General features: G+C 43.6%; 2 protein-coding genes across 2 annotated transcripts; both read left to right on the plus strand.

The window, feature by feature from the left end:
• Positions 1 to 2114: 2114 nt before the first annotated feature.
• Positions 2115 to 30865, plus strand: ARL8B (ADP ribosylation factor like GTPase 8B). The gene is made up of 7 exons (XM_056855240.1): positions 2115 to 2251; positions 23914 to 23994; positions 25603 to 25676; positions 27349 to 27442; positions 28426 to 28493; positions 29327 to 29397; positions 30567 to 30865. Exons 1-7 carry the CDS (start codon positions 2129 to 2131, stop codon positions 30614 to 30616), a joined length of 561 nt encoding a protein of 186 aa, XP_056711218.1. The 5' UTR covers positions 2115 to 2128; the 3' UTR covers positions 30617 to 30865.
• A 6574-nt stretch (positions 30866 to 37439) lies between these two features.
• Positions 37440 to 59961, plus strand: EDEM1 (ER degradation enhancing alpha-mannosidase like protein 1). Its single transcript, XM_056858334.1, has 12 exons — positions 37440 to 37927; positions 47132 to 47204; positions 48599 to 48702; positions 49971 to 50142; positions 50705 to 50888; positions 52412 to 52586; positions 53480 to 53600; positions 54508 to 54678; positions 56993 to 57066; positions 57584 to 57680; positions 58139 to 58321; positions 59795 to 59961. The coding sequence occupies exons 1-12, from the start codon at positions 37440 to 37442 to the stop codon at positions 59882 to 59884; spliced, it is 1932 nt and encodes a 643-aa protein (XP_056714312.1). The 3' UTR covers positions 59885 to 59961.
• Positions 59962 to 144179: the final 84218 nt, after the last annotated feature.

Raw genomic sequence — 144179 nt, forward strand, 5'->3', positions numbered from 1 at the left:
TTTTCTCCAGGTGAACTGATCTCTATTGGCTGGAGATCAGTTGTTATAGCAGGAAATCTCCAGGCTGGAGGTTGGCAATCCTAGTAAGTCTGAAGATCAGTTGTAATTCTGGGAGAATGTCCGGCTGGGGGGCAGGGGTAGTTGGCAACCCTAGGCTTACATAAATTTTGTCCCTCCCGGCAATTGGGAGATAGAACACGTTTACATTTTACCCTGATTAAGGAATGGTGGTAACAACGGGGTCGGGTTGTTGTTGTATTATTGTTTTAAGTTACTAGCAGCAGTATTAGACAACGTAAGCAGCTGAGTTGGCTCAAAACATACCCGCCTCTCCCCATGCAAAAAGCCATGTAACTAGTGAGTATCACATAGCTGCTTATTTAAGTCATTTATGCATGGGAGGTTTTGCTGCTCTCTAGATGCACATTTCCCGCATCTGAATTCTCAAAACTCTGCATGGGAGGCTTGGCTGTTACCGCACCAGGTATTCCCAGCGATGTATTAAGTTATAAAATGTTATAAATGTATTAAATGTAAATGTATTAAAATGTATAACTGTATTAAAATGTTATTAAAAACATCGCTTTAAAAGGGTTTTTGGATGCCACGGCTAAAAAATGGTTGGAAGACGTCTTCACAGCTAAAGGGGCCAAACAAAGTGCGAAAAGTATTTTTTTATAACATTTTCAAACTCTTAATGCATCGCTGGGAATACCTAGTGCGGTAACAGCCTTTTATTTTTGAGAATTTGGATGGGGAAAATGTGCATCTAGACTAGAGAGTGGCAAAACCTCCCATGCATCAATGGCCTTATTAGAAGGGCGGGAACTGCATTTTATCCCTCTTTTCAGCCTCTCGCACCACCCGCACCTTAAGGATATTAGACATTAGACAAGAGCAAGAGTCCAGTAGCACCTTAAAGACTAACAAGAATATTTTCTGGTAGGGTATGAGCTTTCATGAGCCACAGCTCACGTCTTCAGATACAGCTAGAATGTGACTCCATCTGTCTTTAAGTAGAGGAGAGTGAATTCAGACAAGCATTAGTATGTAAATGTTAACAGTATGTAAATGTGAATAGCAGGCGTGATAGGATTCACATTTACATAAATGTTATGTAAATGTATGTAATATGTAAATATGTAAATGTTAACAGTATGTAAATGTGAATAGCAGGCGTGATGGGATTCACATTTACATACTAATGCTTGTCTGAATTCACTCTCCTCTACTTAAAGACAGATGGATTCACATTCTAGCTGTATCTGAAGAAGTGAGCTGTGGCTCACGAAAGCTCATAACCCTGCCAGAAAATATTTTTGTTAGTCTTTTAAGGTACTACTGGACTCTGGCCCTTTTCTACTACTGCAGACAGACTAACACGGCCACCCACTGTTTTATTTTTGAGAATTTGGATGGGGAAAATGTGCATCTAGAGCAGTGGTTCCCAACCAGGGGTGCGTGGACCCCCAGGGGTCCGCGAGAACTAAATTAAGGTCCGCGAAACAAAGTTATAAACCCATAATAAATTAATATTTTCAATTAAAAGTTCTCTATTATAAATATATATATATTCAAATATTATTCTAAGCTTAATGTTTAACTAACAGTTATGATTAAAGTTTATTTTCAAATTCTCAGATTTTTTATTTTGAACCTTGGGGTCCCTGCACCGAACAAAAAAGTCCTAGTGGTCCCTGGTCAAAAAAAGGTTGGGAACCACTGATCTAGAGAGTGGCAAAACCGCCCATGCATCAATGGCCTTATTAGAAGAGCGGGCGCTGCATTTCATCCCGCTTTTCAGCCTCTCGCCCCACCCGCACTTTAAGGATATTGTAAGTAGGCGGGCCGGGAACTTTCGGCCTCCGCCCTTCCTCGCGCCCCTGGCGCTCGCGCCTGCGCCGCCTTGCCGGTCCTCCCCACGGGTCGCCCTCCGCGCCGCCGGCAGGGGCCGCTGTGAAGCCGGGCTGCCGGCGGGGCGGGGCCGCTCTTGCCCCCGCGCCGAGCCGTCATATGACCGCGGCCGCCGGAGCGAAAGGCAGCAGCTGCTGCAGCCGGAGTCGGCCCGAGGCGCGGCCGTGAGGGAGTGAAGCCGCACCCGGGGGGTCGCGCTGCCTCCTCCGCCGCCATGCTGGCGTTGCTGTCCCGGCTGCTGGACTGGTTCCGGTCGCTGTTCTGGAAGGAGGAGATGGAGCTGACGCTGGTGGGGCTGCAGTACTCGGGCAAGACCACCTTCGTCAACGTCATCGCGGTGAGAGGCTCCGGGGAGGCGCCGCGCTCTCCTGGGACACCCCCCCCTCCCGGAAAGGGCGCGCGGGGGGGGGGAGGAAGGGGGGAGCTCTGCCTCTGTTTCTCTTGCCGGCTCCGCTCCTCCGCTCTGAACCCTCCGCTTCCGAACACAGAATAGTCAAGCGGGCGAAGCTTTTTCGGTGCCTCTGACCCCTTCAAGCTGCAAGTGGCATCTCTGGTTGCAATAGTAGAAAAGGGCAAGAGTCCAGTGGCACCTTCAAGACGAACAAAAATATTTTCTGGTCGGGTAGGAGCTTAAAGGTTTATGGGAGATAATATTAAATGCACTAGTAGAAAAGGGCAAGAGTCCAGTGGCACCTTCAAGACGAACAAAAGTACTTTCTGGTCGGGTAGGAGCTTAAAGGTTTATGGGAGATAATATTAAATGCACTAGTAGAAAAGGGCAAGAGTCCAGTGGCACCTTCAAGACGAACAAAAGTACTTTCTGGTCGGGTGTGAGCTTTCTGAAGAAGTGAGCTGTGGCTCACGAAAGCTCACACCCTACCAGAAAATATTCTTGTTAGTCTTTAAGGTGCTACTGGGCTCTTGCCCTTTTCTACTACTGAAGGGAAGGAGGGCATTTGTGGTGCTTGTATTGTGGGGTGGACGGGGGTGGGGAGGGAGCATGCTGCATTACAGCCAGTCCCCCCCCCCCAAAAAAAAGGTTCTGCGTGAGACTTGGGGTGTTTTTGGCAAGGAGTAGGGGAACAAGGAGCTGGGCCTTGTGGCACTGAGGTGGATGCATCTGGGACATGGCAGATGTATTTAGAGGAAGGAAGTAGAAAAGGGCAAGAGTCCAGTAGCACCTTAAAGACTAACAAAAATATTTTCTTGTAGGCTTTCTGCATGAAGAAGTTCTGAAGAAGTGAGCTGTGGCTCACGAAAGCTCACACCCTACCAGAAAATATTCTTGTTCGTCTTGAAGGTGCCACTGGACTCTTGCCCTTTTCCACTACTGCAGACAGACTAAACACGGCGACCCACTGGGAATTATCTGGTTGCAAGTTGCCTATCTGAACGCATCCCTCTGGCCAAGGGATAAACATCCCCGTGCCTAACAAAAACAGGTTCTGCCTGCCTTCTCTGTGCGAAGAGTCCTGTATTTTACACCCACCCCCACCCCGGCTCAGTTTTGTTTTGAGGCGGTGGAGCGTTCAGACGTGCACTCTCTTGAAGGGCTACAATCCCTTCAAATTGTAGGCACAAACTAGGCCTCTGTCCAATGGCTCTAGGATGGGTGGGGCTGGGTCTTGAGAGGTTGTCTCTGGCCAGTTTGTAGCCTGCGTACAAGTGTGGAGTAATAGAAAAGGGCAAGAGTCCAGTAGCACCTTAAAGACTAACAAGAATATTTTCTGGTAGGGTATAAGATTTCGTGAGCCACAGCTCACTTCTTCAGATACAGCTAGAATGTGAATCCATCTGTCTTTAAGTAGAGGAGAGTGAAGTCAGACAAGCATTAGTATGTAAATGTTAACAGTAAGTACATGTGAATAGCAGGCGTGATGGGATTAGGTGTGGTATGCAGAAGAGTCTGTGATGTCCAGGGGAGAGATGGGTGTGGAGAAATCAGCATTGGTAATGAGCCATGAATGCAAGGTCTTTATTCAGCCCAGGTAAATGCTTTGACTTTAGTTTGAATATCAACTGTAATTCAGCAGTTTCTCTGAATTACACACTTCTCTGAAGTGTGGAGTAGGGAGCCTTGGAAGAGGAGGGGCCAGTGCCCAGGCGTGGCTTGGGCAAGTCTACACAGCAGGCACGCTTTGGGATGGGCAAGGTCAGGAGCTCTGGCTGCCCCTCCCAGCAGCACTTGTGATCCTGACTCCTGGTGGGGGTGGCCTTCCCCCGAGATAACCTTTGTATGTTCCCAGGGAGCATGAAAGCCCTGGGATGCGATGCCGTTATGAGCCCACCTTAGGATGAGCTGAGCCTGCTCTCCATTACTAACTGTCAGGCAGTGGCTGCCACTTAGTGCCACATAAGGCTTTTGGAGATTGGCTTTGAGGTGCCTCATGTGTAGTTAAGTAGTCTGGGAATCCTGTGTATTCCATCCTGGAGGGTGGGGTGAAAGCATAGTTAAGTTATTCTTTAAACTACCGGTTGGTTGTATGTTTGAAATCTGTTGGCTTCCTTTGCCCGGATGAAGCTGGGGAAGTATTAGGAGAATCTCTTTCTACTTCATCTTGTTTACTTCCAATCACGTTTTCGTATAGGCTTTCAAGGTTAGACTGGAAAATGTACCCTTGATACTACATTTCTTAGTAGGATTAATATTGTGCATTGAACCCTATTTGCATATATGGCAGTGATTCTGATGGTTTGACGGGTCAGCGAATTTTGGGAATGGGAGGTCTTCTGAAATAGTAAGGATGAATAGGATTTGATCAAAGAGACCAGGTTTGTATTTGACTGAATTTTTCGGGTTAGTCAGAAGAGCTTTTTGCTTAGCGCAGTGACAATGGAAGGATTGTATCCACGATATGAAAATCCCTGTTTATGATGGGATGTGGAATGCTTCCATTGTGAGCCCAGCTTCAGAACATGACTCTTCAGTTTAATCATTAACTTATCTGTCCTAAAGGTGGCTTATAAAGGGCTTACTTGTTGTCTTTCTACGTGATGCATTGGAGCACTATACTATACTGTGCTTCCCTGACTTAGGATGTTTATATTGTCCCTTGACAAGGCTTAAACCTGCAAGCTTGGTATCTGTCTTGTGTTAGTACCTTTCTTTGAATTCCTTTGTTAGGCTTACTGTTGCAGTGAGCTGCTGCCATCAGTGCTGTAGCTTTTAACAAGTAATTTGTTGCACAGGATTATTATGACTAAGGTGCATATTATGGGCTTGCAGTTCAGCCCTCTTTGCAGGCCTGGGGAAGTGCTTCCTGGTCTGTGCCGGCTTGCTAAGCCAGTTGCATATAATGAGTTTTGCCTATAGATATTTTATCCCAGTTTTTCTTCTGAGAGCTTTCCTACAAACATGGGGAATCTTATGCATGAAAGTAACTTTAGGTGCCTCTCCAGCAGGAGCACTTAAGCTTAAGAACAAGCAAAGCTTAGTTGGCAGAACAAGATGTCCTTAAAGCATTGATGAGTAGTGTGTGGCTATTGACATATGGGTGGGTGATGTTTTTCCACGGTGGTACTTTATTCTTGGCTGTCAACAAGATTGATTTAAACCATTCACGTTGCTTAGAAGTATGTGCAAATGCATTCACACTGACCTTGTGTTTATCACCTATAGTTATACTTTACAGTTTGGTGATCAGTGGCAATCCTAAGAACATTTTCCTGTGAGTAGACCAGCTTTGGACTTTACTGTATGTTTCTTAAATGGTTTGGGGATTTTAGAAATCCAGAAATTTTGGATCTTACGGGGTGGGATATGAAATAGCTTTGCATTAGGAAGTGGAAGCACATCTTAGAGAACATGAATAGGAGGTGGAAGCACATTTTAGTGAACATAAGAATGAGCTGCCCGGTGTTGGTTCTCTTCAGAAGGCATTATGTGCATTGTGATTAATGACTGTTAAGCGAGAGCAGGCATGAGGGTGCTGGCCCCACCCATAACCATAATTGCTGGTTTATGAGTACAGAAGCCCTTTACACATGGCATTACATTCATAAAAGAGGAGTGGGGCACAAGTAGAAAAAGAGTTGGTTTTTATATGCCGATTTTCTCTACCTTTTTTTAAGGAGAATCAAACCTGCTAACGATCTCTTTCCCCTCCTCTCCCCACAACAGACACCGTGAGGTAGGTGAGGCTGAGAGTTCAGAGAGAACTGAAACTAGCTGAAGGTCACCCAGCAGGTTTCATGTGGAGGAGTGGGGAAACAAACCCTGTTCACCAGATTAGAGTCCACCGCTCTTAACCACTACACCATGCTGGCCCCTTCTCCCTCTCGTGTGTTATCACGTGAGCATGGAGGATGTGGGCATAGGGCAGGGATGGCGAACCTTTTAGAGACCAAGTGCCCAAACTGCAACCCAAAACCCACTTATTTATTGCAAAGTGCCAACACAGCAATTTAACCTGAATACTGAGGTTTTAGTTTAGAAAACTCATACATTAACATTTGCAACTCTCTAGATGTGCTGGGGCGACAGAGCACGTGCCCACAGAGAGGGCTCTGCGTGCCCCCTCTGGCACGCGTGCCATAGGTTCGCCACCACTGGCATAGGGTGTACCTATGAAGACTCCCTCCTTGTATCTGGGATGTTTTTTTTGGGGGGGGGGGGAAAGCACTATTTTCTATCACAAGGGAGGGGCTTGTGTGTGTGTATTCTCAGTTCTGGGTGGAAGGGCATCTTGATCCGTGGGTATTCTCGTCACGTGCCCAGGGAGGCAGGACCAAACATTTTTTCTACAGCTTCCTGTCTCCCTGGGCGGGAAACCCAGTTTCCGTCCTGCCTTGTATAGGGTGGCAGCGTTTAACTTGAGCTCCGTCTATAGAGGATTCCTCTCCATTTCTCTCCCTCTCCGACCTTGTTGTTTTCTCCCTCTCTCCTCCTGCCGTTTTAGATGCGTTTGCGTCTACCCGCTTTTACCGATCTTCCTAGCCCCCTCCCTTCCTCACCCCCTCCTCTTTTCTCCCGACTCCACTTCGTCCCTCGGACAAGATGGCGGACGGCAGGAGGGACTCCGATTCGGACCTCCTGTCCGAAGGAGATGCGGATCCGGCCCTCGTTGTTTCAACAGGGCGAAGGCGCAAAGATCATTCTGGCGGCCGAGCCAGCGGCCGCGCGGCGCCCGGCTCCGATGGGGCGGCCGCAGCAAAGAAAGCGCGCTCTGAGGAGCCGCTTCAAAATGGCGCCCAAACGGGAGAAGGGCGCGAACGGCCACAAACCGCGGGCCTGGCCCCGGGAAATTCGGCCTTGGAGGGCACCTCTTTGGATTTCGTTACTGGGGGTAATGTATGTGGCGATGAGCCTGAGGCTCCTGTATCTCGGAGGGAAATGCTAAATTTCTTTAATGGGGTGTTAGACAGACAAGCACAAATGATGAACGCCTTTAGGGATTCCATGGCTCCCTTGTTACATGGCATTGCCCCTTCACAGTCTCACTCTCTTAACCCCCAGGGGAGGGGGGAGCAAGATGGTCGGGCTAACTCTCAGTGGCGCACCAAGGCAGCCTTAAAATCACAACCGGTGGTTCAGTCCTACCAGCCTTCTGAAGAATATCTCTCAGGGGCTTCTGACTCAGAAACTAGAGAGGAAGGAGAATTTGACTCCGACGAGGACACTCCTATACTATTGGAAGAACAACATCCTCGCCTGTTTCTAGCAGAGGATTTCCAGACCCTCTTAAATAAGGCCCTTATTGCACTGGACCTCAATGAGGACCCAGATACAGAGTCAGTTCCAAAACCAAAGACTAAAAAGAAGGGAACCAGGGAATTCTTCCCCAGTACCAAGCCCAGGATTTGGGAGATTCCTTTCCCTGAGTTTTTTGAGACTCAGGTCCAAACTGAGTTAGACAAACCCCTTGCCAATAGGCAGTTTTCAGCGAGCATAAAAAAGCTCTACACCATGGTCCCTCAGGCCATGTCGCTATTCCAGCTCCCTCTCATTGATGCCCCCGTGGCAGCACTTCATTCCTCAGATCTCCCCGCAGAGGATGGAATGGGAAGCATTAGAGATCCCATCGATAGGAAAACAGAGATCCTATCAAAAAAGGTGCACGAGGCCTCCACCCTGGCCATTCAGGCCTCGGCCGCTACATCAATTATGGCAAGGGCCTCCATAGTTTGGATCAGAAAGATCATCCAGTTGTATACTGGTGACAACCGTAAACTAACAGAAGGCCTTAATAGGCTTCTCAAAGCATCGGCATTTATGGCTGACGCGTCGTTGGACGCAATGTCCTTTGCTGCCAGGGCCACATCTTCCAATGTCGCCATCAGGCGGGCTCTTTGGATCCGCCCTTGGCAGAATGAATTAAAGAATAAGACTCTGACAATGTCCTATCCCTATACTGGAGGGAAACTTTTTGGCGAAAGACTAGAAAAAATTTTAGTTGAAAATAAGGACAAAAAGAAAGTGCTTCCTAAGTCCTACAAGAGAGATGGGAGATCTTCATCTTCATCCTCTTTTCCCAACTTTAGGTCCTCACACACCCTTGCTCCCTTCAGACCAGACCACAGGAGGGGGGCTTGGGGTAACAGTAACAATTTCAGAGGTTCATCTCGTAGAGGGGGTGGCAAGTTTTTTCGTCCCCCCCAGGGACATCAGCAATTCACCAACACCAAGGGAGACCGGTTTCCAAAAACCCCAAAACAGTGACGCCAACCTCAAAGATATAGGGGGCAGGCTTCTTCTTTTCCAGGATGCGTGGGACAGATCTTACACGGACGCATGGGTAGCTCAGATTGTTCAATCGGGCTACCGCATAGAATTTACCAACATACCCCGAGACAAATTTGTAAACTCCCCAAGGTCAATAAGACCAGAAAAACATCAGAGAACCTTGGAGGCAGTATCTCACCTCCTGCAGATCCAGGCCATCGAACCTGTTCCTCAGATCGAACAGGGAAGTGGGGTATATTCAATTTTCTTTACAGTCCCCAAGAAAAATGGGGACTGGAGAGCTATTTTAGACTTAAAACACCTGAACAGGAGCGTGCGTTACAGAAAATTTCGCATGGAGACGCTACGTTCCATTCTAGAAGCCCTTCAATTGGATCAGTACCTCACTTCCCTGGATCTGAAGGAGGCGTACCTCCACGTCCCCATCCACCTGTCCCATCGCAAATTTCTCCGGTTCTGCTACGACCGGAAGCATTATCAGTTCAAAGCCCTCCCCTTCGGGTTGAACTCCGCTCCCCGCGTCTTCACCAAAATCTTGGTGACGCTGGTAGCCTTGCTTCGCCAGGAGGGGATTGCGGTTTTTCCGTACCTCGACGATCTCCTGATTTGCTCAGGGACCAGAGAGCAAGCACTGGATCACACCTCCAGGGTGATTCAGGTTCTATCTTCACACGGATTCCTGGTGAATCTGGAGAAGAGCCACCTAACCCCCACACAAAGGTTGGAACATCTGGGGGTTATTATAGACACTCACAAGAACTTGGTAATTCTTCCCCAGGACAAGATAGTCAAAATCCAGTCCATGGTCAAGACCACGATAGGCTCCACTCGGGGCAGAATCATGACCCTAGCCAAATTACTAGGGAAGATGGTTTCCTGCATAATTTCGGTACCGTGGGCCAGGTTCCACTCAAGGGGGCTCCAAAACTTACTTCATCCATATCAGGACCTTATCACAAGGAGCAGGGACAAGGTAGTTCCTCTCCCGCTATCCTTCCGACAATCTCTGACTTGGTGGTACAGGAGCAGCAACCTCAACAGGGGATTACACTTCTTAGTAGAAGACCGTATCCAGGTATTTACGGATGCCAGCCTGGAGGGTTGGGGAGCCACCTGTCAATCCCAGATAGCCCAGGGCACCTGGTCCATCAGGGAAAGAAAGATTCACATAAACAGACTAGAGCTGAGAGCAATCCTCTTGGCTTTAACTCACTTCCAGAACATACTACGCCACAGACATGTCTTGGTCCGAACGGACAACATCTCGGCCAAGGCATATGTCAACAAACAGGGGGGGTCGAGATCCCCCAGCCTATACAAGGAGGCAAGGGCGATCCTTTCTTGGGCAGAGTCAAACCTATTATCTCTTTCCGCAGAACACATCAGCGGGTCCCTAAATTCGCAGGCCGACTGGCTAAGTCGTCAGATACTGGACGAAGGGGAATGGTCCCTCAACGAGTCCATTTTCAAACAGATTCAGGAGAGGTTCGGCCGACCCAAGGTGGATCTCTTTGCCTCGGCGACCAACCGCCTTCTACCCAGGTTTTTTACCCGGTACTTTCATCGGGAAGCGGAACAAATGGATGCTCTGGTGGCTCCATGGCCTCAGGAGCTCCTGTTCGCCTTTCCTCCCATTCCCATACTACAGAGGGTGGTTCGAAAGATCAGAAGGGAAAGAGCAACGGTCATACTCATTGCTCCCCTCTGGCCAAGGAGACCTTGGTTCCCCAGCCTGCAAAAAATGTCAATTCAGTCCCCTTGGGAACTTCCAGCCAACCCAGACCTCCTACATCAGGGACCTCTGTTCCATCCAGAACCTCAATGGCTGCGCTTAACCGCGTGGAAATTGAGCGGGGATCGCTCCTAGGGATCGGCTACTCCCCAGCTGTAGTAGACACGATGCTAGAAGCTAGGAGACCGTCAACTAGGAGAATATATAATACTTCTTGGAGGGCATTTGTACTCTGGTGCAAGCGTAAATCCATCGATCCCCTTTCCCCAGGGATCCCTAAGATTCTAGATTTCCTTCATGAGGGTCTGGATATGGGTCTGTCGGCTTCCACCTTGCGCAGACAGGTAGCGGCGTTATCTACAGTTCTAACCGATATAGAGGGTTTTCCCCCTTCTCGACACCCACACATTATAACCTTTTTAAAAGGTGTGACTCAAACCAGACCGCCGGTAGTGCATCGTTTCCCTACCTGGCGCCTCAACGTGGTTCTCTCGGCCCTAACTAGACCACCGTTTGAGCCGATCAAGGAAGTGTCCCTTAGAATGCTGAGACTTAAGACTATTTTCCTTATCGCAGTGACCTCCGCTCGGCGTGTGTCTGAGCTTGGAGCACTCTCCTCCAGAGAGGGTCTCTGCACATTTCACAGGGATAAGGTGGTGTTAAGAACGGACCCCACCTTTGTTCCCAAGGTAAATTCCCTATTCCACAGGTCTCAGGAGATACACTTACCTTCCTTTTGTCCTCATCCTGTTCATCCCAAGGAAAAGGAATGGCATAAGTTAGACCTACGTAGGTTGCTGAAAACTTACCTCAGTCGAACAGCTGACTTTAGAAAATCTGATGCCCTCTTCATCTCCATCACTAATCCCAATAAAGGGGGGAAAATGTCAACCTCTGCCATTAGCACGGCAGTCAAGCAGTGTATTATTGAAGCATATAGGGCCAGCAAAATTCCCCCTCCGGAAGGAATCACTGCACACTCAGTGCGCAGTGCGGCCACTTCAGCAGCTTTCAATAAACAAGCTTCCCTGGAAGAAATTTGTCGGGCGGCCACATGGTCGTCAGTCTCCACCTTCGTTAAACACTATAAAATAGATTCCAGGGCCTCCGCTGACGCCGCATTCGGTAGAAGGGTGTTACAGCAAGTCTTGGACTAGTACTGAATCCCACCCCGGGGCATAGCTCTTGGATATCCCACGGATCAAGATGCCCTTCCACCCAGAACTGAGAACGGAGCCTTGTGTACTCACCGTGACGGCTCCTTCTGTTCTGGGTTGAAGGGCATCTTGCCCACCCTTCTCAGGTCCAAGACCCCTTTCTCCTTCATAGAGGGCATTAAAATTGGAAATTCACAACAGATTATAATTCCTTCCTGAAACTAACTATGTCCGCCATTTGTCCAGGGACCTTTCCTTAACGTTTCTTTCTTGTTGAAGTTACTGTTCTTTCAAGGAGCTCATTGTTTTTTGCTTAAATGCAATGCTGTTGTTTTGCTTGTTGTTGTTCACTTACCTGTCTCATTAGCTCGGCGAGTCCGTAAACTGGGTTTCCCGCCCAGGGAGACAGGAAGCTGTAGAAAAAATGTTTGGTCCTGCCTCCCTGGGCACGTGACGAGAATACCCACGGATCAAGATGCCCTTCAACCCAGAACAGAAGGAGCCGTCACGGTGAGTACACAAGGCTCCGTTCCTTACACGTATGGACTCTGCGTTAATAAGCAGACAGTCATGTGGAGGCAGAGTGTGGGGCCAGCAAACTGTTGCTTGCTCCCGGTTGGCATCAGTTGCTTTCACCATTGGTAATGTCTTCTGTAGAAGCTCAGGGATAGGTGGGTCATTGGGTAGCCCACACCTACCAAACTTGTTGGTAGTCTATACTTTCTCTGTTCATGTTCTTTGAATATAAGCAATACATCTTTCACAGATGGGAACCATTCTGGTGCTGTCAAAGAAGCTAGAGATCATTTTCACATGAGATCAGTACCTTCCTACTTATCTAGAATTTGCATCTGTGCAGGGGTGTTTCATGCAGGCATTGAAAACAAGACCCAGTTAAACTTATAACAGGTTGAGCGGAAACAATAGAGGTACTCACATCAGAATGAATGGGAGGTGGAGAGGAGGGGTGGTTCTGCCACTTGAGGTCTTGTGGGCTGATGGCTTTCTTTGTATATTTGCAAGGCTGAAATAGTATCTTCTATTTCGGTGGTCTTCAGAATAAAAATAATTGTATCAAGAATTCTCCAAATGTGTGTGTTAAGTGCCGTCAAGTCGCTTCTGACTTATGGTGACCTGGTGAACGAATGACCTCCAAAATGTCCTATCATTGATAGCCTTGCCCAGGTCTTACATACTGAGAGCTGAGGCTTCCTTTGACTCAATCCATCTTGTGTTGGTTCTTTTCCTGCTGTTTTCAACTTTTCCTAAAATTATTGTCTTTTCCCGTGACTCTTATCTTCTCATAATGTAACCAAAGTACAATAGCCTCAGTTTAGTCATTTTAGCTTCAAGGGAGTGTTGAGGCTTGATCTGATCTAGAACCCACTGATTTGTCTTTCTGGCGGTCCATGGTATTTGTAAAACTCTCCTCCATCACCACATTTCAAATGAGTCAACTTTCTTCCTGTCAGCTTTCTTCATTCTTCAACTTTCACACCCATATGTAGTAATGGGGAATATCGGTATGAATTATCTTGATTGCCAGTGACACATCCTTATACTTTTCTAGCTCCTTCATGGCTGCCCTTCCCAGTCACATTCTTTTTCTGATCTCTTTGTCTCTCTTTTGGTTGATGATGCAGCCAAGATATAGAAAATATTGAACAATTTCAGTTTCTTCATTGTCAACCTTAAAGTTGTGCAAATAATCAGTCATTTCTTCTTTCTTCTTGATGTTCAGCTGTAATCCTGCATTGGCACTTCTTGCTGTACTCTTCATCAGGAGTCATTTCCAGACCACAATGTTCTGCCAGTAATGTGGTGACATCTGCGTGTCTCAAATTGTTAATGTTCATAGAATCATAGAGTTGGAAGGGACCACCAGGGTCATCTAGTCCAACCCCCTGCACAATGCAGGAAATTCACAACTACCTTCCCCCCCACACCCCCAGTAACCCCCACTACATGCCCAGAAGATGGCCAAGATGCCCTCCCTCTCATCATCTGCTTATGGTCATAGAATCAGCATTGCTGACATATGGCCATCTAACCTCTTCTTAAAAACCTCCAGGGAAAGATCTTACCACCACCTGAGGAAGCCTGTTCCACTGAGGAACCGCTCTAACTGTTAGAAAAGTCTTCCTAATGTCTAGATGGAAACTCTTTTGATTTAATTTCAACCTGCTTGTTCTAGTCTGACCTTCTGAGGCAACAGAAAACAATTCGGCACCATCCTCTATATGACAGCCCATAAAGTACTTGAAGATGGTTATCATATCACCTCTGTCTTCTCCTCTTTAGGCTAAACTTACCCAGCTCCTTCAGCCTTTCCTCATAGGACTTGGTCTCCAGACCCCTCACCATCTTTGTTGCCCTCCTCTGGACACATTCCTTCCACCAATTTTTATACCACCTTCACCTAAACCTAATCCAGTTTTTCCTTATGATCTACATAGAGATTGAATAGTCAAAGAGATAAACTTCTGTTCTGACTTCTTTGCCAATTGGAAACTGGTGGTGGTGGTACTGTACTATGTGCTTTGCTAGTTAAAGTTCCAGTGCTGCATTCTTAACCACATTTTTGGGAAAGGAAGAACCACTGAGCTCAGTAGAGTTTGCTTCTGAGTAGGCAGTCATGTCTTTCACTATTTGTCGTTCATTATGGTGGAAAATGTTATTGTGTGGAGTGAGCTCTTACCTTGTCATTAGATAAACTTGATCATGACCTGTTTTCTCTGAAAGATGTAGCCGAATGACTCATTGAAGGTGGCGTAATAGTGTTGAAGCCTGGATGCTGATGCAAGATGCTACCCCACCCATCCAACTGGAATATTTTTAGAATTGCAAATATTTTAATAAACAAAATGTAGTTTTCTGCTGGAATAAAAACAGCTAAAAATACACCCATATCCGATGGTGTGGGGTAGAAAACGTTCTGAAATAGAAAATATTGAAAGTTTGTGGTACTTTATTTTTCCTTTTGGAAATGTTTTATTTCAGAAGGTGCATTGTGTCCTAGAATTTCCCTCAGTGAATGACTGGTACTACCATTATAATAGTAGGGAAGTTTGCCAGTTATGAAGTTGTGATTAATATTTTTGTGGTAACTAGTGCTGGGAATTGTGTGAAAGAGTACATTGTATATTTTATTTATCTGGAAGCTGGGGGGGATAAAATAAAATAATCCAAATTAGCCCTGAAATTAATCTGTGGCATTTGGGGGCCCTGTGTGTGTGTGTGTATACACACACACACGCACGCACACGCGCACACACACATTTAGCTATATAAGCTGATTCTAAGATTTGGAGATTTTGAAATTGGTGAATTAGCAATAAGAACCTTGGCCTGTTTGCAGTAGCAGACATTAATAATCTCTTGTGTGGCATTTCACAGCCATTGTGTTCTTTATAATCCTTTTAGCAGGCTTGTGCTGAAGTGGTGAAGGATGTAATGAAATGACATCTGCAGGACTAGTTATGCAGTTTCTCCTTTATACCTGATACTGATGCAGATTGGAACTATATATGCACTTGAGGCAGATACAAAACTAAATCTAGAGATGTTATTAGCATAACAAAGAATATGTGTGATAGTCGTTTGAAGCATTTTGGCTTCAAACGGGGAGGAGGTATCACCTTTGGACTTGCCATATACAATCAGGTTTTTTTTTAAGCTTAACTGTGAAAGGGCTAAACTTAATACCTGTTACTCATCTAAAAATCTGCTGTTAGTTTAGGCCACTTATTTCTGTAAAACCTGTGTATCTAGGAAGATGTTGTCCTTTAATTTCCTGTTTTTTAGTAGCCCTTACGTGTGCCAAGAACGTATTTCCTTAAGAGATTACAAGTGGCAATTAACTTGTGACATAATCATTCCTGGACAAAAAGTTGAGGATCCTGGGTTAAATTCTTTATCTGACCATTTATTGCAGTGTCTGTCCTTGATTAATAACCCTGGTTTTTTGAAAATCTTCTTGGCTGTCTTAGTAACTTCTAATGAAGCATTGCTAAGTTGCAGTCAGGCCAGAAGCAATACACTACAACCAGAACTAGGAAGTGAGATTGTTCTTACTGCTTTCCATTTAGGTTTGCAACAAATAAAGTAGAAATAGGTTCTGCTAAGTTGCTGGGATAGGTTTTAATAGAGCTGCTTGTAGGAATAGCTAACAGTTTCTTTTCTCCAGAGGTAGTTGGTCAATACAATGTATCCTCTGAACCACTTTGGATGCTAGCCCTCTGTGAGTCCAGTATTAAAGGCTTCTCAAGTGTTATCTTTGGAAATATATAAGTGCTTCAATATCACTTGAAAATTTGGTTGTGGGTATGAGGAAAAAAACACATTAATGGTAAGTAGTCCCCTTCCTTCCCCCACCCTCCCAGTATGTGGTACACAATTTTATATCCTAGTTGTCAAAGTTTTGCAAATACTAACTTGAGCACCATGTTGTGACTGGCCTCGGAGTCAGGATCTACAGGGATTGCTTGGAACCATAGTTACATCAGGTGAATGGGAAGAAGTGTGTGCAGAAGTTCCCCATTAACATGAGTGATCTGTCCTACCTTATATGTCCGGGACAGAAGGAAAGCCTCCATACCATATTGCTCTCCTGCTTGTCTGTTGTGTAGGTGGTATAGGGGCATAATTAAATCTGATATCTTTACTTATACCTCACTTGTCTAAACCTCAGTGGGGAACCCAAAGCAGTGTACAATATAGAAAAATGTAGCAAACAGGAGGAGGAGGCTTGTGAGCCTGTCTGTCAGGTCTTGCACCCAGCTTAAGGATCCAACCTTCAGGCTAAAAGCTGAAGGACAAGAGCCCTTTGGCTTGCACTCAAGGGCTCTTGCTTCTGGGCACCCCTGGGCCCTTAAGTACCTGTGGACAGGGGAGAAACCAATTCAACCAAATCTCATTTAGGTCATGTTAGCCCACGAGCAGACTCTAGTCTGCTTTCTCCCTTGTCCTGTTCTTTGGTACTTACTTCCTTAACTCCTTGAACTGTTAAGAGGCATGCTCCATTCCTGCCTACATGCTAACTATTTTGCTTTTTGCACTCCCTGTTCTCTAAAGTGCAGATATGCCTGAGTTCAGCTGAAACTGAGAGAACTCTCGAACTTGCTGAAAACATAAGCACTTGGGATTGAACACTGCCCCTACTTGTTCAGTGCCTCCCTTCTTATGAAATAAATAAGCGTTCATTCTGAAGGCTTTTCTGGGAAGGTTGGTTTTAATGACATCGTCTCTTACACTGCACAATAAGAGTAGACAACAAGGTGCTGTTGAAGCACTTCAGTTTGATCTTGGCCTGCTACCTAGAACCCCAGTGGTATATGGTTTTGTAGCCAAAATGCTAAAAGAATCTTTTATATAGCTGAAGACCAAGAACATAAGAAAAGCAATGCTGGATCAGACCAAGGCCCATCAAGTCCAGCAGTCTGTTCACACAATGGCCAACCAAGTGCCTCTAGGAAGCCCACTACCAAGATGACTGCAGCAGCACCCTGCCTGTGTTCCATAGCACCTAATCTCTGGAATTCTTATGTATGATTTCCAAGTACTGGTACCATTGGTATTATACACTATACAGTATTAGTAGAGTTTATTGTCTGAAGTGAGACCTTTTCCTAGACTTACCCAGGCCACAGCAGATGGCCATAATCTTGGGCCAACCTTTTGGCTGCCAACTGCTCCTATGGCCATGCCGGTGGCAAGAGAGCGAGCATGGCCAGGCGATGCATAGCTCATACATGTCACCAAGCAACCCCTTTAAGGAGCTGCCAACTTTATTCTTTGCAGTTACATGCTTGTAAATGTCATGGATTGTAACTAATGGCAGAACTGTTGCCTCAGTAGTTCCTTTTAAGTGTATTCTTGTCTGAAGCTAGACCTTCTCCTGAACTTACATGGGCTGCAGCAGGTGTCAGGCTGCCAACTGCTCCTGTGGCTGCCCAGATTGCAATTCATGGCTCCTGCTGTGGATCGTTGAGTGGCCCCTTTAAGGAACTGCCAGCTGCAGCTGGGCCATACTGTCAGGCAAATGGGGAGCAGGTATAGGAAGTCAGGGAAGGCTGTTGGGTGTGTGTGCACAATTAAGCCCATATAAGGGGCATAGAGGTCCATATAACGGGCAATGGAGGAGGCAGCTCCAGGTCTTGTCCAGACTGTGGAGGAGAGACTTGGGAAGAGGAACAAGGTGGGGTTAACCCCCTCCCCCCTCTGTATCTGTGGCCTTTGCTGGTGCTAGAGTCTTGACTGGAACCACAGAGGGGAACAGGGAGGCCTAAACAGGTGTGGACCCCTTGATCCCCACACTTAAACAGTCAGGATAAATATTGGCAAGGGTTATAGTTTTAAACCTAAAAGCTGCATTTATTTAGATAATCCTGAGGGGTATACTGATAGAAGTGAGTGAGGAAGCAGTCTATGCAGTTGAAATAGTGACTGACAACGGACATCCAGTTCAGCCTGTAAAATTGTTGTTGGTGTACAGAGGAATGTTAGATCTAAATTTGCACCCTTGGTTATAGTTAAGATCTTGGTGGTTTCCAGATGGTGAACATCAAGGTCATGTAGTTAGGAAAGGTTTAGATAAAATCTGGATTGTTGTCAAGATGGCAAAATTAAGGTGATGGACAGTTATGGAAGGTAGAAGACAACCTTAAGAAGTGTTAGTCACCATTTACTGATTATTGCAAGTAGCAATATAATTCTTATGTAATCAAATGTGGGAGTATCAAAGTAATTACAGAGGCTGTTAAATTGAAAGTTAACTGTCTTATAGTATATCTTGGTTATCTTAGAACATGGAAAAAAACACTTGTACAGTTAAATCAGTTTGATTGCAATGGAAAAGGAAGGAAGGGTAACGTAACATGTGAGCTGCCCTTATGCAGACTCTAACAGTGCATTCCTAAGGAGAGTTACTCCAGTCTAAGCCTATTGAAATGGGCTTAGACTGGAGTAACTCTCTTTAGGAATGCACTGTAATTTTACTGAACGCAGTTGAAGACTTCCGTACTACGTTTTGCCTCAGTCTTGTATCTGAAATGTTTGAGAGGTATGTATCCCAAAGTCTTGTTCTCTGTCATGGGGCAACACTGTTAACTCCATGCAATATATCCAAGTATACTTTAATATCTTAATCAGTAGTATATACTGGCCCGCCATGAACCTCTATCATACAGCACATTTTTAACCAACACCCGAGAGCTTAACAAGTTGTAGGGTCAGAATTCTGAACTTCAGTTTTCAGTTCTGAAATTTGCTTTCCTCCATGAAATAATTTTCTGCTCAGGGCAGTGGGGGAAAAAATCACGTGGAATGAGTTCCGCTTTAGGCTTTTGAGACTTAAGACCATGTGGAAAGACCACACTGTGGTTTGTAGGGAAATTTTGGCTAATCAGCAACTCTTCAGAAGAGAATTTTATGTCTGTCTTGTCTTCTCTGAAGTGCAAGGTGTTTTTGATCACTCTCGTGATGGTTGAAAACGAACACTGATGTGTTTATGCCTCGGTCAGTCAGCAGGCATGACTTGCCAGCATCACCGTGACTCTGTAAGTAGCAGATATTGATCAGCAGTCCATGCTTCTAAGCTAGAAGCACAAGAATCTGCAGCTCAGAAGGCATGGGCACATGGACAAACTCCCAAATGAACTGAAGGGCCAATTCAAATAAGTAATTTTCATCACTGGGGTCTGTGGTGCCAGTCCTTTTGGGGTTTGTAGCAAGCTGCTTCTTACAGCTGAGGGAGCTGCTTGAACATTCAAAGATGTTCAGTCTCTGCAAGTACGCGTCTTGTGATTCTGTTCCACTTTTAAATCTTCATTTCAAATTGTGACTGTCTGCAGGCAGTTCAGTATGTGTGTTAAGGCTGTGGGTGGATTCAGGCAGGTGAATAGTGAAGCCAGGATTGGGTGGGTGGAGGCAGTATATGCCAACAGTGAGACTTCAGCTCAGTAGCTTCTACAAGCAACTGAAATGCCGCTTGACCAGGAGGTGGCTGTTTGCAGTGACACCCGTTTGTGTGTAATATGTCAAATTATTCATGTGACTAGTCACATGCTATGGATATTCTCTTTTGCTGATGTCTCCACCTCAACTTGCTGCTGAAGTTCATCTAAAACAATAGATAGCTATTTCAGGTGGGTGACAGCCAATATGACTACACTGCAGGTGAAAACAAAGCGAAAGGTACTTGATGCATTCAGATAAGCAAATGAAACGGCATGCTCAGAATGGGGGGAAAACCCCCTCATGGGTAAAGCAGATTGTCAGGCAGTGCTTTCGCTCCAACAGTTGTCATTCCAGTGCTATGCGTTGTTAGCCAGTCTGGTGAATTGAGCTGTCAGGCTTTCTTTTCTAGATGTCACTCTGGGCAAAGTAGCTCTGGTCTAATTGAATGCCCTGTGAGATGTCTTCCGTCTGATCTTGAGGTCACTTTTTAAAATATAACAATCTAGGGACAATACATTATCTTACTAATGTAGGAAATGTATATTCCATCTCTACAGAAGTAATGTGAGGGTTACCTGTTATAAATATCTAGGCACCCTTTAGGGTCTTGGCAGTACTCTTACACTGCTCAGATATGCGTCAGATTGTGTTAATGTCAGAACTTCCACTGAGCCTGTTGGGATAAGTATCTATTGCAAGAGTTTAAATAGCTGTTGTTGCAAAATAGTGAGTTGAGCAATAGGGCTGCTCTTCTGGCTATGCAACAGCTATCAATGTGGGAAATGAGAATGCTCAGTAACTCTTTGCAGATGTTTGGGTCATGTGCTAGAATATGTTATAGTAATTCTTAACTATCAGACAACTTGCAGAAACTGAACTGCAGTTTATCCTTTGTCTACTGGCACTTTTGGGGATCATCCCTAGGATGGTGGCATCTGGAAGCAGAATAGAAGCAAGCATAATATAGTGCTCTGAATCCCCCCCCCCCAAAAAAAACTCTGTAATGCCTATCCCCAGAGACAAAATCCTGCTGTAGGTTTAAATTGCAAATCTATATACTCATAGTGAAGTCAGCCAAATCTGAGGATACTTAAATCCAGGGACTGGAGCTGTGAACGGGTGAGACAGATATTTCTACAAACCTGAAAAGGGCCCCAGGTTTGCGGGAAAATGTGAATTTTTTTTTAAAAGGGATTCAGATATTTTTTTCAACTCTGTATGCTTATTTTATAACATTTTTGCTGTGAAGAAGAGGCATGTTGTCCCTGCAGACACAGATTTGAGAACTGCTAAGTCCCAAGCATCTGTGATACCTTCTAGATAGAAAAATTGCCCAAAATAATCTTACAGAAATCTTACACATGGCATTGTGAATGGATTAATGGAATTCTTTTAACAAAAAAATTAAACATGGCATGAATATACAGCCTCATGCTACTTAATTAAAAACAAATCCTTGTTTCATGATGAATAACCTTTGGACTACAATGTATCTTAAATAGTTTAAATAGTTTTCTATCTTTAGATAAATTCCCCCCCCCCAAGCATTTTATTTTAAAAAATATATTTAAATGTTTTTTATTTTTTTACAAAATATAATCATTGATTTTTATCCAGTCTGGTCCAAGCTGGGGTTGCATTTTCCCTAAAGAGCAAGACATATAGCTTACAGCTTCCACTGGATTTTGCTTTGTCACTGAGCTCTAAAGTTACTGTGATAGCTGGAGGTACTTCATTCAGCTGGTGAGTCAACAGTAATCAGTTCTCCGGCAAGAACTTGAGTTCAGTCATATATACTATGTTAACTTAGAGTTGCCAGCTCTGGGTTGGGAAATACCTGGAGATGTTGAGGGTGGAGCCTGAGAAGGGTGGGGTTTGGGGAAGGGAGGAACTTCCGTGGGGTATAATGCCATAGAGTCCACCCTCCAAAGCAGCCGTTTTCTCCAGGTGAACTGATCTGTCACCTGGAGATCAGTTGTAATAGCAAGAGATCTCCAGCCACCGCCTGGAGGTTGGCAACCCTATGATAGCCTTCTGTGTTGATTATTGACATGCCTTCTATGTGGAGCTGCTTTTTGAAGAAGCCTGAGAGGCCACTAATACAGAATGCTTAGCTGGCGGCAGGGAGGCTTCCAGATTAACTGACAAGCGTTCTGCATCTTCGTAGCAGTGGTTAAAATGAGTAAGTGCTCAGACAGGCAGACTGGAGTGAGGGATGGAAAACAGAAATCAAGGGGAATTGGGGAAATGGAAATGGATTCAGTCTATACATGTGAACCGTCTGTAATTTAGCCTGCCCTGTTCCTCTAAAGGGGTAAATAGGCTAAAAACTGCTACTTATCCCTACCACTCCTGGAATAGATTTCCATTGCTGATAATAAAGAATAAGCTTAGAATAAGACTTTGCCTAGTACTTCCCTACCTTGTTTCAGTCTTATAAGTAGAGTTATGAGAGCCAAGTGGTAGTTTCAATTAACGAAGGAGATACTGATAACCTAGCGCCAGTTGTAAGAGTGTCTCCTAAACTGGACACATATTGCAAAAATACGTTCATGTTGGCAAGTGTGTGTGAACTTGGCAAAAAATACTTCATCTCAATAAAGAGGTAAAATTTAAAGCATAACCATGTGGGAAGCCTTCGTCAGTTTACATTAGCCATGAGCTTTCCCAGCAGCATTAAAACAGCCTTTGCCAATTTTATCTCCTTCAGAGCATTTGTGATCTCAAAGCGCCAGGTTTGTCAAAGTTTGGTAGCGGTGGTGTGCTTAATATGTGACCTCCATTCTTTTTAAAGACTCTTCTGAGGCAAGTTGGAGGGGATTATTCTTGTCGTATATGCTGGTACTTCTTTCTGAACTCCTGGCCCTGCCATCTGTATGTAGCCTTTACTGAAGCTCTGTGTAGACGTTATGCTGCAAATCTTGGTCAAAGTTTCAGATATATTTTCATATAGTCCTTAATATATGGAGAACCCGGTTTGATTCCCCATTCCTCCACATGAGCAGTGGAGGCTAATCAGGTTAACTGGATTTGTTTCCCCACTCCTACATGCAAAGCTAGCTGGGTTACCTTGGGCTAGTCACACTCTCTCAGCCCCACCTACCTCACAGGGTGTCTGTTGTGGGAAGGGGAAGGTGATTGTAAGCCAGTTTGATTCTTTTAAGTGGTAGAGAAAGTTGGCATATAAAAACCAGCTCTTCTTCTTCTAATATGTAAAGCCTATCACTTGCAGATAGCCTGCTCTCCTCCTCCCAAATTTTGCACTGTGGAATTATTCTGTAGTTTTATTGAGCATTTGCCTGGAATAAAACCTTTGAGAGCCATGTGTTTGCAGTTGGTGGTGCAGGTGCCAGATTGTCTATCTCATGTTCAACTTTCTATTGTTTAATAGCTCTCACATGAAGAAATCTTACTTGGAAGCATCTTTATACTTGAGTTGATGGCTTGTACCTTGCCATTAGATTTTGGTGTCTCTCTCTCTTCTTTGGCCTATCCCAAATTCTTATTGCTTGCCTATCCCAAATTCTTTATTTTTAAATATGTAAGAGTGTGCTATAGTCATAATGAAACCATAATTATCTTCATGCTATTTTGAAACAAACTGATGATGAATTCTATTAAAACTGGGGTGGGAAACCTACATTGTGAGTATACAGGAGGTAGTAGAGGAGGCATAGCTGGTGATGGCGAAACGTCCGGTACAACGTCAGTGGCTCCTTTTAGAAAGTAACTGTGGGGCAGGAAGAACAGAATGTAGCCTATGGTCTCGTGCCTTTGCTGAAAATAAAATGTTGAAATGTAGTCCATGATTCATGCTATAGTACAGTGGATTGCAGCTGTAAACCTTGTGAAACATTCCCCAGTTCATCAGGTCTAGACACGAAGCTGACTTTCAAGCTGGATATCTATAAATTGTGCAATTTGTGATGCTACTATAGCTTCCCATGCTAAGCTTTTCAGGTTCTACCAGATGTTATCCTGTCACCTCGGGTATTTGGGAGTACTACTTTTGGGGTTAGTACCCGGTATCCAAAAGGTGAGGCATTTTTCAGACATGGGTGGCAAATGCAATTTCTTAACATGCTTGTTGGATTATGACTCCTTGGGAGGGGCATGCCTGACTTTTAGCATAACACTGGGGAGTGCAAATTCTTTCCACACTTACATCTTGAATTCAAAGTCAACAGGAATCTGCACGGGTTTCAGTATGTGTCAATTATTCCTTCTCTCATTCTGTCCCTTTGATTTTCATTGTCTCACATACAGTACTTGCTTCTTGGTATTCTGCCTTCAAATCTCTTCCAAGTGTATGAAGAAACATTAAATCTGTGAGCCTTTCTACATTTTAAATAACTGTGGTGTAGCATCAAGAAGAAAACAGTAGGCATAGATGTATATTTAAAAATGCAGCTGCTTGAGAGATCTGGTACCTGTTGTCCTCCTGATGAGTATATTTTCTGTTTTCTTCTCAGTCAGGTCAGTTCAGTGAAGACATGATTCCTACAGTGGGCTTCAACATGCGGAAAGTTACAAAGGGTAACGTCACAATAAAGGTACGTAAAATTTGGTGCAGAGGGAGATTTTGTTAAGCTGCAGACATTGCTGTTTGGAATGCCATAGCAAATGAGAACAGGTTGCGGTCAGAAGGAATAAAGGAACTCTTCCCTCTTACCCCCCCCTTCAGTCCCTGTGCAACTTATTCAGCCACACATTGCACACATCCATTATTTTTATCACCTGCTACCATCAGATAAAACAGCTTTTATCAACAGAGGGCTAAGCATATCTAACCACTTATCAAAACTTGAGGGGTGGATCATGTAGACACTTGTACAACAATTCTGTAATATGGCCCTTAACTATGTTAATTTCTTACCTTTTTAAAAAGACTCCTGTAGGGGGCAAGCCTATTACAATTTAGAACTGTTGCGCCCGTATGCGGAAAATCCTATGCTGAATAGAAAGTGCGTGATATCCTTGTCACTGCATGCAAAGCACCCCATTTTCTCATGTTTTTCTTTGCTTCTGTAGCCCTTTCAAGCTCCAGGAAAGATCATTCCTAGGGTTGTGGGATTGCACAACCAACTGCCTGCTTGTAGGGATTGGAGTGAGGAGGACCCAGAGGTGAAACTGGCTCTCCTTACTTTTCACAAGGGCAGCTCTATGCGAAAAGGGATCAGTTTCATTCTCTTAATTCCTCCTGGCTCCAGCCCACCAACTCTTCATAGCTGTTCCTCAGTGCAGATCCTGTGGTCCCAGAAATGATCATCCTGGGGGTCAGTAAGAGCTGCAGGAAAGAAAAGGAACATGGAACTCTGTGTTTGTCCACCCACCAGTGGTAGGACTTCTGGGTATATCCCAATTTGTCAATTGCTGTGTTTATAGTAAAGTACCCTTGTGTTGAGGATTGTGCTCCTTCGAAAATTCTGAGTAAATTAGGCAGTGGCTTGAAAGGAAACCTTAAGGCGGCATATACTGGCCCTTAACTAATGGGAAAGGAGTGTCAAGGCAACAGGAACAGCATCTGGTGTATCTTTTCTGCCTCCCTAAAGTTGGCTACGGAGAGTAGGTTTGTTCAGTCCTTGCTACTGGATAGGAATGGTGCTAAGTGTAGGTACAAAGATGCTGTCATCACTGCTTGTGTGTGTGTATAGCAGTATATCCTTGGGACATAAACTCAGTACATAAAACAAGTGACTAGTTCAGGTCAGCTCATGACCTTCAGGAAGAGGTGTTCCTGCTAACTGAACAACAGGTTCAGGGGCCAGTTGGCTTGGATTCCATGGCATGCTTTGGCAGATAGGGGGGTTTCTGTCAGTGTATTGCAGTTCCAGCCCCTAGGAGCAGCATTTCAGGGTCATTTTGGGTTGCAGTAGGAGGGGGATGTGAAGGAATTGTGCTCTGTTGACAGAAATCCTTCTGTTGGTAGAAATGATCTGTGGGGTTCATGTCTTTAAGCTGTTGACAGCTGCAAATGTCTCAGTCTTTGGATAAGGAAGTCCTGCTTTCTGTACAGTAGAAAGCCGTGTTAATCAGATGCTCGGTACAGGTTATTCTTGGCGTAGATCATTTTCAGATTTCCTAGTCAATGTCACTTCCTTTTATTTTGACTTTAAACATTTTTAAATGACGCTTCCCCCCCCCCTCCAATCTTTTTAAAGATCTGGGATATAGGAGGACAGCCACGTTTCCGAAGCATGTGGGAGCGCTACTGCAGAGGAGTCAATGCTATTGTGTAAGTATAGGCCTTCTGTAGCTCTTTCTTTGTAGCTGCTTTTTATGCTGTCTTGTACAGCATCAAGGCATTTTTGTGCTGCACAAATGTTTAATGTGTGGCTATATTCTGTTCTTCCTCGAAGCAGTCAGGAATAAGCTTCCATTGCAAGCAATGCAGAACTAGGTTCCTTACCGTTTTGCAGAGTTCAGTAGTTACATTGATTTTTAGTCTCTAGAGAAATAACTCTATTTATTGGCTTTGATTATAATGGCTTGGATCCAATGTAGAATCATAGAGCTGGAAGCGGCCATATAGGCCATCTAGTCCAAACGCCTGCTTAATGCAGGAATCCGCCTAGAGCATCCCTGACAAGTGCTTGTCCAGCCAATGCTTGAAGACTGCCAAAGATGACCATCTCCCTAGGCAGCCAATTCCACTGTTTAACAGCTCTTACTGTAAATTTTTTCCTGTTGTCCATCTGGTACCTTTCTGCCCATAATTTAAACCCATTATTGCAACTCCTGGTCCTCTGCTGCCAACAGGAGTAGCTCCCTGCCCTCCTCTTGACAGCCCTTTAAATACTTAAAGAGAGCAATGATGTCCCCCCTCAACCTTCCTTTCTCCAGATTAAACATTCCCAAGTCCCTTAGCCTTTCCTTGTAGGACTTGGTCTCCCTGATCATCCTCGTTGCTCTCCTCTGCACCCGCTCCATTCTGTCCGCATCCTTTTTGAAGTGAGGCCTCCAGAACTGCACACATTTAGCATGAGCAGAACTTGGTGAAAGAAATGCAGTTGTCCAGCTTCCCTTCCCTACTGCATCCCACTGCATTTCCTGTAATGCTTTTCCTAGGAAGCAGGCACTGTGGAACAGCTGTAGGGGTGAAGTGGACAGTCAGTTTGGTGAAAATTGTGCCTCCTGCCTCATTTGAGGAAGGACACGTCTACCACGGAAAACAAGGTTTGGATCCAAGCCGAAGTGTTCAGTGATCTGAGTTTTCCTAGGGACAAAGCTGATATTAATAACTTTGATTCCCCTATACCACCACTGTAGACCTCCAGTTTCCCCCTCGCGCTGTTCCTGGGGGGAGGGGGTCTGCTGTCTCTCAAGAGCAGCATTTCTTGCTGTTTTGCTGCATAAGCAGAAAATCCATTATACTGAAGATCATAGCTACTAGATCTCATTGCTTTCAGTGGAAATTTAATTTATATTTGTATTTTAAAAACTTGAGTCCAAATTGGGCCTTCAAGTAAATCTACTACGAAAGCTACAGGCTATTCTTAAAATGCAGCAAAAAACTAAATGTCTAGTGAAGGCTTAGAAATCAAACTTTCCTTGCCCTGAATCTTTTCTTCCCTATAGCTTCTATTCCTTCGCATTTCTTTGGGATTTGCATTATTTATCTTCTATTGAAACATGCTTTCAGATTTGCTGCAATGTGGTCTAGCTGCTGTGCCAGTAAAACCCCTTGCTTGCCTATTTCAGTATTTAACAAGGCTGTTATCCATTATGTTTAGTCTCTAATGGTGAAATTCATATTTGGCTTGTAAGTCGGTGAGGCCTGTTACAGAATGCTGCATGTAGTTAGCTGTCTTCTTGTAGTTGGTTCCGGGTTGTGCGTTTCTCTCTGGCTAGGCAGGGACAGGACTGTCGTGTTGCATAAATGAGTTGTATGCTAATTCCTTTTACAGTTATATGGTCGATGCTGCAGATCGTGAAAAAATAGAAGCATCTAGAAATGAGCTGCACAATTTACTAGACAAACCACAGCTACAAGGAATTCCTGTGAGTAGTAGAAATCCCATGTGAAAATGACACCCAAGGCGAAAGCTTGTAAAATAAGGAAAGCTGTTACTTAGAGAGGCAGCTTTGGATAGTCACTGGCTCCATGTATGCCCCTTTAAGCGTTGACGTGGAAGGTGCTAGTGTGAGAAGTAGCGTTTTTTAAAAAACACAACCCTGATGTATTATGTAAATCAGTTTTTAATCAGACAGTGAGCATTCTGCTTCCCTAGAGGGAAGCAGAAGAGTTTGTTCTGGCCAATGGTGAATAAATATTCCAAAAGAGGAAGGATAAAACTGCTTGCTTGTACTCAGAATGACAATTTCTGATTGACTAATCACTAGCAGACATGGGAATGAGTGAGCTTTCACATCCTGCGCCTGGTCTGTACTGCTCACACATCACCTCCTGAAGTCTTCTCCTTCAACTGTTGAGTTGCATGCCATGGGACTTACTGGCATTTTGTTTATTTAAAACATTTATTAGCTGCCTTTCCTCCTTCTAGAGCTCAAGGCTGCCTACAACATAGATAAAACGCACAAAATAAAATACGTATTCAAACCAAAATTTAAAATCACAACTCAGGACTACTAGTAGACTTAATCAGATGTGGTTGTGAATACGATAGTGAGGACTGGTTGTGGGAAAGCCAAGCATGTAATTCTGCCTGCTTTTGCAGCACTGTGCAACTAATGATCTGTTCCATAGCTGAACAGAGTAGAGATGAACCACATCCAGGCAGTTGTGGGGGGGAATTGTATATGAACATTCTACATGCTAAAGTATAACTATCCTACTTTGGTCTCTGGTAAAATTTCCAGAGGCTGCTACAACACATCGATATGAGAAGTATTCAAATGAAATTACTTTCTCGTGCTTGCTCTGGGTTGCAACAAATTGATCGATGGCCTCTTTAAGTAGAACGTAATAAGCTGCTTTCCTTGTAGGAAGAGGCAAGATGCAATTAAATGTTTTCTCTTTTAAGGTTCTAGTGCTTGGAAACAAGAGAGACCTTCCTAGTGCTTTGGATGAGAAGCAACTTATTGAAAAAATGTAAGTCATTAAGCAAACTTCCTTTAAGATTCTCCACACTGTTCCTTGCCACTTATGAAAGTTGATATGGTTATACACATGTTGTAGATCAGTGGTACTCACTCTGTGGCTTACCATCAACAAAGAGAGCCATGTAACTGTTGTGTGCCCTGCACGCTACCATACCAAACACGCACAATGATAAGATAGTTGTAATAAAAAATATGTAACTGATCTATAATTACCAGGGTGTCTTTGTGCACGTCTTTCCTCATCACTGTTCAACCTTAGTCAGCCCTTGTGTATCTGGAGTGAGGTGAAGGGCTTCCATCTCTGCCTTCTTGCTCTCTCCTCAGCATGAGGCATAGCAGCTCAGGAGAGAAAAGGAGACTGTCAGGGTGCCCGAAGATGCTGGGATGAGACTGCAGAGGCTGCAGAGTGGGATGGCGGGGGAGGTTGTGGGAGAGGAGGGAGTCTTTACTTCCATCCCTAGAATGGGGACCACAGGTCATGGAGGCTCTCATCTTACTCATCCTCCAGTCACACCTGTGCCAGTTTTTAAGGTGGGAACTACCTGCCAACCACAAGCCTTACTGGATGATAACTTTATTCACTTTTCCTGGGATGTTGGTCAGGTGCCACATTGGTGAACAGTGCTCAGAAGAGAGACGTCTCTCTTGAGCCACTGAGTTTCAATGGTGTAGAAACTACTTTGATATGTGTCTCCTGGGAAGAGTAACAGAGTATTCTAGTAGACTTCATTTAATGTGCTTTGGTATTCTTTAAAAGTATTGCTTGCCAAACGATAACCGAAGCTCGATAAAACAACTTTTTATCTGCTTCTTCTCCTACAGGAACCTGGCTGCTATTCAAGACAGAGAAATTTGCTGCTACTCTATTTCCTGCAAAGAAAAGGACAATATAGGTAATTACCATCCTGAAATGCTAGTAGTTACTAGAAGCAGAAACTGTTGCCAAAGATGTAGGCATTTAGCAAACACTTGCTAATAGGAATTGTAACATAATGCAGGTTTATAACTTCTGCTCTGTATGTTCTTTTAATTTACTTGCATAAAATAAAACAGTGTATCATACAGAAGAAATAGGCAGTATCATTCACAATGGTTCTGAGCTTAAAATATTGTGATTGAGAATGATGTCTTTATGAGTGATGTCATCATGGTGAGATGTGTTTCCGTTGGAATACAGCTAACTGGTGGGTGACAAGTGTCAGTTTCCCCTTGGCCTAGGACAGTTGGGTCATTATGTGGGAGTTCCTATGGGATAAGGGATGTTTTGTGTTCATACAGTTTCCAAGGTTGGGATCTTCTTTGTACTTGGAAACGTCCAATTGAAATCAGTGGATACTGCTTGTAAGTAAAGCCAATCCAGAGAGGTGCCCAGTGATTATTACCCATGAAGCATGCCCTGTACTGACTCTGGCCATTAGATCATTTAGTTCAGTATTGCCTTCTCTGACTGGCAGCAGACCTCTGGGATCTCAAGGGCCTTTCAGAATACCTGATACTGCACTGGGGAGTGCCAGCAAATGAATTTTTGTGCCCAAAACAAGCGCTGTGCCTCACCCTTAAGGGCTGAGGTTCCAGTGCATCCTCTATCTTTAGTCCTCTCTGCCGCACTTCTATAGACCAATTAAGTATTCTTGTTAACCTAGCTGAGAACACTCCTGTAATTTTATCTAGCATACCACTTTGTAAGGCTAAAAGTAGTACTTCGGAGATGTAAAGGACCACAAAACACTGAGTGAGCTAAAATGGTTCAGTGCCAGATTAACCTGCTGCCCTGATCCTTAAGCAGAGGGAAGGGCATTGCAGTCCTGCTTGCCAAGTTATATCGTCTTGAAAGGCCTTTGAGATGAATTTCTGTCATGGTTAATCAGCTGCTAGGAACACTGTTACCTGTAGGTTTTGTGTACAACTGAAATGTATGGAGACATGGTAGAATGTGGGGGAGGATGCTCCCTTCGTTGTGCGGGTCCTGGTTTTTAAACCAAAGAAGCAGAAACAAGCTTGGATTTTCAGCTGCTGCGAATAGGTTAGCTTAAGCCAACTGACCAATGTTGCTCTTTCCTAGATATCACACTTCAGTGGCTTATTCAGCACTCAAAATCTAGAAGAAGCTGAAATCTTGCCGAAGACTCCCCAGTTGGCCGTAATCTCAATTATCTACTCCCTCCATGATGAAACGTTACCCAGGATAGCCCTCCTGTATCCAAGGAATTGCCTTTTTTTCACAGTTCATGCCTCATGTGCACTGCTGAAGACTTATATTCCTACTTCTGTCATAAAGAATTGCCTAGAGTTGTCATGAGTTGTGCAGACGTTTTTAAGTTCATCTAAACAGTGGCAGTGGGTGCTTTTTAAAAAAAGAGATAAAAAGCTACCGTTAAAGTGTATTGCTGCTCTGGTTATCCTGAGCTAGATTTTTTTTTATATTTGATTTTCAGCAAACTTATTTAATTATTGTATTTAGTGGCTCATTGAAGATGCTGACTGAGGGCAGCATGAGGGTTCTAGCACCACTTCCTGTGCTTAAAGCTTTTCAAACACCGTTTAAATGGGATACTAACTTGTCTCTCAGATGCATGTGAAATGTATTGTAAAATGGTTTTGCAATGGAGAGTGCCAGGCACTAGATATTAAATCACTAAGTAACTTATGCTCTTTCAAGTTGTATAGTAGTCTCATCCCAATGAAACAGAAAAGGTCACACTCTTGTTTTGTATTTGCTGTTCGTTGCTAATAAAATTTCCGGTCCCATATAAAGTGAAGGGAAATGTGGAATAGAGGTCCTAAAATGAAAGCTTTCGAAAGTTGGACATTGAAGTAGGTGAAACCGACTTTTAAGAACCTCTGGCTAGATTAACAATCCCACTTTGTTGGTGTTGCACTGGTTCCTGGCTCAAGACATTCTGTATTCCTGTCTGGCTTGTCCTTTCTTCCATTCATGGAATATCTGTACACAGTTGCCCTTGGTGCTAGGAAACACCTAGGCTATTTGTGACAACTCTAGATCTGCCTTCTCTTTTGATGTGTAATCATGTGTAAAGTCCACAGGCTGTGAAATGCTTTACGGCGTCTCGGAGCTCAAGAGAATCCATGAACTGATCTGTTTCCTGGTTAGCTTCTACAGTATAGAGACATACAAACTGAAAACTGTAACAGTTCTCTTGTAGCTTTACCTTCTTGGCAGTGTCAATATTTAAAGGGACAGTTCTTCAGGCTGGTTTTGTTCCTACAGTAATGTTAATGTACCCCACTGCGTGCATATAAATATATGGGATACCTGCTTGTGTTGCCTTCCACTGTGTGGTGTTTGGTTTTTTAAAAAAACAGCACTTGCATGTAGACTCGAATGCTACACTTTCACAATCATTGTTTAATACATCTTCAACATACTTAGGGGTATGTTCACACTGTATGCCCGATGTGTTCAGAGGGTGAGTTTGAAGGAGAAGGTGTTTCATATTGGCCCAGGCACTGCATCTGTATCAAGTGCAGTGTGATTCCCCTGTGCTGCCCTTCATTTGTTGCAACATGTCTCTAACCTTGTACAAGCATCCCTGTGTTAACCCATAAGGGCCTTTTGCTGGAAGTCAACAGATCCCACGTTAGAGTAGGGCACGGGATGTCACTGTTTTGTTAGATGCTGAGAGGTAAGAGAGCTGGGATCATGAAGCAACTGCCAATCTATCCTAGTGTGTGTGGCAGCAATCACAAGTGCTGTGTGCGAGTTCTGATACCAAGTTACAGCAGCTTTGTCACCGGCGTTGGACCAAGCTGACCCACACGCTTCGATTTATATTACCACGGCCTTACTGTTCCCATACCAGTTATTGCACTGTTGCACAGACACTCTGCTGCCTTCACTTGCAAACCAAGCTTGCATTTTAAATTGCTGTGTGCTTCAATCAATCCTGTAATCTTGTTGGTGCTGTAGAGAAGGGTTAGTAACTTACTACTGTATTTATCAGTTCACTGTGGACTTCTATACTTTGCTAGAGCATCTCTGCTTGTGCCTAAGATAAGAAAGTTGAACTAGAATGTGTCACCCTTTCCTGTGGGAATTTAATTACTGTCTAGGTAATTGGCCTATTGCTGAACTCAATGTGTGTGTGTGTGTGTGTGTTTTTTTGGGGGGGTGTTCAGTGTATATTTCACTGCTTTCAGCATTTGACATTCTGACACCAGAACAAGTTTTTAACCTGTGCATTAATCATTGCATGTTAGCAACTGATACATTTACCAAACTTTGTAAATATGTGAATTTTTTTATTTGGGTAGATTGCATTTTGTTGGTTTACTGCTCTTCAGCTTTATCCAATAAACTTACATTTTCAGGGTCATGTTGACATGTACGTAACTTGACTCTTCAAGGTCTGTTGTATGACTGCTTGAAATATGGTAAGAGTGCAAACTTTTGAAAGTTGCCTAGGCCTCCTACTCCATTTTGAGTATCATCTTACAGTTATTAGTGCCCATAGTAGCTAGAATACTGACTAACCCTCGAAGCTGTCCTTTTTGTACTCTGGGACAGGGAGAAGCCCTAAACTAACAGCTCATTGCTGCGACCGGGGACAACATAGCCGAGGTGCTGCCACAGTACATCTAAAGGGGTATCCCAGCTGCCACAAGACTTTAAAAAGCTTTTATTAAAGTTTTTTTAAAAAATGGGGCTTCCCCCACATAGAAAACAGCAATGTTGTGTCAGGAAAAACCTGGAGGGACTTTGGAAGCTGACTACTGTCAGCTCCACCCCCAGGAACACTGCCCTACACCGGCACTGCATTTCTCTTCCTGGGTTTAGGTCCCAGAGAGACGGCGTGCAGCTCTGAGGTGCCCAGGTGCCAACGGAACTGCCCCCGTTGCCAGAGTGCCTTTTATTCCATGATAAGAGGCCACTTACACTGGCGATGGGGTCATACTGCCTCCAGAGCCCTTTCAGCCCCCGACCTCAGGAATGGGTTGATACTGTCGAAAGTATCTAACTTCATTCCTGTATTATACTTCTATAGTTGTTTGGGGGAAAAAAGGAAATTTGGGCTTTGTTAATGATTTCAGGGGGGTAGTGTGCAGCAGGACTAGAAAAAGGACAAATATAGCAACTTCTTAGAACGTGTGTGTCTGTGTATTGGTAATAATCACGCTTGCAAGAACAACCAGTTCTCGTTACTTGCAGATTGTCCTTTCATAGACATTAACTTTGTAGATTCCTTGAGTGAAGAGGGTTTTTAACCAAGAGGTAGAAGGAAGCTGCTGCTTGTTCACAATCATTAGAAGTTGAGTGCAGATCTTTGAACCATTCTGTTCTTGCAGAAGTGATCCAGGGTAAAGGAGCTTGACTGTCAGTGAAAATGCTTGTGTTGAGTTTGGTAAGTTCTGATGCTGTGCCAGAACTTGAACAAGAAACATTGTTTAGCATGCTAATCTATTTAGAGTCCTATGTGGGGCATGTCTGTTGCCTATCACAAAGGTTCTACGACAAAAATGGCTTGAATTGGTCTGCAGCCTTTGTAATTCCATCACTAGGTATTACAGAGGCTAAGCCTTAGTGGTTGAAGAATTAACACAGTGTTTCCAGGGGAGATTATTTTGTTCATTAGCTGTGAAAAGCTTGATTGAATTAATCCTTCGTGGGTCACATGCTCAAAGTCCAATCAAGGCATCCCACTTCAATTATGTAAATGTGGGTTCATTCTTATGTCAGAAGTTACGCTGGGCAAGTGAGTGCTTTACCAAGACTAGTGAAGAATTAGGGTATTTGGCATGCACGAGGGATCTCTTGTCTTACAGAGCTATTCAGCAAATAAAGCTTATGCAGTAATAGTACATTAGTGCTTTCCTCTGGGGGGCGAGCTTGGAAACAAACACGAAATCTTGATCATCCATTTAGGAAGAAGTTGGTAAGTATAATTCAGTGTATGATGTCCAGCTGAAGGAATAAGAGCTTTTGGCTGAACATTAATGTGTGCTAGAACAACATACAGTAAAAGCCTTGTTATCCAGCACTTGATAATGCAAAATGCTCACTTAACCAGCATCACCCAGAGGGCAAACTACTCCCTCCAGTTACTATACCCTGTATCTTTAGGTACATTCATGCCTTGCTTCCAGCTCTTTGGATGGTCAACTTGATGCCTGCCACTGATGTCATTCTTGGGTGCCTCCTTCCCCTAAGCTTATCTTGAGCTCTTATGATAGTTGCCATGGCATTTGCAATGGAGTGAAGTTTGGTTGCTGTGGATTCCTTTGGGTAGGGTGGGGGGGGAGACCAATAAGTCTGAGTATCCGGCACATTTGATTAACCAGCAACCCCCTTTGTCCATGAGTGTTGGATAGTGAAGCTTTTGCTGTATATCAGTTGCAAGCTAACATGAAGAAAAAGGAGTTGAATGGGATATATGAGGGATCAGGCAAAGAGAGGCAGCTAGAGGTAAGACTATCTTGGAGCCCTAGCAATTTAACCCTGCCTTTAATTTGCTTTTCTCTGAATTGCTAATCTGGCCATTTCACACTGAGCATTGATGTGTTATAGTATAGTAATTACTTTGGAATAGATTGGTCTGATAGACTAGGTCAGTATTATAAGTGCTTGGGAGGCTAAATCAGAAGTGACCTCAGGTGCTGATATTAGAGTTGTAGATTTCACTTGTACCGGCCATGTTGCTCCTGTTCCACTTAAAAACCAATGTGCAATTTAACTGAGAACTGCAGTAAGTGGTAATTGATTCCTGTCAAGGCAGAAGAGTGGTAAAATGGCTGGCATGTTGACAGGGATAAACTTAACCAAGTAATGCTTATAGAAATTCATGTACAGACAGCCTTCATATAAGAAGGCTTAAAAACATGCCCTACAATGCAGTGAAGTGTCTGGATCTGTGCTTAGCTGCAGAACAAGCTGGCCTTCATCTTAATTGCAAAGTAGTATTTGTGTGTACAAACCCAAAGGTTGTACTGGGTACCTAAAGTACATGCATATAACCTGCCTTGAGTTTCACAATAAAAGAGGGGGAGAGGTTTATAAATTCAAAAGCACTCCAGTATGCGCTTGGAATTTCAGCAAAAGTCAAGTTGCTAACAACTTGCATCACTGTACTGTTAGGTTTTGAAAAGTAACCGGGTTTATTTTTGAACACCCTGTCCTCACTAAGCAACTAACATGCATAATATCCTACACTTCATAGTATGTTTAAGTATGTATTCCTTGCATGTTGTTTTGATTGCTCTAATCCCAAAACTCTACACAGCAAGACTTTGGGAGTTGTGTGTGTGTGTTAAGTACCGTCAAGTCGCTTCCGACTCATGGCGACCCTATGAATGATAGTCCTCCAAAATGTCCTATCTTTGACAGCCTTGTTCAGATCTTGCAAATTGAAGGCTGTGGCTTCCTTTATTGAGTCCATCCATCTCGTGTTGGGTCTTCCACTTTTCCTGCTGCCCTCAACTTTTCCTAGCATGACTGTCTTTTCCAGTGACTCTTGTAGTCTCATGACATGACCAAAATATGACAGCCTCAGTTTAGTCATTTTAGCTTCTAGGGTCAGTTCAGGCTTGATCTATAACCCACTGATTTGTTTTTTTGGCAGTCCACGGAATCCGTAACACTCTCCTCCAACACCACATTTCAAAGGAATCTATTCTCTTCCTATTCCCAGCAATGTATTAAGAGTTTGAAAACGTTATAAAAAATACTGTTCACACTTTATTTGGCCCCTTTAGCAGTGAAGACGTCTTCCAACCATTTATAAGCCATGGTACCCAAAAACCCTTTTAAAGCAACGTTTTTTTTATAACATTTTCAAACTCTTCATACATCGCTGGGAATACAAAGTGCGGTAACCCCCTTCAGCTTTACAATAGAGGGCAAGTTTACAAGTTTTTATTTTTAAATGAGTCATTTATCCTGGGGTCCATGGTATGGCTAACTGGTTTCGAACTATTGCAGCATGAGTCATTCTGATTTGTTGACTTCATTTATACCGTTTTCCCTCCAACGTAGAAAAAAATTGTTACCAGGTTGATTGGTGTGAAACCACCCAGTAGTAAGGCCTTGGGGTGACTAATCCCAAGTAATTTTGGCCTGGAAGGCTGGTTGACCACACTGAACTGGGAGAGAGTAAAGATTCCAATTCTGTTTTAAGTTTTTGGTTCCAATTCTAAACGCGCAGGGAGTAAATCCCATTGGATAGACGTGCCCTGCACCGAGCAGTTAAGCCTCCAAGTATCCCAAAAGTCACCCGCGCTCCCTCTAACGACCGTAATACTCCGTGACGACGAAAAGCCCAACGCGCTATCCAAAATTTGGCATCAAGGGCGGTCTTAAAATACGCTCCCCTGATTGGCTGCGCTGCCCTGGGGGGGAGGGCGATCTTAAACTACTCTCCCCTGATTGGCTGCGCTGCACTGGGAGGGAATCGCAGCTTGCCACGCCGCATCAGCTCTCCGCTCAGTTCCGCCCGTCCAAAGCCAGGGGGCCTTGAAACAAACCGCGTCGTTCTCAGTTCCTGGTAAGAACCTTCCGCGGCGGCCAATAGCGACGGCGAGCGTCGACGGCGGAGCCCCAACCGGAACTCCTTGTAAGAACCTTCCGCGACGGCCAATAGCAACGGCGGGAGTCGACGGCGGAGTCCCAACCGGAACTCCTTGTAAGAACCTTCCGCGGCGGCCAATGTCGACGGCGGAGACCCGTCCGGAACCCGCGGCCCCTGTGACGCGCGGCACATAGTCCCTTCGCCCCGCCCCCTCCTCGCCGAAGCCGCGTCATGGTTTTGACCCAGGAGGAGAGCGCGAGGGGCGGGCCGAGCCAAGACGAGGCCGAAGATTTCCCGGCGGCCCCTCCGCCCCCTCCCTCCCTCCCTCCCTCCAGCGGCCCGCGCGGCCTTGCTCGCCCGCGCGGCTTCCGCTGGAAGTATGCGCGCGGAAGGGGCCGGCGCCGGCTGTCGCGACCATGCAATGGCGGTCGTTGGTGCTGGCGCTGCTGGCGCTGCGGCTGGCGGGCCACGCGCTGCTGTGGCTGGCCGGGCCCGGCGTGGGCTACTACCAGCAGCGCCTGCGGGCCTTGGCCTGCAGCCCCGCCGCCGCCGCCCAGGACGCCCGGCCGTCGGGCCGCCCCTGCTTGCCGGCCGCCTTGGCGCCGCCGCCGCCGCACTGGGCCTCTTTCCTGGGCCGGGCCTGGGAGGGCAGCGGTAGCGGCGGCCCCTCCTCCTCCTCGGGGGGGAGAGGCGGGAGGCTGGTGGGGGGCGGCGAGGGGGGCCTCGACGACGAGTACGAGCAGCGCTACAGCCGCGCCTTCCCGGCCCAGCTCCGCGCCCAGCTCCGCGACGCCGCCAGGGGCATGTTCGCTTTCGGCTACGACAACTACATGGCGCACGCCTTCCCCCAGGACGAGCTCAACCCCATCGACTGCCGCGGGCGGGGGCCGGACCGCGACAACCCGTGAGTGGGCCTCGTGCTGGGGGGGGGGGGGCTCGGAAGGTCACCCTCTCCCGCCTTCCTCCTCCTACTCCTCTTTGTTGATACCCTCTTCTCTCCCTCTCCCCCCGCCATGACCCAGAGTTGCCTGCAACAGTGTTCTCCCCTGCTGTACTTTATACTCACAACAACAACCTTAAAGACTAACAGAAATATTGTCGAAGGCTTTCACGGTCAGAGTTCATTGGTTCTTGTAGGTTATCCGGGCTGTGTAACCGTGGTCTTGGAATTTTCTTTCCTGACGTTTCGCCAGCAGCTGTGGCAGGCATCTTCAGAGGAGTAACACTGAAGGACAGTGTCTCTCAAGACACAGTGTCTCTCAGCAGCCACAGCTGCTGGCGAAACATCAGGAAAGAAAATTCCAAGACCACGGTTACACAGCCCGGATAACCTACAAGAACCAACTAACAGAAATATTTTCTTGTAGGATATGAGCTTTCGTGAGCCACAGCTCACTTCTTCAGATACAGCTCGAATGTGAATCCATCTGTCTTTAAGTAGAGGACAGTGAAGTCAGACAAGCGTTAGTATGTCAACGTGAACAGTATGTACATGCGAATACAAATCAGGCCTGAACTGACCCTAGAAGCTAAAATGACTAAACTGAGGCTGTCGTATTTTGGTCACGTCATGAGACGACAAGAGTCACTGGAAAAGACAGTCATGCTCGGAAAAGTTGAGGGCAGCAGGAAAAGAGGAAGACCCAACAAGAGATGGATTGACTCAATAAAGGAAGCCACAGCCTTCAGTTTGCAAGATCTGAGCAAGGCTGTCAAAGATAGGATATTTTGGAGGACTTTCATTCATAGGGTCGCCATGAGTCGGAAGCAACTTGACGGCACTTAACACACACACACACACACATGTGAATAGCAGGCGTGATGGGATTAGGTGTGGTATGCAGAAGAATCTGTGATGTCCAGGGGAGAGATGGGTGTGGAGAAATCAGCATTGGTCATGAGCCATGAATGCAAGTTCTTTATTCAGCCCAGATGGATTCACATTCTGGCTGTATCTGAAGAAGTGAGCTGTGGCTCACGAAAGCCCATACCCTACCAGAAAATATTTTTGTTAGTCTTTAAGGTGCTACTGGACTCTGGCCCTTTTCTACAGATTCTATGCTGACACTCTAAAAACTTTACTATACTAGCTCTCCGCTCCCTCCCGTGGTTAAGTGTGGGCTTGGAGGTGGTGATCTCTCACATATTTATAATATCCTTTTTTTTGGGGGGGGGGTCCTGTCCATCCTACAGTGAGGTGGGGGCAACATACGGGGTTATCGCTTTTCTTTATTTTATCCTTACAACAATCCTGTCAAATAGTTCTGAGTGAGCTCCCCCCCCTCCGCTTCGGGGTGAGGATTTGAACCTGGTTCTTTACAGCCCTAGTCTGATTCACTAGTCCACTACTTGCATGCGTGCGGGTGCACACACGGCACCGTGGATGTACTTCTTTCACTTTTGGGAGCCCCCCTGCTGTGCCTTGCTGGCTTTGGGGATGTAGTATGGGGAGAGAGGCCGAGGAAAAACTGAAAGGACTCCGTGGACTGCAGAACGAGGAGGCAAATATAAGAGGAGGTACTTGGGACAGTGATGTGGTGGGAAGCAGGAACAAAGTTGTGGTGATGTTAGGCAGATCAAAGTCTTGTGATCAAAGGTGAAGGATCAGGGTTGGAGAAGCATTAGTAGGAGGCCAGAATAACTGCTGTTTAATGATTCAGCAGGTATTCCCTGCTTTACTAGGAATCATGGATTAAACGTAGAGGCAAACTTAACCATACAGCTCCACCACAGTTACATTGTGTCTGACATGCACCCGTCTTTCCAAAGTGCAAAGAACGTGGCAGATCTTGGCTTCCTGAAGCCCGTTTCTTTTCGGTATCCCACTGTGTTGATTCTACATGGTGATGAAAAGTGCTGTCAAGTTGTAATCGACTTACGGCAACCCCATAGGGTTTTCAAGGCAAGAGACGAACATCGGCGGTTTGCCATTGCCTGGCTCTGTAGCAACCCTGGACTTCCTTGGTGGTCTCCCATCCAAGTGCTAACCAGATCTGGCCCTGCTTAGCAGCTGAGATCTGACAAGATTGGGCTAGCCTGGGCTATCCAGGTTGTTTTGTAGTCTTAAAAAAAATCTTGATGTTTTGCTAATTGCATAGGTGTTGCTTCATTTTTCCCAGGAGGGGGCTCCAGTGGGTGAATCCCTCAGGTGTAAATCCTGCTTTTTAGTACTAAGACTATGATAAACTGGTTTGGAAACAACTAATAGATTCTGCCTCCATTGCTATATCTTTGTTGGTACCAACATACTAGTTAAGAGTAGGTTAAGAAATCGTTGTGTGCATCTTCTGGTGTATGTAGTGTGATGTAATGTAGTGTTCAGTGTTACTATTAAACTAACAAGACCCTGGCCAAATGCCATCTGCTTTTAGAGGTGAGCGTTAATATCCTTGCCAGCTGGCCCAAAAGGTTTCTACTCCATCCATATTCCCTCATTGCAGATAACTCAAATAGCTCTGAAAAGGTAAATTCCATGATAGAAATTATTAGGGAAGGGACTGAAAATAAAACAGCCAGTATTGTAGTGCCCTTGTATAAATCTATGGGGATACTAAGGGGAGACATGATAGAGGTTTCTAAAATTATGCATGGGTTGGAGAAAGTGGATAGAGAAAGCTTTTTTCTTCCTCTCCCACAATACTAGAACTTAGAGGTATCCTGTGATGTTGTTCAGAAATAGGTTCAGGACAAGCAAAAAGTGATGCTTCTTCATTCTATGGATAATTAAACTACGGAATTCACTCTGAGGGGTGGTAGTGATGGCTATGAGCATAGATAGCTTTAAAGAGGGTTAGACAGATTCATGCTCCATCAGTGGCTACTAACTATGGTGACTGAAGGAAACCTCCACGTATAGAGGCAGCAAACATCTGAATACCAGTGCTGGGAGGCAGCAGCTTTGGCCTCTATGCTCTGCTTGCTCTCCTGGACAGCAGATTGGCTCCTGTATGAAATAGGATGCTAGACTAGATGGACCGCTGGTCTGATCCAGCAGGCTCTACTTGTGTTCCTAAGATATGAGAAATTTCAGTTGTAGAGAGGCCCAGTAGTAGAGCTCATGCTTTGCTTGGTTAAATCCCTTGCATCAGTGAGAAGGATCATGTGTAAAAGCATAGGGGAATCTGCCTGAGATCCTGTAGACAGACTCCCTGCTTGTCCAAACTGGTAATATTGGAGTAGATGGATGATTAATATGGTCTGGTATAGCGGAGATTTATATGTTCAATTCCTTTTTCCCAGTTGATCAAGCACATTTGGTATTGTGGATGTGAACTCCATTTTCCCCCAGCAAAAAGTAGTCACAGAACTGAACGAATTGGGGAGGGCCACAGTGCTGGGGAACACCCATTATTCTTGGTGCTGTTTGGAAATGCCCCCTCACCAGTGCTGGTTTAAGCCCCGTGGGGGGGAGTACAGGCTGGTTATGGGTATCTCTCTCCCTGCCAGTCTAGGGAGAATACATCACTAGTCCAAGGAAATGGTGCTGGACAAAGAGAGACCCCCCTTCTCCTGCATCATGGCTCAGATTCATATACAGTCTCTCTGGATCTGCTTTTCAAAGCGAAACTACATGTTTGGGGAGCCAGTGATGGATCCCCTGTGCCATGCGTGATCTAGCCCTAAGTTGCTCATGGAATCAGTTATTGGAAGGTTATGAGACTGAGTTATGTTAAATCTATTTAAAGCTTTATTTGGTTAAGATAACTAATTTCTTCAAAAGTAGTTTGAGATCCTAGGACCTTTATCTTTAAAATAAAAACTGAATAATGTTTTGGAGTAAGAGGGGAAGGGAACAGTAGCATTAAAATTTATGAAATCACCCTTGGAGACATAGGAATACATCTGTAAATGATACGATAAACCATTTTACTCTGATTAGCTTTATCTTGGATGTTAAAAGAAAATCTTGGATGTTAAAAGAAAAAATGAACTGAGATTTTGAACTGTGTAGAAGACAAATAGGTTAATATAATAATTACTAGAAATTAATAATTACTTCACAATGTTAGGCTCTTGCTAGATATTGTAGTGTGTGAAATAAGAGGTGTCCATTATTGTTTTCAGTGACCAACTCTGCATAGGAATTATCTGAACATTAAAACAAATAGTTTATCAGTTTAAAATATTATGAAAAACACTTTGACTGGAATAGGAATGTCAGAACAATTTGAGCCTTAAATTTTACATTGGATAAAGTTATATAATGGTATGCAGACTTTATTCACCTAGTCCTTCAGATTTTGTTAATTGCCAGTGCTGCTTCTTGTGAAGAGATGTTTGAGCAAGAGAATTTGAATTCTATGCATTCAAAAATGCTCTTTTGTCAGTATAGTAAAATGTCAGTGTACATTTTTAATGCATTTTAGGTCCGTGGTTGTGCTGTCTTGTTTGATTTTTGCATAGTACTTCGTATCTAGAGAGGATTTGGGGAGCCCATCTCTCTCCCACAGTCTGCTCTTTCTGTAAATTATTGTATAGGATAAAATAGTTATCATTTGGGAGTAGTTCAGCATATTTAATATTTAGTCTCTCATTTAAGTAGCCTACTTACAAACTTCAAAATTTCTTCAAGTATTGAATGTCAGGGCGAAAACGCACAGTCGCTTTAGCCTCCTTTATTCCCTGATTCAGCCAGAATTTAGCCAGGATCGAATTCATGCGTTTTGCCGAACGTGTGTTCAATCCTGGCTGAATCCTGGTTGAAACAGGGAATAAAGGAGGCTAAAGCGACTGCGTTTTCGCCCTCAGTTGTAAACGTTATCAATCTGGGATGTCATTTCGGAAAACCAATAAAAATATTTATAAAAAAAAAAATCTGGGATGTCATTTTAAGATTATTTTGGAGACTTTATGTCTTGATAAGGGGAAGCAAGTTTAAATTTGATGTGGTTTATATTTAAAAGTGGTATCATGTTGTTTTGTTTATAGTGTAGTGTGTTCACAGCTGTTCCTGTTTTATGTAACCTTTTCCTGCAGAGCAGCTTCTGTGTTCTTTGCCCACCAGTTTTGTTTTGAACTTTTTACTCTTTGATGCTTTTGTGCTTTAATTGGCACTGGGTACTATCTTCCTTCCTGTATGAAAAAAATGTCAAACTTGAGCAATTGTGTGAATGTTTCCATGCTGATTTCTCATGTGCTGTGGGGCCTAAGTTGGTAAGAGTGCTAGGAAACTGAGTCCCGGACGAGAAGACATGATATGCATTCAGAGCAAATAACTGCTCATTGAGGGGGAATTGCTTTTTGTTGAAGTACAACCTATTTTTAAGGAGAGAACCTTTTAGTCTGGATAGTGACTTGTCTCCGCATCAGTTACAGTATCTTCAGTAAAAACAGAGAGCTAAGCTCTGGCAGCTCTGGCAGTATCAATCTTTGGCTGTTTTAGATTAAAGATGCACCTTAAAGATGCATGCAATATTCTTGGAAAATATATGGAAACAGTCTGTCTCTTAGCAATCTTTTGTTAAAGGTGGTTAGGTAGTTGCTATATTCATATCACACAACAAACTGAAATTGCAGATGAATATAGCTTGTTGCTATGTTTGTGTGTTCCCATTCTCCTTTTATGCATGTAGATTGATTCAGAGCTTCCTCATTTGATCACGCTCCAGCTTACCATGAATTCATGCAGCCACAGAAAGCTAGAGTTACCCTACTTCCCACAAACCAAAATTTTAAACTGGGCTTAAACCAAGATTTGGAATCCTGGTTTGCAGAAAGTAAACTGCAATGTCATAGCGAATTGGAGTTTCATCAAGCCAAATAGTCTTGGGTCAAGCTTTGTGCATGTAGAGAATGGACATGTGACAAGCTGTGTTAGTGCCCAGACTCGTTTTGTTGTGACACCTGAAAGTAGTAGTCTGTGTTAAGAAGTAATAATTTTTTAATAGAATTTTTATTGACAGAAAAAGATTTTTTTAAAAAATAAAGAACATACATAAAAAATAGAAAGAAAAAGGATTTTAAAACAAATTAACAGGAAAAAACAAAACAAAAAATAATGTAGAATTAAAAGTGGAAGCCCTCGTGATTATGTGCCCACCCACCTCCCATTGTGACTTCCGGAGAAGTACCCCTTAACTTTATATCATCCATTATATATTTAGTTTCCCTTCACTACAATATTTTATTTACAACTCTTTCACAATCTTCATAAAATCAATCTTTGTCGTGTTAGCCCAGTGTACAAAGGCCTTATGCCAGTCTCTTTTAAACTCTTCTACATCATTTCCATGTAGACTATTAGTTAATTTGGCCATTTGTACAAAATATAATACTTTATCTCTCCAATCCTTTAAAAGAAGCCTAGTTTCTCCCTTCCAGGTTTTAGCTAATATTATTCTTGCAGCCGCAAAACTATAATGACAAATCATCTTATCTGCCTTCTCCATTCCTTTTGGTAATAGGCCTATTAGGCAGGATTCATGTTTCCGTTTTATGTTCCCATAAATCAAATTGTTAGTTTCTCTTATAACCTTTTCCCAATTTTTTTAAACTAGATTACAAGTCCACCAAGCATGGAAAAATGTGCCTTTTTGTTCTTTACATCTCCAACATTTATCAGAAATAGATTTGTCCATTCTGGCCAATATCTCTGGGGTTATATACCAACTGTAAAACATCTTATACATATTCTCTCTTATACTACTAGCAATTGTAAATTTAAATTCTTTTTTCCAAAGTCTTTCCCAATCTTCCAGATGAATATTATGTCCTATATCTACTGCCCATGCTAACATAACCTTTTTGACTCTCTCTTGTTCTACATTATATTCTAATATCAGTTGATACATTTTGGAAATCAAACCTTTATTTTCCGATTCCAAAACTACCTCCAAAGTTGACTTCTTATCTATAAACCCTCACCTTTGATCTTTGTGAAATATATCATTTAATTAAAAATATTTAAACCAATCTAAAATACCTAATTCTTCCTTTTTAATTTCCATTGACCATTTTCATACTGTATATATTCCCTATGAGTCTTACAATGAGGGTCCATATTTGGGCCTCTTCTGGAAAAAGCCTCCAAGAGTCTAAGCCATCCTGGAGTTTTAGATTCAAAACCTCTCTTATATCTCTTCCAAACTTGTAATAAACTCGCTCTTATAATATGATGCTTAAAATCTTTGTTCACCCTGTCTTTATCATACCATAAATACGCGTGCCTGCCGAATCTCATATTATGTCCTTCTAAATCTAACAATCTGGCGTTTTCTAACATAATCCATTGTCTTAACCCAGGGGTTGGCAAACTCATTAGTCAAAAGAGCCAAATATCAACAGTACAACGATTGAGATTTCATTTGAGAGCCAAATTTCTTAAACTTAAACTATATAGGTAGATACACTGCTTATTAACTTAATAAACTTTAATTAAAGCTTTAAGTCTTAATTAAACTATAGGTACACTGAATAAAACTTGATATCATACTTAATAGTGATCTTATTTATTGATAAAAATTAAATTGTAAGTCCCTGCCATTTCCCCCTCCCCGTCCGGAGTTCTCGTCTGGAGGCCTGGTCTACCGCCATAAAAGCCTATTGGTAGACCTGGCCTCCGGCTGAGTCCCATTGGTAGGCCAGGTCTACCCATTGGCTTTCTTGGCAGTAGACCTGGCCTCCGGAGGCCCATAGAAGCCAATTGGTAGACCTGGCCTCTGAAGGGGGACTTTTCCCCTCCTCAGAGTCCAGGTCTACCGCCAAGAAAGCCAGTGGGTAGACATGGCCTCCTAATGGGACTCAGCCGGAGGCCAGGTCTACCAAAGGAAGCCCGCCCCACCCAACAGCTGATAGGCGGGAGGGGCAGGAACCGCCGAGCCACCCGCCCAGCAATCGCGCTGCTAGAGGGGAGGGGAGGCTTTAGCCTCCCAACCATTGAGAGCAAGGGAAAGGGGACCCGGCCATTCTCCACGGCGGTGGGGGGGGGAGAGAGACCGCGCGCTCTCTCTCTCTCTCTCAGGCGCGCCGGCTCTGCAGCCCGGCTGCCGGCACGAGCGGGTGCGAGAGCAGGGGCTCCGAACCAAGTTCAATGGGCCGAAGAGCCGCAGTTTGCAGACCCTTGTTAACCAGACAAAGCAAGTCTCTTCATAATACCATCTTAAATCAGGGAGCGCCAAACCCCCTCTATCTTTGGCATCTGTAAGATTTTTAGAAGAGATTCTATGTCTGCTATTAGCCCAAATGAAATTCACCAGCTTCTTTTCCCATTGTTGGAAAATCTTAGTTCCTTTCAAGATTGGCAAATTCTGAAACAGGAACAACATCTTTGGAAGAACCATCATCTTTATTATGGCAATCCTGCCTAGCCATGAGATTGGTAGTTTTTCCTAGCTTATTAGGTCTTTTTTAATTTTTCCCATATTTTCACATCATTATACTACACTTAGTGATCCAAATGCCTAAATATTTAATTTTACTCTCTAGTTTACAGCCTATTGTTAAAGATAATTCCTGTTGTTGGTTGTTTGTAAGATTTTTCCCTAATATTTACTTTTACTTATTACTTACTAGAAGTAATAATTAATTGATCCTGAGTGTAAGCAGTTGTGTAATCAATTCGGAAAATGTTCCTCATTGCTTTGGTCTACCATTCTATAACAGCTTCATGAAAAAGGAACATGTTTATTCTCATACGTATAGGATGTGTGCGATTAATTTATCTGCCGAACATTTCCCAGTCAGCTCATGGGTAGTAAATCTCCCAGCTCAAAGGCCAGTACTCATTTCCCCAGAGTACATTACTTGTATTGTAACTTTTAGGTATTTAGAGTGAGCAAAATTGCCGATGGTATCCAGTCCTTTATCAAGATTCATGGTCCTGCCATAGGGTGCTTACAGCCGATTTCTGAACATACCTGTAACTTCCATGGACCATATCTAAGTAGCCGCAATTAAGATCTGTTGGTAACTGCTTGTGGCCTGTTAATACTGGATTTTAGTTATGTGGCTAAGGGCGCAATCCATACACACTTAGCTTGTTTCCTTGTTTATTGGGATTTATTGCCAGTTAAATAGGCATAGGATCAGGCCACATGATTTACAGATTATGTATTTGGATTAATCAAACAGAAAACCTGATAGTTCTAACATCTAACCAAATTTATTTCAGTTCAAATCTGAATATCAATGATGTCCTGGGAAACTACTCGCTTACTCTGATTGATGCATTGGATACCCTGGCAGTGAGTTCAAAATGTTTTTAATTACTAGCAGAAAGAACAAAAATATTAAATATTATCAGCGGTTATCATTATTAAGAGGAGGGTAAATTATAATGGAGGTATCTTTGATACATTCCCAGAAATAATAGGAAAGAAGAGAAGTGTTGTTGGAAATCCGGTACTCTTGCTTCCTTGTGTCTTCTGTGCATGGGGGTGTCCAGGAGCAGGCAAAGTGTGGGGCCCATCCTCTTTCCCCAAGTTCTCTGTTTATTTCAGACAATTCAAAAGGGTCTCTTTCTTCAGGATTGATGGGACAGGGAGGTAGTGCCAGGCTTTGAAGATACTTGGAAAGCAATGAGAGATTTAAGGGAGCATCAGGCATCTGTAAATGTGTGTAGCAACAGGTGAGTGAAGGGCTATTGGTATAAGCTATATAGGGGCCTTTTATGCAGGGACGTTTCCCCACAGTCACCCCTTCCGACTGCTTCAGGGCTTCCTTTTGATTATGCATGCCTTTTCTGCATAATCAGAGGTTGCCTCGCTCTCCCCACATGTGTTGACTGCATTTACCAGATTCTGGCTAAAACAGCATCTGGAAAACACGGGCAAAACACACGGGGGAGAGTAAGGCAACCTCTGACAGGCGGAAAAGGCATGCCTAATCAAAAGGAAGCCCCAAAGCAGTTGGTGGGGGTGACGGGGGGAAAACGTCCCTGCATAAAAGGCCTAGGATGGAGTCACAGTTGAGATGTTAAAGAAATTTAACATTTTTGCAAATCATGATGCCAATGCAATTTCTTAGTTTAGGAAAGTACTTGATTTTTTCCCCAAGTGAAACTGTTCTGGTGAGAACTTGAGTATAGCTTACAATTATTTCATACTGCAGCCCAGTTAGAATGTGATGGTTTGAAATTTCTTACCGCTCTGTGCTTTATCATTCTGTTTCTATTGAAATGCCCCAGTGCCATTCCATGTATATACCTGTAACCTCTGTTTCCCTTTTGTGTCGGTATTACTAGCGATCTCAGTCTGTGTGTTCTATCGTAGATAGAGACTTAGACCTTTTGTAGATGGTTTCTTGATGTAGTTACCCATGTATATTCCTGGAAGTGTTTTTTTTTTTTTTTTTTTAAAATACTTGTATAGTGACACTTGTATAGTGCACATACTTAGAGTTATTGGCATAAAATATTGTACTGTTTTCTATTTAAATAATTTCAGTCCTGTACTCTTTTAATGCTTTTTGCCCCGATGGCGTGGCATTTTAAAAAGAGGTGGACTTTTAGAAAGCACAAAAATAGAAATCTATAAGATACTTAGTAATATTCTATGTTAGTAACTTAATATGTAATAGTTATCACATTTTGTAGTCTGAAACCTTAACTTTTATTTGATACTCATTTTCTGTCTCAAAGGTGATGGGAAATTCTTCAGAATTCCGAAAAGCTGTGAAATTAGTGATAGAAACAGTTTCGTTTGACACCGATTCAACCGTGCAGGTCTTTGAAGCAACAATCAGGTAGGTTCTACTAAAATCTTACCAGAGTACTGAGCAATAATTCCGCACCTGGAAGAAACAGGAAAAGAATGCGTATTGTTTAAACAACATGGTGATTGATCTCATTAGTGTAATAAAACAGCAATAAAACTCCTAGTTTTATTTTGGGAAATGAATATTCGTATGTACAGAAACACTTAGGCATGAGTATGATTTTTTTTTAAAATCCTATTTAGTATTTAACCTGGTTCATGTTAGTATTTTTTATCTTATGCTATAATCAGAAGTACTAATTAACTTGCTCAGGTGCCATTTATGTTACTGGAGAAGTTCCAATGTATGGAAGGAGGAAATGTCACCGTTTCCCAATGTTTAAAAACAAGAAATGTGTGTCACATGACTTTGTAACTGCTTCAAGCCTTTTTAGTTAAAGTCCGCAATATGGGAATCTTCATTCCCCCCCCTCCATTCTCTACATATATATTTAAAATACTTAGTGGTTTTAAAGAAATTAAGGGGGGAAATGATGTAATACTAGCATGAAGGTTTCTGAAAGTACCATACCACCAGTAAGCATTCATTTACAGAACTCTAGTTAAAATTGAAGTTTTGAAACTGACACCTGCAGTCCGAGCAGATTTTTGAGTCAACAACGATACTGCAATATAGGAGCACTACCTGGGCGTTTTCAGGTTTGTAGAAAGATCTGTCTTGCCCGTTCACCGCTCCATTCTCTGGATTAAATTATCCTCTGTTTTGGCCAACTTTGCAATTAGTATACAGATGATGATTCACCTGGCTGGCTGTGCAGATCAAGTCAGAACCAAAGCTAGAACTCTTCTTTACTGTAAACATATTGGAATCACTAATTGTGATCCAAGAGGAAAAGCAGGTTATAAATATTTCAATAAATACAGTAATCTGATATGGAGCTAACAAATACTTCAAGTAATGCTACCTGGATTGATCGCAAAACTGCTGTTCCCTAGTGACCTCTGCAAAAGAATGGCATTCTGTTGAAATAGTTAGCATATCTGTTGCTAATGGGGCATAAAATCAGCATGGAATGCTTTTTAATTTTATTTACTAAATGTAAGGGAAAATACACATGCTAGGTTAGATTGTACACTTTTTAGGGAATCGTCGATCCATATTTTCGGGCTAACCCACATCAATATGAATTATAATGTTAGTGTTAACATCTGAGGGTTTTCTCCTAATATGAAAACATGTCTTCTGGTGGGAAAAGCAGCAAATTTTTATATTTCTTTCAATCTCTTCTCTCCTAGAGTTTTGGGAAGTTTGCTTTCAGCCCACATAATAATAACAGATGCCAAACAGCCTTTCGGTGATATGACTATAAAGGGTTATGATAACGAGCTGTTACATATGGCACATGACCTAGCAGTAAGGCTTTTACCTGCTTTTGAGAACACCAAAACTGGAATTCCTTTTCCTCGGGTAAGTGTGTGAAGAAGGTCAACTTATATGTGAGATGTTGTCATGCTGATCATTTTCTGTAACATTACATATTTCACCTGTGGTTTTAAGTGTTATATAAATTATCTAGGTTTGAGAGTCTGATTTTTGAGAGATTCGTTCAGAATATCCCCCAGTTCAATGAATCACTGACCTGGCACATCCTTGGTTACGTACACTACTACTTCCTTGTCATACAGCCATAGCACCTGAAAAATAGGCCACTGTTCTGAGAAGGATCACCTTTGGAAAGCAGGTTCTGTAATAATGGCCATGCTGGGTTATCTGCTAATTTGTCAGTGTTGCTGTGTTCACAGGGCTGTGTTATGAACCTGGCTCCCCATGTCTTAACTGGCCTTCTAGCTGGATATTTACAATACTCTTTCCCTGTGGAATATGATGCAATTTCAGAACCGAGCACTGAAACATTTGAGTCACCTTTTCATAATTACATATACAATGGTTATAAAGAAGGTGGAATTGTAACTTTGAGGGACACAAAGGATAGGTATGTACAACTCAAGAAAGAAACTTCCTTTTTCAGGTAAATTTAAGAACCGGAGTTCCTTCTGGCAGCAACAATGAGACTTGCACTGCAGGAGCTGGCTCTTTGTTGGTGGAATTTGGCATTCTTAGCCGGCTTCTTGGAGATTCTACTTTTGAGTGGGTAGCCCGTCGAGCTGTGAAAGCACTCTGGAATCTAAGGAGCAATGGCACTGGATTATTAGGTACAGAGGTCTTTCATTATTGCTTGTCACTAATTCAGTCATCAAGAACATCTGTCTTAAGTATAAGACTATAACAAGAACATACGTATATACTTGCATCAACAGCAGTATTGCATATCATAAAACATTACATGGTAATCCTCACATTTCTTACAACTTCTGTTCTAAAAGCAACAAACCCAATTCATCTAATTAGTGCTCTTGGAGGACCTTGTAAGCTATATTTCTTTCCATTGAAAAGAGAATATGAAGTATGTGGTAAAATCTCTTTAAATCCTGTTGATTAGATCCTGTGATCTGTGAGCACCATGGCACTCATGGCTGCAGATTTTTCTGTCTCTCCCTGCAGTCCTGAGATTTCTGAAAAGCGATGAGGGCGATCATGTGAGTGTTGAAGACCAAATATCATTGAGCATAGGGGGGCGGCAGAGGATCAGGTGAAACTGGCAGGCTTTGCTCTTCCAGCAGAAGAGGCTCCATTGATGGACCGAGAAAGTGTATCAGTTTCTCCTTATTTCCCCCCTTCTCAAAGTAGCCCTCTTTGGCATTTTGTCTGATGTTCCCACAATCCCCAGCAGCTGTCTGGCGTTTGGGGGGCTGCTGGCAAAAAGGAAAGGTAGAAAAGGTACTCCAGTGTTTTCTCCTCTGTCAGTGTGAACTGACTGTGCAATGCACCTCTAAGAATGGTCATGTCAGCGATTATACTGGTCACCCAAGGGGTGCATCTTTTGAAGAAATCTGCTCTTAAAAGTGTGTAATGAAATAAGCTAGTAAAGCTTTGAATGTATCACGGTGCTCTTTCTTCATATTAAATGTTAAAATAAGAACTGGTCTGTCTTGGAGGCCCTGATTGGCAGCACAGAAGTGTGTTCAATAAATAAAACTGCCACCAGCACAGTAGTATTCTGTGAGAACAACTCGGTGCAAGGAAGGGAATTCTTTCGAACCCAGTTTGCAGTATTGTTACCAGAAAAAGTTGTAAGCTAACTACATAGGACAGGAATGTTCTTATGTGTCATTCATTTATCTAAAAACATAGAGGAAAGAAATGCCTTTACATCTGCCACTGTTGACACTGGGTTTTTTTTTTTGCATGTCAAATCTGTTGATGTAGTCATTTAAAAAAGCACAGGGTTGGATCCATACTTTCCTTGCACAAGTAGAAAGCATTTTGGGTGAGTCTGTGCCTTCTCCAGTTGCAGCCCTCTGTCTCACATTGCCCTTAGAATCATGGAGTTGGAAGGGACCACCATGGTCATCTAGTCCAACCCCCTGCACAATGCAGGAAATTCAAAACTACCTTCCTCCCCGCACTCCAGTGACCCCTACTCCATGCCAATGGGGGGGGGGGAGATCAGCAACCCCTGCTCTTTGTTAGAAGAAATGTATTGCTGGATCCAACCCATTTGGTTTTATTGTGACTGAGACTGCTTGAAGTTTTTAATCTGTCTTGAGCATTGAGCATTGCTTGCCTTGGCTAATATGTAATGAACTGTTGTCCGTGTTTTGTGCTTACTTCAAAGGTAATGTGGTGAATATTCAAACTGGCCACTGGGTTGGTAAGCAAAGTGGCTTGGGAGCAGGATTAGATTCCTTCTATGAATATCTTTTGAAGTCTTACATCCTCTTTGGAGAAAAGGAAGATCTAGAGATGTTCAACGATGCTTATCAGAGTATTCAGAGCCACTTAAGACGAGGGTATGTGCAGCTTTTTTTTTTACTGTATTTAGCACAAGCCTAGCTATGTGAAATAGATTCTGAGGCTTCACACACATGAACACACATGAAGCTGCCTTATACTGAATCAGACCCTTGGTCCATCAAAGTCAGTATTGTCCACTCTGACCAGCAGCAGCTCTCCAGGGTCTCAGGCAGAAGTCTTTCACATCACCTACCTGCCTAGTCCCTTTAACTGGAGATGCCGGGGAATGAACCTGGGACCTTCTACATGCCAAGCAGATGCTCTACCGCTGAGCCACAGCTTCCTCCCATAACATAATATCATTTTTCTGGTTTTGCATCTTGCTCTGCATCAGCCAGTAGAAGGTTTTTTTCCTAGAAGCTGTGAGTGATCATTTACCGTTGAATAAATTTGCACTTACTTTTGTTCAGGGCGCCCACATTACTTTGTTGCCTTCACCAAACCTTGTGTCGGTGTGTTAATGTAATGCTCGTTTCAACCATCCTCTGCTTGGTATCTTTTCAAGACGATAGCGGCTTTTAGGTCTGTTATAGGTGCTGTTTATAAGAGCAAAACAATGTTTGTATAATGGATATTCCATGGATAAAGCTTTTGTATGGGTCTTTCAGAGTGTTTCTGTTGATGAAAGGATTTCTGTCATTGAAAAGTTGCTTTTTTATTCTCTCCCGAAAGACTCCCTTAAAAAGCTGTTCTGCTGGGAAAAACATTTTGGCAGCAAAGGGTTGGGGATATTTTAGACAGCAGCAGGAGTGGGGGAAGTGAAAAAGTTGCCTTCTTTTGATGGAAATCCTTCTGTCAGCAGAGATGCTGTGTGAGATCTAAACCACCTTTCCCCCGTCCTAGTCCAAATTATAAATATAGCCTTGTTCATTTTTTTCTTTTTTTTTAGGAGGGAAGCCTGTAACGAGGGCGAAGGGGACCCACCTCTCTATGTTAATGTCAACATGTTCAGTGGGCAGTTGATGAACACCTGGATCGATTCTCTTCAGGCATTTTTCCCTGGACTTCAGGTATTGTTAGTATGGTAGAAAGTGCAGTAAACATTAAACTTTTTAGGTGTGTTGTAAGAAATTCTACTTACCAAATAAGAAAGACTATGTCAGAAGGGGCTACATGCCCAGTATTGAACTTTAAGTTGCACCTGAATAACCCAGCAAGTTAACGCAGCACTGGTTAAACCACTTGTGACAGTGGTATGATTCATCTCCACTTCTAGTGGAGGAAGAGGGTAGAGAAGCGAGTCACTGCTGACTCTCAGAGCATCGAGAAGTTGCCAGGCCAGCTGCTCAGCATTTCTTGAAATTGCAGGGATGTTACATGGCTGGGTGGCAACAGTAGCCGGAAGATAATCTCTCATGCGGAAGTGGCTTGCTTTTTTGTGTGTTTCATGTCAGACCGCGATGTTTCCTCTGCAAGGATGTGTTGCCATGGGGGAGCTTTTAGAGTGGTGTGTTTCAGGAACTGATTTATTGTTAGGGATGCCGGCCTCCAGATGGGACCTGGGGACCTCCTGGAATCACAGCTCCTCTCCAGACTCCAGAGATCAGTTTCCCTGGAGAAAATGGATACTTTGGAGGGTGGACTTTGTGACATTGTACCCCATTGAGGTCTCTGCCCTTCCCAGGCTCCATCCCCATAATCTCCAGGAGTTTCCCAACCTGGAGCTGGCAACCCTAACCCCCACTCCCCGCCAGTGGCCAGGGAGGCCCTGGCAACCCTATTTAGTGTTCATATGTACACCATACAGTACTGTACTTGTGTAGGAAAAGCTGCTGTCCCCACAGTTGTTAATGGTGGTGTGGTCTCTGCTACAATCTCCGATGAAGAGGAAAGAAACTGGCAGCCTTAAAATTGGTTTTCTTTATCTGTATCGAGCTATTTTAGGTGCATGATTTTGCTGCTGTTGCTTCTCTTCAGGTTTTAATAGGTGATGTGGAAGATGCTATTTGCCTCCATGCATTTTATTACGCCATATGGAAACGATATGGAGCTCTTCCAGAGAGGTACAACTGGCAGTTACAAGCACCAGATGTCCTTTTTTATCCACTAAGACCAGAGTTAGTGGAATCTACTTACCTTCTTTATCAGGTATTTAAAATTTCTCTTAAAACACTCTTGAGGAAGACATTCCTAGGGCTGGAGACCAAGCCCTACAAAGAAAGGCTTGAAGGACTTGGGAATGCTCAGTCTGGAGAAGAGGAGGTTGATGGGGAACATGATTGCTCTCTTTAAGTATTTGAAGGGCTGTCATTTAGAGGAGGGCAGGGAGCTGTTCCTTTTGGCCGCAGAGGATGGGACTCATAATAATGGGTTTAAATTACAGGCGGAAATGTACCATTTGGATATTAGGAATTTTAAAAAAACAAATATGTTAAACAAACTAACTCTTGCTAGGAGGGAGATAAGAAATTTTGTCTTTAAGCTTTCAGGTAGCAGAAAATATATTATTGTGAATCTTAGGGCTGGCTGATTATCCTTTTTGGGGTGTTGTTCACTGTGCTTGTGGTAAGCATTTTGAATCCATGGCAACCACAGCATAGGTATACTGAAACATTATGGCTTGGGGTGTGGTAAATCAGACAGCTGTGTTCCCATACATTCAGTGCTCTTTGAGCCCTGCAATTCCCAGAAAAAAACCCTTAAGTGTAGTCTTTACAAATATTTATTGTCTCTATTGATGTTGTGCCCTGAGTGCTTTCTCTTTGAATACCTTTTTCTGGGATCCAGAAAACCAAACTGTTACCCTCTTTACATTCAAGCAGCCCTCCACCACTACATGAGAAACTGCAAACCTTAGCTAGATCTTCCATTAAACAGATGCAGACTTTTCTGTCAGTGGAGTGGAATTTTCCTGTCTCCTCCTCACTGTAGCCTAGTGACCTTGTTGAAATGCGGCTCTCGAGGGATAGAGGATCCCCAGGAATGATATGAGGGAGGTTTGCAGTGGGAAGGGGGAATTGGTGGAAATCTCCAGGTTAGTCTGGATCCCATCTTTAGCTCTTCCACAGGGCAAAAAAGGTTCTTTACTGTGCTACCACCCACCAAGCTTGAATTGGTTGGGGGAGGGTGGAACATGCTGAAAGACTTCTGATCAGTGTAGGTTTACACAGAAGAAAGTGGTTGTTGAGAGATCCTTTGGTCAAGGCTGTCTGGTAGTTCGTTCTGTGTGCATTGAAACACACTGATAAATAATAAGGTGTTTGAATTTTAGAAGGGTTTGTTAAAAGGGAAAAAAATCTCTCCACATCTAACCATTTCTGGGCAAAACCTTTAAAGGCCATTTAAGATGCCCCTTGTATTAGAAGTAGTGGCTTTGCTTTGGTCTGCCATCCATTTAGTTGAAAATGTTTGTTTCAGCAAAATCGCAGAGTGAGATATTGGCTGGTTCAAGCTTGTCAGTATGGCATTCTTCCCTGCTATGTTAGTGGGGAATCTGTCATCGAGCTTCATAGTGTCTCTTGAAAAACCTGATTTTAAAAATACCAGATTTATATTTGCCAACCAAATTAAAGCAGCTCAGTGGCACAAACATACTGAAGCTTAGGAGTGTACAGCTCTGATTTTGAAGGCCACTTTTATACTTAGATTAATAAATAAGGTTTATGGTGTTGCATTAACCACAGAAAAGCTTTTTTTCTTGTATTCAAGGCTCCCAAATGCTCACTTGCTTGAAAGCACATTTTTAATGTGGCAAGAACCCCTAATACTTGCCTTTGCAGATGTTCTGGCCCTTGGATACTCTGAACACCACCACAGCTCAGCATAAGGTTTCAGACAAAAATTCTTCCCCTCCATCTTGTACATGGGGCAGTCATTGGAGAGCACAGGGTTTTGTTTTTGTCGTGCTATCAGCTTTGTAGTTGAATTGTGCACATGTTCTCACCAAAATAAGTTACACTGCATTAAATGGAGCTCAATTCCAGGTAGTTGAACTTGTAATGGTGACTAACTATTGAGTAACAACTGACACGGAGAGAATCCAGTTCCCCTTTTTTCTGTTTCTCAAGTGGTTGCCGATGAGTGTCATATCTGGGAGCAAAGCTGTCACAAAAAGAGCAGGTAAAAGTCAGGCTGTGGGGCCTAAGATGGTAAGAGTACTAGGAATCTGAGTCCCAGACCAGAAGACGTGATATGTATTAAGAGCAAATAGCTGCTCATTGAGGGAGAACTGTTTTTAGTACAACCTATTTCTAAGGAGAGAACCTTTGAGTGTGGATAGTGACTTGTCTCCGCATCAGTGACAGTATCTTCAGTGAAAACAGAAAGCTAAGCTCTGGCTGTATCAATCTATGGCCTAAGAAGTTGCCCTTTGTAGACCTGAGCGTATATAGTTTCTCATTTTCTGGCCTTAAAAAAAAGGTATTACCTGTTGCTTTTAAATTTATTTCCTTTCTTTATTCAGGCCACAAAGAATCCTTTTTATCTTCATGTAGGAATGGATATTCTTCAGAGCCTGGAGAAATACACAAGGGCAAAGTTAGTTTTCAAGCTCTTCCTTTGACATTGGTAATGTTTAGTTATTGGAGAAGGCAGAGATGTTGAATTTATGGCAAATGGTTTCTTTTCAGCTACTTGTGAAATAAGTTTTATTACTTTGAATTGTGCCAAATTAATCATTAAGCAGACATGCCTACTTTTGAATTAATTTAAAAAATATTTATCTAATAGGGATATAAACAGTTTTTATTTGCCTGTCTCTCTTTTTTTGAAATTGAAGACAAGCAGCCTAGTGAAGAAGCGGTGAAATTGGAAGGGCAGCCCCCCCCCCAAAAAAAAAACAGTGTCATGCCTCAGATGTTAGGAAAGGTTGCTTACTTCTAGGTCTTTTGTTTTAGATTGTGTACTCAGACAAAACTGACAAACAGCTGTAAAGCTCAGTCTGAAAGTAGTAGAGGCTTGCGCAAAACAAATACCAGTTTACTAGGCCCCTGTGGCATCTTTTGTGGTGATTGAGGCGAAGTGATGTCAAATAAAAATTTAATCTACCTTTCAGATGTGGGTATGCTACCCTGCACCATGTCATAGAGAAATCCAAGGAAGATCGGATGGAGAGTTTTTTTCTTAGCGAGACATGTAAATACCTGTTTTTGGTATGTTTGCATTTTACTCAGTGGTCAGTTTGGAGACGTATGCATTAAACAGCCGTGCTCACTACAACTGTTAAAAACGAATGATACCAATTAATGATCATCGCGGTAGTTGTTATTATTATCATAATATGTATGTATATCGTATTGGCAGATGGAAGAGTATGAAATGTTTGTGTACTGGCAGACCTACTGGCCAACACATTACTGTGTTTTGGAAGCGTGCATGTCGTTATTGTGAGTGTGCGTATACCTTCTTGCTTTAGAGGAATCTACCACTTGCTGTATAACAACTGGATGAACCTATCAGTGCAGTGTTGTCAAATATGTTGTTCCAAGGATACTAAGGGTTTCAGTGGTAAATTGGAAGAGCTGTGCTGGTCTATGACTGTTTTAATAAAGATTTATTGTTGTTCTAAGCTTGAGGCTATAGTAACAATATATACAATCTTTCCTGCTAGCTGTTTGATGAAGAAAATCCTGTGCACAAATCAGGAAATAGATTTATGTTTACAACGGAAGGACACATTGTGTCACTGGATAAACGTCTGCGTGTTTCATTATGGCAAGATACCTTCCCTGAAGAGAAGAAAGCTGAAAAGATAAAGCGTAATGAACTGAGAGCAAATAATTCCATTTCTAATGTGAGTATATATAAGCAGTGTAATATATGGTGTTTATATAATGAGGTGTGGCAGAGTACTTTGCTTAGTATTCAAATATAGAGTGGTCTGACTTGATCTGAGCATGCAGACTTTAACAAAAGACGTGCTGTTTTTCAGTGTGTTTATCCCTCATCCATCTTGTGCCTTCTTTGAATCTTCGATAGTTTAACTAGGGAAATCACATCAGCCATCAATTATTGCCAAAAATATGTCTTGCTGAAAAGTATCATGGGCACCCCCCCCCCCAGAAGCACTACTAATGGATGCTTTGGTAGGTGCCCTACTTTCACGGGCAGTTTTTTCTCAAAGATGGTGAAGGTGAATTCAGAATGGAAAACAAAAAAAATGAGGGACAAACAAAGCCTCTGTTTAAGCATCGAGAGCTTCTGTAATCACCTCAGTCATCGCTAGAGCTGCAGTCTTCTGAGATGGAGACTTGTTGGAAGATGTCAATGCAGACATTTTTTAGGATAGGCGAGTATTCTTCTGCTAAAGCAGCCTTTATGATGAAGGTCCTGCAGTTGTTTAATTGTTTTTCACTGGAATAATTTGGTGAGTGGATTCCTATCTGGGATGTGGCGCACTGCTTCTGGACAAGCCGTTCCAGTATGTTCTCCACTAAAAAGGAATCTTATGACTCATCAGGAGTGTGTATTCTTCTCTGGATCTTGCCTGTTCTAGGATTGTGTTGAATGAAAATCGTGCATATTTTTTTACGGGAGACAGTTTTAACTCAAGGATAGGAAGAAAGTCCCTTTTAGGCCAGCTTTCCTTTTCACTGCCTTGTTGGTTTTTCCTCTTTGAATTATGTCTTTAAATGTTTCATTCCACGGCTACATATCCTGAAAATAGGGAAATGTTCCCACATCTTGGGGCTTTTGGTTCTCCCTCTGGAAGTGGATGGGAAGAACAGTCCCTCTCCCATTATGCCCTCCGTCTACTGAGAAGAGTGAATTCTTATAGCAAGTACCTCCCCCACGCCCAAGATGTAGGTGTGCTTATTTATTCAACTCATTTATACCCCACCTTTCTCCCCAATGGGGACCCAAAGTGGCTTATATAATTCCTCCATTTTGTCCTTACAACAACCTTGTGAGGTCAGTTAGGCTGAGACAGTGTGATTGGCCCAAGGTCACCTACTGAGCTTCCATGGCACGAGTGGGGATTTCATCCTGCGTCTTCCAGATACTAGTCTGGCACTCTTAACCACTGCACCACACTGGCTCTCCAGTGTGTAACAACCATTCTTAAAGTTAAGCACATTTTGTTTCATCTACATCTGTCTAGGGCAGAGCCCAAGTGTAGCAAGTTGCCAGAAGCAGTACCAGTATTAATATTGCATTATTTTTTTGTGTGTTTCTAGAAACCGCTGTTGTCCTAATGCATGGGGATCTCTTATAGTATGGGCTGATTAGTAATTCCAATTTTTAAAAAAACTCGTTCCGTTTACAGTGCAACAGAGTACCAGATGAGAGGAGATACCTGCTGCCACTGAAGAGTATTTATATGAGACAGATTGATCAGATGGTAGGCTTGATCTGAACATTGTTCATGTGGAGTAAGACTAAAGATCGCAAGACAGCAGCTGAAGCAGATGTTCCTCTTGAGCTGTGCAGCTTGCAATGTGCGTAGGAGCTCAAGTAGTCACTCACATCAGTGAAGGATTGAGGTTTACATTGGAAAGATGTCTGCTACCGAGCACGTTGGTTCTAACTGCAGTACAGTCAAGAGTGGCACATACAAATGAAATTCTCATGAAATTTCAATTTGCTCATTATCGATGAAGACTGCGTAAAGGTTGCTTGGGGTAAAACAACGAAATCAACAAACAACAAGCGGGCTGTGCCAGAAATGCTGTCTTGCAACCATATTTTTATTTATATTCTATGCGGGTACATTTGGAGAAAACGTAAAATTTTTACATATGGTGGGGTGGGAAGCAAGGGAACGTGCAATCTTCTCTCACCAAGCTTAATTAGAAAATTTTCATTCGCAATAAACAACGCTAATTATTGCTCAGGTAGAAGGGATATCCATAGGTTCTGGTTTACTCAAAATTTCTTCTTGGTGATAATTGCATAATTGAAATGTAATGCGGTAATACCAACTAAGGTATTACATCACCGTGTTCAGGACTAACATCTAGGCTGATGTTGAAAACAGTGTTCTTAATTTGAATTGCACATTCAGGGGTGTATGGAGTTTATTAGCTTCTGAAACCAGTAATAAACAAGGTGCCTTCTAGTAGATGAAAATGCACAAAGCCACTCGAATCTCTCGCTCGCTAATCTGACCATCTTGCATTGCTTATTTGAAGAGTCCTTCACAATGTTCTTCGTATTCACCACCTTCTTTGTGCCTCTCTGGGATATCTACCTTAATTGATGCATAATCTGACATTTGCATTCCTTGTCGTTATAATATGCAAGCTTTTGGAGCTAGTGCCTTCTTAGCGTGTTACTCAGAAGGAAACGATAAGAGGTTTAGGTCTTAATTAGCAAAATAAATTGTTTCTGGAGTAATTTATGCTGGAATAATATCAACTCTTGACATCCCAAGTAGTATTTGAGGATTGTGCTTGCTGTCTTCCACAAGTATAAATTGAATATTTACTGATGGAATGCTTTCCCTGCCTCTGTATTCTTGTAGCAGAGCAGGTGGATAGGAGTTGCTTTTCAGAGATGTTTTGGCTCTTTGATTCCTTTTGAAATTTTGAGAGAAGAATGTTTCATCATCTTCTAAAGGTTCATCATTGAAGCACCTTGAATTAAAAAACAAAAAGGCTGTAGCTTGTGGCCTTATTTGTTACTATCTGAGTCAAGCTTCCCTCCCCCCGTCCCAATTTTTATCCCCCAATGGTTAGGAGGATGGAAAGTAGTATCTGCTTTCTTTTGCTAAGACAGAGTACAATTTAAGCACATCCAAAGAGTATCTTGCAAATTTTGAAGAATTACAATCTTTTCAAGATGTTTTTGTGAGTAATTTATAACGTGGTTTTAGTGCTTTAATCAAAGAAAAATCCAGATTTAAACGCATAGGTGTTTTCCTGTTTGAGGAAAACAATATAAAACATAGATCAAATTCCAAACTACAGTGTGAAAATATCAGTTTTATTACATAATCCAGCCCGTTTCTTGATGGAACATGTACTGCTTGCATTTCAAGTAAATTGTAATGATTAGCACATAAATAATTAGGGCTTGCTTAATCTCTATGGCAAACAAGTGAATCTCAGGGATCTTAAAGAAGACTTCTGTTTGCGTAGAATATTTTGGTTTGAATCGACTGTCTTTTTTATTTTACAACATTGCTGTTTTTTGAAGGGAAATCTGAGAGATTAACCAGATAAGAATCTCTTGAAGTGTAAAATCCTGTAAAAAATGAGCCCATGCTTTCATTTTCCTCCCAAAATTATCCCTAGGCTTAGCTGCTCATTTTGAAACCAGGCAGAAGTTTCAGCATGCTATGCCTCAGAGGTGTGAGGGTAAAGCAGGCCATGGACCTGAATGGACTGCTGACAAGCAAGTAGGGGTAGGCGTGTTTACTAGTCTAGAAAACTAAAGATAGAATGCCTGGCAAAAAGGGGTAAGAGTGTGTGTGTGTGTGTGGGAAAGTATGTTGTAAAGCAAAAGAGCCGACTCCTTGAAGACGATGGCGTGAGCATCCCACATGGAAAAAGCACAGGCCGAGATCCAGAGCTCTGTTTATTGAACAAAGAGCTAGATTAAAAAAAATAATCCTCAATTTCAAAAGCAGTTTGGCCTATAGAGTGTGTGTGTGTGTGTGGGGGGGGGGGGAATGAAATGTACCTTCAGTTTCCATGGGCTTGCAATTAGTTTTGTGGCTCTTTGAATCCAGCTAAAAGCTTTCAAGCCCTGAAAGGGAAGCAAAATACAGACTAAATTAAATTGCAGTGGTTGGAATCTTAAATTGTGTAGTGGATCCTACTGGATCTGAAATGGTTCCAACATAATCCACATTAGTGTTGTGAGTGTTAAAAAACCCCTTTAATTTAGCTCCCGCTGCTTCACTTAGTAAAGATTGCGCTTGCTAAAACAGCGAGTGTCCACACAGCGATTTGCACTTTGGCTTGTTTTGCCAAGCAACATATTTGAGATGCTGATTTTCAAAGGAGCTAAAGAGCTTTTGTTAGCCACACTATCAGAGTTCTAAAATCTGACTTAAGGGCACCCTTAGAACAGGCATGCTTCTGTTAGAAGTAGCACATTCCTTTCCATAGTGTTCTTCCAGCCATTTCAACTTCGTTTTGCTAGAAGTGATTGACCTAAGGTTGATAGAGCGCTCTCCTTTCTGTCGAAACCGCTGTCTGAGGATATGGGTACGAATATGTGCTAGAATCATTCAGATATTATGTATTAGCATAAATAGCACCCCAAGATGTGTTGATGAATTGGGGTCCTGAGGTAATTAAATTTGATCTAATTTTAAACGATGAAGCTTCTGCGATTCCCAATTTCTCTCCCATTTCTAAAGTGCATTGGAAGCATACCAATGCTGTCCTGTAAAATGCCATTCTAGCTCATGAAAAGTGACCAAATTGTTCTATCGCAAAACTTAGTGTTATGACCAAGTCTAAATTACTGCTTGGATAACTTGCCAACTCATATAAACCATACTTAATTTATCACTATAATGTGCAATATGTGTTTGTTTTTCAGCTTAACATGGCATTGTTACAAAATGTATTTAATATTGTGAAGATTTTATAAAAAGTATCAGATGTTCTGAGAAATGTTAGCATTTAAAAATTTGTAGATTTTATGTATAATTTGTATTAAAGCACTATTTCTTACTGTTTGGGTGAATTTTCTTTTTGTGTGTGCCCCAACACAAAAAATAAGAGAAGTGACTAGCTTTCGTTGCAAGGGGGAGGAGTTTGATTACAGAATGTTATCATGTATTTTTTCTGGACGATTGTATGTTAATGGGTAAGCCTGGCTTAGTTCAATATTGCTTTTTGCAGGGTTGTTTGAAGGTCCTCGTGAAGAGCATTGTCATGAGCAGACTCCAATAAGCCTACTTCATAGTCACAAACATTTTTTGTTCGCACCCAAGTGATTATGGAAACCTGACAATGTGGCTGTGCTTTAGTTACTAGGTTTGGATTATGAAGAAGAGTTGGTTTTTATGCCCCATTTTTTTCTACCGTGTGTGTAAAGTGCCATCAAGTCACAGCTGACTTATGGTGACCCCTTTTTGGGGGTTTTTCATGGCAAACGACTAACAGGTGGTTTGACAGTGGCTTCCTCTGCACAGCAACCCTGGATTTCCTTGGTGGTCTCCCATCCAAATACTAACCTGGGCCAGCCCTGTTTAGCTTCTGAGATCTGACGAGATCAGGCTAGCCTGGGCCATTCTACCATAAGGAGACTCAAAGTGGCTTACAACCACCTCCCCTTCCCCTCTTCACAACTGAGGTGGGTGGGGCTGAAAGAGTTCGGAGAGAACTGTTACTGGCCCAAGGCCACCTACCAAGGCTCTTCTTGTGGAGAAGTGGGGAAATCAACCCGGTTCACCAGATTAGAGTCCAACACTCATGTGGAGGAGGGGGGAATCGATCTGGTCCTCCAGATTAGAGTCCACTGCTCTTAACCACTATACCACACTGGCAGTTCTAATAGCAGTTGCTAGAGCCCCTGAATGGAAATGGATGTACCTCAGTTTTCTTTAGCAAATTCTAGCTAAAAACTCGCTGGACTTTGTCTCTGCCTGGTCCTATAGCTGAAGGGTAAGAAATTCCAAAATGCTCATAAGCAAGTCCCATCTATTAAGGAACAATAAGGTGCCTTTACATTTATTAGCTGTCACGTTATATAGTCTTATTCACAACAATTAACAGCCAGAATTCAAAGCAATATTAAAAGTTCTAAAACATGTTTTTTGTTTTCATAACATCAGACAAGCCCTGCTGGATCAGACCCAGGCCCATCAAGTCCAGCAGTCTGTTCCCACAGTGGCCAACCAGGTGCCTCGAGGAAGCCCACAAACAAACAAAGTCTGCTTCTCCAGATTAGAGTCTTCTGCTCATGTGGAAGAGTTAGGAAACAAACCCGGTTCACCACTTGAATCTATGGACAATCCTGTGATGTCCTTTCCATTGGGAGACCTTTTAGCAGTCTTATCTGCGTATGAAGCTTAAAGCTCCTTTTATAAAAACACAGTTGTAGATGTGCCTTCTTGAATCCAAAGACTAACATAGGCTGAGAAATAATTATTTTTTAAAAGCAGTTATGTAGTAGTTGTGAAAAGTAAAAGCATAAAATGCATAAGAGTTCTAGCTGAAACTAAGGCATGTTGTACGAGTTACAAGGTTGTGAAGCTTTTGATGTGAAAAAGCCACATCTTGTTTCTCTTCCGCAGAGTAAATGATCCCGTGTGGACATTTTTTTAGCAGATTATTAAACTGAGTGGCCCTTGCCCAGAATTAGTCTTGTGCTGCAGTGGGACTAAGGTTTGTTAGGTACAGCCCTTGCATCTTTGATGTACAAGAAGTATGGCCAGAAGCACTGCAAAAAAAGCAGGCATCGTGGCAACATGTAAATGCAAGCCTTTGGACCTGAAGAAATTAAAGCTGGCTTGGTCAGGTTCTCCACTGTTAAATATTTCCACAAGGTTCTGGGAATGGAGAAGGAGGGGGCAGGGTACTGAGAAGATGGATATCGAAGATGGATATAATCCGATGCCAGTAGACTAAAAGCCCGAGCAGAATCTCAAAAACCATCTTTGTAATTTCGTGCATTTCATTGAAGTGGAGAAGGACTGTTGAGGTCTCAAAATTGAGAAAGCTGTGAAATATTGGGGGAACATAGAACACAAACTGCCAGAAAGACAGTTTGCACACAAGAATATGGCTTGATGTTTGCATTTAGTGATGAAAATGCTTTTAGTGAAAGCAGCACACACTCAGCTGCACAGCACTGAATGATGTACATTTCCTTAATACTTGTTTCCAAGACAAATTCTTGATAAAGTACAGGTCATCCTGTGCCTTGAAAGTGTTACCAGCTTCCATAAGAGGGTGCTGTGGCTTCACTGAAATTTCAGGATTTAAAAACACAAAAGCCAGTATGTTTAAATGCATTCTCATGATCTTTGCCTTCAGCTCAGTTTATAAAGAAATTGCACAGGATGTTGAAAGGCAGATGGAGTAAAATTGTGTACCGGAGTACTGAACACCTATGCAATCTACTGTCATTATATTATTGTCAGTAAAACCTTCTCTTACCTGGAGGATAGCCCACGATACTTGGGAAACATCTCTTCCTGGTTGGTTTTGTCTAAGATGATTCTCTCCTGTCTGAAGGAAGCCAGATACTGCCCGAACTTCCAAGTAGGGTTCTTGTAGGTTATCCGGGCTGTGTAACCGTGGTCTTGGAATTTTCTTTCCTGACGTTTCGCCAGCAACTGTGGCAGGCATCTTCAGAGGATTAACACTGAAGGACAGTGTCTGAGAGACACTGTCCTTCAGTGTTAATCCTCTGAAGATGCCTGCCACAGTTGCTGGCGAAACGTCAGGAAAGAAAATTCCAAGACCACGGTTACACAGCCCGGATAACCTACAAGAACCAATGAACTCTGACTGTGAAAGCCTTCGACAATATTCCAAGTAGGGGACAGGATTCTGTATATGTGTTCTCCCTTCCTAAGTTAGGTCTGTAGCTTACCTGCTGTGATTTGGAGAAAGGGCTGGGAAGCTAGGTGAAGAGTAACTTGCGTGTTATTTTTTGCCAAGATGTACTTGTGAAGCAGAGGATGCATCATGCTTCCTTACTGTTCCCAAACCTTCCTGGGCAGTTCAGTACATTTGCTGGTGCAGTGACTGTGTAAGTTGTACACGCTGCAGTTGTCTGTCATGTGAATAGCCACTTGGCTCATGCCAGGTGCACAGGTGGCCTGCCAAGAAGTGATCTGCATGATGGGGCCAGTGGAAGAGCCAGGTGTGCTGAGGTGGATCCAACTATTCTCCAAGGAGTTTTCCTCCTACTTGAGTGGCTTTTCCTCCAATGGAAGCCAGTGTGGTGTAGTGGTTAAGAGCGGCAGACTCTAGTCTGGAGAAACAGGTTTGATTCCCCACTCCTCCACATGAGCAGTGGATGCTAATCTGGTGAACCGGGTTTGATTCCACACTCCTACACATGAAGCCATCTGGGTGATCTTGGGCTAGTCACAGTTCTCTCTGAACTCTCTCAGCCCCAAGCTACCTCACAAGGTGTCTGTTGGGAGGGGAAGGAAAGGTGATTGTAAGCCAGTTTGATTTTCCTTAAAATGTAGAGAAAGTCGGCATATAAAAAATAACTCTTCTTCCGACTTTGCTCAGTGGAATGTAGGTTAAGGGTGAGGGTGGGATCTACCCCACCGCCATCAAAGTACCCAGGTTCAGCAGTTGCAGCCTGTTATCTTGAACCCCTTCTTTTAAATCATAGATGTGTTGGAGGCCGGAAGATTTTGCAACGTGCACAGGCTCAGAATTAGGGATGTGTGCCATGGGGTGAAAAATCAGTATTTTTCAGATTTGGATATCAGGGAGCCAAAAATATCAGTATTTCCAGTTATTCAGGTTCCAAATGTCAGTTTGGTATTTTGATCCATGTTTTTTTTCTTCAGGACTCTGGTCTTTTTTAGCTCAATTATTCCCTATGGGGAAACTTTTTGGAGTCTGGAGGGGCTGTTTTTTGAGAAAATGGTACCAGAACTGCAGTGGAGCTGATAGTGCCTGTGGCTTAAATAATGCCCAAGTTTCAAGTAAATTGGATCAAACGGTCCAATTCAATTTGACCCTGAACAAGGTGCCCCAGCCCTCCTCCATTGTTTTCTATGGGGAGAAAATTCCAAGCTTTCTCCTGGGCAAACAATAGCCAAACACACAAAAGCATGCAAAGCAACCACTGGCCAAAAGGTTCCCAATGCAAATAGAACCAACAAGCTCAAAGAATCAATGCAGAAACAGAGAATCCTAACAGAAGCACAGGACAATGGCAAGCCTAACAAATGTCAAATCAGAGAATCCAAGCCAATGTCAAACCTGAGTAACCAAACCAACTCAAGAAAAGAACACAATGTTGCAAAACCAACAGAACTAATTTCAAAGCCCTGAATCCAAGCCAAACCTGACAAGCCAATACCAAGCCCAGGCAAGGCGACCCAGACCCACAGCAAAATTAATGAAAAAAACAGTCCTGGGATCCTTCAAATGCTGCCTCCTGATATTCCTTGTTACAGCTGAACATTTCCAGAGATTGTTTGGGACCCATTTACTGAAATCCTGGAAAATCATACATACCATCCAGACACCTGAATATATCTGTAAAATACCAATAAGGTAAGAGTCAGCATGGTGTAGTGGTTAAGAGTGATGGACTCTAATCTGGAGAACCGGGTTCAATTCCCCACTCCTCCACATGAAGCATGCTGAGTGACCTTGGGCGAATCACAGTTCTCTCAGTACTCTCTCAGTCCCACCTACCTCACAAGGCGCCTGTTGTGAGGCGAAAAGGGAAGGTGATTGTAAGCCGGTTTGAGACTCCTTACGGCAGAGAAAAGTGGGCTACAAAAACCAACCCTTCTTGTATATTTGGACTGGAAATATCCGAGCGTACTTCCCTACTCAGAATTCTCATCCTCTGGCTTCACATGGTTTAGATATGAACCCTGGCACTGAAAATAGATTGGAGTATTGACCTTTGGTCTCACTGGGTCATCTTGCATTATATGAATACAGTGTGGAAACTCCCAGCTTCTTGATTTACTACAATGCCACTGGCGTGGCCTTGAGCGTTAAACAGAATTGTCTTCAAGGATGGGGAGCAGGGAGCTCAGGCTTTGACAACTAGACACCTGCAACATCGGTTACTCTTTACCTGTTCTCTTGTGCTTTCCTACTTTCGCCCATCAATGCTACTTTGGAGAAAATATCCAAATTTGTTTACAAGAAGAAGAAGAGTTGGTTTTTATATGCCGACTTTCTCTACCACTTAAAGGAGACTAAAACCAGCTTACAATTACCTTCCCCTCCCCACAACAGACACCCTGTGAGGCAGGTGGGGCTGAGAGAGCTCTTAATAGAACTGTAACTTGCCGAAGGTCACCCAGCTGGCTTCAAGTGAAGGAGTGGGGGAAACCAATCCAGTTCACCAGATGAACCTCTGCCATTCATGTGGAGGAGTGGGGAATCAAATCCTGTTCTCCTGATCCTAGATGTGGGCACTGTGCAGTAAATCATGCTGGGCTCAGTGGGGTTGGCGCCTGCAAAGTGGACATGGAATTGCTGCTGTTGGCTGACAACTGCATCATTACCACCTAGCCTAATGGCAAAAAGGGAGATTTTAGGGGAGATTTTGAATTGGGTATTGCCAAGTTTCCCTTCAGAGAATGACCTGTGCCTTGAAGAGATGAGGCCGCGAGGCAAGGTACTGCTGTGCGCCTTGCTTAGGGGTTACTGAGTCTTTGTTTACAGGCCCTTGCTATAGTACAGCTGCATGTTGTCTTGTTTGGGGGCTTCCTAGAGGTACCTGGCGGGCCACTGTGTGAACAGACTGCTGGACTTGATGGGCCTTGGTCTGCTCAAGCACGGCCTTTCTTAAGTTCTTATTAAACAGGTGAAGCTTCTACTGTAATTTTCTCCTGTGTCAGGGAAAGTGTTGCCTTAAAAAGCATAGGTGCCGACCATTTCAAAAAGCTGGTGACTTTAGCCTGCCCTCTGCTTGTCTGAGAAGGGAGGGCGAGTGGCTGAGTGATAAGAATGCACTGGTAAGAGATTTAAGCTAACTTCAGATCAAGATGACCCCCCCCTTCAGTAATTCAACATAGCCCTTTTTGAGCCCCTTCACGATCAGCGGAATGAAAGACATGGGTGATTTGGCACCATCTGCATTTTCAGGTTTTTTTTTGCCATCACAGCCAGGCCTTCAGGCAACCAGAGCTTACCTTCAATTTACCTAGCATGGTCATTGCTTCTAAAAAGTGCCTCTTTTATGAACCACACAAGAGTTGTTCATTACTCAGAAGTTTAAATGCAAATTGAAGCCGTAAAAATTTGGCCTTGCATTTTGCCGCTATCCCCGTGCTTTCAACGCAAACCAGCCCTGCCGGCATATGAGATATATGGGACCATTTAATTTTGGGAAGGTACTGGTCGTTTAGGTTTCTCCAGTGGAGAGTCAAATACCTTTTCTCTTTTCCTCACTACTATTGACCATTAACCTCAAATGTGCTTTCACAGTCCGTTAACCCAGATAATCTGGGGTGTGTTTTTAGGTCCAAGCCATTTCCCCAATGTGAACAAAAAGTAGCGGAAAGTTGCAATAGTTTGAGGTGTGTCCAGTTTTTTTTTTTTTTTTGCCTTGAATTCACCAGAACAGTCTCATGGATTTAAGCCAATGATCAATGACATCTGTAGTGGTGTGTGTATTTTTAAATATTTTCCCAGTCTATTATTTTAAAGAGGACCTTCGTTTTTATTACTACATTTGCATTTATTTCCACTAACTTCAAGGGGAAATGCATTTCTGGACATTCTATTTTTGTTTTCCACTCAATTTGAATGACATTTTCAGTCACACAGTGTCCCGGTTTTATAGAAGATGGGAAATACATTTCTGGCTCTAATCTTCTCTCTCTCTCTCTCTCTCTCTCTCTCTCTCTCTCTCTCTCTCTCTCTCTCTCTCTCTCTCTCTCTCTCTCTCTCTCTCTCTCTCTCTCCCCCCCCCCATACTGGAATTAAATTTTCAGGAGTGTTTGGCCCTTCAAATTCCAGGCAGATGTGAAGAATGGTTGAAATTCTTGCTTGTACAGTGGGCGTAAAAGGTGGCTGGAAGGGCAGAGAGGGTCCGAAAGCCCCAAGGAAGGAAGGCAACTGTGGCAAAGACCAGCACTGTTCACCAAATGTGAGGGCAAACATGGTGGAAATCCCTTTCTGAGGGCAAACATGGTGGAAATCCCTTTCTGCGTATACACACTTAAACGCTACTAGTATGTGTGTTTCCTGCAACATGCAAGAACTCACTGTTTGATTTGTATGGTTTAATCATGACAACACATCTAGAATGAGAGTTAAAGAGTTCTGCAGGGCCTGTAAGACAGAGCTATTTCACCAGGCCTGTAAGTGAGGGCAGCCACAGGTGTTATCAATGCTGGCCTCCCAACTCCCCCCCCCTTCTCTTTTTTTGTAATTGGTGCATTTGCGCTAGAGGGGGTCTGTCTGCCTGCCTGTTTGATGCAGCGGTACTATATGAATTGTGCGCCATCTGTGGTTTTAATAATTTGTAAAACTGTATATTTTATTGTTGATACCTGCCCTGAGCCTGGCCTTGGCTGGGGAGGGCAGGCTAGAAATGTAAGCAAGTAAATAAATACATAAAGATACTAAAGGAAATGGGAGGACAATTTGTAATAACACCATTTCAATGTGCACTAGCAAATCACAGTCTATGTAGCCGTACTGAAGAACCTAGAAACGGGTTAATGAGGGAGTGTTCAGTACAGCCAAAAGGAAATGTCAATAATGCTGCTTATATGGAATTCAGATTAACGCCCTGACACTACTGATTGATTGTCAAAAATGCCTTTCCTTTGTTATTAAGCTTATATGGCCAAAGATCTTGAGCATGAAGAATACATTAAAGATACAACAATGTTAAAACTTGATAAAATCTTAAGACTTAAAACATTATATTACAAATATAAACAATAAAATAGATGATACCTCCAGTTAGCACATAAGAAAATAAATACATCTAATTCATGCATAATCAGCAATAAAATCATTTAACGTAACTTTAAAGAAACTACTATTGCCAGATATTTTGCAACACTTCTAGTTATTTCTGGGTCAGAGTCTGCTAGTAATAGTGATACCACCCATGGCTCAGCAGGAAGCCAATAGCTAGATAAAACAGGAACAATCTAGAGAGCCCTGAGAGCAATCCATTGATCACAGAGTAAAAACAGGTGATCTATTGTCTCTACTGCCCCTGATATGCAACCACAGAAGTTATCTGAGAATGCAATCTTATCAAATTGTCCTCAGTTCTGCTGTCGGCAGGACATTTAATCTGGCTAGCATCAAAGCACGCCTATGACAAGGGATTGTGAGGAACTTCAAATATGAAGGGAAGGTAATTGGAGGAGAAATTCCTAGTGCAAAAGTAGAGCACACTCTCCTTGTCCGACTCAATGTACTAGCTTGGTCAAGGTCAATCAACCTCATATTAATCAACTTCAGTGCTTCCTGGATACCCATACTCCTGAGAGTTGTAAGGGAAAGGTCAAGGAATTTAGTCCTATCATCTTCACACTTCACCCAGGCACTTATAAATAGGGCTGTTGAATTTTAAAAAATTCGGTATAGTTCGGATTCGGCCGAATTCGGCTCGTTTAGATTCGGGATATGCCGAAGTCCAAACTCCCCCACTTCGGATCCGTTCAATTCGGCGGGAATTCAAAGTTCGGGGAAAAAAATCAGCCGAATAAAGCCATTAAAAACACAATTGCGCCTTTCCGCGGCTCTGGGGGGCATTTTTGGGGTTAGAGGTCCCAAACTTTCAGCACAGCTTCAAAGGACGTTTATTGAAAGACTCCCCAAGTTTTGTAAAGATTGGGTCAGGGGGGGCTGAGATATGGGCCCTGAAAGGGGTCCCCCCCACCCTTAATGTGCATCTCTCAGCAGAGCTTGCCGCCCACGCACAAAGCTCCCAGCCCCGACAACAGTTTGCAAAACAACTGCAAAGCAACACAACCTTGTAAAACAACACCTTTGCAACAGGGAAAACCAGAAGACACACAACTGAAACCTCCCCCCTCAAACCAGGGAGCGAGAGACTCGAGGGGGAACACACACCCCAGGCAGAACCGACGAAAGCCCCCTTTGGCTTCCCCCCCACCCACAGAAACTGCTCCCTCCCCCCCACACACAGACTCTGCTTCCCCCCCCCCACACACACACATACACAAGAGAAAAATTATAGATTAAAGCCCCCAAAGGGGTCTTACTGTGGCTGTCTTCTGTTCCATCAGGAGGGGCTGGGGAGGACTTGTAATCCAAGATGATTCCAATTAGGCACGGGACGTTTTGCTCTGGAGAAGATGCACACAGGATTGGCTGATCCATTCATCCCAATAGGGGAAAGGGGAAAGCCCATATCTCGGGACCCCCTGACCCAATGTTCACAAAACTTGGGTGGTCTCTTAAGAACACTGGTCTGAAACTCCGCTCAAAGTTTGGCATCTGCACCCCCAAAAATGTGCCCCCTGCAGCCACGGAAAGAGAAAAGGGGGGGAGGCGATATTTCTGCCCCCACTGAACCCATCTTTACAAAACTTGGGTGGTATCTTAAGAATAATTGTCTAAAGCTATGCTGAAAGTTTGGGGGCTATATCCCCAAAAAAAGCGCCCCCTGCAGCCACATAAATGGAAAAAGGGGGGAGGGAAAAGGGAGAGAGCCCATATCTCGAGACCCCCTGACCCAGTGTTTACAAAACTTGGGGGGTATCTTAAGAAGCTTCATCTGAAGCTCCACTGAAAGTTTGGGGTCTGTACCCCCAAAAATGCACCCCCTGCAGCCATGGAAAGAAAAAGGGGGAGAGCCCATATCTCGGGACCCCCTGACCCAATGTTTACAAAACTTGGGGGGTATCTTAAGAACCTTCATCTGAAGCTCCACTGAAAGTTTTGTGTCTGTACCCCAAAAAATACGCCCCCTGCAGCCACAGAAAAGAGCAAATGTGCACAAGCACTCCCCACACACACACGAGGATTTCGCTCTCTCTCTCTCCCTGGCCGGGCCGCACATCAGCTGATTCCTGCAGTACTCAATCCTGACTGATTGGCCAGAAGAAGACCCAGCTTGGCCACCGATTGGCCGGGGGAGGAGAATGCTGCTTACTGACGGTTATGCTGCTTACTGACGGCCCCGAATTTGCCGGTTTTATTCGCGAACTCCCGAACTCGCTGAATTCGGCCCCCCCAGTTGCCCGCCAGTTTTGAGTTCGGTTCCTCCCGAACTAAAAACCACCGAATCAGGGGAAATTCAGCTGATTTTCAGTTCGGGCCGAACCGAATCAACAGCCCTACTTATAAAATGGTCTTCCTTTAAGAGGTGCAACCCCCCCCCCCAGTTATTGGGTACCGCAAAAAGAACCTTCATTCTCAACTTAAAAGCAGCAACCCAAGCCCTAGACTCAAATGAGTGCTGCATGAACTCCACTCTAAGTGCAGTTCGTGCAACACAACTAGGCAGTTTTGCCAACTTCCGTAGGAACTAGAGAAGTGTGTTGTCCAAATACTCAGAAACTCCACCTAACCAAATTCCTGCCCCAAACAGAACCTGAGGGATTATTTTTGCATTAAAAGCCTCTATGGCTGCAGGTATATATTGGCCTCCTTTTGAATAGAAAACCCTTAGGAGTGCATTTACATTAATCCTAGCAGCATTTGTTACTGAGCTTACATGAGCTTTCCAATTAAGAATATAACTAAACATGACTCCCATGTGCCACCTGCTCTATTTCCCCTCCCTTAATAATCCAAACTTTCTGCCTAGAGTGAGACCTAGAGCAAACCATTATTTTTGATTTGTCATAATTTCCAGAGAAAATTTCTCTTGAGAACAGTAATCAATAAACGCATTTAATAGCACCATGTCATCTGCATACAGCAGAACTGGGATTTCGTGACCAACCAATATAGGCGCATGACGTGATCATTTTTGGAGGTAGGGTATCATGTCGTTTACATAAAGGTTAAAAAGCAGAGGGGCTAAAAGAAAGCCTTGCTTAACGCCTTTTAGATAGGGAATGGAGCCAGTTAATTTGTGCTGTTGGGGTCTCATGCAGTTTAAAAATCAACCATTGAAGCCTTTGATCCATTGTTATGTCAGCTGGTTTAGCCCAGAGATGGGCTCTTGGAACAGAGTCAAAGGCAGCCCTAAGATCCATGCATGCTACATAAAGATGGCCTTGTCAGAAATGCTGTGTTCAGAAACCTAGCAGCACCATCTTCTTTGATAGCAAGATGTATAGTTCTGCTGTTTGGGAAATATTCATATTATTTATACTATCTGTTGATGCACTCTCTGTCCCACCCGCTGCCCTCAATGAATTACTGGACAGCAAACATTTGTGAGGATTAATGACCTTTTCTGAATATTGCTGACTTTAAAAAAAATTTGCTCGAGTTGATCAGAAGGGGAAAATGCAAGGCTGGGTGTTGTTGCAGTTATACAGAGCCCGAACAGTTCACAAGAGAAGGGAGTAGTTTTGTGGCATGCAAAGGCACACAAGCAAGAGCACACTTCTTGGAAAGATTCTCTTCCCAGTTGTAGGGCGTGTAGAGCTCAAACACAAAAGATTATTTCATGCCAGAATTGGAAAGAAGGGAGTTCTGGGCACCCTGTCTAGGGTTGCCAGATCTCTCTTCGCCACCGGTGGGAGGTTTTGGGGCAGAGCCTAAGGAGGACGGGTTTGGGAGGGGAGGGACTTCACTGCCATAGAGTCCAATTGCCAAAGCGGCCATTCTCCAGGTGAACCGATCTCTGTTGGCTGGAGAGCAGTTGTAATAGCAGCTAATCGCCAGCTAATTCCTGGAGGTTGGCAACCCTAGCCCTGACTGGGCCAGGGGGGGGGGGAGAAGGGGTGATCCAGAGTGCTAGGAATGGTTTCAAATGAAGTACAAGAAGGGCAGGCTCCAGGCAGGAAGGGGGTACATTTTGGAGTTAAGATTAATTCTGGAAAAGGTGGGATTCAGCAAGCAACTTAAACTGTATAAATCAGGACTAGTTCAAAGGGAAGAAGTGAAACTGGGGCTTGCCCGTACATGAACATGGATGCTGTGTTTAGCTAATGCTAACTGCAGCTGGTTCTACTACTGGCTAAAGGCACACTGATTAACTGCTAGGGAGTCCTTGATTAATGGTCTGAGTGCAAGACAGTGGGTGAGTTCAGGCACCTTCCCGGCAAATAACCAGAATGTCTGTTCAACTGGAGTTGACATGATGCATTAATTACACTCCTGCTTCCTCTGCTGGCTTTCTGCTTCTGCAACTGCCGGAGATTAATTTACTTGCTGAGATGCAAAAAGGTTGTCCTGGGTCTAAAATGAAAGGTAAGGGGAAATGAACAAAACAGAGGCAGCCTTGCAACAGGTGAGCCGAGAGTTGTACATTAGTTGTGTGCTTGTGGGATGTTATTGAAATGTCTAGGCCAAGGTATTGGATCCAATGGCTCCTTTCTATTAGAGGAGGAATTAGTATTGGCAGTAGAGAGAGTTTGTGACCTGGAGAATGAACATTTCCAAGAAAAGCAGGAGCCAAAGTAGTCATAGATGCTTCTATCCTTTCCTTCTCTACATACAAAGTCCTGCTGGTGTTAGATTAGAACAGCAGATCTCTTAAAAGAATAGATATCAAATTTATCCAGATGATTTTTTTGTTGCCATTGGATTAGCCCAAGAATTCTTACTGTCCTGCTTTAATACATTCTGTTATTCTGTAAAGTGGCACTGCACTCCTGATTTATTATATTGTTACAGACTACCCCACCTGACCTAAAATTGATGTTACTTCCTAATCTCTTTTATCCACTCTGATATATTCACAATCACGATGGTTAAAGTGCTAAAATAGTGAAAATTCTCCCTTGTACTTTAATGGACAGTGTTTATCCATGCAGAATTAGGGAACGGTTGGCTATTCTTGATTGTGTGTTTTATGTGCCTTCAAGTCACTTCCGAATTTTGGTGACACTCTGAATTAATAACCTCCAAAACATCCTCTCATTAGCCTTGTTCAGGTCTTGCAAACTGAAGACCATAGCTTCCTTTATTGAGTTAATCCATCTCATGTTTGGTCTTCCTCTCTTCCTACAACCTTCAGCTTTTCCTAGCTTTTTTGTCTTTTCCAGTGAGTCTTCTCATTATGTGCCCAAAGTACAATAGCCTCAGTTTAGTCTTTCTAGCTTCTAGGGAGAGTCCAGGGTTTGACCTAGAATCCACTTATTGTCTTTATGGTGGTCAATGGTATTCATAAAACTCTTTTCCAACACCACATTTCAAATTATTATTGATTAAGTCATACCCGGCTGTGAATTGTGGTATTTTGTGATAGCTTCTCAATGGTGCCAGTCATGCTCCGCTGGTGTGTGTGTGGGTGAAGGCCTGAAAAATAGGTGGCCATTTTGTGACAATAATGGGATTCGACTGCAGAGAAATACAGGACAGCTTTGAAACTGGAGAAGTGCTTAGTTGTACTTTGCTTATGGCTAGAAACGGCATGAATGACAGGTCTGGTGCCTGACAGTCAGCAAAGGAAAGACAGATTAGAAATCTTAGCTAGGAAGCACACTACTTCAAGAGATAACGTGTGTAATATTCCTGCCAATCTGATTGATCATTTTGTTTCAGTCCAAGGAGCTTTATCCTTGCCTGGATCAAGACAGATCGCCATCCAGACAGTTTTATTGCCGCCCATAACAGGTGTCACTGTCTTTTCTTTGAATGTCCAGGTTAGCTTAAATCAGGCCATCCAAGGGTAGATTTTTAACACAGAAGAAGGAAGTAATTTTTGTTACACTTTGAGAATCATCCCGGTAACAGCTTCAAGCTATAAAGGAATGAATCTTGCTTGAAACAACTGATTCTTTCTTTCATGCAAGGATTTCTCCAGAAAAATGATGTGCATGTCTCCTGAGACACTGCAAGGGGGGCTCAAAGAGCACAATGGAAATTAAGTTGTCAGTAGCAGTTGATTTGTGTAGATGCGGGCAAAGAGAAGTGGCTTAACTCAGTGCAAGAGAAGAGAACATCTTAACTGAAAACAGATTCCACTGGAACATCACACACACACACACACACACAAAGCACAGCTTTTGGTTCCCACATGCAATGTAGTTGTATGGCATGTGATGCAATATTGATAAACAGGTTAAATTCATACAGAACTCTGGGGGAAGCTGGCTAGAGAGATAGATATATCACAGCAAAAAAAACCAAAAAACAAAAACCCATATGCCACCTTAGAGCTGAATACATTTAAATTGCCTTAAGCTTCCTTTTTGTGTTTGCCTCAGACTCAACACATCGCTAATGTACTGATCTTAGAAACAACCCCAAAGCGACAATAACATAATGTCTTTGTATCCATCTTGGCCATCTTCTGGGCATGGAGTAGGGGGTCACTGGGGGTGTGGGGGGGAGGTAGTTGTGAATTTCCTGCATTGTGCAGGGGGTTGGACTAGATGACCCTGTTGGTCCCTTCCAACTCTATGATTCTATGATTCTACATTGTTGGCTTACTTTGCAATCATTGTACTCCAGGAATTATTCGCAACTGGATTTTCGTGTGTGGACAAAACAATCCAGAAAGTGAATGATGATAGTACGATATCCAACCAAGTTTAGATGCTGACATCATTAGGATCAATTAAAAAGGTTGCAAACTACTAAAAGGTTTTACATTGGGTGGTGGGAAGAGAGGAGAAAAGGACAGTGAAGAAACAAAATATTCAGTATGTAGAACTATGGAGTAGGGGTGTATGCTGCCATTCGTAGCAATTTTGGATTTAGGCTCGGGGGGGGGATTTTTTACTGTGATTACTCCATTTCAGGTAATGCAGTACTGATTAGGGTTAGAAATCCCTATGGTGTTTTTGTGTTCTGGATTTTCAGGACCGTTATTAACAATGGACAGCCAATTCAAGGGGCATTAAAGATAACGGCACCAAACCACACAGAACGCAGTCCTCCTTCTCCTCTCAAGATCCCCTGAATTTCAAGCACATGCAACAAAGGGACTCTGTTTTACGGGGCCCTGAAATAGGTGAGTTTACATGCATGCATACCTCTCCATAGACTACTAGGGAAGCGCTCTGTGCTCCTCCCTTGCAAGGTTCTGATTGGAAGGAAGGATGCCATTGCTCAGGAAACCAGTGGAATGCAGTATATGCTGCATTTCCTCTCTGTAGCTTGTCTGCAAAAGTGTCTGCAAAGCTGGGAGCGTTAGACTGTGCTCCTCCCTTGCCAGGATCTAATTGGTAGGAAGGATGCTTGCCTTTGTCCAGGAAAACAAACATCAAAGAACGACATGACAAGCACATGCTGTTCCCAGCTTGGTAAGCACCTGAACTCAAAAACAATATGGATTTTTGGGGGGAGGGTAGTTTGGTTTCACAAAGAATTAGGGTTGCCAACCTCCAGGTGGTGGCTGGAGATCTCCTGCTATTACAACTGATCTCCAGCCGATAGAGATCAGTTCACCTGGAGAAAATGACCACTTTACCAATTGAACTCTATGACATTGAAGTCCCTCCCCTCTCCAAACCCTGGTCTCCTCAGGCTCTGTCCCCAAAATCTCAGTGATGAAGAGTTAGTTGATAAAGATGTCAGAATAACAAGGCTGTCACATTAGTATCTGAACTGACAGGTCTCAATCTAGATCAGAACCATCTGGTTTGGAAAGTCCCTGGAAAGTCCCTGACTGAGGTCATACTGGAAACCACCTGATTAGGCCAAGCTGATGCAAGGTCTTGCAAGAGGTGGCATGACTAAGCTCCTCACCTGATTGGTGGTTAGAACTCAGTAACTGTATATATGTGTGCATCCCTGTAACTATTGTGTGGGAGATTATAGTGGAAGAAGAATGTGAGTGGAGTTGTTGTAAACTAACATTGTAAATAAATCAAGCACTGCTTTTACGTAGCAAGGTCTCTGGTGGTTTCCTGGAACGTCTGACCAATCCGCTAAGCTCCCGTGACAAAAGATGCACCCATCAGAACACTGACTTTTCACAGTGGAGCTGTAGCCAGCCCATAAATGTTAAAAATATCTGCATGCTTCTGAGGTGTTCTACCTATGGGAAATTATATTAATGGTTGGCAATTCGCCAGTGAAGATAATGTACCCAAATAAGGAGACCAACTAGCTGATGAAGCTTTCGAAACGCACACCAATCTAGAGGTGGTGTCCATGTTGGGCTTCGCCTTTCGCTTTAACTTATTTTCTGCCTTCTTTTTGGAGGGCACATAGTTAGCTCCGGCTGGAGCGTTCGTCCAGTTGCTCTCAACACTTGGAACTTTGAATCTACTCTTCTCCATTTTTCCTTGGGAATACGTGAGTTATTGGGGTGTTCCCTACACCCACGGATATTGTCCACGGAAAGCCAAGAGAGACTCTTCTATATGGACATTAATGTTTCCAATACAGATGTTTTCTGCATTTGATGTTTAGTAGTATTCTAAGAATGGGATTTGTATTTTTGTGTGTTGGGAATTCTGACTATGGTCATATTAGTATCTATTGTAGGTTAGAGGTAGTGTTGTTAGGTATTATAGTAAGTGCATGAATAAATAATTGTTGTTAAGGCATCTTTATTAGTTGGTGAGTTTGTGACAATTATTAGCTTGAGCCTTTGTGCTGTTCTTTTTCTTATAACCTCCAGGTACTAGCTGGAGATCTCCTGCTATTACAAATGTTCTCCAGCCAATAGAGCTCAGTTCACCTAGAGAAAATGGCCGCTTTGGCAATTGGACTCTATGGCGTTGAAGTCCCTCCCCTCCCCAAACCCCACCCTCCTCAGGCTCTGCCCCAAAAACCTCCCACCGGTAGTGAAGAGGGACCTGGCAACCCTAGCCATGCCTCACCAGCCCAGATTGAGAATGGTGTGTGTGTGTGTGTGTGGCTGCCTCAGCTGGCTTGCAGCTAGATAAGAGCCCTCAAGGGTTCCAGATCTGGCCCTCGGGCCTTATGTTTGACACCCTTGTCCTAGGGTTTGGTTAGGGCTTTGTTGCAAAAGAGTAATAAATGGGATAGGCTAATCTTGTGAAAAGGAAAAGATAAAAAAAGAAAACCTGGGATTTTTGTTCCCGTGGAATAGCAGCAGCATGCGCATGCAAGCAGACCCACTAATAGTTCATTGGTTTATAATAGTGGTGGATGATGCCGCTCTCATTGTAAACATCTAGGGTTGCCAGGTCCCTCTTTGCCACCGGCGGGAGATTTTTAGGACAGAGCCTGAGGAGGGCGGGGTTTGGGGAGGGGGGGACACTTCAATGCCATAGAGTCCAATGGCCAAAGTGGCCATTTTCTCCAGGTGAACTCATCTCTATCGGCTGTAGATTAGTTGTAATAGCAGGAGATCTCCAGCTAGTACCTGGAGGTTGGCAATCCTATAAACATCTGATGAACCTCTTGCAAGTAAAGGTCCTAGGCCAACTGTCTGAGCTGTTTTAATGGAACCCCATGCTGGGATCCACACAGGGACATGCTAATTATGTGGCATATGGAGAAGAGGTGCCAAATGATGACTCAGAGGAGGGGAGTGGGACAAAAATAATCTTTCTCCTGATATATTGCTGAATTCAGACATCCTGTGAAGGCATGCTTTGATAAAGCTAACTGCAGCTAGTATCATTCTAGCTGTATCTGAAGAAGTGAGCTGTGGCTCCCGAAAGCTCCTACCCAGCCAGAAATTTTGTTAGTCTTTAAGGTGCTACTGGACTCCTACTCTTTTCTACTGCAGCTAGTATGGTCATCTGATTATGAGCTGGTCTACTAACTTTGCATAGCTAGGGGACCTCGAGCCAGGATCCGAAATTACAGTATAAATTTGGTTTGTTAATCCCAGTTCATATATCCTGGCTTGTTCCAGGATGCTACTCTTGCCACAGATGTCTGCAACACCAGCTGGCCGGGAAGGGGGGGGGAAGAAAAAGCAAATTCAATGAAAGCAGCAGTTGGGGCAAACCGGGATATGAATGATCATCTGTGAACAGAATCCCAGTTTCACAAACTAGCCATAGCTAAAGTGAATTATGTTTGTGCGTTCTGTCGAAACTGAGCCTCTAAGCTGAAGCATCATTCTGACTGCAGGCATCCATGAAGTTTGACATATGGAGTCCTTTTTTGAAGGATTTTCTCCCCACCACCACCATTCACAGAACAAAGCTATTTTAAAAATATAAATCATATGATATTAACATTGGGGCAGGGGAAACTGTTCGTAGTATCCTTCTCGTAGAACAGAAATCTGAAACGGGATCTCATCTATTTAAATCCAGTATTCCATCCCTGTGCCATAACAGCTTCATATTAGCATGCTTTGTGCTGGGCTCTAATGTAGGGTTGCCAGTTCTGGGTTGGGAAATACCTGGAGATTTTTTTTGTGTGTGTGTGTGTGTGTGGGAGCCTAAGGAAGGTGGGGTTTGGGGAAGGGAGGGACTTCAGTGGGGTATAATGCCATAGAGTCCACCTTCCAATGCAGCCATTTTCTCCAGGTGAACTGATTTCTGTTGCCCAGAGATCAGTTGTAATAGCAGCTCTCCAGCCACCACCTTGAGGTTGGCAACCCTACTCTAATATGTTGAAATCTATAGTTTTCTGTACATGTGATGCTCAGCCCCATGCATATAGAAAGCTGAGGGTGCCGATGGAGGATGCTGCTGAGCTGAGGATGCCTTTGAGCTGGTTCATATGTTTATCACATGACTCTAGAGTTGAGTGACAGATTTGTAAGAATGAACCATTACAGATCTAACTGTCTCAGACAGATGCTACCCAATATCATCTCAAATGCACTATTTGTTTGCTCGGGTCAGTTCACAAATGCAGCTGCTAGTTGTCACATGGTGCATACCGATGCTCAAAACCATGACACCATTGGCCAAAGTCTATACCAGGGGTGTCAAACTCATTTGTTACGAGAGGCAGATATGACATAAATGTCACTTGGCCGGGCCATGCCTTGCCAGCCCAGATTGTCAGTGTGTGTGTGGGTGGCTGCCTTGGTTTGCTTGTGGGCTGGATAAAAGCTCTCAAGGGGCCAGAGCTGGCGTGTGGGTCATATGTTTGACACTCCTGGTCTATACTATCTGCTCTGACTAGCAGGAATTCTCCAGGGGTAGAGGTCTCTTGCATCATCTATTACCTGATCCTTTTAACTGGTAATGTATACTGAACCTGGGACCTTGTGCATTCAAAGCAGGTGTTTTGCCACTGAGCCACAGCCCCTCCCTGAACCAACCCATAATGACTCTTCCTGTGATAGACTTGGGCCTCAATGGCACTGGCTGCTGTGAATGACAAACAGCAGATGCATATTCATCTGATAAAGTCAACTCCTTTTTTCCCTGAGGTCATGCAGTGGCCTATACCAGTAACAGGTAGGTCAAGAAGTTCACTAGACTCATTATTAGATTCTCTACCCTTTTCCAGATGAAGACCTTCAACAACTGTATCCCAAGCAGACATTTAACATGTGCAGGTTCCTAATGATGGAAATGGAATGAGAGCAGAAAGGTTGATCAGATTAATGTGGGCCTGCTATGTAGGTGTTGAAGGTATAAACACTCTGCTAGTTAAAAATGTGATATTTGTAAAGAAGCATTGACAAGTAGGAGGAGGTGAATAATTCCTTCTCTGAAAACCCCCCCATTTTGAAACATTTACCATATTTACTCAAAAGGAGGATGACCCTAAATGTGAGATAACTACCCCTAAAAATGTTTACACCTATTTTTTTTAATCATAGGACATACCTGTAACTTGAATTTAACATGACCCCTTTCTTCCCCCCCTTTTTTTTGATGGCATAGACAGAAAAAAAACACCTTAGTCTTGCATTTGGGTAAATGCTGTTGCCCTACCCAGGCTCCAAGACTAGAAATAAGGCCATGGGGGAAAGAGGGGAGGGGCAGTGGCTCAGTGGTAGAGCATCTGCTTGGCCTGCAGAAGGTCCCAGGTTCAATCCCTGACATCTCCAGTTAAAGGGACTAGGCGAGTAGGTGATGTGAAAGACCCTTGCCTGAGACCCTGGAGAGCTGCTGCCAGACTGAGTAGACAATACTGACATTGTTGGACCAAGAGTGATTCAGTATAAGGCAGCTTCATGTGTTCACGTGCTCAATGGCCTTTGGATGTAAGCTGGCCATTGTCTTTCTGCTTGAAGAAGCCTGAACAAGGGGTTGATGAAAAACGCTTGAAGGAAAATGACAAGCTGCTATACTTCATGAGAGTCCATGAGGTGTCCTCCAGAACGAATAAGTTACGGCACATGAGACGTGAAGCTGCCTTATACTGAGTCAAACCATTAGTCTATCAAAGTCAGTATTGTCTAGCAGCAGCTCTAAGGTCTCAAGTGGAGGTCTCTCACACAGGCCTTCTCAGAAGTCCCAAAGGTTCCAGACTGCTTCCAACATTTGAAGCTTTTTGTTAGTCTTTAAGGTGCTACTGGACTCTTGCCCTTTTTGACTACTGCAAACAGACTAACACGGCTACCCACTGTGAACTAGCCAGAATAAAAAGACCCCCTTGCCCAGATATGACATGTGAAGTGCATAAGAACAAATGGTGAAACTAATCAAATAGGGAGGTGTCTAAACGTGATACCCCCTTTGAGCCTGAGGTCTGGGCCAAATAGCATTCCCACTAAGTAGCACTCACTCACCAGTCCCCCCGCCCCACAACGCTTCTTTTCTCTCTGCTACTAGGGATGCTCAACTCCTGCCAGTTTAGTCCGTTGGCCTCTAGTTCACAGGGAGCTGATTATCCCTTCAGTTTGGACATGTTTGAGTTACTTTTCATGTATTCACACAGTGCAGTACAGTCCAATGAGCAGCGTTTCACATATGTGCAATCTCAGTCTAATAAGACTTATACTCCCACCCTCACATCTGTTGTAGCGACTTTGACACAATGCACAATCTGTCATCCATACACTTGTCTGATACTTATGGCAGAGAAAATAATGTAATCAGTGTATTTCCATGGATATGTAAGCAGACAGCCGTAGTCTTACTTCTGTTTAAAAAGCAATACTAACTATCATGTTTCTCAGCACTATAAGATCATTTCCCTGTATTCTTCCCAGGTTCTCTATGGTGAAAGTGAATGATGATACTGTAGCTATCATTTTTTAAAATAAGGTGGCAGTTTTATTATGGCTGTGAGAATTCAGCCTTAATGGCATTACTGGATTTTTCAGGATAATATTTTATTGTTGTAGATACCTCATTATTAAAACCTTGACTGCAACTGTATATAAATCAGATCTGAATACATAAAAACCCCATTAGTTATGTTTCTAAAGAAATCTGACCCTTGGTTTTTTTGTGTGTGCTGGTTCCTTGGGAACTACTGCAGCCTATGTTAAATCTTCTGCTTCTAGAGGATATTGTTATTAAAAGGGTTACTTCTAAGCCTTCTTTCATCCTAAAGCATCCCTTTCTATGATAGTATTCTTGGCAATTCTCATTCACTGAAAAAGAGCTGTGCTTGAGAACTTCCTACAGGGTGTGCCCTCCATGTACTAACTGATGAAATCAGATCCCGAATAATCTGATTTCACTCCACAGTTAGCAGACAGCAGCAAAAAACAAAAAAAACAAAACAAAAAAAAAACATCTCAAGAGCCTTGTTGGTTTCTACAGCTTACGCCTATGCTGTAACCCCATTTGGAGCAAACCAGAGTACAAAAGCGAAACAGATAGCATAATCAAACAGAAGGTTTGAGATGTTGGATTTCTGCCTCGAGGAATGATAATTAAAATGCTTTATTCATGAAGTGGAATCTGAAAGTTTCCTCTTCTGTTGACACATGATTTCGGAGAGTCGTTCTACCTGTGCATGTTTTGTTTAGTGACACAATATAAATAGCATTTGAACTTCTTGAACCATGGAGGCAATTTACAAATTCAGTACCAGTGGTGAAGAAAAACGTATAGGCCTTGTCTTGACAATGGTCCGAAAAAACAACAACCACACAGCTGCAATTTCATGGCTGATTTGTGCTGTAATTTTATATACTGCCGCTTTCTATAACCAAATGGCATTTAGTCCTCTGGATCCCGAGCTTTTTGCAAAGCTTGTGTAAGCATTCATCTGTTTGGTGGGTGGGTTGATCTGAAGCAAGAAAGGGGTTAAGAGAAACTCTTACAAGACTTCCCACTGTGCTCATGCTGTAAAAATGTTCCTATTAACAAAAAGCCCTAAGGATTTTGAGAGCTATTATAATTTTTGCATTGGGTCTCTGCCAGATATCTTCATAGGTTAAAAAAAAAAGGAAGGTTTTTATGCAACGGCTTCAGCTCTAGTCCTGGGAAAACATTCCAAGGAATATTCTAAGGATAGTACGATGCTGAAAAACACACCTCTGGGCTTTTATTAGCCTCCAAACTGAAGTGGAGATTTTTTGGGGGGAACAGTCACATGGCATCATCTTCTAATTGTCTCTTTCCCCTGTCCTTGGTAATTCCTTCTCAAACATGGTTTAATGACTTCCTTCCTGAAAACCTCCAGACTAACAAAGACTACAGTCCACAATAGCCATGCGGATTAGCTTTGGATTTCACACATTAACAGATCACAGGATACAATGGTTCCATATTAACATACCACACCCTCATTAGCACATTATCTTGATACTTACAGGACAATGATTAGCACATTACCTTTGATACTTTTTGCAGGACAATGATTCAGCTCAAACCCAACCCCTTTCTGACTATATATTACTCTTCCTACACACTTGACACTGAGAGACACTGTCCTTCAGTGTTACTCCTCTGAAGATGCCTGCCACAGCTGCTGGCGAAACGTCAGGAAAGGAAATACCAAGACCACGGTCACACAGCCCGGATAACCTACAAGAATCACAGGAAAATGTTTTTAGGATTGCACTGTAAATCCTTTAGAATAGGTTAGAATCATAGAATCCTAGAGTTGGAAGGGACCACCAGGGCCATTAAGTCCAACCCCCTGCACAATGCAGGAAATTCACAACTTCCTCCCGCCTCCACACCCCTAGTGACCAGAAGATGGCCAAGATGCCCCCCTTTCATCTGCCTAAGGTCACAGAATCAGCATTGCTGACAGATGGCCATCTAACCTCTTCTTAAAAACCTCCAGGGAAGGAGAGCTTACCACCTCCCAAGGAAGCCTGTTTATTGTATCATGTTCACTGGACAGAGTTGTTGTAATTCCCACCAGCCCGCATGTTTGAGCAGGGTTACCCTTAGCGCTCCGTAAGAAAGCTGAGGAAGGAAATGATACTTTTAGAAAGGAAAATGCTGTCTGGTGCTAACTGCATTTCTCTCACTGAAGGTGTTATTTTTTAAAATGATGTAATTTTAAAGATTTTAAGATTAATAATATTTTTTAGGGAAAATGGCTAGTGACATCTGGGTCATATGAATTTGTAGAATATAGAAGAAGAAGAGTTGGTTTTTATATGCCGATTTTCTCTGCCACTTAAGGGAGACTCAAACTGGCTTACGTTCACCTTCCCTTCTCCTCCCCACAACAGACACCCTGTGACTAGCTCAAGGTCACCCAGCTGGCTTCATATGTAGGAGTGGGAATCAAACCCGGTTCTCCAGATCAGAGTCCACCACTACAACATATAACTGCATTTTTAGAGAAAAAGATAATTTTCCTTTTTAAACTTAACTCCTTCTCTTCTAATTAGCTAAACCCACTACCTTTCCTTTTCCTCTCTCACCCCCCACTTAACATGCCATTAGACAGTCCTGATACAGTTTCTTACTTCCAGGCATACCATTTGCACAAAACCATTTACTGGATGAATTCAGCCTGTTGCCTGTTCGTAAATTATGTGAACAGCTTTAGACCTTTGGAAAAACTATCTGGTATCTGCATTGTTTACTGAATGTTTTATGCAAATATATGCAGCTCATAAATTGTTTGCCAATGGTTCATGGAATTATCGCACAGAACATTCGCCCGGCAGTTTTTCAGCGGGGAGTGGGAGGGTCTGTCACAGGTGCTGACCTGGCTCAGGCGGCTGTTCTTGCTCTTCTTCTGCCCATGGAGCCGGCTCGGGCTGCCTCCTGCCTTCCAGCAGCAGCAGGCCCCGGCTTGCCCTGGAAAGGGCACTTGAAGCCTTCCCTGTCACGGCGCCTTCCTGCACACAGGGCCCATGACGGATCTTCCCACTCCCCACTAGCACAGCAGCTGCCTTGAACACACGACCACATGAAGCTGCCTTATACTGAATCAGGCCCTTGGTCCATCAAAGTCAGTATTGTCTACTCAGACCGGCAGCAGCTCTCCAGGGTCTCAGGCAGAGGTCTTTCACATCACCTACTGGCCTAGTCTCTTTAACTGGAGATACCGGGGATTGAACCTGGGACCTTCTGCATGCCAAGCAGATGCTCTACCACTGAGCCATAGCCTTCCTCCCCACTCAGCACCAGCACAATGGCAGGAAAGGGGGAACGCTGCACGATGGGCAGCTCGGGAACTCCTGTTGCTCAAACAAGAAAACAGATAGTGGGATGGCATGGTGCAGCAGCCGGGCAAGCAGGTGAGCAAGCGAGTAGGTGGGCAGCCACCCCTGGCGCCTCTGGCTGAGGTGTAGGGTTGCCAACCTCCAGGTGGTGGCTGGAGATCTCCTGCTATTATAACTGATCTCCAACCGATAGAGATCAGTTCACCTGGAGAAAATGGCCGCTTTGGCCATTGGACTCTATGGCATTGAAGTCCCTCCCCTCTCCAAACCCCACCCTCCTCAGGCTCCACCCCAAATCCTCCTGCGGGTGGCAAAGAGGGACCTGGCAACCCTACTGAGGAGGCATGCCCCCCATGCCTGTGGGGCCACAGGGTCCGCTTGCAGCATGCGCAGTGGGTGAGCGGGCAGGCAGCCGCCACCCAACGCCAGAAGAGAGGGGGGGGAAAGGACCCAGTCCTAGCAAGAGAGAGGAAACAAGGATGGTGGGGAAGAGACAAGGGGGCAGCTCAACTGCGCTACCACCCCCTCTCTTCTGCCCCCCTCTCTTCCTACTCCCAGGGCAACTGCTCCTGTGCCCCCCCTCCAAATCCAGCCCTGGATGGGTTTAGCAGGATTTGAGAAGCAAGGGTTTCCTTCAGGCTCCTAACAAGCATCACAGGAAGGCTATGCCAACAGAGTCAGGACAACTCTTGTTTACTGTGCTCTGTATTCCCTGCATCCCTAGTGGCTGCAGTTCAGAACTGCATTTTAAAAAGTAAATGCATGCCGTGACTTCAGCATGGCACGGGCCCTCCAGCTTACTTGGACCCTGGGAATTTTATCCCCCCCCCCGGTCCCCCCTCTCAGCGGCCCTGACTATGGCTGGGAAGCCATACATTTTTGAAGTTCTCACCCACATGAGTGCTGTTTTCCTTGGCTCAGCTCCCCAAACCCATAGTTTCAGCATCAGGTTTTTGATAGCATAGATTTACACTGTTTATTTTGCCTCGAGTCTCCGTCGGAAAAGCAGACTATAAATTAATTAAATAAATGAATACAAACTGCATAAAGAGTATAGAACAGCAGTATAAATGGCACAAAATGCCACAAAACCAGCAGTCATTGTATACCAAAGAGACCAGCATAAATGAAAAATGCTGCCACCACACTTTTCTCACTCAGTAGCAACACACAGTAGAATATAGAGATGCTTTATAAACAGGCCTGATCCAGACCTGAACACAAATGATTCAAAGAATAAATGCAAATGCTTCCCCCTCCGCCTTGTGAATGCCGTCTTTTGCTTAGTAATACCAAGGTAGTGTGCTCCCCCACCCCCCGTTTTGTTCACCGAGTAGGAAATGTCTCAATTATGGGGTTAATTACTACTGCCGTTTAAACCAGGAACAGAGCCTCGTTAAATGAATGCATCTTGTTGGTAATGTTTTAATTAATGAGGTAATAAAGCCACCGTATTAAAAAAAAAAGTGTGTGCAGGTTAATGAAGCCCATGGATCTGCTCATTAAGCATTAAAACGTCTCCCCTGTCGGACTCCCCTCCCCTTTTGCATTATTACGTTTTCTTAATTTCCTTTGTATGATTCCACCCACCACTAATGAGGCTCCTGTTTCCGTACTGTGTTGTGGGAATGAAGAACTCTAATGATACCTAATTAGGTTGGACTCTTCCTGCAGAGCAAATGAAATACAGTAGTGGTCAAATTGTTTGGATGTAGACAGCTTTGTACTGGCGCTTGAAGAGTTTATGGTGTATCCGAACCAACACTTTTGATGAATTTCATTTCAGTTTCTGTCCCTCACTATCCTGCAGTTAACCTTTCTGTGCTTGCTTGTCCTTGAATGGAAAATCCCAGTGTTTTTATGTGTTTGCTTAGTAAAAAGCTGAATTTCCACACTGGACCTGTGCAATGATGCAAATGTATTTATGTGAGATAGTGTCTCCTGCCTCCTCCCATCCTTAGAGGCAAGGGAGCCCCTGGTTCAATCCCATGTTGTTGCTGTGAAAATGCGTCTCAGAAGCAACGTGGGTGGAGCCATTCCAGCTGGATCTTTCCCACAAACCATGAATCCACCGCACATGCTGATTGAGTAGAAAAGACTAGGGTTACCAGGTCCCTCTTTGCCACTGGTGGGAGGTTTTTTGGGTGGAGCCTGGGGAGGGGAGGGACTTCAATGCCATAGAGTCCAATTGCCAAGGCAGCCATTTTCTCCAGGTGAACTGATCTCTATCAGCTGGAGATCAGTTGTAATAGCAGGAGATCTCCAGCTATTACCTGGAGGTTGGCAACCCTAGAAAAGACCCATGCTCTCATCCCTGCTCACATGGTTGCAATTCATAGGAAATGGCTTCCCAAGTCGGTAAGAGCAGGTGAAAGAAATCCAAAAAAGGCAGAAGGAATAGGGTTGCCAGGTCCCTCTTCATCACCGGTGGGAGGTTTTGGGGGTGGAGCCTGAGGAGGGGAGGGTTTGGGGAGGGGAGGGACTTCAATGCCATAGAGTCCAATTGCCATTTTCTCCAGGGGAACATATCTCTGTCAGCTGGAGATCAGTTGTAATAGCAGGAGAGGTTGGCAACCCTAAGTAGGAACCTAAGGGTCTGGCAGGACTGACCCTGTCTTGGAGCAGTAACGTAACCAAACTTCACCTGGGTTTGCTCTCAGTAACTCTATTAAAATTATTTGACAGGATTGGAATTAGGGTTGCTAGCTCTGGGTTGTGAAATACCTGGAGATTTTGGAGGTGGAGCCTGAGGAGGGCGGCGTTTGGAGAGGGGGGGAACTTCCATGCCATAGAGTCTAATTGCCAAAGCGGCTGTTTTCTCCAGGTGAACAGATCTCTGTCACCTGGAGATCAGTTGTAATAGCGGGAGATCTCCAGCCACCACCTAGAAATTGGCAACCCTAGCTGGAATTGGCTTTGCTATCCCTGATGTAACTTCTCAAGAAATAATATTTTGGGTAGCTGGGAACATATTCTGGTGTAAGTTTTAATCGCACCACTATGTTTGAAGTCAGCACTTGGGACTAAAACCCCTCAGAGGGTAATAACTATGCTGGCAAATGAAGCAGTTACTAATGTACTCTGTAGACAGGCCCCAGTTTTCTTAGAGGTTTGTACAATGTACACATTGTAGCTATTGTTCTTCATTCCTAATCATACATCTCCTTTGCCCCTGGGGCCATTTTGTGGATCTAGATGCAACTGCCGGTTATTGAATTTCATTCTATCAGGAGGTAATTTGCATCTGCTTGCTTGGGGAGCTGATAACACCATGCCTTTGTTTTCTGATTAATCTGTTTAATTATTTCCTGTTTCATTTCAAAGGCTGTGGGGTTGCCCTAGGATTCTTCACAGTCAAAGGATATCAGCAATGGAATTTTACAGAATATTAAAGCCAACAGAAACAGTTCCCTACTCCCCGTCCGAGATTTGATAAAACCGATTCAGACTTTAAAAATATTTCCCATGGTTGATTTTTTTATCCTTCAAAACACGAAACAATCATGCACTTGTTTCCTCTAACCCCACTCTTGTTCTCAGTTCACTGCGTAGTATTGTGGTGTATTAGTTTGAATGGGAGTCCTGCTTGCATGTTCACGCACAACCATTTTTTTTGGGGGGGGGGTATCAGGCATGATTGTTGTGAAATCTAAAAGGGTCGCCAGGTCCCTCATCGCCACTGGCAGGAGATTTTGGGGGCGGAGCCTGAAGAGGGCAGGGTTTGGGCAGGGGAGGGACTTCAATGCCATAGAGTCCAATTGCCAAAGCAGCCATTTTCTCCAGATGAACTGATCTCTATTGGCTGGAGATCCGTTGTAATAGCACGAGATCTCTAGCTATTACCTGGAGGTTGGACTTGGAGAGAATGAAGGCTCAGTGCTGTATAGATGATGGAAAAGGTCCAAACAGCACTACAAGGTAATATCAACACAAGATAAATTTATAAAGGTGCAGGTAAGTGCAAGGAGTGAACATATGTACAAAAATTAAGGGAAACACAATCAGGTTTTTTTTTAAACAATTAGCATAAATAGTCCAGCAAGATATGCAATATGACAAAAGAAATTGTCCAATGGATCACATAAAAACAATATAGCTGTCCATGAAAGACTTTCCTGTACTTCTCGGTAGCTGGACACAAAATGTCAAAAATGAGGACAGCGAGGAGGTGCCAGAAGAGGTGCCCGGATGTGTCGTCTAGATCATGCACACGTTTCGCACATGGCTTCATCAGCTACACATATCTGCATAACATGATCAAAAAAGTATACCATGCTAATACAAAGATATCATGTCAATAAATAATTGTTTAAAAATATTAAGAGTTGAACCTTTATTTCACATTATATCAAAAATATTAATATTAAGAAACTATGCAACTACCATCATAAATATATATTAAAAAACTTACCAGAAAAGTTTATAACAATCATATCAATTTCAAAGAGGGACCGAGAGGATTTCTGTATAGGTCTCCAAAGCATATAATGAAACTGACAAGATGCGAGTTCAAATAGAAAGCAATGCAAGGAAATGAACAGCAGCTGGTGGAGCAGTGAAGAAAAATGCTTAAAGGAGAAAACTCCTTATAAAAAAACAGGAGTAATCCAATTCATTATTTAAACCATTGGGGGACAAAGATCCCATGAGAAATATAAGTTTAGTTTCCATTTGATGTAGTATTTTTTGTATATTTTGGGAATCATAGGGACGACCTTGATACTGCCACAAGACAGGGACCCCCCAAGAGAGTGGGGTCCTAAGCTATAGCTTGTTTAGCTTATACGTAAATCCGGCACTTATGAGACAAACTAATGTGTTTGATTTCAAGGCACTGTGAGAGGGGATAAAAAACTTCTGGAAGAAGAGTTTGTTTTTATATGCCAACTTTCTCCACCTTTTTAAAGGAGAATCAAACCAGTTTACACTCTCCTTCCTTCCTCTGCCCACAACAGACACCTTGTGAGGTAGGTGGGGCTGAGAGAGTTCAGAGAGAACTGTGACTAGCCCAAGGTCACCCAGCTGGCTTCGTGTGTTGGAGTGGGGAAACCAACCTGGTTCACCAGATTAGAGTCCGCCACTCCAAACCACTACAACACATCTAGATTTTTACCAAGAACAAATCCAGAAAAAGCATTTCACATGGAGAATCAAGCCGATTCGCTACCACTTTAAAAGAAAAGATTGCCATATAAGCGGTTGGGGGGAAAAACAGAAAAATCATGAATAGAGCCCAAACTAACCTTTGAGGAGGGCAACAAAGATGGTGAGGGAAAGGTTGAAGGAGCTGGGTATGTTTAGCCTGAAGAGGAGAAGACTGAGAGGTGATATGATAACCATCTTCAAGTACTTGAAGTATAGAGGATGGTGCCGAGTTGTTTTCTGGACAAGAGGATGCAACAAGAGATGGACAAGAGGCTGCAACAAGTGTCTGAAAAGGCTGCTTACTAAAAAAGCAGGGATGGCAAATCTGGGTTGGGAAATTCCTGGAGGTTTGGGGGGAAGGTGGATGGGATTTGGAAAGAGGAAGGACCTATAATGCCACAGAGTACATCCTCCAAAGCATCCATTTTCTCCAGGGGATGTGATTTATATCATCTGGAGATCAGCTGTAATTCTGGGAGATCTCCAGGCCCCACCTGGAGGTGGGAGATAAGAATGCAAGGCAACTCAAAACAGACTGAGCTTGAGGAGTCAATGTAAATGGTGATTATTTCAAACTACAGAGGTGGCATTCCTTTCCTTACTCCAGTCTGAAGGGTCTTGATATGGCATTCCTGTGGCTCCTCAAAGAGTGAAGGCTTCTCTCAGGCCTCTCTCATCCATGGACTGGATGGGGTTGACACTCATAGAAAGTGAAGCAGAAACTCATTCATGCTAAAGCTCACCTGGGCCTCCAAAGGTTTGCATGATGCATTAACCAGGTCAGGAGAATTTATTTGTCCCTTCAAAATACCCACAAGTATTCAATGTTGAAAATATACCAGCCCCCATCATTTCTTCAGTTTCAGTTAAATGTGTTTTAGGGGGACAAATGCTAAAAAATATTTTTGGGCATACTTCACATCTGCATTGCATTTTGCCCGAAAATGCCAAATTAAATAAAAACGTATCTAGAATAATGCAGTTCTAATGGTGACTCAGAGCTTTATCAGTGCAGCGAGTGGAAAGGGGGTGGGGAGAATGCAGCAGGGAATGGATTGCACTGTTTAAAGCATTTTTCTTTTTTACTGCCTATATATGTTTAAGTTTGGACCTCACGTTGAGCTATTAGCTAACAAATTCTATCAATAAGCACACAAATATTCTTACCTCAAAGGCAGTAGTCCCAATTAAAAATGCTGTTGCTCCTCTTCCCGTTGAAGTACAATTTAAAGAAACTTAAGGATTTTATATTCTTTCTCTGGCAAAAAAAGAAGAAAAGGTCTGTCTGAATGGTGAATTTCAACCATGGTAGAACTTCCTAGTGAAGCTTCCTATTTAAAAGTATCAGACATCTGAAAATGACAACCAGATAACCCTGGCTGTTTGCTGAGAGAAGTCCCACTGAATTCACTGGCACTTATTCCCAAGTAGGCTTGCATAAAAACGAAGCATTTCTCCTCTACATTCCTACATGGTGTATATTCTAAGCTCGCCACAATCTAGTCAGAGTCTTATAAACCCTGTATATATATTTTTCTTTGTTGAACTCCACTTTATTGTTTAGATCCATCTTTGTTCCAATGGGATCTGGGGACAGATTGGGCTGTCTCAATAGCAAACGCACAGTATCAGAAATACAATTTTAGCTCTTTTGTGTCCCTCTGTTTTGTTTTGTTTTTAAAGATAATGGACTTCCTGGGCTTGGTGTAATTTCATGAGGTGATTTTTACAGTGGCCGAATCCAACAAACCTCAAGACTTCTCACAGGTGGGAGGAGGCACCGCAGTTGAGTCTATGGCACCTGATTGCTTGCCTTAGAGATGCTTTATAATTGCATTTTGTTGTGTAATTAAAGGCAGTAGCTTTCAGGACCAAGATAGTTCCTGTAAGCATTAAACTATGTTTTAGTAATACAATAACCCTGGTGGAATCACGGGAGAAGCCAAAGGGCTCAATAAAAGCCCATTAACACTAACAGTGCAGGCATCCTTCCTTTGTCTTTGGGTTGGAGCCTTAATGGAACCGGGGAAAAGGCATTAAGGGGAAGTTACATTATTAGCATGTATTACCATCCTGGCAAATTTGGTGCCGGCTCACTGGCAGAAACAGACTTGTTCCCTGTACAACTATAGCTCAGAGCTGTAGTAACATATCCCCCCCACCCCCAGCTTATTTCATTAGGCAGAGCTCAAGACAAGCTTGTTTTTGGACATGTTGTGGGAGAGAATCCCACCCCCTGTTCCCCCAACTGCATCTATTTGTGAGATTCCTAGGCTTAGGACTGTTTTATACACTACAGCGTTCAAATGTAGTTTATTTAAGATTTGTAAGTCTCTTACCTCTAGGCTGTCAATTTTTTAATGTAGCCAGGTGGCAGATCCAGGGCAAAGCAGGGGACAGAGTGAAGTCTGACAGGCGTAGAGTAGCAGAGAAATCTTGGTTGGATTGATTCTGACGTTTGCTGCTGTTTCACACCCTGGCGTTACTTGCCTTCCAGAATGTAGTTTTCTCTGTGTTAAATGCTGTCAAGTCACTTCTGACTCCTGGCGACCCTATGAATTAATGACCTCCAAAATGTCCTATCGTTAACAGCCTTCATCAGGTCTTGCAAACTGAGGGCGGTGGCTTCCTTGATTGAGTCAAGCCATCTCGCGTCGGGTCATTCTCTTTTCTTGCTGCCTTTAACTTATTCAAGCATTATTGTCTTTTCCAGTGACTCTGGTCTTCTCATAATGTGACCAAAGTATGGACTGCAATCGAGCCTGGGCCACGTCTCCGGTGTCCAGAGAAGTGGCACAGGCTGTAATGGTGTCAGAGACAGTTAAGTAAGGGGGGAGGGAGGGCGGGAAATTGCAGCAGGGCCAAAGTGGCCACGAGTAATGTGAAACAATTCAGCATTATTCGGGTTCGGTTTTTTCGGCTTCCTATATTGCCTCCAAATTTCATATTGGTTAAAAAAAAACCTGAAAAATACTGAAAAGGTGTTACTTTGGTTTTTTTATTTCAGTAAACTGATATGCACACCCCTACTGGGAACACCATAGAGAATAATGCCATTTAATTAATAGTGCCCCCCATCAGGGCTGCCAAGGACTACTATGGGCCCACGGACAAAGATTTAATTTGGCCCCTCCATGGGACCCCCATCAAAACCAGGGCCACTTTCAAACTGCCTTTATAATCCATTTGACCAGCTGGTGGTTACTTTTTTTTTTTTTTTTAACCTTTTCAGACAAAGCTGCTTGTGTCCTGTTGGCATCCCTAGGGCTCAGCCCTTTTAAAAATGAAAACTGCTTTCTACCATTTTCAGTTCTTCCTTGCACTTCTGAATCACTCCAATGTAGGGTTGCCAGGTCCCTCTTCGCCACTGGTGGGAGGTTTTTGGGGCAGAGCCTGAGGAGGGTGGGGTTTGGGGAGGGGAGGGACTTCAATGCCATAGAGTCCAGTTGCCAAAGTGGCCATTTTCTCCAGGTGAACTGATCTCTATCAGCTGGAGATCATTTGTAATACCAGGAGCTCTCCAGCCACCACCTGGAGGTTGGCAACGCTACTCCAGTATGCTGTTTAAAATCTCTGGAGCGCTTCCAAACCGACCACTCCCCCCCCCACCTTTTTCATGGAGTATTCTTTTTTGGCTTTTTATACGTTCTAAGACTAGTGCTAGAATGGTTTTTAAAAAGCTGAAAATGAACACACCACGAAAAAAGGCAGGGAAAAAGTTTGCCACTGTTTGAAATGACCAGAGTGCTTCAGAGCACTTTAGAGATGAACACATGAAGCTGCCTTATACTGAATCAGACCCTTGGTCCATCGAAGTCAGTATTGTCTACTCAGACTGGCAGCGGCTCTCCAGGGACTCAGGCAGAGGTCTTTCACATCACCTACTCACCTAGTTCCTTCAACTGGAGATGCTGGGGATTGAGCCTGAGGCTCTACTACTGAGCCACCGCCCCTCCCCAAATGACTCATAGATGGATTGAAATGAGCTGTATGAAATTCCCATCCCTGTATCACTTTACAACAGATTACATCTGGTTTAGAATGGTAATCTGAAAGGGGGCCAAATATTATTGGCTTGCTATTAACATCCATGACTAGAATAATAATTGTTTATTAAGTAAGAAACATTAAAGGAAAAGGGCTAGGATTCTTTCAGAATAGATTTTGCTTAACATATTTACACAGTGCACATTGCAAGAAGGTACGGTGTAAAAAAGCCCCCAAACCTTTCAAATAACAACCACCCAGCACAGGTTAACATTAAAGGAGATGAGGGAGAGTTGAAGAAATCTAGCTTCTTCCCCAACCAACCGGGTTGGTTTCTCCACACCTACAAATGAAGCCTGCTGGGTGACCTTGAGCCAGTCACAGTTCTCTCCAAACTCTCTCGGCCCCACCTACCTCACAAGGTGTCTGTTGTGGGGAGAGGAAGGGAAGTCAACTGTAAGCCAGTTTGAGTCTCCATAAAGGTAGAGAAAATCGGGGTATAAAACCCAACTCTTCTCCTACCCTCAACCAAATGGGGAGGGAAATCCCCCTCCCCTGCTGGGGCGGGGGCTGGCAACCCTGTCTCGAAATCAGTTGTAATTCTGGGAGATCTCCAGGCCCCACCTGGAGGATGGCAATTTTACTGTCGTCTGAGGTTGCTACATCATTACCACCTTGTGACAGAGGCAGCCCTGCTTTCATATCACGCAGGGGAGGAAAAGCAGGGAAGATGAGAGGTTGAATGGGTCTTTTTTTTGGGTTTGCTTCAGAGCTTCCCGAATCTTCCAACAGGGAACAGCCGCCCCTACTGAGTGTCACAGCAACAGTTTCATTTGTTCTTTGGTTTACTTTAAAAAGCGGAACCCGCTGACTCTGCCTGCCAGCTCTTCTCGCAACCTGCTCTCACCCAGCCTTGTCGAAGAAGATCCTTGCGTCGGTATGCCACTTGTGAGCAGTGCTTCTTGCTTGTTAATTATAGTATGTTTTCACCGGCGCTTCATGAAGGAGGAGGGCTGAGGCCCCGGCTCGAAAGCGGGCCCAAGGGAAAGACAACCGCAGATTCAAGAAAGTCAAGGGCTTGTTAGATGGAGATTGAAGGGTAGGCTGATGCTAAAACGAGTCGAGAAATGTCACGCCTGCAGAGCTACCCCCACAGCCCTTTCTAATATAACCAGTAACCGGCACGATAAATTAGGGGTACCTTGAAATTAAAATTTCTTATTCAGAAAACTTCATGCTTGTGCTATTTGAAAAACAGGTCATGAAGCAATTACATGGCGATAAAGCTTGTGGGCGTTTAATCAATACTGGAGGCTGTACCAGGCTTCCCTTTTTAATTTGGAGGTTATAATTTTAAAAGGAACCATTCTAAAACTTCTTATTAGATTTATTAGATTAACGATGCTTTTCTTTTCCCTCTCCCCCAAGCTCTGCGACCAGGGGTGGGTGTCTTCTTACTGATATTTACCTTGCTGTGAAAGAGATATTCTTAATCTTGGCTGCTTCGTACTATCTATTCACCAGACATTTATAGGAGCTGGTGTCTGTCAGAGACGTCGAACTGTGTACTATGCTTTAAGCTTCTTTTTAAAACAAAACAGACCCCAAAATATCTCAAGTAGCTTCTTGCTTCCAGTCCTACATGACTATTACAGTTTTGACTTGTATAACAATGATCAGTGATTGATATTGGGTTATACAAAGTATATATAAAATAATTAATTTAATAAAAATATAAACCCTAGCACTCATAACACAACCAGGGAGGAGGGCCAATAACATTTGCTGGGGGAAGCCAAACAAAACAAAGGCTTCACCTGCTGGTGGAGGATAACAATAGAGGGGGACAGATGAATCCCTCTGGGGAGGGAGTTCCATAGGTTTGGCTGCACAACTGAGAATGCCTTTCTTGGGTTGCCACCCGTCTAGCCTCAGATGGTGGGGACATCCGAAGCAGGGCTTCTGAAGATGGTTTGAGTGGAAGGGTAGGTCCATATGGGAGAAGGCATGCTGACTCCAAGCTGTATAGGGCTTTAAAGGTCAATGCCAGCACCTTGAATTGAATCTGGAAGCAAATTGGGAACCAGCTTAGGAGGAACAAGACTGGAATGATATGGTCCCCTCAACTCACTCCAGTCAATGTTCTGAGTACAGCACTCTATACCAACTACAACTTCTGGACAATTTTCAAGCCTGACGTCATTAGGTCTCAGAAGTTAAGAAGGGTCCGTACTTGGATGGGAGACCACAAAGGAAATCTTTGAAGAAGAAGTCAATGGCAAATTACCTCTGCTTCTCTCTTGCCTTGAAAGCCCTTTGCAGGGGTCTTCATAAGTTAGTTGAGACTCTATGGCACTTATGTACGTAAATTAAACATCAGATAGGAACAGGCTGTTAGAAGCACCAGACACTTACAGCCCATTCCTGAGCCATGCCGGCAGCACTTACCAAAGGCCTTTAGGAAGCCAATGAAGGCCTCTGTTGGCACACGGGGCCCCACAATGCCAGCGCATGGAAGGTGCACGCCAGTGTGAGTGTCCCCAGTGCTGGCGTGCAGGCCCAGACAGTGGTCTCTGGATGCTGTCATGGCAGCGCTGGGCCTGCCCGCCACCACAGCTTCCCACTGGCCTCCGGCCGCCAGCACAGGCCACAGCGGTGAGCAGGGAAGTGTTCCGGCAGGGGGCGGGGCCGACGTTAGTCGGTCTCCCGAGCCGTTTCAGCTCGGGAAAGCCCCCATTTTTGGGGGGAGAGATATGCCAGCTTTTTGCTGGCGTATCTCCCGTGCAACCCTATGAGGGTTGCATGGTTTTTTTGTGCCGGGTAGAGGTTTTGGCGGTGCTGAAACCTCCTTAGGAGGCAACGCCGCTGGGTTGCCTCCTAAGCCCGGCGCAGGCATTCCTCTCAGGAATGCTCTGTAAATGCCTTAGGCAAATAAAATCTCTCAATTTGCTGCTCAAAGGAGGGGGGAAAGTTGTCACCAAGTGAGTGCTGAGTGCCACCACAGAGAATGCCCTGTCCTGGCTGTCACCTGAGGGCTGAAGCAGCCAGACATAGAGCTTTGAATACAATCTGGGAGCAGGTGGCCAGCATTTCTTGTAGCAATATAGTCTCTCTCTCTCACACACAAGTTGCCACGACAAATACTGGCCACATGCTCCCAGATTGTATTTGAGGTTCTATGTCTGGTTGCTTCATACATAATATATACATGGTTGCTTCATATATAATACACACACACACATATATACATACACACACACACACACACACACATATATAATCAGTTTTAGGTTCTGTATTTTGTAAGCCACCTGGTGAACTTTAGTAAGTTGAAAGATGGAATGTAAGTTTCTTAAATAAAGCACAGGTGCTTTTTTTGCACTTTATTAATTGTATCTACGAGTACAACTTTTATTCTGTGAATCCTCCCCTTTCCCCCAGCGATAACTCCTCCACTGAAACCTGTTGCCCCTTCATTTCACATTTTAGTAGTGGTGTTCCCAACCCTGGGATAGAGTTGCCTCCTCAGAAAGTGATTTTACATAGCAGTATCACCTCACAAGGAACCTGGTCTGAAAAGCATGAGGCAAATCCTGTCAGTTTATCAGTTTTCAAATACTTATGATCTCTTAAAATAGATGGGCTTGCTTAAAATGACTCACTGTATCAGTAAATCCTTGTATAAATTCCAGTGCTATGTTGAAAAAAGTTGAAAATCATCTTAATAATGCCAAGCACACATTAAGGAACACATTCACGTGGCAGTATCCTGAGCTCTCAGTAGTATACACAGTAGCGTACACAGTAGTATACACAGTAGTCTACAACTGGAGCATGAGAAATGCCTTTAGAAAAAGATAGGCTAAAAAGACCTATCTCAATTACTTATGGGGGAGTCCAAATATTGGTAATAAGAGGTTCAAAAGCACTGAAATAGCACACAATCCCTCTGATTAAATCTGGATCATAATTTATGATTGATGGTTGATGATTACTCAAAACTCCTTGTTGAGTAGACAGGAAAACTGGGATTCATGTTATGAGTTTAAAAAAAAACTTGGTCAGGAGATAATAGGGTGGATCACACCATTCCCTGGCCTAAGAGCCTTCCTCCAACTAACGTATCTCTTCCTCCAGTGGAATAGGCACTTAAGTCCCTGTACAACCAAGCAGTTGCCAAGTTCCCACTGCTGCTCAGCTGGGTGGTGGGAGAAAGATGGGGGAGCAATGGCCCAACATGGTGATATCACTTCTGGCAAGACCAGAAGCGACATCAGTAAATCAGTGGTGATGCTCTAGAACTCAGTTAAAATTCTATGGTTAAGCCATAGAAGTTTGGCCAAATGCTAGATCGTTGCTGGTGATTTTGATTACACCACTTCTGGTCACCCTGGAAGTGACATCAGCACATTACAGCCATTACATTCCCAGCGAAACACTTTCCCCAAGTGAATTTCTTGCTGGTTGCCAGCCTAGAGTTGGCAACCCTAAACTAGTGGTGGATCCAAAGCAGCCTGTAGATTCATATTTAAAGTACATGTCATCAACATATCTAATTCACACTCTGGCACAACCTATGGATACTTAAATCTAGAGGATGGAGCCATGAACGGACAAGGCAGATCTTTCTACAAACCTGAGAAAAGCCCCAGGTTTGCAGAAAAATCTGAAATCGTAAAAAAATTAATAATTGGGGGATTAACCTCCCCCAAATGACAGAAGCAGCACCAGAAGCTTTCAGAAACAAATGCTCTCAGTGGCCATTGCTAGATAACCACAACTGTATCACCAGGCTTCAAGCCTTGATTTCTGTCACTTAAAGGAAGGGTGAGGACCAGAGCCCTTTCCAGAGCTGTTTGGACCTTTGGGAGAGGATTCATTGGGGCCAGGCCCAGCACCAACCACTGAGCAACTTGCTACCACATGACATGCATGAGTCATACAGACAGCAAACAAAAGCCAGTGTGGTGTATTGGTTAGAGTTTCAGTCTAAGATTTGGGACACCCAGGTTCAGCTACAGAAGGCCACTGGGTGACCTTGCGGTAAGAAGGAAGCTAATCAGTTTCAAATAACTGGTTAAAGGGCTTTTAAAAACTGGCTATTCAGGTTTTGTTGCAGGACTTGCTAATTGCCTCATTTGGGGAAAAGTTCAGCAGCAAGACATAAAGGATCACCTTCAGAATAATAGTCTGGAAATAAATGGTGACCGATAACCCTGAAAATTTTGCAGCTGACAACTGGTAGAATGCAATCTTCCTTTTGTTTTTATGAAGCAAATAGAAATTCACTTTAATCTAGCAAAAGGCAACACTGTATAGCAGCACATGTACTTCTTGTGAAGAAGCTTCTTGGGGTAGGCTGTTCACTATGTGTCTTACATTGCATGGAGGTTGTTCTACTGATTGCATACATGTGTGTACATTTATGTTTGGAATAACAACAATACACCCGTCTTACTCTAACAACCATGAAATCCCAAATTTAATGTTGGGATTGCAATCAAACCTGTGTGTCACTACACACTCCTTACACTTACATGTCTGTGTACATTAAAAATAACTTTTGTCTTTAAAAATGCAGTGCTTTAGTGTTTGTTAATTTTGTAAGCAGCAAGGAAGGTGTGTGTGTAAAATGCCGTCAAGTCGCAGCCGACTTATGGCGACCCCTTTTGGGGTTTTCATGGCAAGAGACTAACAGACTTGGTCTGAATAAATCACCTCTAGAGGGTGCTATTGTAATAGTAAAAAAGTTGCAATGTTGAGAATGAAGACAGGAAAAGGCAAACTCCGTGCCAGGAATGGTTAGGAGAGATTGAAAAGAAAACAGCCAATATAATGCCCTTGTCTAAAGCTATGGTGCAGCCTCCTTTGGGAATACTCTGTGCGGTTCTGGTTGCCGTATCCCAAAAAATACATTGCAGAATTTTAAAAAGTACAGAGGAGAGCAACCAAGATGATGAGGGGTTGGAGCATCTTTACTCTGAGGAAAAGCTGGAGAGGCTGGGATTTTTTCAGTCCAGGAAAAGATAGCTAAGGGGAGATAAGACAGAGGTTTATAAAATTATGCATACTGTGGAGAAACTGGCTATTCCTCTCTCAACGTACTAGAACTCAGGGGCATTCAATGAAATGGCTGGGAAATAGGTTCAGAACAGACAAAATGAAATACTTCTTTATTCAATGAGTAGTTAAAGTGTGGAATTCACTGCTAGTGGAGGTAGAAGAAGAGCTGGTTTTTATATGCTGACTTTCTCTACCACTTAAGGCAGAATCAAGCCGGCTTACAATCCCCTTCCCTTCCCCTCCCCACAACAGACACCCTGTGAGGTAGGTGAGGCTGAGAGAGCTCTGAGAGAGCTGTGACTAGCCCAAGGTCACCCAGCTGGCTTCGTGTGTAGGAGTGGGGAAACAAATCCAGTTCACCAGATTAGCCTCCGCTGCTCATGTGGAGGAGGGGGGAATCAAACCCGGTTCTCCAGAACAGACTCCACCGCTCCAAACCATTGCTCTTAACCACTACTCCATGCAGGTAGTGATGGCCACAAGCATAGATAGCTTCAAAAGGGGATTAGCCAGTTTGATGGAGGAGAGGTCCATCAATGGCTACCAACCAGAGTGACTGAAGAGCTAGCTGTGGTGACTGCCTCCATATCCAGAGGCAGCAAACTTTTCAATACCAGTGCTGGGAGGCAGCAACAGAAGAGGGCCTCCACCTCAATGCCCTGTTTGCCTTCCGGGTAACTGTTGGCTGCTGTATGAAACAGGATGCTGGACTAGAGGGCCACTTGTCTGGTCCAGGAGGCTCCACTTGTATTTTATGTTACTATCTTTGATAAAAATACAATGTGGATTAACGATGATGGAATTTTTTTAAACAGAGGGTCATTAAAGCAATTAGATAAATTAAGTTGGTAAGTTGTCAGTGAAAAGTACATGGGCACGCACATACAATCTTATTAGACACCACAAATTTGCAGGTCAGAACCCTGACATTTAGATTTAGTATCATTAATTGACAGTAAACAATACAGTGAACAGGAATTGACAATAAGGACTGTAGCTCTGGAAAAGGAATATGATAACAGGAAGGGCTAAAGAAAAAAAATTCCCTGATTATTTTTGGTTAGCACCTTCCATCTACCTGCATAATATGCATCATGATAGAAACCCTGTGGGTGACATTTAAATCACTACTTTTGGCCCTTCAAGCGAAAGAATTCCCCTCTTCTGTTGATTTGCCAATACAGGAAGTGAGTTTAAGCAGTCTGGTTATTTATTTAGTAAGAATGTTTATATGTCTGCTCTCCAGAGACCTGCTCCCCCAAGACACCATCTCGGGAGAACGTGGAGTTGTGGGCAGGCTTTGTGACCCACCAGAATCACGCAGTAGTAGGAGAAGTAGGAAGTAGACTTGTGTTTTCCACCATTGCATAATGTGGCCCTTTTTCGAGCAGCTCTGATCATAAATCACACACCTCAGCCTTGTGTCCAGGTCTGCTGGTAGTCTTCTGTGCTTTTGTAGATAATTGCACGGGGCACTGGAGGACATAGGATCTTTAGGTCAGGATCTGGAAGTGTGCAAACTAGTCAGGAAGTTCTGCTGTCTGCTTTGTAAGTGAATCCTATCCAGAATGCAGAAAAATAAGAAGCTGAAGTTTTGAAAAAGTTCTCATGAGCATGGCATTGTTGCCTGTATATAAACACTATCATTGTCATTAAGGTTTAACTGGTATATCAATGCATTATGCAAATTAACTGCACAAAGGTTTCCCACAGGAAACAAAGATATAATTGACTTTTCCCAGATCAGGTCTAATGGCTTAAAATAAAAACCCATTAATTTTTATTTTCCTCTCTTAAGTGATTGTCCCCTGGCCTTTCTTTTTTCCAGCAATAATGTTAAATTATTGTCCTGTTTGTATACAGCTGCGCTCCTTATTCCATGCTGTGCTTTTTTAATAGCATTACTCAAAGCCCGTGGAAATAAAGTGGAAAGAAGAAGAAGAGTTGGTTTCATATGCCGACTTTCTCTACCACTTAACGAAGAATAAAGCTGGCTTACAATCCCCTTCCCTTCCCCTCCCCACAACAGACAACCTGTGAGCTAGGTGGGGCTGAGAGAGTGTGACTAGCCCAAGGTTACCCAGCTGGCTTTGTGCGTAGGAGCGGGGAAACAAATCCAGTTCACCAGATTAGCCTCCGCTGCCCCTTGTGGAGGAGTGGGAAATCAAACCTGGTTCTCCAGATAAGAGTCCATCGCTCCAAACCACCGCTCTTAACCACTGCACCACACTGGCTCTCTGCACCATCGCTCTTAACCACTGCATCACGCTGGAAAGGAAAAGGCTCTACTTCAACACTTGTCTGGAAAGGTTGGTTTATTTTTCCAGATGGGAAGAAAACTAACTATTTCCCAACTACATTGTTTGACTTAAATTTGGCCATTTGCTAGAACTGGAGCAAAAACAAAAAAGTGCACAAAAAAAGAGAGCTTCAGATTGCTTAGAAACCGTCCCCGTCAAATTTCAAACAGAGATAAGAAAGGGTCCCTTATTTTGGTGTGGTGGAAAGAGCCGTCAAGTCACAGCTTATAGTGACTTATAGTGACCCCATAGGGTTTTCAAGGCAAGAGAACGTTTGGAGGTGGCTTGCCATTGCCTGCCTCCGTGTGGGCAAAGAGAGTTCTGTCACCCAGCAGCCTTCATATGGAGGAATGGGGAATCAAACCCGGTTCTCCAGATTAGAGTCTGCTGCTCTTAACCAGTACACCACACTGGCCCTTATTTTACAGACTATTAAAACTCCTTTCACAGTAGGCGCACAGAAATTTCTGTTCCTGCAGGTAGGGGTTGGTGTTGCAGGAGAGAAACAGCAAGAAGCATTGAATCAAGTGTATACACAAGCCTTTGCTAAGCTCATTCATTTCGGCATGTTTCTTCCAGCACACATGTGGTTTATTTGATTGGTATTCATTGAGGAGCTGGCAGGCTTGCTTGAAGAAAATTAGATACTTCACCCAGAGTAAGATAAGGTGTGAGAGCATGTAGGCTGTACTTGATTTTGTCTGCATGCGTGGGCAGAGGGGAAATGGAGAACAAGAAAATGGCACTGTGACGCTTTTGGCTGCTTCCTCAAGTAGTACAGCACTCCCTCCACTTTATAGAGGGCACAAGCAAAGCCCTTGCCTCTGTCCAAAGGTGACAGGTTTTGGTGTGGGTGGGGTGAGAACTGGACAAAGTTGTGGATATCTCTGCCTCTGTTCTCCACCTCCTGCTTGCCTTCTCCCTGAGCGTGCCAGCAAAGCATCTCCTGTAGCCCTGTAGTTGGAATGGCTCTAATATAGAGACAACTTATATTGAATGAGAGCTCTCCCCATGTCAGTGAGCCAGCAGAGTGATTGGGGGAAATGTGGTGCACAGAAATATCTATTGGAGATGCTGCTGCTGTGTGGTATGAACAAGTTTCTGGTTGGATGGCATGATGGCTGGGCTCATCTCTGCTAAGACACTATCCTCTTGTTAACCTCTCCAAGCTCCTGCTGCATGGTGTAGTGGTTAAGAGCGGTGGTTTGGAGCAGTGGAGTCTGATCTGGAGAGCCGGGTTTGATTCCCTACTCCTCCATATGAGCGGCGGAGGCTAATCTGGTGAACTAGATTGGTTTGTTGAAATTAAATCAAAAGAGTTTCCGTCTAGACTTTAGGAAGAATTTTCGAACATTTACAATGGCTCCCCAGTGGAACAGGCTTCCTCGGGAGGTGGTAAGCTCTCCTTCCCTGGAGGTTTTGAAGCAGAGGTTAGATGGCCGTCCGTCAGCAATGCTGATTCTATGATCTTAGGCAGATGATGAGAGGGAGGGCATCTTGGCCATCTTCTGGGCATGGAGTCGGGGTCACTGGGGGTGTGGGGGCGGGAGGTAGTTGTGAATTTCCTGCATTGTGCAGGGAGTTGGACTAGATGACTCTGGTGGTCCCTTCCAACTCTATGAGTCTATGATTCTATGTTTCCCCACTCCTACACACAAAACCAGCTTGGTGACCTTGGGCTAGTCACACTCTCTCAGCCCCACCTACCTCACAGGGTGTCTGTTGTGGGGAGGGGAAGGTGATTGTAACCAAGTTTGATTCTCCCTTAAGTGGCAGAGAAAGTCAGCATATAAAAACCACCTCTTCTTCTGCCATAGAGAAATGCATAAAGCCAATGTCATAAAATGGAAACTGAAAACAGATCTTGCACCACTTCCAGAAATAACATTTCGATGGGGCCTAGTTATTTCCTTCCTGAAAGTCAGAGATAATTTCCTTTGGAAGTGAATGGACGGCTTGCATTTGAGCTGGATTTTTGATTAGTTGTATTCAGAATTAACATTCTTAGAACGCATACTTTATCAACAAAGACCAGTGAGTTTCTTGGTTCACAGTATAACACTGATATGCAAGGAGTTAGAAGGACAAGGGTTTGAAGAGATAAATTTCAGACTAACATCTCTAAGGTCATGGGCAAGCATCTGTTCCAGTGCAGGCTCAGCCCATAAATATAATGTGCCTGGCTTCCCCTGGGGGTACAAGCACAAATCTCCCTATCACTCACTTATTTCAGCATGTGATTTCCTGGCTTGTGCAGATTGATAGTGAACTGATGGGTCATAGCTGGAACTATCCATAATTTCATTTGCTGTCTTCTAGCAGCAGAGGTCTACGTTATTTAAATCAGCATGGAATTATCCTGTAGAGCAGTAGTTCCTTCTGGCTGCTCTGCATACTGCGATTAAATACCGCTGAGGAACAAGTCGAGTCTCAGCATATCAGAGGTTCTTCCTAGTTGTCCCTTGAGAACCATCAAGTAGCCCCACAAGTTAAATGGGAATGCAAGTCTGTGCTACAAAGTCCGCAACGGGACTGGTTCTTGGCAGCAGAACTGAGGCTAAAAGGACTAGGCAAGGTTGCAAGTCTGACAATTAGGAGAGTCAAAGTTGTTTCAGAGTATCCTCCTTGGGCTACAGTACAAGCAGAGGTCACAGCACTTTAGCATGCCCTTTGCTAGCCTGGCAGACACCCTGCCGAAAATGTGCCAAACGACTTCTGACTCTTGTCTAACTGCTTCGCGTTTTCATTTACCACGTTCACTCTAAACAAAGCCCAGTGATAGTCAGCCTCTTACATGTTCATTCTTTAGTCCCATGGCGTCCCCATCTTCCTTCATTCTCTCTGCTATATGGTAGAGGTTATCAATAGGGCGTGCTGCATCTGATCTGGGCCACCGTGGTGTAGTGGTTAAGAGTGGTGGATTCTAATCTGGAGAACCAGGTTTGATTCCCCACTTCTCCACATGAGCGGTGGACTCTAATCTGGTGAACCGGGTTGGTTTCTCCACTCCTACACATGAAGCTTGCTGGGTGACCTTGGCCTCATCACAGTTCTCATTGAACTGTTTCAGCCCCACTTACCTCACAAGGTGCCTGTTGTGGGGAGGGGAAGGGAAGATGATTGTAAGCCGCTGAGACTCCTTTAAAAGGTAGAGAAAAGCAGGGTATAAAAACCAACTCTTCTTCTTCTTCCTCTTCTTCCTCCTCCTCTTCTTCTTCCTCCTCCTCTTCTTCTTCCTCCTCCTCCCAAGGTATACCTGAGTATAACAAACAGTACTTGACAGAGGAATCTAAAGGCCCCCATGGCTATTACCTTCAGTAGTGAGGGAGCCACTCTAGCAATATCTCTATTCTACACTGTTTCCTATCAGAAGCAAAAGTCATGTGGAAGGCGTCACTGCTCTGGTTCTTTCCCAGACTAGTATAGTTCCAGTTGACCTTGGTCTGTGAAGGTGCCATAGTACCAGACTTCTCCAACATGGCCTCAGACTGTGACATTATCAAGGGCTATTTGCATAACCATGAAGGAGCCATTGCAGCATGGTTCTCCCCCACATTGAACAGTAACATCTGAAGTCAGAGGTCCCATGTGAGGAGATCATACTGTGCTCCTTCTTGCACCAACATCAGCCCTCTTAAGAACTGCGGCAATGATGGCATAGAAAGGAATGATGATATGGACACCTCCCGGGTGACTTTGAACTTCTGACACTGCTAAATGGTGTGGGAAGGAACATAACTGTGAAAGTTCTTACACTGCTAAAAGTGACACTGTAAGAAGTTGCAAGTGAGTTTGGAAGCTGCACTGCAACAATTCCTGTGTCATTAACAGTAACTCTGGAAGGGGGGCCTGATATTCTCTTGATGAATCTTTCTAACTGTACTTGGGAATTCCTGACACTTATGTGAGAAACTGTGCCAATGGTTGACCTTCTCTCTACAGGTTTGTATGAATGCTATTAACAAGAAAGTGCAGGAGAAATCTGAATCTTGCCCTGTCTTGTTATGCCTACAGAAAACAGTAGTGAAGGTTAAAGACAGAAGCTCAAAAATTATTTTTCAAATGAGTTGTAATTATGCTAAAGAATGAAAACATGGGCTCCTTGGCCTGGCCCTCCCCGTGGCTATATTAATATGAAACATTAATCATTAAGGAGAAGAAATTAGTTCACCTGAATTGATCCTGGTGCTATGTAGAGAAGTTAGGCAAAATAATGAATGCATAAAATTTCTTGCAAAGCAATCATTCTCCTTGACTAATTTTGCTAACGGGCACCAGTTAGCAACCTCATGAGAAATAAGGGAGCCAGCTTTGGCTTTCCTGTGCTTGCTTATTTGGTATATGAAGAAAGATGAAAGGAGTGTGTGTTTTGAGGCAGTTATGTTTAAGATTTTCAGGTCCATGGTGCTTGGAATTTTGAAATGATTCTGAAACTCTGATAATGTGTGTGTTTACACATTTATCCCACAAATACTGACAATGCCAATTTAGCACTACTCTTTTTTTAATGCAATTACAAAAGAAAGAAAGATTAAGAAAGAAAGAAAGAAAGAAAGAAAGAAAGAAAGAAAATAAAAGGTAAATTGTATTCTTTGTGATTATGCTATTTTGATGGCCCTCAGTTCTGACTACTTATCTTGTTTCATAAGGTAGCCAACATTTGTTTTCCTTTCCTTCTCTTCCCTTTCTTTCCTCCAGCCACCCCATCCCTGCCCCATGTCTTTTGTACCATGAGATCCTTTGGCCTTCCATAGTCAGAGGCACGGATGAACCCATCCTTTTGATATCAAGGCAGGGTCTGTCGATTAAGGCATGTATTTCTTTATCCACTTTATATATTCTTCTCTGGTACCTTTCCACAGTAAAAAGTTTGAATCCTGATCTTGCACCAATGGGTCTTGGACCATAAAGCTGCACCAATCAGTGCCACAAAAACTTCACCAATGGGCACCCAGACCCTGAAGTTCTGGTCCAATGCCATTACATATTCTAGCTCCAAATTTAGCTTTATTAACACCCAGGTAAACCAAGAGTTCAATCCCAACTGAAGTTGGTTTCAGGTAGCCGGCTCAAGGTTGACTCAGCCTTCCATCCTTCCAAGGTCGGTAAAATGAGTACCCAGCTTGCTGGGGGTAAAGGGAAGATGACTGGGGAAGGCACTGGCAAACCACACTGTAAACAAAGTCTGCCTAGGAAACATCAGGATGTAACGTCATCCCATGGGTCTGGAATGACCTGGTGCTTGCACAGGGGACCTTTACCTTTAAAACCAAGGGCATCTGACCTGGATGTCCCAGGCTAGCCTGATCTCGTCAGATCTCAGAAGCTAAGCAGGGTCAGCTCTGGTTAGTATTTGGATGGGAGACCACCAAAGAATACCAGGGTTGCTGTGCAGAGGACGGCACTGGCAAACCACCTCTGTTAGTCTCTTGCCATGAAAACCCCATAAGTCGTCTGCGACTTGATGGCACTTTACACACGCACAAACCAACAGCATAAGAAGGATGTCCCAATCCCTCCAATCTATAGTTGGTTCTGCTCCTGAACCTTCTTCCACTGAAATGATTGAACCTCCTTGTCAGGTCAAGCAAGGTATTCTTTCTCTCTCTCTCATTCCTTTCCTGAATTGACCTCCCACATCATTTATCTGTTCCCCCACTTTTTAGCTTCTTCCTTCCTTGATCTTGGCTGGCCAGCCTTACAGCCAACTTGGTTGTCCCCCATAGCAACCTCACTTGGCTAGGGACTCCTTCCTTCATTTCCTAAAACCCTTCCCCTGTTTGTTCCACTACAGCTTCCGGTTGCTTTTTGGGCAACCCGTCACTTATCCTTTCTCTCCGGGTTGGTTTCTCTGGTATAGCTGCATGGGTGGAACATAATTTGGGCACAATGTAACTTTAATTGGGCACTTGCTTAAAGTAATACAACTCAACAGTAGGGTTGTACAAATGTGAATGGTTTTTATTGAATTGCCTTAAGTAAATTTATCTGTATTGTTGCCATCGAATAGTTCCTTCACACTGCCTTGATTGCTGCCATTTCATTTCCCTTCTTTGTATTCTGTATCTTGAATAGGGTAATAAAGTTACTTGATGATTAACTATCTGCTTCTCTTCCATTCTTTCCCTTTCCTTTGGAAGAGTTATTGTAGCAAACTGGGAACTGCGTATACAACATCCTCAGACGATCCCTTTTAACCTGAAGCTCATGTTCTAGTTCGGCGCATGAGGAGGACACTCTTCACATGTCTGTCTTAAGATGGGAACAATTTGGGTAACAACTTTTCCTTCCCTGAATTTTATCTGTGCCCCTTTCTTGACCACTGGCACCAAATATGTCCTTATATATCCAGGTGTGCCAGAAGCCATTACCAGGCAGCAGCACGTTCAGGACGCTGGGGACAACCTCTGAAGTGGCAGTTCGGGGAATGGGCTGGATGGTCTTACAATTTTGAGCCCTTTGTTCAAACTGGGGATCTTTTTAGAAAATATTACATGCTTAGGCATTTTGGAGTAAAAGTAGAGAAACAGGTTCCCCCCCCCCCCCCACAAAAAGAAAAGATTTTGGTGCGTTGAATCCAAAGTTTGGTGTTAGCCAAGCTGTGCTCAAATTGGTTAATCATTTAAAAAAATAGAATAAATAAAAATCAAATGGTCCCCAGAAAAACAAGGGAAGCACCATATTTGCATACTGCTTTTTTGGCAAACGATATAGACACTGTTCCCACCCAATAATTTTAGTGTGTTAGATCCAATAGTGCTAGAGCCTTCCAATGTGATGTTGGAAGAGAGTGATGGATTTACTCTATAAAGGAAGCCATGGCCCTCAGTTTGCATGACCTGAGCAAGGCTGTTAATGATAGGACGTTTTGGGGGACATTGATTCATACGGTCGCCATGAGTCGGTAGCGATTGACGGTACTTAACACACACACACACACACACACACAGATCCAATAGTAATGTTCTTGGAATTCTTAGGTGAGTTCACATTGCAAGAAGCAATTAAAAAGAGTTTCATGAATACTGTTCTTAGAAATGGGTAATGCCATATAATTAGCTGGCAGCTGCTTTATTACAATAAAAAATATAGCAGATCCGTAAAATATGGAGTAAGGCAATTGTAAGAAACAATTCTTACCACTATCTGAAACCAAGTCATGTATTGTTGTACACGTCCCCTGGATTTAATAATAATAATAATAAATTTAAAATGCATATTTTAACCAACTTTAACAAGTGTAGTGGAATTATCCTTATTGTATCTGGAACAAGAGGTAAAGATATATATTAATGGGTACATATAATCACATGAAATCAGGAGGGGAAAGCGTTGAGGGTTGCAAATATCCTTGTCACCATGCCACTACCTGAGAATGTGAACATTTGCCTTGGAAGTACAAGGCATTGTTTGTGGGTGGAAGGGTCTCCGAAGACAAAATAATTGGCTGTCTTTTTTCACATTGAAGAAGAAGAGTTTGTTTTTACATGCCGACTTTCTCTACCACTTAAGGAAGACTCAAACCGTCTTACGATCACCTTCCCTTCCCCTCTGAAAGAGCTGTGACTAGCCCAAGGTCACCCAGCTGGCTTCATGTGGAGGAGTGGGGAAACCAACCTGGTTCACCAAATTAGCATCTGCTGCTCATGTGGAGGAGTGGGGAATCAAAAACAGTTCTCCAGATTACCGTCAACCTCTCCAAACCACCGCTCTTAATCACTACACCCTGCTGTTTGTATTGGGTGCATGGTAGTCTTTATAGAGGAGCTGTTCTGCATCCTGGGCAGTTTAGTTGTTCAGATCACCCTTTCTTAGGCATTTAAGAAGATCACAGGAATGTCCTACCTGTGCCAATACCTGGTTACATTTTTGATGGCAGTCTGATATTATTTGTCAACTAATACAGCAGTTCACTTGAAAAAGGGCTCCACCTTGGAGATCCGCTACAAAGAGAATGTTTCACGGGTACTAAATGTCATAACTGTCTGAATTTCCTAATAGAAATTGCCAAGGCCTTTCCATCAGTGATAAGTGATGCTACCTCACCTGCAACTATGGCTCAGAGCTCAGGGGGCCAGAGATCCCAGCAATTAGCAGGTAGAATGGCTTTTGACCCTGTGCAGAATCTCCCATTCATATTCCTATTGGCTCTATTAACAGGATAAGTTCTTTTGCCGAGATAGCAGAAAGGCTGACATTGAATCTAGCTTTGTAGGCAATGGAAAGAAGCTGCATAATTATTCACTCTGCTTCAATTTATCTTTTTTTTTTTAAACCAATGCCTGAACCTTTATGGCCCCCTTCAAATGATGAAGAAAATGTCAGACGCTTGTTCTCCAAGAGGGCATCTCTAAGCGGTACCTTGTTCTCATTACATGATAGAAAATGCTCCTGAATTTACACGTCTAGGTGTTCTTGGCATTTGGCATAAGAGGCATGTGTGAGGGAAGTCTTTGAATACACATAGCAGGAACCTTTTCTTATCCAGCCTGGCATCATTCTCTCCTGTTCCTTTGAGGCAAAATGTAACTTAGTCAGTCAGGAACAGGAAGAGATTATTATTTTTTGCCTGTTACTCGAAGAAACCCACAGCATCAACTTTGGTACAAAAGGATTTCCAGCAAGCTCTGCTCCTGGAACAAACTGTGGTATCATCAATATAGCTAATAGCAAAGTGTGGCCTTCATCTTTGGATATCTAAATCCATAGATTGAGGCCATACTGACACTAAACAATTTTTTTGCAAACTTTGTGGACCTCCCAGGTTTGCAGAAAATCTGAAATCTTAAAAACAACAACCACATTGGTGGTTTTAAATTCCCCCCAAATAAAAGATTGTTTGATGTACAAGTGTAGAGAACGTACTTACCTTCCTTCTGCTGGCTCTGAAGATGTCCAGAAGTTGCTCAAGGCCCAGCTGCAGCAGCAGCTGAGTCCAGGAGTCACTCCAGGCCTAGCCACAGTGGTATCAGGTCCGGGAGGTGCTGTGGGCCCAGATGGGGCAGCAATAAAGTTTGGGACTGGGCCCAGCCATGGTGGTGGTGGTGTCCAGGAGCTACTCCAGTCCAAGAACAGATCCTGGACATTGCTGCCATGTCTAGGCCCAGATGCAGCTGCTGAGGCATGGAGCTGAGCTGGGCTTGGCAACAGGTTCCCCCAGCAAGTCTCACGGGTAGGGTTGCCAGGTCCCTCTTCACCACTGGCAGGAGGTTTTTGGGGTGGAACCTGAGGAGGAACTTCAATGCCATAGAGTCCAATTGCCAAGGTGGCCATTTTCTCCAGGTGAACTGATTTCTATCAGCTGGAGATCAGTTGTAATAGTGGGAGATCTCCAGCTACTGTAGTAAGTAAAAACTTAATTTTTTGAATCTTGAACTTTTTGTCAGAACTGATAGATCTTTATCATTCAAACCCTTAAAAAAACCGATGGCTAGAAACTCCGGGTTAAGATATGATTCTTACCACCCATTACATCTTAAGAACAACCTTCCATTTAGCCAGTTCATTCGGCTTAAAAGGAATTCCACTCTCTCACAAGATTATGAGCAGGCAGCTAGGAATCTTCACTCAGGTTACCCTGATAGAATTATACGAGAGGCGAAACAGAAAGCAGACTTGAGAACTCGTGATTCCATGCTCCTTACCTCTAAGACTACTGCCAGAGAAGACTACTGCCAGACTACTGCTCCCTAACACACAGTCGCCATTCCCATTCTATTCAACGGATAATTAGAAACCATTGGCATATACTCTCTAGTATTCCAGGTTGTGCCATTCCTCCTACTTTTGGTTTAAGAAGGAACGCTTCTCTCAGGGACAAGCTGATCCACTCTGACATTTTACCACGGCGTGCTCCTCCCCCGGTCATTGGTCATTTCCCTTGCGGATCCTGTTCTTTCTGCCCGCTGAGTTTACCGCTCAAAGAGTTCAGTTCAACCAGTTCAGACTTCAGGTTCAAACTCAACCATTTTTCCAACTGCTCTACGAGCAGATGCGTGTACAGCGTCACGTGCAAACGCGGGAAATTGTACGTAGGCAGCACATGTCGCCCCTTAAAAATAAGGATAGGCGAACACAAATCTAGAATAAGATCACGGAAGTTTGAGGCCCCGCTAACTTTTCATTTTGTTGACCAGAAACATGATGAAAATGACATCAGGTTTTTCGCCATTTGGGTCTATAAGGGGAATTCTTTTGAGGCTGACAATGTCCAAAAATTTTTACTTAGACAAGAGTTACGCTTTATCCACTTGTTCAAGTCATATTACCCTTATGGGTTGAATAATGAATTAGATTTTTCTTGCTTTCTGTAACTACATGATTATATTATATTATTTGACAACCTACCTGTTCAATTAGTTGCAGCTGTGGCCATAGTGAAGCCTTACCTGTTGAGCTTTATAATCAGTAACACCTGTGCTCTAACCATCATGCATTTTCATTGAGCAACCCTTTCGGGAGCAAGAAGAGTCTGTCTGAGAACTTTGTACGTAAGAACTTTTGTGCAAGATTTTAAGGTATGATTTTGTATTTATGTCTTCTGTTTGAAATGTCAGATTTCACATTGTATATTAAGAACAATGAGAGAACTAGTCTTGAGAGGTTTTTGTACATATTTATTGCACTTATAGGAGTCTCGCCTCCTGTTTGAACGGAGAGCTGAAGAAACCGCCCTCGGGGGGCGGCGAAAACGCGAAGCATCCGGACGGCGTTCCGATATTTTCCGTCTCATGGTCTTCTGTCTTCAGTCCTTATGAATTGCAAAGGACGTGTTATTTATGAACTGCAATAGAATCCTTCTGACTACATACTAAGGCATATTAATTGATTTGTATTGATCAGATATTACGTTTGTGTGTGTATATAGTTTGATAAGTTTCCTTTCAACACTCGCCTGCACTTTCACTTTTGTACTTGTTAAATACATGTTTTTGCAATTGATTTTGTGAGCCTTGTACTATTGTTTTCTCAGTCAGACTTTTGTAGTACTAGTGCATCCTTATCTCAGCACTACCTGGAGGTTGGCAACCCTACTTGTGGGCCCCCACCAGCAAGACGAGTTCAAGGTAAGGAAGAAAGAGAGATGGGGGAATATTTTTTTTTAAAAAAACATTTTTTTATTTTCATTATTAAATAGGTACATAGGGGAAAAAAAGGGAAGAAAAATAATATTAATTGAATATCTTTTTGTTAACATTTGGAAGTATCTACTCCTCTATTGAGTATGACATATTGTTTCATATCATTGCCATCTAGCAAGTTAATGTTCTTAACTAAGTGGTAACTTAGTTTGATTGGTCCTTTTGTCTGGTGATTTTAATGTAGTTATAAAACGGTTTCCATCTCTCGTGATTTCGTTCTGTTGTATTATCTTTCATATATTCGGTTAATTGTGCCATCGTTATATATTCTAATGACTTATCTATCCATGTTTGTATTTTAGGGATTTTGTCTGTTTTCCAAAGTGATGCCAAGACGACTCTCACCGCCATTGGGGGAATATTCATAAGAAGAGGGGGGAAGAAAGGGGATTGTCAAAGAGGGGGAGGGGTCAAATAGAGGGGAGAAGATTGACTGAAGGGGAGGGGTGAGAAAGAGGGGGAAGATTGTTAGACAAGGGGAAAAAGGAAGGAAACAAAGTGGGGATGGGATGCACCCTCCCCACAAGTTTCTTACAGGTCCCAACTTGTATATTCTAATAGCCAAGTTGGCCAAGTCTGAGGATACTTAAAGCCAGTGAGTGAAACCATGAATGGCCAAGACATATGTTTCTGAAATATGCCCCAGATTTGCAGAAAAATCTGAAATCTAAAAAACCCCAAACACACTGGTTTTTTTAAACCCTGAAACAAAAAAAAAGGAGTGCCTGTAGCTTAAAGAAATGGAAGCCTTTAGAGGCCATTGCTAGGCACCCATGGCATTCTAGGTTTGGTTTCTGTGAGTAAAAGGCAGGAGAAGTGGGAAGGGCCCTTTCTGTGGCTCTTTTGGTCTTTGAGGGAGGACTCGTAGGGGCCAGGCCTGGCAGCAACCACTGGGTGACTTGACACCACCCAACTTCCAAGACTCAACTGGGCCTGGCTGCTTGCTACTGTTCCACAGCAGCCATCCTATGAAAGCGATGTGCCCCCACAAGTATTTGAGCGTTCCTTACTGTGCGTCATTGAAAGCTAAGGATGGGAAGTGAAGGACTGGACTAGATAGGTGTATGTAGGCAGAGTGTGCCACAGAGCAAGATGTTGGATTATTATCTTCCAGGTAGGAGGGACCCTCAGTAGACCAATATCAGTCTACTGGTTACAGCACTGGCCAAGGACTGGGGTTCAAATCCCCACTTGCCATGAAACTTATCTGATGAACTTGAACCAGTCACTCTCTCAGCCTAATCAATCTCACACGGTTGTTGTGAAGATAAAATGGTGATCCAGGTATGCCATGCTGAGTTCTTTGGAGGGAGGGTGGAATAAGAATGTAATCAATCAATAATCCTATTAAGTAAAGTGAGGCAAAAAAAAAAAAAAGCTTAGGAATGCCCTAGGTCAATGAAAGTCTGATAGGGTTGCCAACCTCCAGGTACTAGCTGGAGATCTCCTGCTATTACAAGTGATCTCCAGCCGATAGAGATCAGTTCACCTGGAGAAAATGGCCGCTTTGGCAATTGGACTCTATGGCATTGAAGTCCCTCCCCACCCACCTCAGGCTCCACCCCAAAAATCTCCTGCCGGTGGCAAAGAGGGACCTGGCAACCCTAAAGTCTGAGCATATATTTTTGGTAAAAACTGTATGTATACATTATACAATAACGATGTAATTGATGCAGAAGAACTTTTTAGCAACAGACATTTCCTTTGGCTGGCTCATGCCAGATGAATCATAAAATTGACAATGTTCGCAGTAAACAGTTTTAATTTATACAGGTGACATTTAAAATGCAAATCAGACCTTAAGATAATTTCTGGAAGTATGGAAGCCTCTGTTGGTTTAGGGAACGTTTCCAGTTTCTATGGAAATGATGTAAAAATATAATAAGGAGATCAATAAAGGGAGTGATGTTTTGGCTGGACTTCCATGGAGTCCAGGGTCCTCTTCCAGTTGAAACGCTTTGAATCACTTAATTGTTTGACACACTTTATCTATGATGGTCCATTTCATGTTATACAAACAACACCAGTGTAGAAAAAAATCCATGTTGCATATCACAGTTTCTTATGAAGGAAAGCAGAGGAGCCAACCATACAGTTGCAAGATAAGAAAGAAAATATCATTTCGAAATATTTAAAAACTTAGGGCTTTGCTGTGTGGGAATACCACAACACTTACCAGGCTGGGTTGGCTTCGTAGAGTTATTCTATCCTGCGTGGGTGAGTCATGTAAATAAAGCACTGTTGGATTCACTTGTGATGGCCACTAACTTAAAATGGCACTATCAGCCATGACAATTAAATAGAACCATCATGTCTGGAGGCAGTAGCTCCCTGAATATTAGGGCACTGGCCTTTGAGGCCTGCTTGGAGGTCTTTGAGGGGGCATCTGGTTATCTGCACTGTGAAATGTGATGCTGGACCTAACACCGCAGCGTGGTGTAGTGGTTAAGAGCAGCAGACTCTAATCTGGAGAACTGGGTTCGATTCCCCACTCCTCCACATGAGCGGCAGACTCTAATCTGGAGAACATGAAGCCTGCTGGGTGCCCTAGGACTAGTCACAGTTCTCTTTGAACTCTCTCAGCCCCACCTACCTCACAAGGTGTCTGATGTGGGGAGAGGAAGGGAAAGAGATTGTAAACTGGTTTGATTCTCCTTACAAGGTAGAGAAGTCTTCTTCTTCTTATGGGGGCAAGGCCTTGTGGGGGCATTGGTTGGGACCATGTGATAGCCCATTAAATAGCAGTAATAAGGTAGCACTTCCACATATCACTAGGAAGTGTACCATATAGTATGTACAAAAGAGCATAGTCAAAATTATGTGACTTTGAAGAGATAGCTAGAGGCAATTCCTTACACAAAAAACCAAAATACAACAAAATGGAAATTAGCTATGTGCTGAATATATAATGTAATTGAGCTATTAGTAGCAGGTCATTGCCTCCCATATTCAGTCTAACCATGCAACTCAGTTTATTGGATATATGATACTGTTTTTATTTCTCTGTTTTTGAAATGTGTAATCCACAGTGTAATTTGACTGCATTGTTTATTGTATGTATTTACTGGTCTCTATCACATTTGTTTTATAATTTTGTAATCCATCTTGCCTCTCAATAAGAAAAATGGTCAATAAATGAAGTTAATTTAAAGGAAGCCATCAAGTGTGTCGGCTGGCTGGTGGCCCTGATATTTCAGCCGGCTGCCTTATGGTTCTGAAAAGGGCCCCCAAAAACCTATGCCTTGTGGCTCAATCCTGGGACCTGGTAAACCTAGCCCTGATGTATCGATCAATGTCTTGAAAACTGCCATGCCATGACAGACCTTTTGCTCACATCTTGCTCTTGGAGCAGAGTCACTCCTTTCTCTCAGATCACCTGTGCACCTTTCCAGTGGCCCGAATGACCAATCCACTTAAGCACTACACCACGCTGGCTTCAGGGTTTGGGATATTGGGCATCAGGTATCGCTAACCGTGGCTGAACTCGTAGAGGGGGAGGCCGCTGCTCTGCATTCATGCAACCATCTCTTGCTATATGTGAAAAGGTGGAGCAAAAATATATTTAATAGCTCCCACAGGAATAAGTGAATAACAACAGGTTGTTATTAGGGTTACCAGGTCCCTCTTCACAACAGGCGGGAGATTTTTGGGGCAGAGTCTGAGGAGGGTGGCATTTGGGGAGGGGCTTCAATGCCATAGAGACCAATTGCCAAAGTGGCCATTTTCTCCAGGGGTACTGATCTCTATCGGCTGGAGATCAGTTGTAATAGCAGGAGATCTTCTGCTAATACCTGGAGGTTGGTAACCCTAGTTGTTACAAAAGGCAATACATTTATGGAATAGCATTTTTAAGCTGATTTATTACACATCAGAATATTATACTCCATAAAATAATGTCACGGGCTCAGCAGGGGGCCACAAAAGACCAGTTTTACTTGTGAAGTATGCATTAACATCGAGGTAGGGGAGGTATAAAGACCATTTAGTCTAGAGTCTAAAATTGCCTAAATGTACCACTGACCCAGATCGATTTTGTGGTGTTTACAAATGAACCCCAATTAAAACTTAATTTTATCTGACAAGTGAAGTCAAATGACAAACACACTCAAATGATTGTGTCTTGTACCACGTATGTTTGTACTGCATATGCATATCAATGAACTGATGGCAGTTGTGTTTCTTTAGAAAAGCAAATAGAACAACAACAACAACAACAACAAAAAACCCTGTAGCTAAAGATTAGTGACGGTTTCTAGTCATTCCTAAGAATTTCTATACATAAAAACATGCAGTTAAAAGGGGCCTTATAGGCCACTGGATCCAACTTCCCACTCAGCACAGGATATCCAAAGCTAGACCATCCCCAACAGATAGCTTTCCAGTCTGTGAAAACCTTCACAAGAAGGGAGATCCCCCTCCAGTAATGGGTTCCTTCCATCGTCAAACGGCATCTACCATTTGGAAGTTTCTCCTCATGTTCAGTCGAAATCTGCACCCCTGTAACTTGTCCATTAGCACGGTCACTTTAGACTCCTTTATTCCCTGTTTCAGCCAGGATTCAGCCAGGATCAGATGCATGCGTTTTGCCGAACGTGCGTTCGATCCTGGCTGAATCCTGGCTGAAACAGGGAATAAAGGAGGTTAAAGCAGCCATGTGTTTTCGCCCATAGTCTTGCCATCCAGAGCAGTGAGAACAAATCTTTGTCCTGTTGTATAAAGCTACCGAAACATTATATAACATAGCAACAGTTTTTTCACACCCCTCTGAGTATTCAGCTGTTCAATGGACAGATTCACAGAGGATAGGTTTTAAAGGGTTGTAGGATGTAATTTTAGCTTGCTTGTTTTAAATTTGTTGTCTTTATGTTTTTGTGCGTGCCTTGTATTATTTTTTTTGTAATCCACCTTGGGGCCTTTAGAAGAATCATGGGATAGAAATGTTTTAAATAAGTTAAAGGAAGTATGTAGTAAGATCCTAAGAATATTTACTCAGAAATAACTTCCACTGAGCTCCCAAGTCAATGTACACAAAACTGCAGTTGACATTTATCTCACAGAGCGAAACCCAGGCTTCTAACACCAAGCAAGGCAAGCAAAACATGGAAAGAGTCACTGGGTTGTGGGAGTTGAAGCTTAGGGATCCTCATGAGTGCTTGAATAATGCTGAGTGCAGCAAGCTGTACAGGAAAGTTCCCCCAAACCCTGTGGACCTGCTGTATACAGTTCCATGAGGCTACACCACCATTTTTGCTGGTGTAAGGGCATGCCAGCAAAAGGGAAACAACACAATGTGGTACCCATTATACTGAACGTTGACACCAGTATAATGGGTACCACATTCTGTTATTTATCTTTGGTAGGTTTGACATCCATATCCCCCATTTTTAGATTTGCCAGCAAAAGGGGGCATTCCTGAGGTGAAAGGGCTTCAGGAGCTGTCTAAAGTCAGCTCCGCCCCTGGGAACACCCCCTTTAGAGCTGATACGAGCCCTTGCGCCGGAGGACTGCTGCGGCCATGGCTGTAATGACGCCCACCCGTGGCACTGTTGCGCCGCTCCCTGGCACTGGCATAAATGGCCTTGCGTGGCATAAGTGCCCATCTGGACAGCACAAGTGGCACTTATGTTGGTGCAGGGATCACACCGCCTCCAAACCCCTTTCACCCCCCTTCTTATGATTGCATTGTTAATTTTCACTGACTGACCTAGAAATTGATGAGTATTTCCAAATGAGCCGGAGTCCTGCAATTTGGCTCAAGTGCATTTCAAGTCATGCTCGGGTTGCCAACCTCCAGGTAATAGCTGGATCTCTCCTGCTATTACAACCGATCTCCAGCCGACAGAGATCAGTTCCCCTGGACAAAATGGCTGTTTTGGCAATTGGACTCTTTGGCATTGAAGTCCCTCCCCTCCCCAAACCCCGCCCTCCTCAGGCTCCGCCCCAAAAACCTCCCACCGGTGGCAAAGAGGACCTGGCAACCCTAAGTCATGCCTATTACAAGAAATATCAAAGCATAGGATATTTGTATATGTGTCTCTCAAAAATACCACTCTGCTTGTACATTTACACATAAGCAAATATTTCAAAGACCCCATAAATCTTCAGTGCTTTCTCAGACCCTGACACACTGCCTCTTTGGAATATTTCATTACTCATGGAAGTCAGCAGTGTTTGGCTTTATCATCTGCTTGGTTCAAATCCTTGCATGGCTACTATCATATAATTGGCCTTCTTTGTGGTAAAACAGCTGTGCAGTGCAGTCGCCCTCACCTTTGTTTCACCAAAACATTATTTCAGCCCTGTCTTGGGTTATCACTCATCTGTCTCTTTCCCAGCATGTTTGGAAATGTGCCTTGTGATCCCCATCCCTCACTTAAGTATGAACAGCTGCTGCCTGTGTTGATCGAGCCACATGTTAGTTTCCATGTCCAGCATGATGCCCACTCTTGCCTCTTTCAGACGGGAGATGAAATTGGCAGGGAAATGTGCATGGGCTTGGTGGTAGCTAGCAGGGCAAAACAGTAAAAAGCACCTCTGGCTAACAAATCGCCCTATCTATTTGCTTTAACCATGCAAATGTAAGTTTGGGACTGGTTGATTACATATGGGTTTCACAGCAAGAGCAGGGAACAAATTAGATTTCCCATCAAAAGAGATTCTATGTGTCTCTTCATCTTCTGAACTGAACTGCATGGTCAACAACAGAGAGGGTGAAAGAGAAACTGTTTTGCAGTGGTTCCTTGTTTATTGATTTCATTTGCCAACTTTAAATATTTCCTTTCACCCAAGTTCGTCCGTCTTTCTTTCTTTCTTTCTTTCTTTCTTTCTTTCTTTCTTTCTTTCTTTCTTTCTTTCTTTCTTTCTTTCTTTCTTTCTTTCTTTCTTCCTTCCTTCCTTCCTTTCTTTCTTTCTTTCTTTCTTTCTTTCTTCCTTTCTTCCTTTCTTCCTTTCTTCCTTCCTTCCTTCCTTCCTTCCTTCCTTCCTTCCTTCCTTCCCTTCTTCCTTCCTTCCTTCCTTCCTTCCTTCCTTCCTTCCTTCCTTCCTTCCTTCCCTTCTTCCTTCCTTCCTTCCTTCCTTCCTTCCTTCCTTCCTTCCTTCCTTCCTTCCTTCCTTCCTTCCTTCCTTCCTTCCTTCCTTCCTTCCTTCGCAGGTCTCCACCTTGAGCAGTTCTCTGAAGTGGCAGCATGTACATTAAACAAACAAACAAACAAACTGGCACTCTGATCCAGGCCGCCTTTGCTTGGAAGCAAGCTTCATTAAGTTAAAGCTTCTCCCAAGTATAATCAAAAATTATTGCAGTTAGCAGGATTAGCACCAAAGTAGCAGCTGTAACAGCTAATGAAAGAACTTCAGGATCCTATGTAGGCAAATAATCCCCAGCCCTGTTGCCCTTAGCTACAGGGTTGCCAACCTCCAGGTACTAGCTGGAGAACTCCTCCTATTAGAATGGATCTCCAGCCGATAGAGATCAGTTCACCTGGAGAAAATGGCCGCTTTGGCAATTGGAATCATGGCATTGAAGTCCCTCCCCTCCCCAAACCCCTCCCTCCTCAGGCTCCGCCTGAAAAATCTCCTGCCGGTGGCAAAGAGGGACCTGGCAACCCTACTTAGATATATGAATCCAGTACAGTTTTATGCAACAGCTTTGTTTCTATCTGTCGTCATGATCATCATGATCATCATATTTATTTTCTCCTGCCCTTCTTCCAAGGAGCTCAGGGCAGCTTACACAGTTCTCCCTTGCTTCATTTCACTCAAACAACAACCCTGTGGATTATGTTAGGCTGAGAGCAAATGAATAGTTCAAGAATCACCCAATGAACTTCAATGAGTCAGGATTTTCAATCTGGGTCTCCCCAGTCCTAGCCTAGTCCTAGTCAGTTCTATACTGGCTCTCACACCTATGCACTTATGTTACTTATGATGGTTGTGGTTTTGTTAACACTCTCCTTTCCAAACAGGAAGCTGGAGGAGGGGAGGTGAAAGGGTTGATAGTAGAAAGTGTAGCAGTTGTGTGATTGCGGTTTGAATGTAATCCTTCTATGAACAGAAGACTTCTTCCCTGAGTGGAACGACACTTCTAGATCCTATCCCAAATTTGCTGATCTGTTGACTTTGGAAATCAGTTGCAATTCTGGGAGGTATGCAGGCCCCACCTGGAGGCTGGCAACCCCAGACCAGGTGTACCCCATCAAGTCTTGTACACTCTCCCATTTCCTCATATGTGCATTTCTCCTCCCTTTCCTGGTCAGCGTTAACCATGGTATGGCATAAGATTGTACCATGGCCAATACTAAACCTGGTTACCTGTAACCAAGGTTTGCAAACCAGATCAAGCCCTGTTTCCAGTCTGTTGTAAAGCTTACCATGATTAGCATTCACAGAAGAATAGACATGAGCTGCACCACTGAAAAAGGAAGGGAGGGGGATTCATGCAGGAGTGAGGAAGAGGAAAATGCTGGGGGGAAATCACCTCTGCACTTGGTGTAACAAGCCTTTGTCAAAGAAACAGAAACTGGTGAAGGTTTTTGCTGAAAAAAATATTGAGAATAAATCTGTTTATCTACACTGGCAATTAATATCTCCAGTCATGATGGAAAGGCATTCAGACTGGTATGGGTATTACACAGGTATATTACAATGCAGAAATGGTTTTTTTGAGGGGGGCGGAAAGGTTGACACTAGACAGGAAATGGAATGCAATATCTAATTGCAATGGCAAAGAGGTTTTGATTGGCAGAATGTAATTACCTGTGCCCAGAACATAGCAGTTAATTCCCACAATAGCTTTAATGGCCACCAGTGGTCAGGACCTCAATTTTGCATGTTATCTAAATACATAGAGTGCAAGAGTAATTTAAGTCAGGCATCACAATTAAAGAAACAATTATCTCTCGTGCCTTATGCAGGTCAATCTGCCAATGTAGTTTTTTTTGATCATGATAAGAAATTTAAAATATGAGATAAACTGACTGCATTCTGTAGAAGGTCAGGCGTGTTTCATGCAGGCCAAAAACAGCAAACCCCCCCCCCAAAAAAAAAACCCCCCACATACATGGGACAAGCAAAAACTTGCAAGTGACTTTTCTGGGATTAGCAGTGCAATCCTATGCATAGTTAGTCTGGTCGAAGCCCATTAAGGATGAAGTAACTGTGCATAGGATTGCACTGTAGAAATCTTCACCCTCCGAGCCAAACTAGATGTGACAGTGGTGTCTGGAGATGATCTGCTATTTCAACTGATCTCCAGCCAATAGAGATCAGTTTACTTGGAGAAAATGGCTGCTTTGGCAATTGGACTCTATGGCATTGAAGTCCCTTTCTTCTCCAAACCCAGTCCTCCTCAGGCTTCGCCCCCCCCCAAAAAAAAATCTCCAGGTATTTTCCAGCCTGGAGCTGACAACCTTTTAAATGATGTAGAGGGGGAAGGGGAAGATCAATGGATGGTTGCCACTGTGTCAGCATCTCTGCTTTTAGCATCACATCATGTTTGGCTCCGTTGTCCTATTAACACATTATGTGTTGGATCCTTTGCTTCCCTTCTGCTAAGTGAGGACAGTGATATAGCCAGTGAAGGCGACTGGATGGATGGTTGAGACCCACAGTTCTCAACATCCCACTCAAATGAATTGCTCTATATATTGCTGCATAAAGGTCAATCACATCAAGTTAGCAAAAGGCAGCACCGTGTTGGAGCAACCCGGGGCCAATTTGGTGACATCTGCCCCAAGAATCCCACTGTTAGGACAGAAACATAAGTTACCATTACCTGCTTTTCTCCTCCTGTTCATAACCACTGCAATTTGAGGTGATCAACTGCAGTTAGGGAATTTCTCATTGAGCGATGGACCCAGGGAGATAACACTTTTAAAAAGGCTGACATCTTTAATCATGTGTCCACAGGGAAGCAATTCAGGAGTAGACAGTTCATTATACAAATGGAGAATTCTTGAAAGACGGCTTTTCCCCCCTGTCGAAAACGGGAGTGCTGTTGATTGCATTTAGGCTGTCCGAAAGAAACGATTGCAGTGCTGAGCATCTCTTGTTGTTTACAATGGAGTCTTTTCTAAATGCTGCTTATTTGCAAAAAAAACAGAAACCAGAGCATTCTTGTACAGTTTATTGCTACCTGCAAGAGCAATGGCAAAAAAGGCAGTAAGCCCGAATGTTAATTTGTCCTTTACTGAAGACCTGTCATTTGGCAGAGTGTACTCAACCTGAGTTCAATCCCAATGGAAGTTGGTTTCAGGTAGCTGGCTCAAGGTTGACTCAGCCTTCCATCCTTCCAAGGTTGGTAAAATAAGTACCCGGCTTGCTGGGGGTAAAGGGAAGATGACTGGGGAAGGCACTGGCAAGCCACCCCATAAACAAAGTCTGCCTAGGAAACGTCGGAATGTGACGTCACCCCATGGGTCAGGAATGACCCGGTGCTTGCACAGGGGACCGTTACCTTTTTAATCAATAAATCAAACATCAGTTGTGGTTATTTTGTGCATCAAGTCGTGTTGGTAGGAGGTTAATGTAACAGGGCTCCAACAGCTATGCCATTATGCCAGGAATGGTTCCCCAATTTTTCCACAGCTGAGGAACACTTTTTCATTGAATCAAAAAGTGCAGGTGCATTTCACACCTGAGAGATGTTACTTTTGGAGTGTGAGAGAGCTACCCACCTCAGAGGACTCCATCTCTGTGCCCAGAAAGCAGGCCACGTCCTCTGGGTGCATGCCATTCTGTTGCATTTTCTGCACCGAGAGTGGTGGCGTTAGTTTTCCCTCACCTTATCATAGTAATAATACTCAGCATTTGTATAGTGCTTGTTCAGCTGCTTCACAGCTTGTTGTAATCCTGTGCCCTTTTTGCAGATGTCCAGGGGCATTTTGTTGGCTATTGTGTGAAACAGGACATTTGATAAGACATTTGTCTGCTATTTTTTTTAATGACATTCAGAACACCACATTAAAAATTCTGAACTGTATGAGTTACAGTTTTCTGTAAAGTTACATTGTTAACATAACTTGGTATGCAGAGTTCCTGGTGTGTTTTTGTTTAAGAGGACATCATAAGAACATAAGAAAAGCCATGCTAGATCAGACCAAGGCCCATCAAAGTTCAGCAGTCTATTCACACAGTGGTCAACCAGGTGCTTCTTGGAAGCCCACAAACAAGACGAGTGCAGCAGCACCATCCTGCCTGTGTTCCACAGCACCTAATATGATAGGCATGCTCCTCTGATACTGTAGAGAATAGGTATGCATCGTGACTAGTATTCATTTTGACTAGTAGCCATGGATATCCCTGTCCTCCATAAACATGTCCACTCCCCTCTTAAAGCCCTCCAGGTTGGCAGCCGTCACCACATCCTGGGGCTCCACAATTTCACTATGTGTTGTGTGAAGAAATACTTCCTTTTGTCTGTTTTGCATCTCTCACCCTTCAGCTTGAGCAGATGATACCGCGTACTGGTATTATGAAAGAGGGAGAAAAGCTTCTCCCTGTCCACTCTCTCCACACCATGCATAGTTTATAGCCCTCACCTTTTTTCTAAGCTAAACAGCCCTAAGCGTTCATAGGGCAGTTGCTCTGGCCCCCTGATAATTTTGCTTGCTCTTTTCTGCATTCATTCTCTCTTCATCCTATTACAGTCAATTGTCCCCTATCTTGCCACAAATTCCGTTCCCCTTTCCTGCTTCCTCCCCTACCATTGCCATTGCCTCCCCCTCTGCCTTTCTGTGTTCTGACAGAGGCGAGATGGCTCTGCGCTACCTAGAGAATCCTCTTTGGCTCCTCCAGGGCCACCACTACCATTCTGAAGGATCTTCAAGCCTTATAATGGAGGAGGCAGCAAGGGTTTATTACAGGCAAATCAAAGGTGAATTAATTAGTTCAGCATGCTCACTCTAATGCTTCAGTTTATTAGAAGGCTCTATAAATAGCAATAGTTAATAAAACATTATCATTTCAATGCCTACATTTAGCAATCTGCTACGGTTAATGAATTTAATTACATGCAGAGCAATGGAATTAAGAAGTCTTGTCATAAGGCAAGTGGTTCCAATGGACTAAACTGCAAGAATATCTAATGTGGGCTGGCTTTCTTTCTTTTGCTTAATTAATATTGATAATGAAAAAAATTAGTCTCCCTTCTAATTATGCAGCTTGTTCAGCTTACCTCATTGTCCCCAAATTCCTCACCCAGTGGGTGTGATATACATGGGTTTTTAGTTACATGGTTTAATGGTATTTTTCTCTCCCCTTATCGCCTTGTAATATAGAGCTTTGCATGAATTTTTTATTGACTAGCCCTCAAATAGTTGTCATACACAGAGCAAGCACACAGGACCAATCTTACTGGGAAGTATGCACAAATCATTTGGATATTTGTGATCAGAGAAGCACCCTGAGAGGAGAAAAGGGTTCAGTCAGGTAAGAAATATACACGCATACTTGACCATGTGGTTTTGCTATTCATACATTCACAATGGTGACATGTAACTGAAACATAGGGAAGAGATCTCACACCACTGTATGTGAAGAGAGTCTCTGGGTGTGGCTTACACAGGTTAGAAAGAGATAGATGGAAATTAACTACTGAATATTCTCTGATCTGATCCCATTCCAGATCTGCTTTATAGTATTACAAGTTTGTCCTTTGTGAATGTTTTTGTCCTGTGGCCTTGTCCTAAAGTGGCAAGTCTTAGGAGAACCAGAGACTGTGACAAAAAAGGGATAATATTTCTTCATGATTGTAGCTATCCCATCAGTAAGCCTCAATGGATAGGAAACAGCTTGGTCTATGTACCCACCAGGGTTCAGAAGAGGCAGTTACCCCAAACAGGACTCAGGGAGGGGAAATTAGCCCCAAAGGGTTCCAGAAAGGAACAACGCAAGACCTTGTAGTCTGTGTATACCAGGATGGATCTAAGTAGTAGGGTTGCCAGGTGCCCGCTAGTGGCGGGCAAACCCCCGGTAATGTGCCCCTCTGCCCACCAACCAGCTGATGGCCAGTGGGCAATCATGCATGTGTGCGCTGACACGGCACTTCCGGTTTACTAAGAGTTTGAGTGATCTAAGGCGACTAAATCGGAAGTGCTGCGTCGGTGTGCACGCATGTGCGCACACACACACAGACATGCACGGACAGAAGATCAGGGAAGAAACCTCCTGCCAAAGGTGAGTGGGGACCTGGCAACCCTAGTCAGTAGGGGTACCACAAAATAAAATTATGAAGAAAGAGAGTGAGAGAGTGTGTAGTTGTAAACACAAACAAATGACTTGATTGTATATGAAATAAAATAAAAGGAAATAAAAATATAAAGAACCTACACTGAGCCCCTAAGAACTGATTCCCTCAGCAATCACACATGCACACCAACTCGAGGGCACTTTATACAAGGTGGTTTGTCTTGCTGTTCTGCTTGTGGGCCCTGCCTGAGCGGGGGATCCTGAGGCCCGGCCTCCCTGGGGGATTCCCACCCCCCACCTGTACCACCACAACCTAGGCGAGTGCAAAGTACAGCAGCCCCACAAAGACAAAATGGCTGGATTGAAAACAGGCCACACCTTTATTCATTACAGCATTAGGCATTGGCAAGCAGAGGGGCGGGATCCTGACATCAGGTGACCTGAGTGCCAGCTGATGGATCCTGTGCCCAGCCCACCTGCTGGGCGCAGCCTGAGATGGCAGTATGCAGGGCCCACTCAGACCGCAGCCACTGTGTGGTCCATTGCCACTTGGGAGGAGGCCATCCCTACAGCCCCCCGACTGGGCATGTCCAACTCCAGGCCTCCCCCCAAACCCCTTATTGGGGTCCCCAGCCTGGGAAAAAGGGGGCGTGCAGGCCGGCTTTTCCCCAAACAGGATCCGGCCCCTGGTAGTTTGTCTTGCTGTTCTGCTTCTGCTTGTTGGAGTGGTTGGCTGCCATTTACACCATGCAAAGACTTACTTTGATTAATGAGGATGCAGGACCAGATTAATTGTGTGGGTTTCTAAGCCTGGACCCAGATCTCTAAAGATGATACAACCAGGCTGGTGATTTTGTTGAATGACACTTACTCTGCTTAGCAAAACAGAGTTATTTTGAGTTTCAAACCCGAGTTTCCTATACAGAGCAAAAAATATAAACCGGCCATCCAATCTATTCACTAAGGTATGAGATCTGACTTCAAAGGGTTTTTACTTTTTTAAATCCATTTCAGGAGATTAGTGGCCCCTGATCTGGCATTCTGAAATAAGCACTTACCTTTATAAAACCCCACATGACTGCAGAATGCTCACAGGAAAGGATTTGTGTTTAGACTTGTGTGTAAATGTACAGGGACCAGCCATGAAAGTCAAATGGGGTTATTCCTCATGAATAAATGGATTAACTAAAAAGGTTTACTTTCTTCCCTTCTGCAATCACTGAGAATGAACAACTTCCAGCCACAAGCAGCTTAAGATGACCTGACCTATTGAATTCAGCCACAAGCAGCTTAAGATGACCTGACCTATTGATTCCTAACCCCATTTAATGCAGGCTTAACATTCACATCCTTGTTTCAATTAGGGTTAAACACAGCGGGTTGGATCCTGCCAGCTTTCCTGCTTGATCTCTCCTCACTGTAGCCACCGTCCCATGTAGCTTTTGTCCACATGGATCCCTCAACCCCTTTTTGGTGGTTAAAAGGGACTCCCTCATCCCTCTTTCACCAACCTGGCAGGAGGCAGGATATAGCTGAATGATTACATGTAGGGAGGACAAAGTGGATGGGTCAGCCCTGGCAGTGGCTCTTCAGAAGAGACAGGTCGTTTCCAACATATATTGCCGGAGCTACTTTAACAGGAGATACCAGAAATTGAACCTGGGACCTTCTGCATGCATAAGGTTGCCAACCTCCAGGCACTAGCTGGGGATCTCCTGCTATTACAACTGATCTCCATTCAATAGAGACCAGTTCCCCTGGAGAAAATGGTCGCTTTGGCAATTGGACTCTATGGCATGGAAGTCCCTCCCCAAAACCTCCCGCCGGTGGCGAAGAGGGACCTGGCAACCCTATGCATGCGGAACATGCTCTTTGTCACTGAGCCACGCTTCTGCAAGAGAAATGAAAAGTGAGGTTAGCTTAAATCTTCATGTATGCTCTAGGAACAGGAGGGGATTTATTTATTTTAATAAATACATGTGCTATTATTTCAGGTCAAACTTTCCCTTTTTTTTCTTACAGGAAATATAGTTATACCTTGTGAAGAAACGGACTCACAAGCCCCTCATGTTATTTCAGGTTGGCCCCCACAAGGTCAGAAAAGCCCAGGTGTCTGCTTGGTGATGCCAAAACGGCATCTCCACCCATTGCCACCAATGACTCTGAGGGTATCTCCTGTTAAATGGAGTCATACGTGTAGCACTCTGTAGCAGCGTTGCTCTTTTAAAGGCTTTGGCAAGTTGCTGCACCTGCTGAAGCTGGAGGGTGACAGGTTGAAAACAGAAAAAAGGAAGTATTTCTTCACACAACACATAGTTAAATTGTGGAACTCCCTGCCCCAGGATGTGGTGATGGCTGCCAACTTGGAAGACTTTAAGAGGGGACTGGACATGTTCAAGGAGGAGAGAGCTATCCATGGCTACTAGTCAAAATGGCTACTAGTCATGATGCATACCTATTCTCTCCAGTATCAGAGGAACATGCCTATTATATTAGGTGCTGTGAAATACAGGTAGGGTGCTGCTGCAGTCGTCTTGTTTGTTTTTCAAGTGCCACAGGGGCCCAATTTGGATTGGGACCACAGTGTGGGGAAAGGAACTCCAGTCTCCCCCTACATCATTTTCCTGACCCAAAAATGGTCTCAGTAGCGTGTGATTTCCCAGTGAGGCAAATGGTTCCTCCCAGCCATTGTGGGTCAGGAAAGATGTCTGGGGCAAACCTGCGAGAAAGCAATTTGACATTGTGCTGGTGCCGTCAGTTTGTTATCGCAACTGAACACAACTGAAATGGTCTGAATACTGGCAAGACATCTTGTTGCACCTTTGCCTATGCTGATGGCAGCTTGCGAAATAGACTGTCGAGCACTCCCGCCTGTTAACTGTTTATCCACAGCTGTTCAGTTTCTCTTTGAGAAACTCAGAATGAAACAACTTATTGATTTAAAAGATTTCCACGCTGCCTCTGGGATTCAAGGCAGCTTTCAGAGGATGAACAGAAGCAAAAACCACAAGACGTCAATAAAACACATAAAAAAGAGAGATCGGCCAATAAACACCAGGATGGAACATCAGGATTTACCTTCCTGTTTGCCTCTATTCTTGTCATAGTTTCCACAGTGGTTTAAAAGAATATCTACAAAGCCATCATACTAGGATCAAAGGGAAAGCTTAAACTTGTTTCAAATTATTCCAAGCTGTTTTCCCCCATCCCCAAGGCATTCTTAATTGGTGGTGAAAAGTGCTATCAAATCACAGCTGATTTATGGTGACCCTGTAGGGTTTTCACGCCAAGAGATGGTGGATTTTTCATTTCCTGCCTCTGCATAGCAACCCAGGACTTCCATTGTGGTCTCCCATGCAAATACTATGACCCTGGCTAGCTTCCAAGATCTGATGAGATCAGACTACCCTAGGGTTGCCAGCTCCAGGTTGGGAAATACCTTTTCTGAGTGGAGGTTTGTACCCACTAGTAGCCCATCCAGAAACTTAGTCCTGGGCTGTGCATAGCGTGGGCAATGGGGTAAATCCTCCTGCACACGGGTACTGCAGATACACAAGTGTTGATCCTTGGGGAAGGAAACCAAGATAATACTCCCTGACTTTATCAAAATGTCTGACTCGGGTATTTATTTATATATTTTTCTCTTGCTTTACTTCTTCGCTGAGACTCAAAGCGGTTTAAAAATATAATTTGAAAATATACTACCCCAAAGCCCCCAATACCATTGTAGAGCAGGTCATGGAGCCACAAGGACATCCCAGACTGCTGTTACTTCCACCGGCACAGCCCAGAGAGGGCCATAGGCAATAGGGTTGCCAGGTCCCTCTTCGCCACCAGCGGGAGGTTTTTGGGGCAGAGCCTGGGGAGGGAAGGATTTGGGGAGGGGAGGGACTTCAGTGCCATAGAGTCCAATTGCCAAAGTGGCCATTTTCTCCAGGTGAACTGATCTCTATCAGCTGGAGATCTGTTGTAATAGCAGGAGATCTTCAGTTAGTACCTGGAGGTTGGAAAACGTAGGCTACCCTGGGCCATCCAATCCCTACTTACCCAAGATTAAATAAATATGTGCAAGGGTAATAGCAGTGTTGCCTATTGAATTTGAGAGTCCATTGCTAAAAAGGCAGAATGATGTTGTAAGCCAAGTGGAGTTAAGTGGAGTTAAGGGAATACCGCTATCTGATCTCATATCAGTATTAATATTTCTTTCGACATTTATACCTTGTTTTTCTCTTCAAAGTGGCTTACATCATTCTGCCCTTCTTCATTTTATCCTCACAACAACAGCCCTGCAAGGTAGAATGACAGAGAGTGACAGGCCCAAAATCACCAGTGAGCTTCCAAGGTATAGTGGTGAACTCACCAACCTGGTGGCACAGGATGGTCTGTTGCACCAGCCGGGCATAGCCATCCAGCCGCACACCGGAGTTGCTCCTGCTCCGCACGGTCAGGGCCGGATTCTACAGCTGGCTCCTGCTACCTCCGCCTGCAGGGATGAAATGAGGACACACTGGCTAAGAACTCGGTCCCCACCCCGCACATTCTGGCCCTGCCCCCTTTAACCCCTCCATTGTCACCACTTTCTCCCCCAGCCCTCTTGTAGTACACAGGGAATATGTTTCTCCATGGCCCGGGTGGGAAAGGGTTAACACAGTTTCTTGGGTGGATCTAGCAGCTCCATAGCTAACGACTTGTCTGCAAGGGGGACAAAAGATTCCTTTTCTTGGCAAAACAAACTCACATCTGCCTTGAATAGAGGCTATTCCTGTCCGTAGGAGGGGGCGGATCACCAGTCTTAAATCCTTCTGAGCTAGAGATCTGCCAGGACCCACGAAGGGCTAGACCAAATGATTTTGCGGGCCTTAAATGGCCCCTGGGCCTGACATTCCCCACCCCTGTGCTAGAGCATGCCTAGGGATGCTCTCGGGGAAGTTTTCTTACTTTATTCTGTTACTGAAGAAGTTACTATGCTGGAAAAATAATTCATGGTACTGCATGGAATTTATCTGATTAGCATCTACGTAGTCTACAGACAGACCAACTGCGCAGATTCGACTCAACAGACTCTCAGCTCTTTCCAGAAAATACTTAATGGCATTAATAAGAGAACTGAAAAGATTTCATAATTGCACAAAGTGCATTATGAAACGTTTGCTAGGAGTACACTTCGTTCATTTGACAAGTGTAGTTCCATATTATTTATGATGGCACTTCAGAACCCATTTTGTGGTGCATTATTCTGGGCCTCTGATTGCTTCGTCTGATAGTCACCAATTAGCAAAACCCACTCATTAGCTGCATTCCAGTTAGAGTTATAAGGTCTTGCTCTCTACGGTCTTTAGAACAAACTATTTATTGGTTGCGATCTTGAATTTTTTTTTTTAATCCTATTTTCCATCCTGCTTTTTTAAACAAATAAAACAAATAACATGTAATGCTCCTGTGAGAAAGGCAGCACAAAACAGCATCTGATACATAACCTGAAGCAGTGAAGGGAGCTTCATTTTTGCAGATATTTCAACAGAAGTGTCAGGCTGTCTGACTGGGAGGTTTTTAATAGTTTGAGCTGAATTTGACAGCAGTGGGTGGGTTTCTTGATTTTACTGTTTACTGATTGATTGTAAGCCACCTTTAACCCATTTTCTTGGGAAAGGCAAGATATAATATTTTAAAAACATAAAGAGGGAGCATTCACAATGGAGCAAGCAATCGGAGTTAAGGTGACTTGCTCTGCAATTTGACTCCAAACTGCTGCCAAAGCTGTTCGCATCGGCCCCTTTTCAAACTTTCCGCCTTCTTGGAACAGTTCAGGGAACATCAGCTTGTCTGCCAGGAAGGTCTGGAATATCTGCCACAAACCTCTGTGTAGTGGGGTTGCCAACCTCCAGGTAGTTAACAACAACGACCAACACGTAGGCTCCCCTTTTAGATGAATTCAAAAGTTTCACAAATTCCACAAAACGCAATTGAATGCATTGTGTTATATGCTATATTCAAATGTAAAATAAATTGTGTTAATGTCACACAGAACCATACTAAACAAACAATTCAATACAAACTTCCAACGCAAGTGCAAGAAGGCAAAAATCAAAATAATGTCTGCAAAAAGTGGTAACGTGGTAAACAGTCTCTCAAAACACTGGCCTCAGTCAGTAAAGGCTGTGAAGAACAAAACAAGACAAGTCCCGCAGCGAGGTCCAAGCGAGATAGTCAAGGGGACGTGGAAGCCGCCACGGAAAGAAGCAGCAATACTCACGAGGTGGCAAAGCCGCAAGTCTGGAAAGCCCACAGATCGCAGGCACTGAAAGTGCTGTGTTTCAAAGCTGGAGAGACACGCCTCCAAGGAGCGGGAGAAAGGAACAGATCTCCCGGGTGCCGGGAGATGAGGAGAGATTCCAAAAGCTCTCCTCGGGACAGATGACACCACCAATCCGGAAGGAAATAATATGGCAAAGTTCAACCTGGTGGGCGAAGTCCAACCTGGTGGGCATTTCGAAGCTTCTTCAGCTAGTTGGTCTTCCTTTTATGTTTTTATTATGTTTATGTGGATAAATTTCCCACCTTAATGAAGTTGGGCATAAAAGCCTCTGGCACAAACCAGATGGATGCCAGAAGCCCCCTGTTTGTCTCTGGCTATACAGCAGTGTTCCATCCTTGCACACTAGCTCCAGTCCTGAACAACTTGAAGGCATCCCACGGTAGCCTAGGGCTATTAGCATACCACAACACCTTGGCTGACCCTTCATTTATCAAGCCAACGCCAAACTGCCAAAGGAGCACTGAGTGGGAAAGCTGTAAATGTTGGCTGAATGTTGAGCTAGACTGTTTCCTCATATTTTGATTTCTTCTCCAATAACGCACATGCTGGTTTTTGGTTGTACCCATTACCTTTTTCTTCAAAGGGAACTGGTGACCTGGGGAGGAGAGGAACGTAGAACAGCAATAAGAATATTGTACACCTTTTCAAGTGAGTTCTATGCTGTCTTTGTACATAAAAGGAATAATGTGAGTGGAGAAATTCTATATGAAAGAATGGATGTTTGGAAGACCTCCTTCCACTGCCCAAATTCTACTACGATTATTGAAGCTCTTTTGGCTTCCTTCAGAGGACCCATCTGTATGTTACATTATCCTTGTGTCCTCCCCTGGTCTGCCACCAGCACTTTCGATTAGATATACCTTGTGAGTCCAGTGCTTGAAATTCAATGAACAGGTGCATGGGGACGCAATTTAGACCAGGACCACAACAAGTGGGGAGAATGGGCTTAAGGCTCCCCCCCAGTCTGTTTTCCTAACCTGAAACAGCCCCAGGGAGTAGCTATTTAACCCATGAGGGGAAACTTACATGTACTGGTGGCTACGCAGAAGTTTCCCCAGTGGAGCAAATTGCAACTCCCTGGGACTATTTCAGGTTAAGAAAGCAGACTGGGGAAAAGATTCTTAAACCCATTCTCCCCTCATGTAGTTGCCCTGATCCAATGAAAATGATGTGGGGGGAGTTTAAACCCTCTCTCCAAGTGTGCCATGGTTAGGGTTGCCAAGTGCCTGTTAATGACGGGCAATTGCCTGCCAATTAACAGGCCGGCCTGTGGCTCCTCTGCTGGCCAGTGAGTGGAAGCAGGCCAGCTGAAGGGAGGCAGCGATGGGTGCAATAATGTCCCTTCTGGAGTAAACCAGGAAGTGACGGGGATGCTCTAGCATGTCCCTCAAAAAACTCCATGGAAAACATAGAGTTTTGGGAGAAATGTGCAAGAGCATCCTCCTCCCTCCCCCTCAAGCTCCCGCTGGTGGCAAAGAGGGACCTAGCAAACCTAGTTATGGCCCTGATCCAAATCAGGCCACGGTGTTGGGGAATTTCTCAGCATGGAACTCATAAGGCATGTATGATTCAAAGTCCTAATGGCAGAACCGGGAAGGATGAGATAAAAATATAATACATTGAGCAAAGATGGAACCATAGTGGTAGACTTTTCCATGTAACGTCCTTAAAGGTATGCTGATAAACAAATAGTCATCAGCACCATAGAACTCTGGAGATGTGCCATGAATGTTCAGCTGTGATGACACAAGAGGGGTCAATAGGCACTGGATTCTGTCCAAGTACTGTGTTTGCTTATTTCTTGACAGAGGATCAGTGCTGGTCGTACTTGTAGACAAGTGAAATGGCCAAAGATCAGCCTCCTACTGGGTTTTGTGGGTGGGGCCCCAGAAAACCAATACATCATTTTCATCAGGTGAAATGTTTTTGAGAAGGTTTCCCCATGTGAACACCCCCCATTCGAAATTAACACATTAGAAGAAATGGCACTGGCTTATAGTACTGAGGACTAGATATTACATGGGATAAATCCTAGAAGTGTTAGGGGCAAGACTCCGTTATCATTCTGCTGGGCCCAGCACAAACATATAAAAATTATGATGCCTCCTCACATAAAATCCTTTTTGATACTTGTGGTCTCTTGAGTCATGAAAGAGAAATACCTATTTTATTTCTGAAGCTACATAAACAGATCACATCATGGTAATCCCCTGGTAGCAGATATACATTTCTTTATTTACTCTTCAGTTCCAGCAAGTCTCCCGGTCCCATAGTATTAGAACACGGGGTTACCCTATGAAACTGATCGGCAGTAGATTCAAGGCAGACCAAAGGAAGTGCTACTTCACACAATGAGTAGTGGATTTGTGAAACTTGCTGCCATAAGAAGTGGTAATGGCCACTGGCTCAGATGGGTTGGAAAGGGGTGTGGACAAATTTATGGAGGCCAAGCCTGTTCTTGGTTAAGCAGAGCATAAGTCTATTGCTAACTGTGGTAGCTAAATAGGACACCTGGGTTCTGAGACAGACAGCCTTTGAGTCTTAGTTCCTGGGGAAAGGTTGTGGGGGGGAAGCGTTTGACTTAATGCCCTTCCTCTTGGCATCTGACTCACTATAGCTGGAAAATGGTTGCTGGACTAGATGGACAATTGGTCTGATGCTACATGGCTACTCTTATGGTCTTATTGAGTATGTAACCTTGTTCAGATTGTCCTAGATTCCCAGGTCCTGGTACAATTCCCCCCTCTCCCACTGCTACTCAAGCCTGGAACCTGGTTAGGGGAGTCAATGTAATGTTTCTTTTTAAAGAAAAGGAGTTTTCTGTTATCTGTTTCTGCACTGTAAAATGTACTTTGTGGTTCCCCAAATGTCATTATATCTCATGAACATCTTGGCAGCTTTGTAATGTGAAGAAGAAGAAGAGTTGGTTTTTATACCCCATTTTTCTCTTCCTTCAAGGAGTCTCAGAGCGGCTTACAATCACCTTCCCTTCTTCTCCCCACAACAGACACATTGTAAGATAGGTGGGGCTGAGAGAGTTCAGAAAGAACTATGACTGCCCCAAGGTACCCATCAGGCTTCATGTGTAGGAGTGGGGAAACAAACCTGCTTCACCAGGTTAAAGTCTGCCGCTCATGTGGAGGAGTAAGAAATCAAACCCGGTTCTCCAGATTAGAGTCTGCTGCTCGTAACCACTACACCATGCTGGCTCTCTGGTTTCCTGCATAATGTGTCCCTGTGCTTTCCCTCCCCTTCAATCCTCTCGCATTTCCAGAGACACCAGTTGGGATCATTGCTTTACACTTTACTCATATAAATGGAAAAAAAATCCCTGAAGCAAGCAAGAAAAAGAAAGCTGTGAAATATTACCAAACGCTTCCCGTTATTGTTTACAGTCATAGTTCTGTGCTGAATTATAAAATGAAAAATGAGAATAATAGTGAGCACCAAATATTAGATCACTTTGACAAGGAAATTCAGTGTTCAGAAGTTTCCCATAAAGAAGACTACCATTGTCTACTTGTTTAGAGTCAAGAAGTTCCCTGTGAAAAAAAATACTTTACAAATCTACCTTTATTTTTCATTGCATCCGGGAATGACTTAATGCCCTTCCATCTTTGGCTGCTGTTTTACAAAATACCAACATCTTTCCCTATGTTGTGCCTCCCACTGTGGATCATTACTCTGGCAGCGCTGCGGGGTCTTGCAAGCAACTAACTCTGAATAGGTTTATGGTTCTCCTGTGTTACTCTCACTAAATGTGATTTAAGCCCACAAAACGGAATAATGTGATTGGTATGCTGCCATGAATAACTGCCACCCTCTTGTCTCCTATGACTTTATTGTTTGAAAGGCTGGATTGTCATCTGAGATCAAAAAGGAACAAGCATTGCAAGGCCCATGAGGCTATGAGCCAGGGTCCTAAGATGGAGTCCCACTTGGGCACGAGGCAGGGAGGGAACTGGGAATTTCTGAGCACTCTTTGAAAGATCTGAGCTGAGCATCTAAAGGTAAAAGGTAAAGGTCCCCTGTGCAAGCACCGGGTCATTCCTGACCCATGGGGTGATGTCACATCCCAGCGTTTCCTAGGCAGACTTTGTTTACGGGGTGGTTTGCCAGTGCCTTCCCCATCTACCCCTCCCCTTTCTGCTGGTACTTCAAGCCTGGGGCTCGGCCAGAGATATGAATCTTTGGCATGAGCCAAAGGGCCCTTGACTTGTTGCCTACTAGGGTTGCTAACCTCCAGGCACTAGCTGGAGATCTCCTGCTATTACAACTGATCTTCAGCCCATAGAGATCAGATCATTTGGAGAAAATGGCTGCTTTGGCAATTGGACTCTATGGCATTGAAGTCCCTCCCCTCCCCAAACCCCAGCCTCCTCAGGCTCTTCCCCAAAAATCTCCCGCTGGTGGCGAAGAGGGACCTGGCAACCCTATTGCCTATGGCCCTCTCTGGGCTGTGCCGGTGGAAGTAACAGCAGTCTGGGATGTCCTTGTGGCTCCATGACATGCTCTACAATGGTATTGGGGGCTTTGAGGTAGTATATTTTCAAATTATATTTTTAATGTGAATTTTATTTTTAAACCACCTTGAGTCTCAGCGAGGAAGTAAAGCAAGAGAAAAATATATAAATAAATACCCGAGTCAGACATTTTGATAAAGGTCAGGGAGTATTATCTTGGTTTCCTTCCCCAAGGATCAACCTTTGTGTATCTGCAGTACCCGTGTGCAGGAGGATTTACCCCATTATTTACTCCATTGCCCACGCTATGCACAGCCCAGGACTAAGTTTCTGGATGGGCTACTAGTGGGTACAAACCTCCGCTCAGAAAAGGAGAAAATTATATTCTTGCTGTCTGACTCCAATGAGCATATTTCTCATAGAACATCATTGTTTGCTCTGGCAGCAAGGAAAATAAGAGCTAAGATAGTTAGCTCTAGAGCAGAATCTTACAAATGATGTTGTTTTTGGTGCTTCGTATCCATGTTAACCCTACTAGATTTTATTTTCTTGTACATGTCTTTTTTAAATATTGTATTACTTTGTGGATGATGATTTGTGAAGGCCTACGGCCACATACAAATAAATTTCTCACCATTTTGGTTTCCTACACCTTTTTTGGATGCAAATTAGGATGCTCAGTGTAATCACAAAAGACACCAGTGACTTAACCCCTCATATCTGATGAACGTATTGCCTCCTTTCCTTTGCCTTACTATGTTATAAAGGCAATTAAGAGCGAGTTCTTGGCTATCCATTCGAGCCATGCAGAGTGCTTAATTGCTGAAAAAAGAGAAGTCCCAGGAATAATGCCACCTTGCAAGTCACACCCTTTGGCTTAAAAGCCCTTCCTTCATATTGTAAACATACAGAATCTGTCTGTGATGAGGGAAATGTAGCCTGTACAAGCTTATAAGCACTCTGTACTCTACTTCCAGCAAGAGCCAGTGTGGTGTAGGGGTTAGAGTGTTTGACTAGGATCTGGGAGACCCAGGTTTGAATTCCCACTTTGCCATGGAAATTTGCTGGGTGACCATGGTCCAGTCAAACACTCTCAACCTAAACTACCTCACAGGGTTGTTGTGAGGTTAAAATGGAGTAGAAGAGAATGATGTTGTAAGCTGCTTTGAGTTCCCATTGGGTAGAAATGTGGGGAGTATAAATATTTAAATGAATAAATATTCTAGGGCTGAGTCCAAACATATGTTGGTGTGGACCCCTGGTGTGCCTTGATTCAAATCAAGCCCTTTTCTTTTCTTTTTTCTTTTCTCTTTTCTTTTCTTGTTTACATTCATAAGCCATTTATAAGACCCAACATGGGGAATATCAATCAAGATGGTACAAAAATATTTTAAAAAGTGCTAAAATTAAAAACCCCATCAGAAACTCTCTCCATACCATTCATAATCTAGAGCTCTTGGCCGAGTGCTCCTATGCTTTATCACCACATACAAATGCAGATCTCCTTTGTGAAAGCAATTTGTCTGCTTTCTCATTACGCTTCTGGTCGCCAGATTATTGGGAGATGTGACTATGACAGGTTAATTTGGCATTGCTGTGGCCAACAGATGCTTGGTAAGTCTCATTCTGCATTCTGCAATTATTAGGGCACAATTTGTTCCAAGAGGAGCCAACCAGCTTTGCATATACATTTACATTCCGTGCAGTTGCTGAGCTATGAGGAGCAAAGGAAGCAAAACAGAATCCTTCAGATAGCACCAGGCCACGCCATCAGTTTTTGCTACAGTAAATGCCCACATTACACATTTGTTATGACATCTCTCTCCAAACTAGCGTTTCCATAGTTTGCCTGTCTTATTTGCATGCATTAGATGAGCCACATTCTTGATTTTTGCTCAGTTTAACCACATCTTTTATGAAGGCACTTAAAGATGATAGTTACCTTACATCCTGTGTAGCGAATGTCTTGAGGGATTTGTTGCCCCAGTATCACAGGAACCTACTGAACAGTGTCTGTGACCTCATTCGTGTCCAGTAAAATAATTTAATGGCCCATGCCATTTGGAGTTGTCTTCCAAATTTAAAAACGCGTTTGATCTTAGTGGTCATGTGCTGGTTTACTTGGCAGCCAGCAACACGTAAAAATCCATCCTACACTAGTTTACAATACTCAAACTGAAATAGCAAACATCTCCTCTCCCCACTGTCTTGATCTCTGTGCATAGTGCGATGCCGTAGTGCTCAATCTAGCTTTTTAAAAAATGTGAAAAATAGTGTGATCAATACTGTCTTTCCCCCTTCCGCCATATTAAGGTTATTCTCCATTGCAAATCAGCCAATCCCATCATATACAGGATGGTTTATTATACTGGATGGGGTTTGTGGGAGACCCATGGGGCACGCTGCTACAGAATGTGCAGAAAGCCCTAGGTCCCATATGAGGATCACCCTTAAGACCAATTGCTTGTGGATTGGGTCATAAACTAGAGGAAAGGCTTCATTGCAGTTTGGCTCTTGATGAATTAGCTAGGCAGTAACTTGTGTTTGACCTGTTCAGCTCTCACAGATAAGTAATCATCTCAGCAAAACAAACATGCGCGTGATTTTCACATGTGGCAAGGTATACATTTTTTTGCACGAAAAAAATTTAAATTGTTTATTAAAAACTTCCTTTTTGAAATGGATTTTTGTAGTCAGGGATGCAATCTGAAGGGCACAGATTTTACCAGCTATTCAGTTTTAGCTCGATTTAATCTATAAATGAATTGCATGTTCTTTTTCAAAATGAAACCTGCTCCTTCTCCATGCTCAAAGGATGGAGCTGACTAGAATCTGAAATAAATATACAAAGACAAATAGGATAGTTTACTAGATAACAGTAGTAAAAATATATATATTTGTGTAGCTGTTACACTTGCTGAAAACTGAAGATTCTATCTGGACTCACCTCCTGCTGTGCAAACACTTTTTTTGTGGAAAAATGAGGGTTGTATCAAAAAGATGGAGGGGGTGAAAAGGAAGGGGGACCTCGAAAGATGCTAGGAAATGAATTATTGAAACAAGCTCAACATATTCTGAGTGTCAAGCCCTTTTTGTAACGCTTTCAGAGAACAATGTGTTTTGTGCTGCCTGCTGTGATCAAGTTTGTTTTTCCTAGTATCTGTGAGGTCTACTTGTTACCCTAAGTAGGCAGTCTCCACTTTAGTGTGGGGAAAATTAGCTGGAGAGTGAGAGGGGGTAACTGGGATCGATAACCTATGTATACCAGGATAGTACTGGGTGAAAATTCTCAAATGAGCAGACAGCTATACAGTTAAAATTGGCTTTATTGAAGAATAAAAATAGTAAAACAAGAAATATATTTCAACCAATGAATGTACACACACAAGGCATGCAAGAGCTACCTAAGAGAAAAGAGAGGAAGCTGGATAGGGTTTCAGGGATGGGTGATAGTTACCAGACTTGAAGGGACATCCAGGGAAAGCAGCATTGAAGAGGAAAATGACTGGCATTTCCAGGAGCAAAGGAAAGAGCTCAAACACAAGTGGGGGTGTGCGCACGGATCCTGAACATACACACTACGAATGGCCAAGGGACCAATATTTATACCCCAAAATAGGTCCTGAGGCAGTATGCGGTGAGGCAGTATGAGGTAAGCTGGCAGGAAAGCCAGAGACAAAACATTGATTGCTTTACCGGGGTCCAAACAAAAAGACAGGAGAGGTTTGATGAGTCGTCAGGACCCAAGAGAATGTCTGGGCTATTCTCCTGAATACTGATTGATTGCTGGGATGGGTTTAGGTAGGGTAAGCAATGGTCTGCTCGGAGCGCTGATTAAAATCACCTTAGGGTGACACAATGGGGATTAGCTAGCCCCTTTGTCCAGCCAGGCACACCTTAGAGCCAGGGAAAAAGTTCAGCGGCCAATCGCCTTCCTGCTCAAGCTTGACACTCAAGATGGATCCCAGAACTCTCTGAGAGGCATCCATTTTGT

The sequence above is a fragment of the Euleptes europaea genome, chromosome 1, assembly GCF_029931775.1.
Source record: "Euleptes europaea isolate rEulEur1 chromosome 1, rEulEur1.hap1, whole genome shotgun sequence".
Classification (NCBI taxonomy): Eukaryota; Metazoa; Chordata; class Lepidosauria; order Squamata; family Sphaerodactylidae; genus Euleptes; species Euleptes europaea.

What these genes read in the sequence shown, in the direction of transcription:
- ARL8B (XM_056855240.1), top strand. Translation starts at nt 2,129, where the DNA reads ATGCTGGCGTTGCTGTCCCGGCTGCTGGACTGGTTCCGGTCGCTGTTC. An exon ending in CCTTCGTCAACGTCATCGCG is followed by an intron (nt 2,252 to 23,913) that starts GTGAGAGGCTCC and finishes TTTTCTTCTCAG; the next exon opens with TCAGGTCAGTTCAGTGAAGA. An exon ending in AAGCAACTTATTGAAAAAAT is followed by an intron (nt 28,494 to 29,326) that starts GTAAGTCATTAA and finishes CTTCTCCTACAG; the next exon opens with GAACCTGGCTGCTATTCAAG.
- EDEM1 (XM_056858334.1), top strand. Translation starts at nt 37,440, where the DNA reads ATGCAATGGCGGTCGTTGGTGCTGGCGCTGCTGGCGCTGCGGCTGGCG. An exon ending in CTGGAATTCCTTTTCCTCGG is followed by an intron (nt 50,143 to 50,704) that starts GTAAGTGTGTGA and finishes TTCCTTTTTCAG; the next exon opens with GTAAATTTAAGAACCGGAGT. An exon ending in CAGAGCCACTTAAGACGAGG is followed by an intron (nt 52,587 to 53,479) that starts GTATGTGCAGCT and finishes CTTTTTTTTTAG; the next exon opens with GAGGGAAGCCTGTAACGAGG.